The sequence below is a fragment of the Cydia strobilella genome, chromosome 10, assembly GCF_947568885.1.
Source record: "Cydia strobilella chromosome 10, ilCydStro3.1, whole genome shotgun sequence".
NCBI lineage: Eukaryota > Metazoa > Arthropoda > Insecta > Lepidoptera > Tortricidae > Cydia > Cydia strobilella.
In genome coordinates, this window is record NC_086050.1 from 4,818,656 (window position 1) to 4,932,100 (window position 113,445).

Consider the following 113,445-nt stretch of genomic DNA (forward strand, 5'->3'; position numbering starts at 1 on the left):
TAACCTTTTGTAATAAGGTCTACGAACTTTCAGTTAACAGGGTGAGCCATGGTACGTACGGAAGTTATGTATATATATGTCGCAGGAATTTTGTAAGAATCCGCCGTTTACAAACGGCGCCGTCATTTTATAAACGCGAAGCGGTTTGCAAATTGCCGAATTGCGCTTAGTAGCGTCAACGTCAAACGTGGGTTTCGTTAGGGTGACCATGGCTTTAAAAAAAAACTTCACAACTTAGACGGAGCCCCGCGAACGCGGGACTCCTATTTCTGGGCGGTTTGCCCTTCGGGCATCTGAAGCTACCTAACAAACCTAACCACCTATACCTATTGATTTAGTGTGACGTCCGTGAAAACATTACACTTTGGTGAAAAATGCGTGGTAGGTAAGTAGGTTCGATGGACCGTTGTTTTATTATTATTTTTTGCTTTATAGTAAAAAAAATATATACAGAGAACAAAACTAACAAGTAAATATAAATTCTAAATATCCCCGTGGCACATAGATATATAAATATGATCAAGTATTATTTAAGTAACAATACATTTTTGGCATTCTCTCATTACACAAACAATATTCTCTCAAACAATGTCATAGTAACGTGATACATCATCATTAAATATCCTAAATAACTTAAATATTCATTTTCTTTGTTTGTAAATGGTCTTGTGAGAATGAGAACCGGTGTGTCTTATGCGGTTTAAATCACACTGTTCAGTTTCGTGTGATTGCCCCCATACCTTTAATGGAGAATAATAGACGTCCTACAAAGATTCAAGTGTCTTAAATCATACCATGGTAGTACGTAGTACGCATCCTACGGTCGAACCACTGTGCTTCGTTTGTTTTAATGATTTATTCAGCTAACCTATGAGCAAGTTTATTGGTGAAATCTTTAACTTTTGAGCTTAATGGAACATCTGGGGGCCTAGCCAAAAACGAAAAGTAAAAATATGCTACTATTAGTCGCGTGACTATTTCCATACATTATTAAAGTTTCGATTGGCGATTTCTATAAGAATAAATAAAGAATAAGAAACCATTTATTGCCACACAAAATAAATCTGATAGTTTACAAAATTTACACTTAAAAAAAATTGCATCCGCGGCAAAAGGAATGGGCTCAGCATATGCTGCGTCAGCCATTTCATTACAAATTGACACAGCGCTGATTTTCAGTCCGCCCCCTTCACTGAACCACATTGATATGTATGCGGGTTTAAGGAATTTTTATCAATATTTTTTATCTTGTGGCCCCGGGTGTTGGTTTTAATTTAGCTTCCAAGATTTGATCCACACATTTTTACAAACCAACATAACAACGGTAAGTCAAATAAAATGTTGTAGTAACTAATGACCGAATCAGCACAAGCATTATTATAATTATTCTCAATTAAATACTTATAGGTACATCCCAGCCCAAAAGTATTGAAACAAGCTTGTATTTCAATAGAAAAGTGTGATCTTTTAAGCGATGGATTTTATACTACTCATTGACAATTTGGTAAAAATAATACTCGTAATAGAACATTTTAAAAGTAAACTACTCCGGCTGTGATAGTTGCCAATTCAACATTTTGTCATGTAATTAAACGGTAGGTATAATTATGTAACTTTTTCCTACTTTATTTTTTTAGCTTTTTGACAATATTTTAGGATCTTTTGATATTAAGCGTATATTTTTTAATCTTTTGGGTTTGCCTAATGTAAGTCTTAGTTTACAAATATATACAACAAACATGCGTTGTTTACATACTTTTGGCCTGGGCTGTAAATACTTAAAATACTAATATAATATGACTATATTTTTTAAAGCTGGCAAAACTTAGCAAAAATTTTATAAACTACAACACCAAGATGACTAGGCGTTGTAAATCTAGAACCTTGACTAAACCTTATTATAAAACAATTAATTTGTCATCATCAGACATGCATGCATCTTAAATCTACAGAACTGATTTAACTATAAATTTAAACTTTATTTCCTTGTCAGAAGGTTAATAATTGTTCAGCTACATGAGTGGAGTCGGTCTTAAAAATTACTGAGTGCTTTGGAACCTTGTCATTGTTTGAGCTGACATATTCCATCCACCCAGGTGTTTTACGCGTCACAGTGGCAAAGTACTGAAATACCCACAACCACTTTATCAGTACAAAACACAGATCACATGTACGTATAAACTAGCTACACCATCTACACAGACTCCACAGTAAAAAAAAACTGCAGCTTCACGCCGCGCACCGTCACATTTTTGAAGAAGAAAAGACTAGGTAGTGAAGGAATTTTTAAAATATTGATTAAGTAATATAAGTTAAGAGCGCAACCTACTTATGTAAATTATACGTAAGTATCTAAAAAGTTTCTTAGGGGTAACCAGGGCCTGTAAAAGTATTAAGTACGTGTAGTTTGCAATGCAACATAACACATAAAATATGTTGGTATACCCTATGTTAACCACGACTCCCGTTTATCTAATGTACAGATATAAACTTTGCCGTTTTACACCAATATTTTCATTCCTTTTCATAACAGTTGGTCGGATTGGTAATCTATGTACAAACCTACCTTTACCTTACTACCTTTTTCCACAGTCCTACACTGTCCGGATGCGACGTCCACGGTCTAAGAATCAGTGCCGGGGCCTTGCGTTGACAATTACACGTTGGCTGGCCAAGGGGGTCAACGGCCGGAGATAATGCTGAGATAATGGCTAATTAATTAATGTGAGGTTCATTTGGGATAGAGGTCAGTGTGGTGGTAAGGTCGGACTGACCAGGGGGCCTAGCCAATATGACATAGGTAGATTGACAAATCTCTGTTTTGACATTTTGCTGGGACATCAGTTGGCCGTGACCACGACCAGTGAAACCTGTGTCGAAACGTCGGTAAATAAAGGTAACAAAATAAATTCGCGATACACCCGATTGTAAATTAGATTGACAACGCCAACAGGTGCTACGAAGTCACGTGACTATTTCCACGATATTGTTAGGATCGAAACAGCTCGTGATTCTGAGTAGAAATAATATTAAAAATTCCAAATGTAAAATACAACTTTAAATAGAAATGCCCAGGATGAATTATCAGGGTGGTGAAATAGGCGCCTGGCGGCATCGCTGTCATGAACATAACCAATAAAAAGTAGTATTTTTATTACTTGAGCTAATTAGCTTAGAAGCGAGTTGATTATATTTCTACCTTATTCTGCGACCAGTAATTTAGTATTGCACTGCATAATTAGCTTACTGAGGTAAGGACAATACAAGGTAGGGTAAATGTACAATTGTGTAACCCAATGTCATCAATGAGGAGAATATAGGCATACTAGTAGAAATGTACTACGGTGTGTGTCTGTGTGTGTGACACGTCTGCGACCAAGAAAAAAGAAAGGGTTGACGGCCGAGTCAATTTTGATGAATTAAGTGTACAACATTGTTTGGTGACATAGGCTACATTTTAATATATTTCCAAAAGGCTACATGTTGAAAAAATATAGTCGACTAAATTCCTAAAAAAAATAATTGTAGGTTTGCAGCAAAAGAAGTAATAATTTAACACTATTGAACACAGTAAAGAGAAATAAAATAAAACATTAAGAATATTCAGATTTATTAATTTAAAATTTAAATAGTTTTGACGGAGATTTTACTACTGTTGATGTTGTTGAAATAAATACTCATATCTAAGCATGTGCCTTTGTTTAGCATTTCCAATCTGATTCCGGACATTTCTGAAAGAAAAAATACAGCAAATAAGGAATAGTTTTTTTACGTATGCATATTTAATTAACTTCTATTATGACATACGGGGACAGGATGATGACAATTTTTAAGTATATTAGGTATTAGGTATTAATGTGAAATTCGGATAGCAACAACTGTTGCGGCGTCACTGCTGCGTCCTTGACACGGGTCATGTGACGGTTGAACTTTCTAATCGCGGCATAATGCGTCTGTGAACGCCACTCATTTTATCAAGAAAATCGACGGAGACATTTAGCGGTGTGCGGCGTAACTAACTATCGCCGATACAGTGGCATTACTCTTGAATAGACGAGCACCATCTGTTGGCGAGGAACCATAAAACACGAATCTTTTGTGAAGTTAGTTTTTTCGCAAACATACCTTTAGCATAGCGATGCCAGTGCAAGTGAAGACATCGTACGCCTTACAGGAGTAGTCAAGATACTGTCTTAAGTCCTTGTCTACGCAGTCGGCTATAGCTCGGTCGACGGCTTGTGACCAGCCACTGTGTGCCTCTGACCATTTCTTTAGGTGAGTGCGGTAAGCCTCTTTGTTGAGAGTGTTTTTGTCGATAAGGAAGCCTGACTTTTCAAAGACGCATTGGACGTCGTTGCACTGGAAAATAACATTTCTTTCTTATGCTTGGTGTTAACATGCAGCGTCACATTATTTTATACGTTACAACTTTATCTATCTTTGGTTACAATATGACGCAATGGAAGAGCTCTTTCGACATTTTTAGCAATTAATGGAGGAATGGGAAATGGATCAACTTATCTTTCAGGACAATACAGTATTGATCTTTTAATTTAGTTATGGGCCTTGGATCGTATTAATATGATTATAGCCGTATATATTATAACAGTTTATTGCCGGAAATATGTTGTAATGCGTTTATTATTACTCATTGTCAATTGTTGACGAGCATATTGTTGAACCATGACCATGATCCTAGGTCTATTAATATACTATAAAGATGATAATTATAACTGGACAACAATTAACGATTATCAAATACCTATCGAGACGTGATTCATTGTATATTTTTAGATAAAATGAGCGCGAATTAAATGTATAATCGCTAATATAAATAAGTTATTATTTAGTATTGTCTTCGGTTACCGCGAAACCATGAAATAAAACACTGTAAACGAACGCTTTAAAGGGTTCGAAAGGTCGGGATGTATTATAAATTCAATACACGCGATAAAATCCGTTTTCATAGTTTTATTTTATAAATTATTATTTACGTTAATAATTTGTCTTTCTCCGAGACCAAGGGGACAATGCCGTCCTCACAGTGAAAATCATGAAAGTTGTCATTAGGTACTTTTTACTTACTGGTCCAGGCAGTTTAGGATTTGAGCATTCTGCTAAATGCTTAGGGTCTCCTAACTCCGGAATATCACAACAAGCTGACAAAGGTTTCTGAAAATATGAAATATGATTTTTAAAAAAACAAGGAATTAGCTACAACAACAATTCATGTGGAGGAGCTGGGGTGGTTATAGTAGGGCTACCTCGTTTCACGCAAAATAGGCACATTGGATGTCGATTTGCGAAAAATCCCAGCATAATTAACTAATTAATAACAATTTCAGTGGGTACGTTACCAATGTGGCTCCCTTCCGCCTTTGTTGTAGCAGTAGATCAGCATTTACGACCTGAAATTAAATATTTAAATGTCAATAATAATATCGCGCATGAGAGGAGGCCTGTGCCCAGCAATGGGACGTAATAGGCTGAAATATGTCTTTCCCATCACGGAACAATGGTGTTTCGGACCTTTGGGAGGCGTGCGCGGAGCCGAAGCCAACACTAGGCCCTTTTGACACTTTAATGAAATGTAAGGGGTACGCCGAGCGGATGCTGCCTTGTCCGTGTCATAGGACGCACGCAGAGGCAGCACACGCCAGGCTGTAAGGACTATTGGAGTTGATGGAATCTAAAATGAACTAGGTTATTGGGTGAATGCGATGGACTAAGTACTGAGCTATGGGATAAAAAACCAGACGCCTGTTTAATAAAACGGTATGCAATTTTATTTCCGGCGAACGGTGACTCGCCCTCACAAGATGGGCTCCCACAAAAAGCGACATCTAGGGTGGCTCAAGGGCAATACCGGTGTGAGCGGCTCAGAGGTGTCGAAAGGTGTGCGCCGCTTTCTACCCAGTGGCTGTTAACAGCCATGTGTCAACTCGCGTCTTATGCATATTTCACTTCCACCCATGGTGCCTATAGCTCTAACGACTCCACTCTGGCCGGCCGGCCAAGGCAAGCCAGAGGCAGAGAATCCCGTTACACCCACCCTCCTACAGGTGACAGAACTCCCCAGGAACACTCGGGTACGTGAGGTCGCTACTCCCCAACAGCTCGCCACAAGCTGCCCTACGTTGACTGATTGCACTGATATGGGGTCGTCACATCCCTACGCCTTGAAATATAATTATTATTTTAATAATATATAATCAATTATAAACAAATTACGCTGGTATCTAGTAGGCTAAGAACGTTTTCACATTGTCCGATCCGTTATCGGATGAAGGATTCTTCATCCGCGTAGTCACGCACACTACAACAAACATTATGCCTACACATATGCACACAAACAGATATTAACGGTCCGACAGCTGACGGGGGGCTCCGACGTGATTTTTTATTAAATGAATAAATAAATACAAAAAAACACGTATGTCTTACATCCTACTAGCTTCTGACATCCGATATCGGATCGGACAATGTGAAAACGTTCAAGGTGACGTTCAGATGGCAGCTAACGCAGTAATGCAGCTGCAGTTGCCATCCCAATTTCACATTTACAGTAATCAATTCATTTTAAGCACATGCGTTAAAATATATATTATTGGATATAAAAATGTATTTTATACATATTTATTTATTAATTTATTACTTCGAATAACAAATTGCACCTTACAGCTAATGCCAAAGCGGCACAAATTGGAACACATTAACAACATAAAGCAATAACACATAACATACAGCTAAGACACATATATTAATTATGATATGGTACTCTCAGGCATGTCTTTTTCTAATATCCTCTTGCATTCCATTATCACTCGCCCCATCGCACTCACAAACAAATCGCACTGTGGCTGTGCCTCGAGCAGGGAGTTGAGCAACGAGTATATTATAATATAAAACCCAAGTCATTCAGTAAATTCAAGTTTACAACTCCATTTCAAATGGTTCTAATAATGTTTACATTACACGGCTTCACATAAAAATAGTTATTTACGATACAAGTGCGTAAAAGAGGAAATTCGAAACGAGTGGCGATAAATTAAAACACGACCGAAGGGAGTGTTTTAAATCGACACGAGTTGCGAATTACCTATTCGCACGTGTATCGTACAACGTTTTACAGTACATATGGCAGTTTAAATTTTTGACATAGTTACGAAATGTGCTAATTTACGCACTAGTGCAGAAAAGTAGCACCATATGTACTGTAAAAATCATTTAAGCATTGTTATTTTAAAATTGTATTTTTATAATTGTTATTGTAGAACTTTCATTAACTTTTTAACAACAAATAATTTTAAGTTCAACTGTAGCACCATTTGACATTACAAATATACCAACTAAATGCGCGCGCAAACAGTGATTACAATCTATATGTAAATAACAAAAATACACAAACCGAACACATCAAAAACAACGCGAATATTTTAAACATTTTTGCACGATTTGCACAACAGTTGATGAGGAACTGAGCTGAAGAAACTTATCAAGCTATAACGACTAGTCTGATTTATAAACAAGTCTATCTGCAGTCAAAGGTGAACATTCTTGGAAAAGACTTGTTGTGACATTTTATATTAACGGGAATGTTGAACTGCGTATGTGTTAAATGTAAGGAAAATAACAATAAATAATAAATAAAACATTCAAAATATGGCACTTTCATTTACGAATTCTAATGATGCATACAATACAATACATTAAAGCTCTCCAAAGGGAATCTACGTGTTGGATCTATATCCCCACGCAAGCCTATCAAAAGACCGGTATTTATAGGCCCGTGAAATCCAAGGAGATACAAATAATAAATATTAGGGGACATCTTACACAGATCAACCTAGCCCCAAACTAAGCAAAGCTTGTACTATGGGAGCTAGGCAACAATATACATACTTGTATAGATAAACACATACATAAAAAACACCCATGACTCAGGAACAAATATTTGTGTTCATCGCACAAATAAATGCTCGGACCGAGATCCAAACCCAGGACCATCGGCTTCACAGGCAGGGTCACCACCCACTAGGCCAGACCGGTCGTCAACCTGAAGTGAGACAACTTGAAGAGAGACAACAAAAAGAATTGTGCAAGGCACGTATTTCGGAATTGAAAAGTTAGTATCACACACGGGTGCACACCAACAATCATTATTTTTGAAAGATGTATACGACACCCCATAACAGAACCAGCTCTAATTTAAATAAATGTATCCGGGCTGTACATGACGTATGTAAGACGGGAGGGATACATATTTTTGAAGATTTCATGATTTACTAATCAAAGACATACAGGCCAATTCGAACAATAAGATAAGTCATTTACTAGTAGAAACGATATGGATTAGATATTTCAGATAGACCAACAGTAGACTGACAAAAGGTCTGACTAATATATGAACATGGCGAAACCATACAAGGGTTTCCATGTTGACTACAGAACCCTAAAAAACTTTAAGACAACTAAGCTTGGCCGCAGATTTCCAATGCATTTTTCAGATTTCAACAGTTTATTTTAGAGAACATACACACAAAAAACACATCGATCTGAGGCAGAATTTGGCTTTAATGGGAGTGTTTGTAAAAGAGCGGAATTTAACCATTCCCAGTGGTACCTAAAATACAATTACTCGGTACAAAAATAATGCCTCTTCTACAAATGTAAAAGCACTTTCTAGATTTAATAAAACTAAGTTGTTTCCTTAACTTCCGTCCTTTTGTCCTTCTAAGTTAACTCTCGAGGGAGATCCGACATTTCTTCGCAAAATTCGAATAATGAGTCGTTGTTTCTTTAGGGAGAAAAAGTATAACAACACCGCAGGTGGAATTAGGGAAATCGTTATATACATATTTCTGATTGTTTTTTGGGAGATTATAGTTAAATAACTAACCTTTTTATTTAATACATAACGTTAATTTACTTAAATTATTTGTAAAATGAGACTGCTGAGTACTGGAAGGCTTTTGGGCTAAAACAACTACATTGAGTCCGATGCTGATTTTAATTTCCTGTTTAAAACTGTTAATGGATTTTATCTCACTTTTTGGATATCGTTGTTGACAGCTGACAGATCAAATCCATAACAGTTTCAGAACAAGAAATAAAATGTATTTTTGTATGTGAAACGTGAATGAAATATCCGTAGGGGTCGGATCAAAAACTAAGTAATTAAGTCCGACTCACGCTTGACTGCACATTTCTAATAGGTTTTCCGGTGATCTATTGGTAAAAAACTATTTTGTGTATTTTATCAAAATTTTAGACCCAGTAGTTTCGGAGATAAAGGGTCATTTTTTGGCTATTTTCTGAAATAACTTCCAAACTGTTTATTTTAAAATTACAAAAAAAAATTTGAGAGGTTCACAATTAGCTCTTTCATTTGATATGTAACACGACATAGTTTAAAAAACTTTATTTTTAATTTTCTCATTTAGCCCCCAAAGTGGCCCCCATTTTTAAAACTTATATTTTTTAGGTTTTATATCCTTCTTATCTTTGGGTCACAAAATTACATGTGTGTACCAAATTTCAACTTAATTGGTCCAGTAGTTTCGGAGAAAATAGGCTGTGCCAGACGGACAGACAGACAGACAGACGCACGAGTGATCTTATAAGGGTTCCGTTTTTTCCTTTTGAGGTACGGAACCCTAAAAACAGGATACCTTAAAAATTCGATCAGGATCCTTATCATACACAGACGAGAGCGTAATTCCACTTATCTTTTACCAATATAAATAAAAAAGTAAATGTTGGCTATTATAGTATTTTTCAAACTGGAAGGGTACGCTGGTGTCATCTCCATACAATTTATAACCTAATAAGTTTTTGGCAAAAATTTCATTTTTGGGTCAAGCTTTTATCGCTGACTGTACTTTTCTTTTCACAGACAACTAATACTCATCGAGACAATTCTAAAACCCCAAACACAATTAGGTTGCGTTGTTTTATCACAGAGTTCCTATGACCACCTGCTCGATAGTACCATAATATTGCATTGTCACCCGACTTACATATGTATGCAAATTTTCAGCTTCATTGGAAACCGGGAAGTGGGTCAAATTTAACTTGCAAGATTTGACCCTTACAAACATAGCTACATATTACATACATACTTACTTACATAGGTACATTGCAAGTTAATAAAAAGCTTGTAAAAATGCCAAATGTCGCAAAAATGTATTGAATTGACATCTAACAGCGTACCCTTCCAGTTTGAAAAATACTACAATGATCCTTGCATCACTTGCGTAAACAAGTGAGTCAGTGATTCAGCCAGTGAGAATAAGCAAGTAAGTAGGTATTCACATGATTTGTGCGACTCATTTGCTTCGATTTCTCTACTATCTGGTTTACGGCACATAAACTCTAATGATATGGCTTAAGTGTAGCGCGGTTCACTAGAAATATATCTGTTATTTATAATTTAAAAAAAATGTTCTAATCATTTGGTACCGGAAATCTCTCCAGGCTGGTAATTTCCATGTAAAATTTCCGCAAATATTGACCAGGTCAACGTTACAAAACGAGATGTCGACATTTTTAACAATACTATGTTTTATGTAGATTACTTCCAGAACTAAATTCCCGAATTTACCAGGAGATTTCTCAATACGTATTTATAAAGAATTTTTCGAATCCTATTGATAATGTTTGCAGGTGGTGGAGACAAAACTGCTTTTATTACTAGTTTTCCATTATCTAGTGGTCAGCTCTTTTATACCCCTTGTCACTAGCATGACGGTAAAGATTCTTGAAAACTGAAGGAACTTAAATCCTCAGTTATTAAGTTTCGTATTAAAGATGACTCGCGCTAACGGCCCGGGACCGGGTCGAGGCATTCGACACCTCGTTAACTATAAGAAAGCATCACGTGATCACCGGTCACCTGTCTTAGAAAATGAAGTGTCGGTTGCCTCGGCCCGCACGTGAGTCATCATATTTTATTTTTATTTTTTATTAGCATAGTTTGGTGTCCCACTGCTGGGCAAAGGCCTCTCCTCGTTTTTTCCATTCGACCCTGTCATCGGCATTTTCCCACCATTTGGGGTAGAATGCATCCAAGTCGTCCCGCCATCTCCTTTTCTGTCCCATCATCATCAATACGAAACTTAAAAAACTGAGGATTTGAACCGTCCAAGTTCTTAGATCTTCCTCTCGCTTGTTCGCCGTCGCTTGGACCGCTCAGTCTGCCATAAATAGCCGACACTTGTCGCCGCACGCCGACATAAACGCTGAGCAAACGCCGGCAAGCACCTTATTGACTAAGTAAATGGCTAAACTCTTAATTGGACTGTGACCTAGAACCTGACACGTCACTGAAGAGTGAAGAGAGTTAAAGAGTGTGGCCTGTAGAAATAAATCAAATTATTTGATTAAGTACAATACAAAACAATGGAAATATTTTTTCGAAAATGCCAACATAATTCTTAATGCACATTTTACCTTATTCGATTCTAAAGAAAATTGTGATTGATAAAATGTTCTGTTTTCCGAAAACGATCCCTAAGTTGTTAGAAACAAATGAATTGCAAAATACCACGGAAAAATGCGTTGCAGTTTTACCAAATACAATAAATAGAAAATGTTGCATAATTATTATTGCTTGTGAGTGAATTTATTTAAATAAACGATATTCATTTAGTCATGCTACGCGGTGGCTACTGAGCAAAAAATACATTTTGCTGGGAGATCCTCCTAGCCGCGTAGCTAACGTGACAATCGTTAACGCTCCATAGCGTATCGTAGTCTTCTCTCTCTATCACTCTTCCTTATTAGTGCCACAGTGACAGCTGCGTTTCGTTCGCTACGGAGCTTAAACGATTGCACCTTGGCTACGCATTCTGTTTAAAAGTCTGTTAACAAAAGATTTTTGATTGACACAAAATATAGGAAGGAAATGAAATAGGACACTGTGTCTGTCTGTCACCAGGCTGTATCTCATGAACCGTGATAGCTAGACAGTTGAAATTTTCACAGATGTATTTCTGTTGCCGCTATAACAGCAAATACAGGGTGGGCCAGTGATAAATGCATTTAATTTTTTTTAATAAATAATCAATTTTTATGTTTTTAAATAAAAAATATAATTAGAATTTGTGATAAAGAAATAAATTTTACGTTTTAAAAATTAAATCATCAGGATGTCGTCCGTAGCGGTTGCGGCACTCTTCCAGTCTTGCTTGTAAATTTTGAAAGACTTTCGTTAGAAGTTGCGGATATATTGATCGGATTTCTTGACGAATATTCTCCTTTAATTCTGCTGTGGTTGTCGGATTATTGGAGTACACTTTACTTTTCAAGTAACCCCACAAAAAGAAGTCTGCCGTAGTTAAGTCAGGGCTCCTGGATTCAGCTCCTCAATTTTTGAGGAAACATTTCACGCAAAACTTCCAGGGTCACGTTACTTGTATGGCAGGTGGCCCCGTCTTGCTGAAACCATGTGTTGTTGTTGTAACCATACGATTCACGAAGTTTCGGAGCCAGGAAATCTCTTAACACGAAAGTCTTGTTAAGTCTTTCAAAATTTACAAGCAAGACTGGAAGTGCCGCAACCGCTACGGACGACATCTTGATGATTTAATTTTTAAAACGTAAAATTTATTTATCCTAAATTCTAATTATAATTTTTATTTAAAAACATAAAAATTGTTTTTTTTTTTTTAATGCATTTATCACTGGCCCCCCTGGTATATTGATGCAAATTTATAGTGTAATTTTTATCCTGAAATAAATAAATCTAATCTAATCTAATACTAAAAAGTACGGAATCCTCGGTGGGCGAGTCCACTTCACACTCACACACACACACACACACTTGTCCGGTTTTTTGAATTAATAATAGCAGGTTACGTGTTGCAACCGTCAAGGGAATTTCTTGTATAAGTACCTAGTTTTCAAAGTTTTCATTGGTTAACTTTGCATAGTAACCAATATCGTGTCTGTAACTTTCCGAAATAAATCATAACAAATTAGGAAGAACGTAAGTTTATTCCCACATGTACAGGTACCGGTTTATACCTACATTTCTACACACCTACACTCATGGATTAATTTAGAGTAACATAAAAAAGGTTAATTAATAATTTTGAAATTACTTTAGGTGCAGTCCAGTAAATAAACATTTTTTTGCGTTCCTCTAAACTAAAGATAAATAAATTTAGAGGAACGCAAAAAAAGGTTTAATTATACTCATTTGTACTCATGGACATTGTTCATTAGGTAAGGTAAGGTAAGGTCTGTTTTATTATTCCGTAGACTAAAATGACGTTTCATGTGAAAGACATGACATTTCTTAGTACCACATATGAAATAAAATGTCATTTTATTCGTAGTCTAATACGGAATAAAAAAAACAGAATATAGGTAAAACGTGCATTAGGTATATCGTCTATTAGGTTATTTGAGCTTAGGTATTATAAACGTAGGTCAGTCAATGTTTAGTGATCCTATAAGGGTTACATATCAGAATACCGAAAACCAAATTACCTAATGTTGAATCAGCTATGCTTGATTAACCTATTTTTAAATTACCTAACGACCATTTTACCTAAACATTGACTGACCTAAGTTTATAACACCTACGCTCAAATAACCTAATGGACGAAACACCTAATGCACGATATACCTAATGCACATTTGACCTAAAGCCGATATACCGAATGCACGTTTCACGTAAAGTTATTATACCTAATGCACGAAGCACTTATAGCTGATATCAACGCGCGCGTGTTAACTCATCCCGTTGCAAAACCCATAGAACAAATGTGGCTTAGTCTTAACGCTAGAGGGGTACGAGGGTCGCTATTGGTACTGCCTATCGCCCGCCGTGGATGTCTGTTGACATATTTTTGGACTCATTGAGCGAATCTGTGAGCTCATTTGCAAACTATGACTTTACAATTTTACTAGGAGACTTTAATATTAACATGTTAAATGCAAATTATGGGAGCGTGCAAAAACTATCTAATTTTTTACGATGTTTTAACCTTAAACAGTATGTTGACCAGCCTACACATTTCACAGAACACAGTAGTACACTTTTAGATCTGATTTGCACCGATGCACAGGTATCTGACACTTGCGTCGACTATATACCGGACCTTAGTGCGCACGCATTTGTTACATGCAAAATCAACATTAAAATGGAAAAACCGGCTCCTAGATTTATTTCATATAGACCGCTTAAGGAAATTAATACAACTGATTTTGAGCGGGACCTGAACAATATGAAATGGGAAGATATTGCTTCTTTGCCCACTGTTGGCTCAATGGTGCAGTTGTTTAACTTTTACCTTATATCGCTATTTAACGCGCATGCTCCTCGCAAAACTACATATATTAAGCCACGGGATAGTCCTTGGATTACTCAAACAGTGAAGAAGATGATGAGTCTACGGAACGAAGCTCACAAAAAGTATAAGCGTACAGGATCGGAGGTGCATGGGCGGTATTATAAGGACCTCAAACTTCTAGTTGCAACTGCCTTATGTAATGAGAAGCGTGCGTATTTTTCTCAAAAAGTGAACTGTTATGCTAAAAATTCTAAAAAATTGTGGGAAAACCTAAAAAATTACATATTTAATGAACACGAGAAACAACTACCAAACCATTTCAATGACCCAAACATGATTAATCGACATTTTCTTAATTTACCAAATAATAACCCAGTTGAAATTAGTCACCTCACTTATTTTGAGTACAATAGGTTTAGTTCTTCACAGTTTACTTTAAAACCAGTTACTGAAAGCCAAGTCTTAAAGATAATTAGAAGCCTCAAGTCTAACGCTCAGGGAATCGACGGGATCACATTGGACATGCTAACTCTTACTTTGCCTCGTACCTTGGCAGCTATTACATTAATAATAAATACATCTATTTCTGCTCATGAGTTTCCCGATGCCTGGAAGGTTGCCGTGGTGCGTCCTATTCCGAAAATCTCTGTCCCTACTCAAATTAACCTTTTGACCGCCAAAGACGGTAAATCACGTCGTCGACATTTTGTGCCACTCACGCCGCCGACGTCATTTGCCGTCCAAACTTAATTTATCAAAGACTCTTTAATAAATAACTATATTTCTTTGTTTGTATTTGCATTATTTTATTTTACCCTTCTACTTTATTGTATAACTTTATTACAATTCAACTATAATTAGAAGGTTAAAAAAAAACAACATTATGTTATAATACGACTTACCCAGTAAATAGCATAGCTAGCCACGCCAAAAACGGCACTTGACGTCGCCTAGTGATGTGACCGAGTCATGGAGGAATAATATTATTATATGAAAGTAACAATCTCCTAATAGAAATCGTTTCGCGCAGTTCCGACAAACACGCTAGCGCCATCAATAATAGATATGGCTTAATCCCATACATTTTGTAATAGGAGTTGTTTTTGCTAAAATAACTGCTATTTGTGCTGTTACGGTACTTGTTTTCGTGCTTAATTTAAACAACTTGGTTTGAAAGACGGTACTGACCTTTTGTGATAATGTAACCCCTTATGCATTTATTTTATTGTAACGATACTGCAGTTTGCTAATTAGTAGGTAATAATAATCGACAACGGGTTTGCACATCTCTGAGTAACGCGCGCTTATCAGTGTTCCGTGCGCCCATGACGGCACTTCACGTCCGATGCCTGACGTCACCACCAAGTAGTGATGTGGCATTATTGAGAGATTTGAGTGGAAGTTACAAGTACATTTTGATATTTAAATACGTTATTTAAAGGTTTTTAGTAGAGCTAAAAGCCAGAATTATCTAATATTATATTGTAAAACACCTGTGTAGTGGTTCTTCTAATCTAAGCATGTCAAAAACGAAATCAGTGAAAATATCGATATCCTGTTTTGTAATCACTATTGTTCTCTAAGGTTTTATTTTGCTTCATTGCGGTGTCACGTCGAGTTACGTCAATGCTTGGCGTTCAAAAGGTTAAAGATCTCAGACCCATAAGTATATTACCTTGTCTCTCTAAAGTCCTGGAAAAAATTGTTTGTCAGCAATTAACTGATTATTTAGAGAAAAATAATATATTACCAGTGTATCAGTCGGGTTTTCGTAAGAACAGAGGGACGGCAACAGCTCTGCTCGACGTTACTGATAATATTTTGGCAGCTCAGGACCGGGGACAAGGTACCATACTTACATTATTGGACTTCTCCAGAGCTTTTGATACCATCGATATTTCACTCTTGTTGTCAAAGCTGTCATATTACGATTTCGAAACGGACACCTTGAAATGGTTTGCAAGTTACCTAAGCAATCGGAGCCAGCTAGTTGAACTTCAAGCCCCTAATGGTAAAGCAGTTGTGTCTGAAATACTTCCGGTATCTAGAGGTGTGCCGCAAGGCTCTATTTTAGGCCCAATATTATTTATATTATATAGCCGTGACATAACAAATACAATCAAACACTGTAACTACCATATTTACGCTGACGACTTACAGCTGTACGTTCCGTGTAGTTTGAGTAATATAGACTCAGGAATTAGCAAGTTAAACGGTGATCTCGAGCACATTGCTGGATGGTCACAAGCAAACGCACTTGCACTAAACCCTACAAAGTCTAAAGTCATGTTACTGGGTACAAAACAACAAATAGCAAAGCTTTCTGAAAGTAATTTCGAAGTGCACATAGGCGGTAATGTTCTTGAACGTGTTGAAGAGAGTAAGAACCTGGGGCTTCTTATGGACGGAGAATTAAGGTTTGAAAAACATGTGCTTAATGTGGTTCGAAATTGCTTTTATAGAGTGAAACTTCTATATAAAATAAGATCCTTCCTTAGTGTTCAGCTTAGGGTGAGGTTATGCGATGCACTTGTTCTCTCACGATTTGATTATTGTGATACAGTTTACGGGCCGCGCCTCCTATCGCGTACTTAGAGATTAATACAAAGAGTGCAAAATGCCTGTGCACGGTATTGTTTTGATATCCCTCCACGCTCGCACGTAACGCCATATATAAATAAGAACTGCATTCTGAAGATGTCCACGCGTCAAAAGGTCCATTTAGCGTCGCTTATGTTTGGCATTGTGTACCACCAGATACCCTCGTACCTTTACGATAAGCTAACCTGGGCTCATAACTCCAGATCCTCGGAGGTCAGGTCATCTAGGTACCTGCAACTTGTCTGCCCTCGTCACCACTCAGCGGCCTTTCGTGGCTGTTTCCGGCACGCCGCTACGAAGATCTGGAATGACCTGCCTCCACCAATCCGTTCGCTGAAGTCGTTAAGTGGCTTCAAATCGAAATGTCGTGCACACTTGTTACAAATTCAATTACAGACATCACAGTAACATATCAGTCACTCACTCGCACACTTATCACACATACTTTTACATTTCCGCGGCAATTTGATGATTTGTTTTAGTTTTAGTCTTTGTTTTAGTTTTAGTCTTAAGTTTAGTTCGTTCTGGTGTTGGTTTTTTCTGTAACTTTCGTTATAAATATATTTAAAAAAGGCGGTTATTAATATTTTGTTTGTCTTAATTTTCTGTTTAATAATGTTTGTATTTTTATGTCAATGTAAATTTTATTTGTGTGTCGTTGGCGTACGTGTCGCCATTATTTTTAGATTAAGCCAGGTCCCCACAGAAAACCAGCGCCACGGTTTGCCGCGGCACTATGCTGAGTGGGGATCCTTTTTGGCTTCCAAATGTTTTTTTGTCTGCATGCTTTTCTTTTTTTTATGTACTATGTTGTGGCGTCAAATAAATGTATTTTCTTTCTTTCTTTCTTTCTTTCATATACCTAATGGACGATATACCTAATGAACGATGTACCAGAAGTTGATTAACCTAATGGACGAAATACCTAAAACTGTTATACCTACCTAACGAACGATATACCTACAGTTGTTATACCTACTGAACGAATAACCTAAAGTCGATATACCTAATGCATGGAATACCTAAAGTCGATTTAACTAGCACGCGGAATACGCAGAATGCCGAATGACCAAGTGACAACTCAACCCAATAAATCGTATGATATCCCAACCTTGCAGTAGAAACTGTATGTTTGGATACAACACTTTTAGTACACACAAGTACACTTTTTAAAAAGTTTAACGTTTTAGGTAGTAGAATGATTTTGTAAGTCTAATACAATTCAATTCAATACATTTATTTCATGTAACCAAGACATATTTTATGAGTAACACTTACAAAACTAAGGGGTTAGTAGGTAGGTACAGCTAGACTTAAATTTAAAACAAAATAACACTAACGGGAGAGTGCAATCCCTCCCAGTGTGACAAGTAGGGACAGTCAACCCTGTCCGCTATCATTCGCACTATTCGCAGAATGCTGTTAGGACTGCCGCGCACCCGCCGCACCAGTAATGCCGCGCGTGCACGCATGGTAGTGTAGAAACAGTCCACGCGCGCCGCCGCGAACATCCCCGATCCCCGATGCGCTACAGAAACGAGGCAGCCCCATCAACACCCGAAACGCATTGTTGTACTGGACCCTAAGAGCCCCATATGCCCGTTGCGAATACTGCGCCCACAGATTGCAGGTGTAGAGGGAAGTGCAAAACGCCCTGTACAATGTAACTTTCACCTCTTTACAAAACAAACAGAAAAACTTTATTTTCGTAAGTTTACATCGGGACGATGAAATAAAAGTCAGTTTTGACATTGTTTGGTCGCAGTTAACCCAACACGCTCCTCCTCGCTTTGCTCGTCGTCGTACCTATCTCGACTCTGTCAAATGACTGTCCTTATACTATATTAAAAAATATTTAGCCAATTAAATGAGTTGGCTAATAAAATGTATACCAAATGTTGTATGTCGTAATAATATTCTACTAAACAATCATTCAATTTTAGATTTTAGGTATTTCGATCATTAGGTGCATCGGCTTCAGGTATTTCGTTCATTAGGTGTATCAGCTTTAGGTAATTCTAGCATTACGTATATTAACATTAGGTGTTTCGTGTATTAAGTAAATCGGATTTAGGTATTTCGAGCATTAGGCGTTTCAACTTTAGGAAAATCGACCATAGGTATTCTGAGCTTATGTAAAATAATTGTAGGTGAAACGTGCATTAGGCAGTTCATTTATTTAGTCGTATGGCATTTTACAAAATAGGCAATTACAATTTACATCGATAAAATTTTACAGTTTTATCGCGAAATTATAAAACGGGTCCAAAAGAATACAAATCTAAAAAGTTATAGGTCAACATTTAAGCAGTTGAGCCACGCTGCTGCATCGGGTGTGAGTTGTAGCAGGTCTTCTCTAGCTCCATTGTATGAGTGCAGAGGGCAGCGTTCAATTATATGTTGTATGGTTTGGATGTCCTCGCCGCATTCACACAAGGCTGAATCCTTCCACCCCCACTTGTTTAAGAAGTAATTGCAGCGACCGTGGCCAGTTCCGAGTCTGTTAAGGCGGCACCATAGTTTTAGGGGAAGATCGAACCCTGGAAACTGTCGTGTGGGGTTCACGATTCCCGAGCGAGTCTGAATTTGCAGCGGCCCATTCATCTTACAGCAGTCCATGCAGTATCTTAGGCAGTTCATTAGGTCATTAGGTAGGTGTTATGAGCTTAGGTGAATTGATCATTAGGTATTTTAACTCAGTCGTTTTATTAACCTCTTCCTACATCGTGGAGAACTAAACTTTATGGCAGAAATGTCTAAAGACGATTGCAATAATAAAAAGGAAACTAAATTTTATATGTATAAAGCGATCTCATCCTTACAACCTTTGGGCACAGGGAAAAATGTAACAATTAATTTGTTAGTTTTCCTGATTAGGTAATTTGAATCAAGTTTTCCTTTAGCCATCTATGTTTCCTAAACAATGTCTTCAATGCGATACGATTGTTATTGAATTGCTCAAGCATTGTTTCCGCGTATGGCATTTAAGTTTAGTCCTTGACGAGTACCGACAAGAAAGTAATTTTTTGATATATATTTGTTTAATCTAACCAATGGAAAGTGTGAATAGAATATTTTTGATAGTGGTTGTCACAAGAAAAGTAAGTTTTATTAAATTTGTAAGTTATGATAGATAATGTGAAAATTGTGAAATGTTCAAAAATAATTTTACACAATAAAGTCTTTCAAGTGAATTGAAATTTCAATATACTCAAAAAAAAAATTATAGACATTATATACCTAACCAAAATAAAACTATAATTAAAAACTAAACTATATTCAAAAATCTAATTTATTTCATAATAGAAGTGTGGGTAAGTTATGTCAATAAAAATCATGTTCCTTATTAAGATGCTCAAAATAATTAAGTTAGATCAAACTTGCAGGTATATGGCCAATTAGAGCCAATCGATGGCGCAGAATGGACAGAACATTGTAATATACGACCCTACATGGTAACTATACAAGGTTTTTAATATTGACACAGGTTCTAGATAATAAACTGAAATAGATATCATACGGAGATGGCGGGACGACCTAGACACCTTACTCAACAACTGGCCGGAGGAGGCACTATATCGGGAGTCGTGGAAGACAAGGGGAGAGGCCTTTGCCCAGCAGTGGGACACCATAATAGGCTAGTAAAAAAAAAAAGATATCATACCACTATCATACACTAAAGAAAAAGTGTACCATTAAGTCCACCCGCTTCTTCCGCTTACGCAGCTAACGTCCTGCTCGGCTTTTTCTTTAGTGTGATATTTATTTCAGTTTATAATTTATATATAGTAGTGTTACTACTTAAAAAAAACACAAATCAAAATATTTCATAAAGTAATTTGATTTGTTCCCTAGTTCTAGATAGTTAAATTAGTGATAGGCTACCTTTTGATGTAAGTACCTACTTTTATTTCTCTCTACTGGTGTTTCCTTCTCGTTGGGTAGTTACACAAATCTTTATACCAGAAATACCAGATTATACTTCTACTAAATACTAGTTATACCAGTAGAATTTATTATTGCAATTTACGAACTCCCAATTCCCAATCCATAAATATTTTTTGTGTTAAAACAGCTGAAATCAAAACACGATCAGAAATTTGTATCTATTTCTTTCTTTACATTTTTTATAAGTATGTTATATCACAGATCATATTTAAGTAAGTTAGTGTACTTTATTTTTGATTTTTTTTTTACTTGACAGTATCGGCAATGTTGCATATTGCCTCCATTCTTCAACCGAGATGTAGCAAAGACCTGTGGCGCCATGTTTCAAGTTAATTTTGAAAACCGTGGCAATATTACAGGTCTCCAAAGACTTTCCGCAACTGGAGTAAGTATATTTTATAAGCTAAAGTAATATGAATTACTTATCCTTAAAAATAATGCACTAGATAAAACTAACATCAAGTTACATATTTTGCATACAGCGTGTTAACAAATCGAACTTGTGAGGCACTTTATGTATTTGTGTTTTTGTGTTTATCCTTGTTTGAAAAAGCGAATATCTCCTAAATTTTTAACTTAAAATGAGGATTCAAACGCTATTAGGTACACGATAGATTAAAAATAAATAATTTTGAATTAATACTTTCCTCATTATGACTGGAATTATTACTAGCGCATGTTTTGCTTGCTTGTTCTAGTTACACTTTAAAATTATTTACCTACCTAGTAGCGCCATCTCTGTGTACTGATGGAAACCACTTTGCTTTCAACGACAGTAAACCCGGCCTTTACGAAGACTTCAGTGTTTTGGAAATGCATGTTAAAGTAAACCATAATTATTACCGTTATAATAACGATTGCAAAAGATGACTTTCTCAAAGTGCCGCATAAAATTAAGACAGATTCAATGAAAATTACAAATACTATAAAGTAGAAAGCTCAGTTCCTAATAATTGTTGTAGATGGCGTTACATTCGCCTTGTTTCAGTTTTATGGAAGGTTTTCAGGGAACACGAATTTATGTGGAAATTTGTAGTACCTGTTTAATTTACTGTTTACATGTGTTCGTATTCGTTTTACCGTTTGCCTCCTATAGCTATATCATGGAGAAACCCTACTAAAAATTCTAACGTTTCCCATTACAGTGTCGCTATTGGGACTGCATGCTAACGAAATACGATCTCAAGGCAGACGATGATAACAAAGTATTAGACATCGCAAAATACTACGAACATTTGAACAGCTGGGTTGAACTCAATCCAGATTTCACCGATGTCATGTTGAAAGCTAAGATTGAATGCAAGCAGAATTTTAGAATGAGTTTACCGATACCTGTTTGTGAGTTCAAGGATTTTAATGCTTGTCTCAGGAATTATATTAATGTGGTAAGTATATTAATCATAAAATATAGTTTCTTAGTCGGCTGACTAGAATTATCTAACCTTTCTTACCAACTATCTGTCTATCTATCTTTCTATCGTTTGGATAAATTTTGTTTTAAATGTGGGCATTTAATGGGCGTTTTGGATAGAACAATAGTGTTTCATCTTCTTTATGTCATATGATTTTGTTATTCGCAACTACTGATTAGTATTCCTTGCATTCATTTCTAGTGTTTTCCTAGTTTTATGAGAATGGAAGTAAATCAGTAATAAATACTTTCTTAATGTGACATTTAGATGACAACTGCAGCGGCATTACTGTAGCGGCATTAGCGCGATTAAGAACGTTCAATCCGTCACTTATTTTATTAAGGACCGTAAAATGGTCCTAATTTGCTCCTTGATCTGTAACTATGCTCCAATTCAAAAAAATAACGTCTATATTCAAACATATAATAATATATTTCTATATTATTATGTATATACTCAGATAAACGAAATTTTATATATATTTTGAATTGCTACATTAGTCATAAGTCTTAAAATTAATCTCTCTTTTTGGCGGGACCTATTAATTTGTCGCAAAATGGGGTAACTGCACCCCTAAGCAAAAATACCCCAAACAATGGGTATCTTGTGCTACTTATTCATAGCTTCGTTTTATATAAAACAAAATTTCATAAAGTTGATTTACCGATAAAATATGTTACATAAGATGTTCTTCTTAATATTCAATTCAAGTAGGACCATTTTACGGAATAATGACAGTGACAGCGCTCGCGTTAATACCGGAGCAGTAACGTCGCAAGTTCGCAACAGTAATGCAGGTGCAGTGCCATCCGAACGTCAACTATAGATAAACAACATTCCTTTTCAGAACTGTCCGAATATTATTCCAACTCCAGACTGCATGGAAGTAAAGAAATTCTACGAACTCTGCCACGAGTTTTATCAATAACTTCAGGCGGAAATCATTGTTAGTGGCTAGGCATTGTTACAATAAGTTACTCTCCTAATAGGTTTGTTTAATTTCATTTCTGTGTTGTGAATTGAAATAGGAAAAAAAATAAAGTCAGCTTTAATAATTAAAACATCCTTATTTATTCTAAAATCAAAAGTAAAATTTTGACGAGACGTCTCGACAAACTATTTACTAAACAATTGTAATACACTTATTCAGGCATTTAACTTGATATCAATTACCACTATTTTATACACATTTAATTACGAAATCAGGAGAAAGGTACACTGAGCCGTACAAGATGCATGTACTAATTGGCAAGCCACTTGCATACCAATGCACTTATAAGTAATACTGTCACGTAAATGCTCTTAGCTTTCATACTTCCGTATCCCCATATCACTTTCCTTGGAGGAATTAATATTTAAACTAAGCTAACAGTCTTTTTGACGACTTCAAGGCAAAAGCCGTGGATTGTACCGGCCGACGTAGAGTATCATGCCAGAGGGATTGTGTCTTACGAAGTAGAGGAACGGCCGGTCAAACTTTAATCTCGCTGGTTGGGCGTTCCTTGCTGGGAGACGAGCTTGTCTTGGGCGCAAATGTAGCGGGAGATTCATGGCATCTCCTACGTCATGGGGATCATGGAATGCTCTCTGGTAATCCCTCGGCTCATCCCATCCCGTCGCCCATCGAGATGTCCTACGCCTTCTGGCCAATTCAATGCTCTCAGGATACTCTTCTATATGATGTTGCTCACCAATAATCCCTTCGCCACAAGTTACGAACGTCGTCGCTTGCACCATGTCCGACACGTAAAGATCCTTAGACGGGCCATTCAGACCTCCTAAATCAGCGTGGTCGGCATCGAATAAGTCCTTCAAGCCCATCTTTTTAAGAGTGGAAGATACATTAAATATTGACTTGTGGGAGAATCGCGGGATCTGCAGTTCCAATCCAATTCTCGGTAATAATGTTCTGAGAAGGCGGTTCAACGCTGGTGTGCTTGGGTTGGTATCTAGCAATCGTTTTTCTAGTAGTTCTAGATCTTCGGCGTGGACAACATTGCCTTGCTGGCCTGGCATGAGGAAGAGTGTGCTGATGATTGAGTTGGTGTTGCCGGTCGCTGCAGCAGTGGCGTCGAGGACTGGATCATAGCCGGCGAGGAAACCTTTCTTGTAAAGGACGGCAGGTACTGGGACGAGGCGACGTTGACGAACGTTGGGTGAGACCACGAAGTACATTTCACCATCTCTGCCTTCTACAGATGAGCCCGTGCAGTCAGTCTGAAATTGAGAATTAATGTTTAAAGGATAGGTACTTCTTTTGTATCAAGGCGAGGTTAACCTCAGCCGATTAAACGTTATAAAATTTGATCAAAAATTATATATCACAAATTGACTTGGGACCACCTCGCTATAAACATTTTTTCAATGTAATTCAAAGTGTTTTAAAAAAGTGAACCAACAGTACCCACTTGGACCAAATCACATTTACACATAGTTGGTGTTACTGGTACCAGTTGCATCACAAATAAAGATCAACAACATGTAACTTTTTTTTAAAGTCAAGTAACATATTCAACTTACCTCGAAAATATTAGTTGAAAATGCAGCAAGTGGAGGTTGCATGGTGATTGTGTTGGCTTTCATGTACTCAATTATTTTTCCCCAAGTGTATCTCTTCACCAGCAGATTCGTCCTTCTTCTTATAATATCACTGATCAACTTAAAGTTGATTTCTTCAACGTGACCGTTGTAGAAATGCTGAGCCCTTTCCTTATAAAACGTAAGAATTTGACCTTTATTGCGGTCGCTATAAAGTTCTCGAATAAACGCGGAGTTAGCCACTCCAGACTCAGGTGTCGTTTCTATAGAATCTGAAATATTTTTTAGGGTAAAGTGGGGATTAAAAGTAACCATATCATCAAGTTTTAGTATTTCGTTCATTTCACCCGAAGTTGCGCCCCTTGCTCCCATGAACATCATAGCCAACATCGATGTGATGGAAAATGGGGACAAAACAAAACTCCTCTTATTTGGAATGGTTTCAGCGATAGCATTCCAATACCGGAAAGCAAGCTCATTGCAAAGTTCAGTAAACTGCGCGACATCTTCGCTTAAATCTTTTGTGGTCACCTCCAGCCCTTGATTTTCCTTAGATACATCCAATACGATATCTTTATCAGGGATCTCACTGCCGTCAGTTTTAAATTTATCTTTCGGTATCTCATTTGCTTTTGGCGGTGCAACAGTTGAGATAAGCTTCCAAGAGTTATTCCTTTCATTAGCTATTTCTTTGTAGTCAATATTGACTTTTTGAATCTTCTTTTTAAATTCATCTACCTTTGGGAGTGAAACCGTTTCATCTTTGTGGTCATCTTTAACATTATCATTTGCTGTATTTTGATTTTCTGAGCTAGTTTTATGTGAAACCTCTTGTTGAGACACAGTTTCAGTACTTGATGGCGTAATTTGTTCTCTTGCAGGCAATTCGGGTGCATTTATAACTGCAATTATATTATTCTGTTTGTCAGCACTAAGAGTTTGAACTCCCTGGGAATTTACAGGTTTCGATGGTTTACCATTTCTATCAGAGGAAGAGAATTTTTTTAAATCATTTCGTGTTGCAGAAACACTATTGGTATTATTGTTTTTAACTATGTGTTCTTTTTGTGTTTCAGATTCTTTTTTATCTTTTTCTTTTTCAGTGACATCGTCCTTTGCTTCATTTTTTATTAAATTTTGATTAATGGTTGTATCAACCAGCGCTGGTTCGGTTGATGGAGACATGTCGTTTTTCGTAGAATCTTGAGAAATCATCTCGGTTTTAGTAGTAATAAGAACTGTAGTTGTATCTACAGAGTTTTCTGTTGTCGAAATTCTATCGGACTCCTGAAGTTTATTTTCATTATTAACAATGGATTGAGGAGCCTGATTCACAACTTGAGATAACAAATCATCCATAGATTCTGACAGAATAGGATCCATAGGTGTTTCAGTTGAGGTTGTGGTAGTAGTTTCTGTTCCAACAGTAGTATTTGAGACTGGGTTGCTTACTTTATTTATGGATTCATTGACTGTCGGTGGCGAATTATTATTTTGTTGGTGGGGGTTAATCGTAGATATTTTGACAAAATTATCACTTTCATTTTGAACATCAGCCGTTTTATTTTGAGCCTCGTTTTTAGACTCGGATGGGATGTCCAATTCTATACTTTCTTTGCTTTCTAAATCCATATTCATAGCGTTAGTAGTATCTAATAAACCACTTGTTGTTGGGATAGGTTGGTAGTTGGCACTTCCAAGGTCTGATGCAATCTGACTGATACTTTGTGCAACATCAAACAAAGGAAGAATAGGTTCATTAACCTTAATATTATTGTCTTCTGAAACTGCAACATTATCATTGATGGTTTTCGGTGGCTGGTCGTCAACAGACATAAATTCTGTTGATGAGACGGCAGTTGAAGGTGAAACAGATTGAGTGGTTATGGTACTAGCATCATCTTTTTCAAGTTCACCGTTTTTAACAGTAGATGAAACTGGTGCTGATGTGGTTGTTGTTGGTTTGTAAGTTGTAATAGTTGGTTGCGTTTTTGCCTCTAAAGTAGTTGATTGTTGAAGCTTTGATGTTGATGATACAGGCCGTTTGGTAGTACTTTCGGATGTGCTTACGAATATTGTCGTCTGTGTAGGTTTTCGTGTTGATCTCTCAGTTACATAAGCTGCTGTAGAAACTGGAACGAACGTACTAATTTTCTCATATACAGGGCTAGTTTTTTCTGTAGTAGAGGTTACGTGTGTACTAGTTTGAATTTTCGTTGAAGGATTTTCTGTGTTTTTCAAAGTTGAAGTAGCAACCTGTCGTCGAGTGGTAGAAATAGGTTTAGCTGTGGTAGGTTTCGTAGTAATTTTAACAGTTGGTTTAGAAGTTGTAGTCAATTTTGTGGTTGAGACAGTGGTTCGTGGTTTAGGAGTGGTGGTAGTAGTAGTACGTCTAGTAGTAGGCGTCGTGCGAGGTTTCACAGTGGTAGTCGTAGTAGGTTTTCTAGTAGTAGTGGTCGTGGTTGTAGGTTTAGGAGTAGTTGTAGTTGTTGTTGTAGTAGTTGTAGTAGTGGTGGGTTTTTTAGTTGTTGTAGTTGTAGTAGTAGGTTTAGGCGTTGTAGAAGTAGTAGGTTTAGGCGTAGTAGTGGTGGTTGTTGTAGTTGTTTTAGAAGTTGTTGGAGCTTCTTTAAACAATTCAGTAGTAGACGAAACTTGTTCCATGATTGATGGCTTAGCAACATGTTGTACTGTAGTGGAACTTCCGATCGGGTTACTTCCTTCCTTGCTAAGATTGTCATCAAAGCTAACTCGGTCAAATTCAATTGTTTCTGTTTCCGGGGTAGTAAAAGATGCAGAAGTTTTATCTGGTACGATATCGACTCCAGTGTTTCCAAAGATTGATGGTAAAATTAGACTCCAAGAATCAGATACATCAGGTGTATCTAAAGTAGGATTCAATTGTGGTTTGTTCTTATGAGCTTCCATTTGGGCTTTGAGTACATTCTGCACATTAGTGACAACGCTATGAACTTTAGTGTAAGGCGGTTGACTGAAATTGAATGCAATCGTCGGTTGATTATCATTAGCAAACGTAACAAGTCCTTCCGCTTCTTCACCAGCCGCAACTATGGCTTGGATTTCTTGTAAAGTCATGAGTCGTTTAACCAGTTCTCCGGATTCGTCGAAAGTATAAAACTCATAGCGGTCTGGGGTTAGGAGGTTGATAGGGCTGCCGACGGTTGCTGGCCCATTTGAAGGCGGGGGCAAAGTATTGCCAACCGCGTCGGCGATGTACGGACGCTTGGAGCCCCTGAAATACACATACAAAAAAGTATTAATATCTACAGATAAATTACGGCAAAAGTGGTAGTCTGGACGTTTCATTTATTTTCAGCATTACTAATGGACGTCCTTTAGCCTAAATACATATATGAATTTGCTCGTATTCAGGGTTCTGCTCTCCAACGTTTTCAATTTATTTAAAGATTTATTTAAGTTTTAAGCTGTCTGTAACTAATTTCATTTAAATGTTCACAATGAAACAAAGTTATTAGACAGATACAGAATATTAGAATACATTCTAAACCGGTAAATAAGAACTAGTCAGCTCTAGAAATATAGGTCAACAAAATTAGGGGAAAGCCACCTATATAGTACCAGCGATTAAACCTAGCCACTTCTAGATTTCCCATTAAAACAACTAATTCTAAGTATTTACAACTTTGGCACCACACAGTGATATAGTGGTATCATAAAGAGAGTGAGTATCTTTTTAAATTAAAATATAGAAAAAAATAACTCACCTGCTTTCATCAGCCAATACGCAGGTGGCTGCAAGCAGCACACACAGTGTCGCACGCATCTCGTCCGCCCATACACTCGAAGACCCTGAAATTAAAAAAAATATTGTTAGATCTAAGTAGGATGTGTGCGCGGATGTTGTGAGTGTTGCGTGTCGGACTATTGACAATAATTAACATTTATGTGTAGTGGGTGGTTTGAAAATGTGATGTCTACCTCAAACTTTAAATGCACTTTTCGTGGGGTAGTCACACAAATCTCTGTTTTGACATTTTGCTGGGACGTCAGTTAGCCGCGACCACGACCAGTGAAACCTGTGTCGAAACGTCGGTAAATAAAGGTAACAAAATAAACTCGCGATAGACCCGTTTGTAAATGCGATTTAACATGTGTTCAAACCGCGAAAGTTTTAAATGTTATATATGAATTATAGTTGACAGTTTCTGAGTATACGCATAGTATTTTTTGTTTTATTTTCTACTACATGACAATGTAAATAATTTACAGGCTCACTAATTGTGCACCATGTAAATCGTACGCGTAAGTGAAACAAAATTGTCGACACCAAAAGTTTGGGTTGTGGTCTTGTGGTAAAGGGGATGGCCGCTTCTCCATACAAACGTAGTCCTCATTTTCCTCTCTGGATATTGACATAATGGTAAATATTTTTGCATAATTTGATGTATATTAACCAAAGCTATGCCCCTATGTTTGACTTTTTTCGATTATTGTAAAAACTAGGAGCGGAAAATAGATCTCATACAAATTATTAAATGCTCCTAACTTTTATAATAATCAAAAATTCGATAAAAATCAAACGATATACAACCAATTGTGTCTAAATATTTTCAATAATATTAATATCCAGAGAGGAAAATGAGGACTACGTTTGTATGAAAAGGCGATTTCGCGCGGGGCACATTCGTCTTAAATGAATTCGCGTTGTTGTTATAAAGCTGCGCGGGTGTAAAAACACTAAAACCAGTTATTATATGCATGTGTAGGTATCACTTCAGTACATAAAAGTTTTAATATTTTATTACAACAAGGAAATACTCCGGTACAGTAAATTATTAAAAAACTTTTATTTTGACGGAATGTGCTCGGAATGAAAGCAATAGACAATCGTTACATAAATAAATTTGACACTCCCGATGATTTATACGAAAACGACACCAAATATGGCCTAGGAGCTTCACTGATGTAGAAGTCAAGATAAAATTGAGAACCCCAAAAAAACTTTCAAGAGAGGATATCCCGAAAACTATTTAAGATATCGAAAAACTTGACTAAGTTAAACTTGTAGCAAATTTAATTAGCTTTCGGTTTATCTAAGTAGTCATGTCGCTAAGACGCAAAGTTTCCAAGAGATGTGAAAAACCGAAACATGGGACCTTCTTACCCCCCTCTCCCCCCGGGCTCAAAGGCTACGGCCGGGGACTTTTGACATATTCACCTCCTCTGGTCCAAACAAAGTTACGAAGTCAAAACTTGTGTTCCAAGCATTTCCCTCTATACCTTCTTATTGCTTGGACTACGAATGAAATACATTCTACGTAGAAGCTAATAAATATGAAAATTATAACATGAAGAATAAAAATTGAATTTTCCTACCTGCGGCGCAACAGTGAAGAACAAATGAACATTGCAAGTTCAGAGTGAAACCGCATATTTTTACCTTACGTGCTTTTGTTCTCCTTGCAGTATCTTTTTAAGAGATTTTAGCATACTTGTAAGATGTGGAAAAATAACTATGAATCGTGTAGTCATTTTAGCAAATTTACATAAAATATAGCTGTATCTTGTCAAACGTTACCGCTTACCAATTTCATTAGACACTGCAAATTATAGGACACAGTATAATAATCGTAATCTAGTTGAGAAATCCAAATTACTCCATCATGCATTATTCAACTGCACACGTCTGTAATTAATTTGTCTACGACACGTTCGTCGACACAAGATGCATAAATCTAAACTTTACAGCTAGTTTAAAACTCCAAGCGCATAAACGTGACCGAAATCGATCTTTAATTGGACTGAGCGTCCAGTATGGTGTCGCGTATTAAGAAAGACCTAGCTGCAAATACTTCCTTCTCAATAAAATATACATCTTTACAGGTATTCCTTATGCAATGTTTTATGTAAGATAAAATTGATATGAATCAAAATATGATAGCATACAGAAGACGCATTGTTAGATTCAATATTTGTCTCGATACAAAATCACAGTTACGAGTATAAACGCCCAAAGTGGGCTGGTTACGTAAGATAAAGACCACCAGATAACAGATCACGCAAACAAAATTGTACGTTCAGAAGTTAAAAAACGTCGAAAACTAGAAGCGCGGAGAATTTAGCTCAAGACAAAAGATAAGAAAGTTAGCTCATAAAAATGTTTTTACACTAAACATGGCAATTATTATTGCCAATCGCAAACAAAAAGTGTAAATAAACCTGTCGGACCAGTCGCGGCACGGTCATTGTCACGAGAACTAGAACTACATACTAGTTTCTTGCTGGCTGTTGACTCAACACACAATTCTTTTTGTTCATTTTCCATTGCTTCTTTTGCTTGTATCGTTACGTCTACAGGGCGCTGCGGGAGGTGATGGACTTGGTTATTTTTGTAACACACCGGTATTTGGTGTTAAGACTCATTTATTTGACCCCACGCTGTGAACCGCAAGTTCCGTTGTATTTTGACAAGTTGTTTGCCGACAAATATGTGGGACACCTGACATCCGACCAGCCGGGAATTTAGGTCAATCAACTTAGTGAGTTAAATTATGTAAGGATAATAAAACAGGTGAAAGACTTCGTGCTTTATATGGAGATTTATGCTTTTAATCCCGAAGAAGGTTATGGTATCATAAACGGGATAGCCGTTTGATAACGATCCGCAGGATTGTATAATAGTGTATTCAACTTCACAGACGGAAACATAACGAGGATTTATTTGGCCTGCAAAGCTTGCTTTCAAACGGCTTAAAACAATGCAAAATAACTTTGAAATTTTATGTTCAAGAATGTAGAAATGAGGTTGTTACAAAGTTGTATGGGATAGGTAGACAAATGGCAAACTTGACACTTGTATGCGTTGTAAGCAACCACATAGCACGGTCGGATGAGTCCCCGCAATCGCCTGACGCAAGCCGTTATGCGCAGATTTATAACTGATGCTTACCTAGTCGAAGGTTTACATGTACAGTTGTATGTGTTGTGAAAACATCCACCATCATCTATCATCTATTTTTTACCGAGTATCACGAAAACTACTGAAAAAAATACAAAGGTTTTTTTCCCATTTCTTACAGTTTTATGGCTTTTTTACTTACATAGGTACATTTCGCGTGGAGTGTGACAAAGCTACCTCATTCATTTTGTATGAAAAATTAGGGTCACCTGTTGCTTGTTTTAATCAAAATTACCGTTGATTTTGTGCAGCAATAACCCGATAAATTCACATTTTTATTTAAGTTTCTATAATCTCTCAAAAATGTGCTTTGTGATTATTATTGAGCTGTTAGTGATCTCATTAAAAATCGATTTTAAATTTTAGACTACTACCATGCAAAGCGATTCCCCTCCATCTCAAAACGCAGCTTTCCGACAAAAAAACCTCTCGAGGTCACTCTTGATTGGTTTGCGCGAGAACGACTCGCCAGCCCAAGCTCATTAAATGGAGTGCGCAGGAGTCGATGCGGTGTAATCGTGAGATAATTACGTCGGAGCCTCCGCCGGTGATTGACACTGACATTATGTGATGTAATCTAAATCTGGGTCGTAAGAAATGATGATACGAGTTTTTGACTGAGAATGCACTGACTTTATGTGACACTTAGGGTCATATTTTCGATAGTTTGACCCGCCCATTAATAACCATTTTTGAGACGTGTTGGTGACAAATTCAGGCATTGATTCTAACATTTACTAGATCAATGCAGTGAGCAGCAGTCTTGCAGCAGTAATGTTGAACAGCAATTACTGAGGACTACTATGTCACAGGAAACTTCATATGTTTATTTAGTTTATAAGTAATTTGTATGTTTCTGATGTTTTATTTACATAATGAATACAGTTAATTTAGTTACAAAGTTTTAATAACAATACAATACAGTACCTATTGTCTAGCTTAAAATATAGGTACCTACCTGGCCACAACATAGGTACTGAAATAACTATTATATACCTACTACTTATTATAGATAAGCAAGTATTACAAATAAACGTATCTACGATTCTACGCTCCAGAGTGTAACTTCCATAACTTTTCAAACAGTAAATCTTTGCCCACAACTTCGGATATTTCTGCAAAATTACAACAGAGGGAATTTCAAAGTGCTAACGATACGAAACTGCCTCATAAGCCTCGGGAGTATAAGGAATAGACTTACGAACTTTGCGGGAAACTTGCAGCCACCACATTCACAGATTACCTCGACAACAATGGAGCATTTATAGACCGCGGGCCAGAAACAGATTTCCATGACCAATCGCCTCCCGGGCGAAAACTCGTATAGCCGTTAATGATGGCTATGTATGATGAACCCTCGTGAACGTCAGCTGCCGCTCCGAAATAAATAGTCTATAAAAAAAGTTTAGTCATCGCCTCCCGCTTGGTACTTTGTCAGATGATAGTTTAGATGCTATTGTGAATAAACAAAATCGACAGCCGATTGTATCGCTGTAGAAAGACCGTGTTACGCGTTTCGGTGGCTGCCATTCCTCAACCCACCAACGGAGCGGCAGCTGACGTACACGAGGGTTCATCATACATAGCCGTTAACCGCTATACGAGTTTCGCCCGGGAGGCAATGACTGACAAAATTTGCGCCTGGCTCGCGGTCTATTATGGTGCCATGATTCCATTCGGATGCCATGATTTTCCTTGATAAAATAAGAAACGTCCGTAGCCGCATTACTGCCGCGATTAGATAATTAGAAAGTTCAATCCGTCACTCATTTTCATACATCGGGGTTTTCGGTGCGGGAATGTTTGACATTAGCCAAAGAGTAGGTACCTATTGACTTAAAAATACAGAATGTACTGTAGCAGGTTTCTACCTAATGAATAATTAATTAAACAGAAAATTAAATTAAAAATTATGATTTATATTTAAACAAACTGCTACAAAGTGACACGTTTTTTTTTCCCTCACTAGCTCGGAAAGTTGTCTTTTATCCTTCAAAACAAGCGGGGAAAAACGCGTTTTATCCACTAGTGGGGAAAGTAATTTGACCTTGGATGGATAACAAATCGTAAAACGCTCATGGTAATGGTTCGTTCGATATTAATTATCATTAAATAAATGGTTTGAGAATCTAATAAAAAATACCAAATTTAGCTTTATTTAATGCTTTTAAGTCATAAACCTTAAAATTCCATAAGAAAAGTTTGTTTTTTATAATGATGTTAAATATTATTCTGAACGCACAAGTTGAGTCGATGCAATTTCAAAACGCATCGTTGACATTTCATACGTCAGAAATGTCAACATTGTCAACAATTTTTTTACTTAAAAACTTCTCGCGTAAAAATACACAACTTCCAGAGCTTTCTGTTATAATTTCGTAAAAAAATTAGTGATTCCAGTGATGAAGATGATCTAACGCCTGTGGATGTTGCACTTTCCTCGATATATTGAGGTGAAAAGTTTTGTGTTACACACGGGTGCAAATGTATTTTACTTCTCGTGTGTTGAAACACTCGCGGGTAAAATACAACTTTGCACCCTTGTATAACAAATAACTATACTAACTATTTCACCACACCAACGCTAGTAAAATACTTACTTAGAACATTACAAATCAACCCGCCCACTCGGTCACCCGTTGACCACGAACGCTGTAAAGAGTTCGAAACGTCGGGATGTATTATAAATTCAATATACGCGATATAATCCGTTTTCATAGTTTTATTACAAATCAAATTAAATGAACGTTATTTAATACCTAACATTGAAAATCATCATTAAAGTCAATTCTACTCGCCGACATCAGAAATCAACTCAACATTTGCATGAAATTATTTCTCCCCTCTTGTGGATATCTTGTGTGGTAAAAATAAATGGTATCATAGTAAGTATAAAATTCAGAGGTCGTAATTATTATGACATAGACATATAATTATGAGGTTTTCTCAGACTAACCTATCTGTTTAACTCTACTTTTACTCAAATCATTCCCGCACCGAAAACCCCGGTGTATGCTCATTTTATTAAAGGTGACATTCGAATGGCAATGCAACTGTATTACTGTTGCGATCTGCCGATGTGATCTGTCAATTTCCTTGATAAAATGAGTGACGGAATGAACGTTATACTCTCGGCAGTAATGCGGTGACGAACGTTACTCATTTTTTAGGGTTCCATATCCAAAGGGTAAAAACGGGACCCTATTACTAACTCCACTGTCTGTCTATCCGTCTGTCTGTCACCAGGCTGTATCTCATTAACCGTGATAGCTAGACAGTTGAAATTTTCACAGATGATGTTGTCACGTGAGTTTTCCTTACCCACAGGAAAATCGCGGACAATAGGATACAAAATCTATCGCGAATTCATTGTGTTACCTTTATTTACCGACATTTCGACACAGGTTTCACTGGTCGTGGTCGCGGCTAACTGTGTCCCAGCAGAGATTTGTGTAAGGTAACAAAATAAATTAGCGATAGACCCGCTAGACAGATTAATATCATTTAATATGTGTTCAAAACGCGAAAGTTCTAAATTTTACATTTACACGGCGGGCATCTGTGTAGTCCTAATAAGGATTACATAAGATTTATCATTGTTCCGACTTTAATTTCACTCAAGTTTGACAACGAGTCTCATACTCGCTTAAAAGCAAAGTTAGGGTAATGGTGTTCATAAAATACCATATGCTTTCAAGAGTGTTTTAAAGTCTAACTTTTGCCTGAACGCCTAATATATTCGTTCTTAAATTGAGTTACAAGTTTGTAGAGTCTGTAGAGAGCGGTTTTGTTGCCAAAATTTCCTAATTCTCTGGCAAATGGAGCGTTGTCGCAGTAGGCTTCATACGTGTTCGGAATTATACAAATATCTTTGGAAGAATAAAAGTTGCTCTCCGATCCACTGACATTGGGGCTTAAAATAGGTCGATAATATACTAATACCTAATGATGTTTATAGGTATTACGGTGGTAAACAAGCGTAGGCCTAAATACACCAGATATGAGTGATATCTACCTAGTACTACGTACGGGTACATGCCAGCAGCAACTCAACTTTTATGTTAAAAGAATAAGAGCACGATTATTTTTGCTTAACCACTTGTGCTTCTAACTGTACAGAGCTAAAAATAAGGGTTATATACTTGTAATTTTGTAATGTATCAATAATAAACCAGCCAAGAGCATGTAGGGCCATGCTCAATATAGGGTTCCGTAGTTGGCCGTCCATTACAATAGACATGATAAGCACAGGAAGTATCTTCTCAGCAGTTACGTCCTTTTAAGGGATGAATTTTTGCGATTTTTTTTGTACTTAGTGTCGTAGCAATTGTTTCCAAAAGTATTACTTTTTATTTATAATGCTTTTTCAAGATATTCGTTTTGATTGATCTTTTGTTTTTTTTAACCATTAATTACAAAACTTAGGCAATTACTAGCAAAACCTTTCTTAATTTGAAACTGAAACTTCTAAGTCAATTTCTGTGGATTAAGTGGATGCTGTAGACCTGCAACAGTTTGCAAAGCGATTAGATTGGAATGAATATTAAGGGGCTACCAGAGGTTTTCATCGATTTTTGACAAGTTTTGAATCGTATCTCCTACTTTTGCACTACATATAGAATTATAAGACAAGCGGCTATCGGTTCTTCAATCTTTTATCTCCATTTTTGTCTACCGGATTGTGAAAAAAATTAATACTTATTTATTTATGATTGTTTTAAACATTGTTTAAAAAAACACTTTTTTCGTATCTCTATTGCTGTGAAAGATCTTACTTATACGAAATCTACATATTTGGGTTCGTCTTAGACGTCTCTAAAAATTTGTCTAAGGTTTTAATTTTAAACTAATTAACACAAAAGTTATGGCCAGAAAACCAGTTTTTTGGCCTAAAATTGTTCAACTTTGACGCCAAATATTTCGAATACAATGAACTTTGAAGTAAATATGGGATACTATATTGCTAAAATCCGTTGCTGTTAATATGATAAGCTACAAAAAACATTAGAAAACTAAGGGATTCAAATCGAAGGTCATTGGGGCATGGGATCCCCTTAAGTCACATTTATAATCGGGTCTATCGCGTCGCGAATCGCTGTTAGCCGCTACCACGACCAGTGAAACCTGTGTCAATATGTGTTCAAAGCGCGAAGGTTTTAAATGTTAAATTGGAATGGTTCTCTGCATTTTAATACTGTAACTAATTTAAAATTATAATTATAGATTAGAAGATATTTAAAAATAGGGATTTTACTCTGAACATAAATACGTTAACAAATTGAAATCATGATTATAGATATGGAGATCTTCACTAGGTTTTGTCGATTTTTAGGGTTTCATACCTCAAACAAAGGAACCCTTTTATGCCTAGGATTACTCAGAATATGTTTGGCCGTCCTTTTAAATGTTACAGTCAAATTTAGTACACCTATGTATGTCGTAAAACCAAATACGGACGTGTAATGTAAATAAAATAAATTTCTGGGCCTATTGTAGAAATCTCAATCATATATATTTTTGTATAATTTAAAGATACATTGTTTAGAAGCTATTTAAGAAAATAGGTGAAAGTTGACCAACTACCCAGTGAAAAAAAATGAGTGTCTTAATATAATATATTAGTCATTACATTAGTCATTAGTAACAGTTTGAACGTATAAACGAGAAAAAATATAATATTATATATTGAATACTTGGCTTATTAGATTTATTATTGTAATAAATCCTTATTACCCAACAAGCTTCTAATAAAGGTCGAGTAAGAAAGTATTATCTCAAGGAAAATTTAGTTAAGTCCAAGTTATGGGAACTTATTTAGGAAGAACTTAAACTTAATCAAGTACAACGTAGCAAGAAATATTATTATAATTCTTAGAGTCAGGAATAAAACTTGGCGTAAGTTTGTGACTTTTGAAGCGCAATACAGAATACTTAATTCTCGCTGTGTAATAAACCAATATTTGATAGCGGTAAAGGTGCATCAACACAGCAATTAACTGTTTTTTCTGTGCTAGATTTATTTTATTGCATCTGAAACACCTACTGACATGACATAAATTTATTAATTTCCGCTACCTAAAGGTTGTCTGGAAGAGATCGCTTTTTAGTGATAAGACCGCCTGTTGTTTAACCTCTTCATTTCTGCATTCTTTGTATTGTTTTCTGTAAAGAGGTGTGCAATAAAGTTTTGTAACTTTGCAGTGTAACTTTTGTGGAGCAACTGGGTAGCAACACTGTGCAACACGGCGGTACCATTAGGTAAGTTAGAGTTAGACCAAGAAAAGACGTGTTATTTTAAACATCAAACTTCTATGAAATTATGACATATAAATAACACTTGCACTGCGTGTGCTATCAAAATCGTTGCAGACTTATCTTGGTCTCACTCTATCTAATGTTACTGTTTTGCAGTATTGCTCCACAAAAGTAAACTGCGGTGTATAATATGCTCTTAAGTCGTGAATTGTATTATCTCAATTACACATTCTCTTTCTTTCTCGCTATGCTGTGCCTTAATTACTGCTCGGAGCTGTCGTGAGCCGAACGCATCCGAATATTTTTTAGTTGAGTGATGTACCACTGATATCGTGGGTAAATAGCACTCACTTGAAAAATAGCTCGCGCCAACAAGTTTCTTGGAATTTATCTTCGAAATACTATCCGATTTTCAGCCAAAGCTAATAACCTAAACTGATTTGTAAGAAATTTCACTGCACATTGTCATATGAAATCCACGCCCGCTTTTGTAAAATTGCCTGTACCTTCATACGAAATGTTCAATTTTCAAGTTTTTTTTTACATTCCGCTTTTCTTGCTCCATAATAAATTAGTGGCTCAAAATCATCTCAATCACATTGCGAACGATTTAATAACTAATTCGTTCGCGTGTTTGCAGCTAATTAGAGTGAATGACCGGCTAAACCATAATAACGCTCATTTGTAACTATTATGCTGTAATTTTAACACTGTAAGCAATTTCATCTTGATACTGCTATTTTGTCATGAAAAACGGGAAGTTATCTACATAGCGACATCGTAAAATAAGGAGAAATTAAGTATCTATGTTTTCAGATTTCTTTTAGACAAGCAAGAAATATTGAAGTTATTATATTAAGTTGAAGAAAGGCGTAAAGGAAAACTAAAATTAATGGAACAAAAAATATAATTAAGTATTCAGAAATATTTATATTTAAATGTTAAAAATGACCAATGCTACCCTTTCCACCAATGCAGAGCATTACTTGTATGAAATTATTAATATTTTATCCTAATTTTAAATTATCATATTGTTTAGGTAATCTTACGATTACTTGTATTGTAAGCGCCAATTATTTAAGATCATAAACATAGGTTTATAGCTAAGACCATAGACTTAGACATCAGGCCATAAATCCAAGTTAGCGCCATACCTAATTAGAATTCAAGCCACGCTTAATTAATCATTGTCAGGCGCAACACAATACGTCACGTGTAATCATAATCATAAACTGATGCAATTTTGTCGCTCCTAGGGTTCTGTAGCCAAAATGGCAAAAACGTCCGTCCGTGCGTCTGTCCATCCATTTGTAAGTCATAGCCATTTATCTCACAAACTGTAAGGTATCTTTGAATGAAATTTGGAATATAAGTGTATTTTGTGAGCTGCTACTGATTTTAGTAGTTAAAGTTAATCCCGTATACATATCTGACTTTCGATTAAATACCTAATGAAACATCGAATCTATTTTGAAAAAGAAACATAAAAAATCGAGGTTCAAATTATTCAAATTAGTGCTTTATCTGGGAGTTCCATTTTTTGCTTATTGTACCTACTTATCGTAATTCGTGACGTAAGGTAAACGACTCAGGTTCTGTTATGTTCACAAAAAAATAAATGGAAATTTAGTTTGTAAAATCAGACTAAAACAAACGGTTCTAATATATTTCGTATAACTTAGTAAAAAATAAGCTAATAACATTAGGTTATATAATTCCATTTAGTCCCAAAGTCCCAAATGATTTAGTTCCACTCTACGCTGCTGAGTACGGAACCCTCGGCTTGCAAGTCCCACTCGTACAAAACAACACAAATCACAAATGAGATGGTCTATCTCGATACTCGCGTGACGGCACGCACACGATCAAACACGTGGGAAGTAGAATGCTTTTTGTATCAATTTGGACTGTGATTTGGTAGGTATTACATAAAATGAAGATATATTAGTTACTTTTCATGGGCGATGAGAATGGTGAGATATTGCAATAATAATCAATTTGACATTCAACAATTTTGAAATGAAATGTACGAAATGTAAAAAGTTAAGAAAATTTTCTGTATCAAAGTATAAATTTCGTCATTTCTATTTTTATGACATCATGCTTAAAAGGCCTTTACTATGTAACTTTGTCATAAGTCATAATGCACTTCACGTCTCTAAACTATTTTGAAGAAAGCCTCAAAACCCTAGACAAACGTAACCCCGCTGAAAGAACGGTACTCACGACATATAACCGAAGAGTCGTAACTCTATACTAGTAGCTAATATCGGACACCGAGTCAATACCTCAGCCAAACCAGTGAGCAGAAGGGAATAGCAAATCCGATACTGAGGCCCTACCGTGAACCACGTTCGACGTGTTGCCTCTGTCGCAATTGTAAGTTCGTACGTAAGTGTGACAGGGAGGCAACACGTCGAACGTGGTTCGCTGTAGGCCCTCTGATCTAATTACCATCGATGACTCGTTACAGATTACAAAGTAAGATTGGTCAGTAAATTATTCTTGTTCTTCGTTCATCATGCTGGCAGAAGTTGTTAAGAGAGGCGGATAGAAAAAAACTACATTCGTGTCTTTTAGGTACATTACACTTCAAAAAGATGCCATTGGGACTTAAAACTGCTCCAGTTACGGAAGCTCGTTTCAGATCTTAAATTCACCAGTTCACTTTGAAGCGTTTAACTCGCCTATATCTACATAATATTAGAAAACACTACGTCTGAACAATAAAACGTCACGGGCGTCATTCGTCAATAGTTTTCAGTTTAACCAGGTATAATATAATTATATAGCATATCTCAAGTAAGACTGGATTTCTTGAGCGTTGGACTCTGTACACAATAGTTACATGGCTAGGTCGTCGGCCGGGCTAATAGTCTCGTTATTTGCGGGAAAAATGATAATCACTGTGTTTGCATAGACACTCATGTCAGTTCGAACAGTTAGAACTTGTCGTTCGTATTCACTTAGTGGTAGTTGAATTTTTAAACTTTTAGGCTTGTAAACTGAGTAGCTCATCGAATATGTATAACCGTTATTAGTATAACGTAATTCTTAGGAATGATAGTTTTATTTACTTATGCGATATTTGAAATGAATTAAGTTTACAGAACTTTTTACAAAATGTTATATTACCTAATGTACAAATTTAATCGGAGCCCAAGATCCACTTCGGGTCACTGAGCCATCGAAGTAAGTAAGTAATGTACAAATAAGTCAATGCTTCAGTGGTTAGGTATTTATAGACCCGAGATATTGCATGCCACTCATTCTTAAACTCAAAAGCAGACGTGATCTGCTTATAAAGAAGATTAACAAGATAAGAAGGGCCTCTTAAGCAAATCGAGAGTGGTATTTCGAAGCACGTAGTCTGTTAGCACGATTAACCGCCAAGATAGTTCTTCATGGATGAACTAACAATGAAATAGATTAGAAATGAACTATTTTGCGGATGGACGATCGCCCTTTGTCCTGTTTCGGTAATTTTCAGTCTACCTGTACTTTGTCTACGTTTTGGTTAACGATATCGTGAGTCTGTCCAGCAGTCACCATTTTATTGTCTGTCATCGAAGACAATTTCTAACAGTAGGTGTAACCAGCCTTTTCAGTGCCTTAAATATGCTACGTCTTCTCGACTGATTACAATTGAGGTCAAATCGAATTCCCGTGTTTTTCAGAGGTGTTCGAAATTTGAATATAATAATAATATCAAACAAACAAAAACCTTTTAACAACATAGTTTATCTTCATACTGGCCGTAATTTGACGTTTGTAATAGTGTTTAAGATAATGTTATGTGCGTAAGTACATAAAATAAATAAACATACTGCGCGAAATAAAGTACAAAATTCTTGATTTTCTACAAAAAATAATCGTAAGCTACAGTTTTTACCCCGTACGGGATTTACGCTATGTGAGTTGTGAATCCGGTATACTAGTTTCACGAACGATATTATACTGCGCGGTATGGCTCGATGAATAGAACAAACAAGACCCCAGACAGTTGGGTCCGAGTTACACCTAACTGAGTTAGCGGATGCTGTTGACGTGAACTACTATAATATTTATTTAATAGTTTGTAAGAGAAATGTTAGTAGAACACGACAACTTGATCAAGATACCTGTAGGTAAAATGAATCTTTAATTATAACTACATAAGGAGGGGCGAATGAAGATTTGGACTGAAACCATAACAAAATTATAAATAATTAAATATCAGAAAGTCTTGAAGCTAAAGATGAACGCTGCACGCTGAGAGTACTTCTTGAATAGACCGCCTAACACAAATCTGTCTGTATTGACTCTATTCTAACATAGAAAATGGTATAATAACTGCCCACAAAATAACGTGACATTTACAGTAGTTTACCTTACTCTAAATAAATCAGGAGCTGACTCACCGATGGAGAAAGTGTCGTACTGTATACAATATCGGTCCAAAAGTTTGCAAATTTGACCCAAAATTTATGTAAAAGTGTTTAGCTCAGTCACGAAACATATTGACTACCTACGTATTCTAACTTTCTAGCAATTTTTATATACCACGTGACATGAAGTCCATTTGAATGAGAAAAAAAAAAGTCGATTATACCGAATGTTTCTAGTTTCTAACCAAGATGCATTCTAAATAGATTTTGCACATAATATATGACACCTACTAATAAAGTATGTAAGTAGGTATGGAAAAAAATAACCGTTCATTTTGAATACAGCGCGCCGAAGATAGGACAACCAAATCAATATATTTTTTATTTCTCATGTTCTGAAAGTGGGTCATTTTTGTTCTAAAAAGTGTACAGAAAATGATACGTTTCTGCTCTAGAGCACTGTACTTTCTACGTTTTTTTGCGGTAAGCAATTAAAATTTTGGTTTAAAATGGAATTGCTGTACAATTTCAATTCAGATAATCAACTCCCATTCTATAAATAACGATATTTTTACCTAAGTTTTAAATTGAAAGTAGGCTCTTAAGAAATACTACTGAAGTTTATACTTACCCTTTTTTTAAATGCACATTTATTTTACTTTCCTCGTATTCGAATTGAAAAGTAGAGTGTATAACTAGGGTGAAAGGCACCATTTCACTCTCGGACTATTGGTGCTCTCACTGCGTTCGAGCGCCAAACTACCTCGACAGGAATCGGTGCCTTTCATCCCTTGGTTCCCTTGGTCTATAGCAGTATAGACTGAGTCCAACCTTAGATTGTTACACTACTTTAATACTGAACCGTTATTGAATCATAAACCTGTAGTTATTTTAAGCAGATATTGTAGCGAGAATAGCTTTGTGAAATTGATTGGGACAAACATGGACGTCATAAAACTACAAAAATATATATATTGCGCCTCCAATCAACGCTTTGAACCATCGTAGCGAAATATATGAATATTTACTACGTGCACTCACTACACTACAGCACTACGTCACTACACGGTAGACATATTTTCTACAGAAAGATTATTAGCGCAGTGAGCTAGCAGCAGAATCTGTGCAATTGGTCATGGTGAATCACGTGATATCTCAGATCGCGGCGCTTAATCGTCAATCCCAATTATAGGCCAATCGACAGGATCAACACAATCAATAATCTTTATGAGTTATTCTTAGTCAGTGTGGACGAACCTTTAGCGAATAACGTAGTGGGTGTTGTATACAATCCATCATTTGATTATAATGCCAAAAATGAGGGTAGTTTCTCGCCTTCTTGCCGCCGTCGTCGTCCTTAACTTATTGTTAGCTAAACTTGTGGGGTTAGAAAAAAAATCTTTAGGTACTAAAATGTAACACCTTCACAAGTCCTTCTACGTACGAAAAAATTACGCTCTGAAAATTTATTAAATCACCAGCAACCTAACCATTTTGTGTAACATTAGTAACTAAGACGAATATTATTTTCTTCTTCCTCGCGCACTGGCCAATGACGTGTTCGCGAATGTTTATTCTTACCTTACCTACTGTTCTGTATCTGAACTGTGGACTGCAGAACGCTTAGTGAGGGCATGTTTCATTCCAACGACATATTATGTCCATTCGCCGCGCCGATGAAATTCACACGTCCATGGAAAGGTTTAACGAATTTATTTTACTACATTTTGGCATATCTGAAAATAAATACGAAACACCATTTTTTATGATAGTGGCATAATTTACTTATACATCTGATGGTTAGGTCTAAGATGGTAGGTAACTTAGTGGATAGACTGTTTGCTAGAGGACCTGCCAAAGGCTACATGTAACGTTTCGGTGAGCTTACAGCAACTAATTATTTGCATGTTGGTGCCAAAAACTGATTTATAATTTAAAGTTTGAACTGCTTGGGGCTTCAAACTTATGAGTAGGCAAGCCAGAGAAATTGGCCTGCTTTATCTTCAGGAGCTATAGACAAAGGTTATCGAATGTCTGAAAACAAACTTAGTACACAGTACACAAGTAGGTAACAATAAATGGTAGATCGACGATCTGGTCAAAATCGCAAAAAGCATTAGCTTTTATAAAGTAAAGACGCTAATCACGAAGAGTATTGTACCGCCTGTTCCCATTTCTGTCGCACGCGCATTATGTAAGTATATTGTTGTTCCGCCGATAATGCTGGCGGTCAATGCCACTGTCCGAACGGTACAGCAATATACGAGTGCGATAGAAATAGGAAACGGCGGGTCAGTGTACGAAATTATTCGTGTTTAGCGTCCTTATTTTAGTGTGTCAAATAGATGCAGTGACTATAAGGTCGTTGTGGACATCTTTGGAATAGCTGACAGAGACACGAGTCTTCAGACTGATATTATCATGATTGTTTGTAAGTATGTTACGATCTTATATAGTTTTTGCGTCTTTTATCTGAAACACACTTTCAATTTTGTTTAAATTCAATTCCAATAATTATTTTCATTTCAGCATTTACCACCGCTTAAACTCAGGCACCAATATTGCTGCACTCAGCATTTTTCTCATATCTGCATTTAGAACTCACTCAATTATATACCTTATTTTAATACAATACATTACACAATCGAGCAAGCATTTAAAAGAGGTGAAGTGAACTAAAATAAGAAAACGTCAATTCACGTTTAATCGGGCCCGACCCCATCCTAACGACAATTACTAAAAACGTACGGAAAATACGGAAAAATACACTTTTAGTGCAAACCATTGGGAAACAGAAAACGAATTGGTGCCTGAAAGCGCTAAAAACAGTCTACTCTGAATAGAGTTAAAAGTGTTAAAAAAGTTCTATTAGGTAAAGCCGGAAACAATTGGCTCGTATTCACTTTGCAGACGAGTTTTGGCATCAATCCAGGAATTTCGTCACTATTAAAATATTAGGTGGAAAGAATGCTAACTAACAGAGAGAGTGTATAAGGGAGAAGTAGAAGCAGGATTTGGAAAGGGTAGACCTCGGCGGACTTTATCTGATCAGATCGGGGAAGTCTTGAAGAAAGGCCAGGTCAAGAGCACCTTAAACCGGCGAGCGGCTATGAGGAATGTTATCAAAGTGAAGGAAGCGAAAGAGGTATGTCAGGATCGTAGCAAGTGGAAATCTATGATCTCTGTCTACCCCTCCGGGAATATATATAATATTAGGTAAATGTTGGCCTCAGAAAAAAAATAGCTACTGACGTAAATTCGTGTAAATGTATGTCAACCGATGTTTACTTTGTTGAGTGGTATTTGTTTTGTCTTACTGTTTTTATTTCAATCCTTAGCCATATTCTGCTAGCTGGCCCCAAAAATGTCCCATTATTTACCGTATGTTGCAGGTCCAACAACTGATCATTGACGCTCTGGTACTGTTGTTACTTTCTTACCGAGTAATGAACAGAAAATTGTCAGTGTCAGGTGTCAATAGTTAAGTTCGTGAAATAGGCGACAAGTGATGAAGCAAAACAACATTTTTTTACTGAGAGAAAAGTTAGGCAGGAATAGGTGTACCTATACTTACGCTAAATAAAAACGAATGCTGAGAAAAAAATACGATCTTAATTTCCACTTTGAACAAATGCCTGGCAATTATCCCTGTTTACATCATTAGCGCAGTAGCTAGTGCTCATCAATATGTATGTTCTTCGTGAAGGTGGAACATTGCACGTATTTATCCAGTGGACCGACAACGATGCTTATAATGGTCACGAGACGTCGTGCTTGCAGTGCCACCAACGACTGATCAGGGTCGCGATTCGGGAGTTACACCCTAATGTTGCTCATTTGACAATTAATTAATTGTATTGAGCAATACTCACCTACAAATTTTGTTTATGGAATAATTTTACCGTTTTAAAGTGGAATAAACCGAGATACAACTTTACTGACACATGTACATATTAAAGATGACTCAGGCTAGACCTGCTCGGGCTAGGGCTCGGCCGAGGCGTCCGGCACGTCATTTTATATGACGGCTGATCGGTGATCACGTGGTGCTTTCCATAGAAAACGAAGCGCCGGAAGCTCCGGCCCGGCCCCTGTCCGGTCTAGCGTGAGTTATCCTTTAATATGTATTAAGTTTTTGAATGCTTTCTTTGTATTTGTGGGAAATTATAAGTTTATGGAGAACGTCAGTAGCCGTAACTTTAATTATGTCACATAAACTTACTATTCATTCGCCTTTCGGCTTGTTGTTGCTGTTCTGTTTTCTACATTATGAATCACTGCTTTTACAAGCCGGCCAATGTTTGGCGTTTAGGGCAAGATTGAGCAAGTTCACGATACCGAAATTTCAATTTTCCTGTATCAATTTGATAGCTTAATATTCAGTAATTTAATATTGTCGACGATAAGATGTAACAATGTGAGGCTTAAAGGGGCTTCAAGGTGATTGAATTAATATTATGGGAAACTTATATTAATTTCCTACCGGTAGTAATTTGCTACAATAACTTAATTATAGGTACTTCAAAAGTGACAGTGAAAATTATATATCTCAACCAATGACGTTCACAATGTACCTTCTAGTACTAAATTCATCTATTGAGTACTAAATTTCTATTAATTTGATAAAGTAACAAACACGTTTGATTATTAATTTCACCTACCTACTTCTTGTCTTCAATGGTTAGTAATACCGCAAATGTTTGTTTAGGCAAAATCCATATTGAATAATCTTTAAACTTAGGCCAGGATTACACTCGTAAGTTTTACTTACGTAAGTAGGGACAAATCTATTTGCTAGAATGAGATAACGATATTCATATCTCATTCTGTAGTATAGCTGTGTCCCTACTTACGTAAGTTAAACTTACGAGTGTAATCCTGGCCTTACGTTATTAGCAATAGAAGTGACCACAGAGTGTCAACAAGTGGGCATCAGCATGCTATACTTGGTTAAACCAAATTGGCAGTAAATAAGAACAAAAAAAACCGGCCAAGTGCGAGTCGGACTCGCGCACCGAGGGCTCCTTACTTTTTAGTATTTGTTGTTATAGCGGCAACAGAAATACATCATCTGTGAAAATTTCAACTGTCTAGCTATCACGGTTCATGAGATACAGCCTGGTGACAGACAGACAGACGGACAGACGGACAGTGAAGTCTTACTAATAGGGTCCCGTTTTTACCCTTTGGGTATGGAACCCTAAAAAATTACCATGACTATTTCGATAACGATTTTTTAATAGTTACGTTGAGGTGGCTGATCTCAACTCGATTGAAAGAAATACTTTTGGAATTTGCAGGAAGGGAAGGATTCTAAAATTGAAAATTGTAAAAGCAGTGATTCATACTGTAGAATCTACAGTATGAATCACTGCTTAATATAATATTAATTATGCTTAATTATAATGCAACTATGTATCTTAAATAAAAATATGGTTGTCTGTAAAGTCGGTTTACGGACGATAATTTTGCCTGATAACGTCATAAGAAAACATTGATGAAAAGACCGTAACGTTACCATGGAGATCCGTCCACAACGTTACCATGGAGATCTGTCCACGACGTGACACTTTTTCGTGCATGGTACACCGGTGTTCATCGATTTATAAGACGTTATCACGTCAAAACAACACACCTATTTTTTAGAGAATGAATTATATCACAAAACAATTTGCAATAAATAATCTAAATCTGAATCTTTGTTCTCTATAGTTATAATTATATCGGTCACAATACTGTTTTAGTCTAACACAAAAAAAGATTCCATTTTCAAAAGAATATCAGTATAGAAATGCAAGAGCCGACAATCGGGTGCCGTTGGGTTATTCGAAATGGTACCGACCGGCCAGTTCGATTTTCAATTTAATTGACAATAGCACCATTGCGCTTCGAGCTGATTGGCTCCCAGATTACGTAGCAGATATGACATTTGCGAGGGATAAGCGAGCTGAAACCGAACGAAATTTATTTCTTGCTGGTCTGTTTTTTAAGTTTGACTTGGGATTATTAGACTAGCGGATATTGAGACTGAGGACCGTGTAACTGAAAAAAAAACGCTTTCTAAAATCAGCAGGATATCGATTTATTTCATCTATAATTATTGAACACCGTGATATTAGCATATGTAACATTGTGTAAAACCAATGATATAGCAACAATAAATTTGCAGCCCTGTACCCTGGTACCTGTGTTGGTACTTCGCCTTTTTTTGAGAGTGGCGTATCTGATTATTTAGTCTGTGATTGGGCAACGTACCGTAAGCATGCGTAACGTAGCGTACAGTCAATATCAATAGTGGGGGATGAAACAACGCGCCAAAAGTATCTGCCATCCCGGATAACTTTTCCAAATAAAGATAAATCTCTACAATTCACGTCCAAAAGTATATCTCTTACAGTTTTGATTATTCTACGTATAGAACCATCACTTTTTGTTAATCTGTTACAGAACGGTATATACTTTTAACGCGTTGTTTGATTCGCTAATTTTAATGCTGACTGTACAACGGAGCGTAATATTGGCGCGATCAATACTGTATTCCCAGTTGCCTCACTTTTGTTTAAAAGTGACGTATCTGAAATTATTTGATCAGCGGTTCACCGTAGTGTAAGTTACGAGAGTAACGGCCCGGCCACGACATCGCGCGGCGGCGGCAGCGGCAAGCGGCAGCCATAGGTTGGAGCGAGACACAGCGATCGGACCTTTTGTTGCCACCTATGGCCACCGCTCGCCGCTGCCGCCGCCGCGCGATGTCGTGGCCGGGCCGTAACGTGGCGATGGCGTAAAACGGCGAGCAATATACGCGCGTATAGAACTGCATCCCATACTGCCTCACTTTTGTTTGAGGGTGGCGTATTTGACATAATACGCGATTATAAAACTAGCTTTATACTGAAGGTAGTATTCTTAACCACGTATGGGACTGCAGCCCCTGTTAACTTTCGTTTGAGAGTGACGTATCTGATATTATTTGATCTGTGATTCAACGTACCGTAAACGCGAGTAACGTGGCGTAAAACGGCCGTAGGTAATATGGGTGCGTATAAAAATGCAGTATTGGACGGCTGATAATTGAAAACATGTTGTTTTTATTCGTTTTAACAAATATTGCACAGCTTTTAGATTTTTTTGCGCAATCAACTGGAAGTTTTGGAATTCATATAAAGGATTTTATCAACGCATTTCTGAGGTCAACCTTAACGATCGCTCCAGCTGATTGGTGTATGAAAATCGTGAGAATCAAAACCGTCAAGGTCGTATCAAAACCATAACAAGTTGATAAATCTGAATCATGGCGTCCGCTCTTAATTTATTGTTACTATTACAGCCAGTAAGCTAATTATAGTTATAATAGCGATGTACTCTTAAAGGGTAAGATAATAAATAAAGTAAAAGTAGCTCGGCTCCCTCACGACGTTCCCGGCGATAGAAAGGTGAAATCGGATACCAACAGGCGCCAATCGTGTATGCCGAGTTAGTACCTAAAGGTGACGTTGAAACAAGGACTATGGCAGCATTGGATTGTTGTAATCACGGCAGAAATGCGGCAAGAAATTATTTTGAACACATCGGTAATAGAGCTACTTACTACATACGACTTTAAGGGGTCATCCATTAATTACATCACACGTTTAGAGTGAGGGAGGGATCAAGACAATTCTTTCAACTTTGGTTACGGAACCCTAAAAATTACCCCACGGTAATAGTGCCGCGAGCGACTCAACCGCGTGCATGTTGACAACGTCAAATTTGTCGCTTAACTTCAAACTCGGGTAAATCCATTCGACCCTCTTATCTACGCTATTATATACCTTATCTTAATACCAAAATCGTAAAATCTGACAGTTGGATTTACCCGAGTTTAAAGTTAAGCAACTCAAGAGCAAATTGAACTTAATGAATGACGCGGGTTCGATTCCCGCCTCGGCCACCGGTGGACTTGGTCACTTTTTCTTTAGTGTATGATATCTATTTCAGTTAATAATATGTACCATAAGAAATGCAATCCAAAAATATATCATAGAAAAATCTAATGTAGACTGTATCTTTAAGAATATAAATACTAAACTAATGTGTAGACATTAGCAGTATACATTTAAGCGTAGATCACACGGAGAGATAAACTGTTGCGGCCCGATAATGTAAACAAATATGACAGATTTCGTTAGCGTTTGACACATAACTTATCATTTTTACGAAGGCTATTTACCCAGAAATATTTGTAATTAATATTTATTTTACGAAAAAATTATATAAATAAAATATTTAAATATATAGACTGTTGAGAAGGCCATGGTTGTCCTTTTAAAGAGCGAGATTACGAAGTAATGAAGGTAATATGGTTTGTTTACATTATTTGCAAGTTCTATTGACGACGACTTTACTCTCAGGTACTCGTAATTCATAAAACGTATACGCAGACCAGAATCCGTATGTTTTCAAAGTATCCCAGACAACCATTACGGATGTTATGCACTCACAAAGCACTCTCGTAAAAGTGCAATGCAATTTTGTAATGGACATGACAACATGTCTCACGATACGGTCCGTGGCAAAAACTAGATGAAAAGCTTAAGAAGCCTGGGACGAAAATATGGTACTGGCAAAGCTAATTAAAGAATAAGAATAAGAATAAAGAATAAGAATAAAGATCATTAATTTTCAGCTAAAATAAATGATCTTTATTCTTATTCTTTATTCTTATTCTTATTCTTTTTTTGTTAACGGGAAGGAGATATTTTAAGATTTCCAGTTCAATCTAATAAAATTAGAATCATATTTTTGGCTTAAGTATCTACTGAGAAATAAAACTATGAAAACGGATTATATCGCGTATATTGATATTATACTACATCCCGACATTTCGAACCCTTTACAGCGTTCGTGGTCAACAAGAAAAGCTACAATGTGCAAAAATACCCACATACAAAATCAGTTATAATCCATTTTCAGTTTTATTTCGTGAGTACCCGCGGTAACCGAAGACAATATTATATCTACTGAGAAATTTACCTCTCAGGATCAGTAGTACTTCCTAGAATGTGTAACAATAAACTACCACAGCATATAAAAGATCTGCCATATACTTACTATTTATAAACCCTTAATAGTAGTAGCGGGGTCTTCTGCCACAAGTATTTACAATACTTACAAGGAGATTCCAAGCATAACTAAATTGTAAATTGTGAAATGTTTTAACCAAAATAAACAATTTTTCATTTTTCATACTAAATTTAAAACAGCGCTTTTAAATGGCTACTGACAAAATCATTCTACTTTATTAATGAATTTATTGCGTATAATAATGTTTAAAATTAATATTAGTCAAATTTATATTATAAATATTTATTACCATGACATTACATATGAACCTAATTATTTTATTATCACTTGCTGGGACTGTATTGTATTGTAAAGTTAACTGATTGGGCATCCTATTCTAGTTTAATTTAAGTTAATGTAGTTAGTAATTAATTAAGTTAATTTAAGGTAGTCTTATGTAATACAAATTTAATGTATTATAAGAACCCATTTGCATGCTGCCAAAAACAGCTAAAAAGGCCAGACCATGTAACTTTTATAATATCTATGTAAAACCCTTTTTATGTGCCAATAAATGATTATGATGATTATGATTATGTAAACGTTCTGCAAAATGTTATAAAATTCCACGCAATTTTCATTTTGTACAACACAGTCTCTCTTTAACTATATATTAGGTACCTATTCATTATTCTGAAAAGGATAAAATTGTTTTGTGGATATATATATAGTGTTGTATGATGAACTCAGTTGGAAATGATGCTTATGTACCTGCAATAATATGTTATACAGCGAAGGCCGCAAAAATATCTTACACGATCTTATTTGTAGAGCCATAAGAGCTTGTTACATATTTATGCGGCATTCGAAGAGTAACATATTATTGCAGGTAACTGTACCCCGTTCAAATTATACTGAAAGAGGAAAAGCTCTAGAACGTAGCAACTAACACATTACTAGTAAGCAATAACTAGAGTCATAATATTAAAGATGGTCATAAAATATGAATAAAGATAAACGGAGTTGTGGTAGCTAACATCTACATAAGCTTTGACTGTTATGTCTGTCCCGTTTAGATCCGGAAAAGTTTAGATGCGAGCCGTTACATTAATAGGGTTGTTTCATTATATCGTTGTTGTTGTGTTGTCACTTGTGAGACGCATCATGATAATGATCTAGAATCTAGATCATTATCTATATGATTATACAGTATGTGGTAAGTGTAGAGAGGGCCAATAGAGAGTACTCCCTCCAGGCGGGTGTTATGCCTGGGGACCGAAGTCCACTGAGAGTTAGTCAGAAGAAGTATATATAGTAAGTGACATTTGAAACTTCGTAACCGCGATGTAGGCTTCTAGCTAATTGCGTTCTAGCTCCCTAACGCCATCTGTTAGATGACGTCGACAGTGGCAGCTAGAGGAGACGCCACAAGTATGATTCATGAGACGTGAGCAGGGCGAACCCAGTAAATGTTAATAGATCATTCATCACAATTTTTTCCTGGTTTTTTAGTCTTGTTAAGGATATATGTAATTATCTACAATCAAGATAAAACCTGTTTAACCCCTGGAAAGCCCCAGTTTCACAGTAGTATCGAACTATACTAACTGACACACGTGTGTCAGTAGGGCGCCCCACAGGTTAAACGTTATGACAGTATTTTAATAATGAAAAAAATAAATTGCCCATTGTGACACTGCATTTTGTATAGATGTTTCAGTTTAACAGTTTTGCTTGTGTCTCGAATAGTGTGTAGTTTTTCATGTGGCAAGTAAGTCTTTAGTGTAGCCATGGAGACTATATAAAGGAGCCAAATCTCTATGTATGAAAAGTGTCCATCAAAAAACAGTAATTAGGCGGCGCCACCATACACCGAAATACTACCAAAAACAACCTACGTAATTTGATCGGGTTATTTGTTGCCTTATATGGTTCATGTTATACTCATGTCCCAGAGCCTAACTAGCGCCACCGGAGAGATTAGGAACTGTAGCGGCTTCTTATTTAAAGCTGAAAGCGGTCACTTTTGCAACAATTCTGCCATAAGAGATTGGCATCCTTTCTATACCATCCATAAGTGTAGCAGCATTCATATGACAGCCAGTTGGCCAATGAAAAACTAATGGATGTTGCCACTAAAATGTGTGTTGCCACTTCAAATCATTGTGGAACCATTTGTAGCACGACCCAGGCTCTACCGATTGGCAATTTTGTAGGATAAGGTGTGAAATGCTCGACTGAATGATTTGCTAGCAGGTTACTTTTATGTTCTTAATCAGAAATAAAATTATGTGTCACGGATACTAACTTGTTATAACTATCCCATTCTTTTGCCCTGAAATATTGATGGAAGTCAAGTTATAATACAAATTTAGTTTTATTTTGAGGTTAGTTTCGATAGAGTGAGTTAACTCTATTGTTCGGAGTTTTCCTCTGGTTAAAGCCCCAGCCGGGCTAGGAACACTCGCGTGACACCATGACACAAAAAAATAACGTTAATCTCACAAATACTGGTACGAAACAGTTGCTTATTTATAATTTACTGAACGCGCAGGGTTGATCCTCCTCACGTCTGCTGAATTACCCTGTTTAAATTAGGTATTCAAAATAACGACCTATTAGAGGGTTAGAATTGCTCAATTAGAAACCAAGTGAAAGTATTTTGTTTAATATAATATTTGTTTAATGTAATGTAAATATTTTCGGCATCGAATCGAATGTATCTACGGGGTAAATACAGCAAATATAAAAACTAAACCTACCTTATGTAGAACTCTTCATTCTATGATAATTTTATTATTATTTTATGCAATGCAACTGTACCATAACGTGTACAGTTGGACTGTATAAGGTCAGCAGAACTTTAAAGTCCTGCAGCCATTTCCGCATCTATGTACACATTACATACATCTAGATGTTATTAGATATCGATCGAGTAATCTCGAACTAATGAGGCAAACGGCGGCAAATTGCAAGCTTGTGCGCTCCAACTTAAATATATGTTCGCTGATGTGCGGAAATTGGTGGGTGGTTTTAGTGCATAATTCTATAATAGTGGTGCTGTTGAAGCGTTATCAGGGTTAAATTCCCACAGGACTTTAGCTGCTTAAGCTGGTTGCGGCATCTATAATTGGCGAGATTAAAGCCATGACAGGTGGCTCGTTCATCTGGAGAGGATGGGGGAGGACTGAGCTGTGAGAGGAGCATATAGGGCACCCGGGTGGAAAACGTCCATCAGTGCATCCCAGATACCGCTGGAGCGCCGAAGGCCTAAAAGACCTGTCCGCCCTCGGAATACCGAACTGGCATAAAGGGCAGTGGCGTTCTCTTTTGTCAGGCGCTAAGATTATTTTTTGGGTCACTGAACCAGTGAAGTACCTATAAAGTATTAAGTACTGTAAAATATATAATTTGCTCAACAGTTTTTTATATATGAAAACTATTTTTGGAGCAAAGTAGGTACATGTAACCTGAACGAGAATTGCCGCGGCAATAAATTTAAACTGGATACATTATGAATATATTATTAATACTAAATCTACTTACAAAGAAACATTGCATGTTTTGTAAACTAATGTAATATTTATTGGCATAAATGGCTCTACTACTACTACTACTAGGTACATTTTATGGTATCTACTGAATACTTGTATGCATGAGACATATAAAATTAAGCTCATTCTGCAGGTATTCTATTAAACGAAATGTAGGTACGTGACACTTTTTTATTTTAGGTTTCACCTCGGTGACTCATAAGATGCAAATAAGGAGAATATTTTAACTTTCTATGCCTTCTGATTCCAAATGTATATAGCTACCTAAATAGGCTACAATGTACTGCAGCTCTTTATGTAAGCTTACCTGCTATTTGCTTGAAACACTTAAAATCAGTTAAGACATCATGACATTATTTTATAGAAGTTTTTTAAGAGGCTAAATTTAGCAAAGGTTGATATCTTCCAAATAACTAGGAGCAAAGTTATAATAGTGAACAGATACTTTAGTCGCGTTGTCCTGTGTAATATTATTGCAGCTTACTGTAACGTCAAGGTTTGTAATGTTGAGCCTAATTGTTGAGTTTATGTTATTTCGGTTGTTCAATATTTAGGCTGCCTTTCCACTGAGGCGGAGACGAGCGGAGATGAGAGGAATCAACCAATATCATTAGTTGTAATCCACATCTCTACTCCGCTTCGCTGGATTACAATCAGTGCTATTGGTTGATTCCTCTCATCTCCGCTCGTCTCAGCGTCAGTGGAAATGCCGCCTAACGCTACGAAATGTCCGGTGTAAAGAAAACCCTAAATGGCTTAATAATTAAGTTCCGTGACTATACGATGTATGATTTACTTTCAAAGTTCCTTAAGCACGAGATTGTGTGAGCTCGCGGTCAAAAGTTTGGACTCTAAATTGAGCTAAACTGAGTTCATGTTTATTTTAGAGTAAACAGCAACAAAGTTACTTTAGATAAGGACACAATATCTACATTATTATGTTTCTCCTTAATTCGAAAATTGTCTTAATAAAATTCGAATGAAGCACATTTTAGACGAATATTCTAAACATAATATTCCCCACGATAGGTAAATAGGTATGTTGTACGTTCCTATGTGTCTACAAATTGAATTTTGTGGCGAGGTACATATTAACTAAAATATATATTATCCTTGCAGCGGCTTTTACCCAAGGCTGGAGTGATTGAAAAAACCGTAATGGAAAATACTTATACGTAAGTAATCTAAAGATGAAGATAACAGCGTGCAGCGACCGCACAAGGCATCATTAATTTTGTTACAGGTGTTATTTGTCACCGTTTCACTTTTTTCTTTATTAAATCCTGTATGAGGCTTTTGCCGAGCTTACGCCGAGGTAGATGTCGGATTATCGGATGTTTAAAAACAGGCTGATTTTCGTCTCTGAAAGTAACTAAACGTCTCAAAGTCTGCAAAAAGTAGCATTTCTTTTACACGTGACAAAAATTTTGAATGTATGTCGTTATAATATTTTGTACAGCGGAACCTCGATAAAGCGAAATCCTTGTTAAGCGAAATAGAGTGCCATTCCTTTATCGAAATATTTGACATCATTAAGACGAAGTAATTAACGATTCCCTTCAGGGCTATCCAGTACAATTATTACCTCTATAGGTATAACTCTAAAACTTAAATTTCACCTCTACAACTCGAAGAAATTGATGTATTATTTACCACCTCTAGGTATATACCTATATATCTCGGAGTTATTTATTAACAAACCTCTGTAACTCGAATAATACAACAAGACTGTACTTTACGCGTTTGTAGAATTACCTCTCTAAATTCTTGATGCGTCTTACCTTTGTAACTCGAAACCTCTTTAAGACGAACAAAAACCTACAAGAATCTCCCTAAGTCGATGCCCCCTATAAGACGAGGTTCTTAGCGAGCGGTCAAGGTGCTCACAAATGAACACTTCTCTGTTGTCAAGGAGATATAGTGTGTGTTCACATATTTTTGAGCACCTCGGCTGCTTCGATATATCTGATGGCGATTGTACATATACAAAAACAAGGAAAAAATATACTGCACTGTTCAGTTATGCTCTGCTATTATAAATATGTAATACAAGTCCCCACGCTAAATATCCTAAATAAAATTTCTAGACATTTAAATCTACCGAATATTTCACAGCTACTAACAAGAACTGTAAAAAATGACACAATGTTCATCAATCACAATAAAAAAAATGGAACTGCATAGAATTTTGAGCGTGCTTCATATTCGCCAGCAAAGCCGGTGGCGCCATCAATGTTCATTAGAACTAAAAAGTTTTCCGTGTAACAGAGCGGTATACTTGATATTTTATGTAAAATTATATATGGAAGGTTTGAATGTGGAAATATTAAAAGCGTCTTAAGATGATATTCGGATGATGACTGTAGCAGCATTACTCCTGCGACATTGCTGCTGCGGCCTTGATGCGGGCGCTGAAATTATACATTTCCTTCATAAAACGCCACATTGCTGTCACGATTCGAACGTTTATTAGTTTGAATTATCTCATATGATTTTATCGGGTCCGGTCGGGTCTGGGGTTTGTTAAGCGGTTAAAAGATACTGTTTCCTTGCAGTGTTTACACTGTTTATTGCTAATAGCCCCGACATCAGTGCCCCGACATAAGTAACGGGAACAAGCCCGTTTAAAAAACAAATTTACCATTCTATTCATATGGTTCAAATTCAAAAAACAACCCATTCGGAGATAACACGTTTTGTTATCTCCAAAGAATATGCCACCCTGATTGTTCTCTGAATGAGCTGTCACATAAATTTGAACCCTAATACTATCACGATAGTTGCTTTTTAAACGTCATGGCTGCTTTGGCACGTGCTGAAGACCGCTCTTAAAAGAAACAAAGGCTTTTGTTTAACAGATTGGGGATCGAGCCCGAAAAAATCATCTGAGATAATTCATACTTATCCGTCACTCATTTTATCTAGGCATGAGTGACAGCGCTCGCATCAATGCCGCAACAGTAATGCAGCGAACGTCACCTTTACACTAAATGACTATAATTTATATAATGTCACAGCTACAGACGATATATATCTTTAAATCGCTATCAAATTCGTGTTAAGCAAATTAATTTAGTTTAATAAATTTAATTTTCAGGAAAGCAAATCGTTTAAAACGAGCACAGTTTTTGCAAATAACAAAACAGTTTACAAACAAGTGGGAAAAACAAACACGAAACATTGTTTCCACTGTTTTGTTTTTCAATTAAAATGAAACCTCATTCCCTGTAAGGTGCCAGTTTGACACCGCATTAGATTGTTGTTAGTATTTCCAGTAGGGCTAAGACGGTCGGATCTTTATCATTTGTCACCATGCCTGTCACGTTCTAACAAATATGTAAGTGCGAAAGTGACGCATAGCATGACAGGTGATAAAAATGCGACCATGATACTCCTGCTGGACAAAAATAGCTACACTATGCGCTTCGTTAGCTGGTAAAAAAAGAAACAAGTGTCACAAACCAACGACACTTCGCAGAGTAAGTTTTCATAATGGATTTCTTTCTTGGAACAATCTATCTTTTATCAAAGTTATAATATGTTTGTTGTGTTAAGAATGACTCACGGTAGAACAGTCCGGGTCCGGGCCAAGACATTCGACAGTTCGTTTTCTTCGATTCGGTGATCACGTGATGATTTTTATGAAAAGCAAAGTGTCGGACGCCTCATCTCGGACCCGGACCGGTCTTGCGCGAGTCATCCTTTATGGTAAGTACCTATATTTTTTTTATGGTTAGCCAAAAAGCATACGTTTTATAAAGTATTATTTGCATTATGGATGTTTACGCATATTATCCAAATTATGTGTAATATATGCTTATTAGCATGCAATAATCTGACATAATATTGTTTGTATCGTTATAAGATAAAAGATATCGCTTTATCAGACATCTATCGCATTAGACTTATATTGACCGGGATATAGACCGTGATTACCTTTTGTATTATTTTGACACCCACCCGCTATCTTCAGTTTACCCGTGAACAAGATATAGTTAACGCTATCTCTACTGAGCTCGTTCACTTACCTGTACTAACAATGGCATTCTGTTAAACAAAAGCCATTATTACTTTTGTATGAGCGCGTGGCCTTTGTGCCTGAGGCTCACACACAATGGCCACGCGCTCAGCTTCTGTCAGTAAAAAAGCGGCAAATTTAAAAAACGTAGGCGCGAAGTGTTATCGTCCCATAGAAAATTTAAATTTCGCGCCTTTTTCTACAAACAAAGTTGTTACCGGCTATAATTTTACAACCTCTTTTTATATTTTTAAAAGCATTGTGTTTCTCTATCAGGTGCAAGCGAGGTTTGACCCGCCGGTTTTTTTAATTTGTTAACTCCCTTCGTTAACCTCCGTTAACTTAAAACAATCTATGGTTTTCGTGTAAAAAATACCCAGTTAAAGTAAAAGAGTAAACTAACCGGCCAATTTCCAGCATGCAACGAAGTGTACTCGGTGTCTGCTCTGATTTGTTGATCTGCGCCGAGTGCCCTACATTCTAGACAAAAGCCCGGCTTTCATGAGCCAGCGACCAATTTACTTCTCACACCATTTTTCCTCGTACTTTGTGGGTTTTACGAGATTTGGTAAAATGAGGTTGGTGTTTGATGAAGATTATTTATGAAAATGATAGAAACATTATTAGATAAGTTTGATATCAGTTTAATAAATATATTTGATAGAATTTTCACACAATATCTCATTGTAACTTGTCATCAACATGACAATGGATTCATTTGAAAAAAGGCTATTAGGATTTTATCAAAAACAGAATAGTTTTCATGTACGTAGTTAATTTGTAAGTGCGTAACTAACAGGTCAATTCGAGATTTAGTTTTTGGATCTCATTCCGATCCGATGTGATATTGGAGTTATTGGTAACTAAAATTCGAATTGCTCGACTCTGGTAATCATGTCGCCGAATGTAGCCCAATAAATTGAATTTAATGATAAATTTATGATTAAAAATACCTATATGCAAATACGAGCTTCAACATAATGTTAATGAGGTTAACCACAGCTCGAAACCGATAATTTAGATTTGGTTTTAAATTCTGAGTGAAGCCAGTTCTCGACCAATTAACATGTAGTAATGCAAATTTGCAGCCACATATGTTTTGCGAAAATATTCGTTTGCCATTTGACGATGACTGCATAAACCGTGCTTTCGTATTGGGAGCGAAATTAATAATTAAGCTCGCTCATATGAGCAGCCAAGCGTTAAGCAACGAAACTGTACTAGGGTAAAGTTTCAAATAAGTTAAACATTGAAAAGTATTAAAGTACCATGGCATTGCCATTTATTGTTGTAGGCAAGTCACAACTGATTCCTTGGAAAAGGTTGATGGTGCCCACAATTGATAGACCGATAACTGGGTAGTTTTCCTACGCGCTAACGAGATTGCTGTCGCGACAACAAGGACCATATAAAACGACAGTTGTCAACTTGTCAAGTACATGTCGGGTATTTTCTGTCAACAACAGCCTTCCGTGTTGGATGGTCTGCCACATTGTGTTCAAAACTTGACATTGATTCTTTTCCCTAATAAAGATATGCTGCCGCCCAAAGTTCACCCACGCCAGGCGTGACTCACTCCGCGATTTCATCGCACCGCTACAAGTACATGCGGCCGCCCCCTTTTCTGAGGTCTAGCCATAGTAATTGCCGCGCACCGCTACGTACGGCTGTTCGCGCATGCGCCATCTAGCTGTCATATCTGTCGTAATCGACGCGTTTTGTTAGAGAGTGAATCTTCTGTAAGTACCTAGTACTATTATTTATTCTGTGCCCACGCTCTCTTTCCCTATAAAGACTTTCGTTTTATCTAAACTGAATTATGATTAGATACTAAACAAAAACAAAGTTCTTGACAAAAACTTACTTGACAACGTGATAATCGTATCATAACACGACTTTTACAACCATCTCGTAAATCACCGTGTAAATTGTGAATGATTCTAAAGGGGTAAGCACGTCGATGCAATCAATAATGATTAATAACCAACCTCGCGCGTCGCCCGATTGAGAGAAACGCATTTTACAATGGCTTTGGTCATTTTGGTGTAAAATCTCTGCTAATTTTCCCTTCAGAAACCACAAGTAATATAGTTTAACCTAGGGTCAAAGTAAATAATTGATTCTGCAGTCAGTGTCAAAGAGAATAAAGCTCTTAATCTTCTTTTCTGTCTTTGTTCTTTGCCAGTTTCTCATTAATGAGAATCGTGACCACTTAGTTTTGCACCTCTAGTGAATTTTCTCCATCAGCTTCGACCTATTCTTTCCCCTTACCGCTCAACAGAATTTCCATGAGGTGGCTTTTTTATTTAATTGTCACATGATAAACACGATCATAATACAACGTGTACGAGTTTCATAAACACTTCGTCGTGCAAACTGAATGGTTGTAAAGGGGTAAGCACGTCGGTGCAATCAATAATGGTTATTAACCAGCCTCGCGCGTCGCCCGATTGAGATAAACGCGTTTTCCAATCGCCTTGGTCATATTGGTGTAAAATTGCTTCAAAACTAAACTATACAGTTTAGCCTATGGTTAAATTCTATAATAAATGCAGAGTCAGAGTCGACTATAATATCTTAATCTTCTTTTCTCTCTCTTGTTTGCCCTCCTCCTGTGAAGGACATGGAGACCGAAATGAGTTAAAACAGAGTTAAATAGAAACAACGTCAATTTTGCGGTATCCATAATCGTCTTGATGCCAGGACGCATATTGAAGGAACCGAGCACGGTGAGGCGCGCCTAGTCATAGTTTTTCCTAGCTTAATAACAATTATGTCTCAAAATAGACGGTGTGTCAACTTACCTCGGTTTCCCCTACTGCGAATCATGAACACTTAGTTTTGCAGCTCTAATGATTTGTTTCCATCGACTTCGATCTGTTTTTGCCCCTTACCGCGCAATGGAATTTTCCTAAGGTGGCTTTTTTTACTTGGTCAGTCTTGGACATCATGGGCAAAATAGGAATCTTTATCTCGCTAAAATATTTATCCCCAATAAAAAATTGGCTCCCTTTGATATTCTCTCACGTAAAGTCTTTGTTTTCTTTTATTTAACGAATGAAAGAAACCAAAGTTAAAACAAAGAATATAACGACGTCTAGACGTGACGTGTCACGTGTCCCTCTGTCAGACACTCACTTTGTCATCAGCGATTGACGAAACGCCCATGACGTTTTACTACAAAAATGCACTTTCTGACGCTATTTGACATAAAACGATGATTTATCACACGATAAATGCCATCATAATACGACTTTTATTAGGTACCGCCGCTGCAGCGTCGATGTAAATCAATAATGGTTGTAAAGTCGGTTACACACTTGCAGCTGAATTGAAATATTGTAGTACCTAAAAAGGAGTAGGGGTACGGGTAGAGAAACTGAATTTTTTTTACCTATAAAGCCGTAGGGATAGGGGTAGGGGAACTGAGAAATTCCTCATGAAAGTTTTCAAAAGTTCAGCAAATTGCACATTTCTAGGTCTCAATGAAATGTTATTGCCATTGTAGTCATTTATGTTTAGTGGGCTCTTACACTGTAGGTCAGCAATGTGTATGTGTGACTAGAACAATCCAGATTTCCGATATCGGATCTGCGGTAGGTGTGTGAGTAGTCGGCTTAAAGCGAGAACGTCGATGCAATCAATAACGGTTATTAAGTCTCGCGTCGATTGAGATAAACGTGTTTTACAGATTGAGATAAACGCGTTTTACAGTCGTCCACCTTTACCGCTAACACATAGGTATCTCCCTAGAAACCTAGGGTTTCAAGTGGAAAAACTAGACATCGGAATTTATATTATAAATGGAGCATGTCGCGGACGCGCTATTGTTTGTACTAAACTAGTGTAATGTTGGGGCCACACTAACGGGAAACGCCGGGAAACCCTATTACTAAGATTCCGCTCTCCGTCTGTCCGTCTGTCTGTCACCAGGCCATGAACCGTGATAGCTATAGACGGTTGAAATTTTCACAGATGATGTATTTCTGTTGCCGCTATAACAACAAATACTAAAAAAGTACGGAACCCTCGGTGCGCGAGTCCGACTCGCACTTGGTCGGTTTTTTAATTCACGTACTAAATTCAAATATATTTGCTTGCATAACGACAGCCCGCCCATTCCTTAGAAGTCATGGCTTATCCAGATATGCAATCACTTGTTTTTGCCCGCGGATCGTTCATTTGTTTTTGTGTTTAAAGAGTTAAAGTCCGTCTAAGCTAACTCTGCGCCAACTTTGGCAATACAAATTGTGGAACTGTTGGCCGTTTATGTCCGCCCACGTTTTGTTACTGCACTCTGTGCAGTTCTAGCTTGGTCCGACTTTTTTCTGGCTGTGCTGGGTGCTTTGTGTTGTGTCACTTCTGTAAGAGCGTAATACCAAGCAACATGCTAAGCTTAATATCAAAATGGCATAGTCTCAAACCAAGTGCATATCTTTAAAAGTCTGGATAGATTATCTAGACGTTAATAACGCACTTACGTCGACATCAAACGTCAGTTACGCTGTCACTTTCGCCGTTAAAATTATTTCAATGTTCGAACGGCTTCATTCACGTGAGAATTTACTATTTACCTACGGCTGACTCAATTTCAACCTGGTAAAAAGTTTTTGCGTCTTGGGTTATCAATTAAATCCCTTTGGGTTCCTTCCAGCACTCCTGAAGGTACCATATTAAACTTAAATATAAATAATAACTTTTTTGTCTCATTGAGTACATTTTTACAGAGGACAGTTCTGTTACTTAACTTAAGTTTTTAAGAGATATTTTTGTCAAGCTCGAGTTCTGATGATGAGACCCACGAGGAACCGAGGGAACTCCTCAAATGTGAAAGGCATACATAGAGTGTTTGTTGTATTTTCATCAACAAATACATCATCATCATCATTAACTTAAGAGTTATTCTCTTGTCGGTGGAGTATCTTCCAGCTTTCCCTATCTCGCGCCAGCTCTTTGACTTTTTGATACGACACGACCCCTACTTTTTCTTTCACTTGATCTAAAAAGCTGCGTCTGGGTTTTCCTCTACCCCGCTTCCTTCCTATCCGCCCCTCCAGGATCAGACAGATCGGACAGTTCTGTTATAGGCATAGTTTACCAGAAAACAAAAGAAAGATGTACGAAACGGGCACTTAATAATGTCGTTACTAAGTAGGTATAGTTATTGTAAATTACACGCATATTGGACACGCAATCATAGACAAAAAACATTTCGGTCAAGTATGAGTTGGGCTTGAGCGTTAAGGATTGATTTTACCATAAACATGATTTCGATGATGAAGAAGAAAGCCCAATGGAGGAATTACAAAATCGACAAATTTAATTCAACCGTAATTGGAATGTATCCTTAATTATGTATGTTTGTTACAATCTACATATCATGCGAATATAAGGTATAGACGGTGACTATTTTAAGATCCGATAAATGTCATACATCTCACGGAACCCTAAGAAATAATGTGCCACGATCACGGCACTACATTCGTCACCAGTGTTTTTAAATGCCACGCTTCGCGCTTTCTTTGCGGAAAACTGAATCAATTCTAAAACAGACGACCCCTTTTCCGTTAAAATAACTTAGCGAGGGGCTTAAGTTGAATTATTTAATTAAGTTAATCTTGATATTGCTGCGCGAAAGTTAGGGAACTTCATATTTTATGAATGCAGATTTCTGAGAAATATCTTTGAAATTATTTGTAGAAAACACTGGAACAGAGCACTATTTTTTCTGCTTTTAATTTTGTAGCTGTTTAGAATTGAGCAAGATTGTAAGGTAGGTTTATAGGTTCTTTAACGGGCCAATTCATATACATACTTACTAACGTAACTTATTTATTTTTATAGATAAGGTTAATTGGGTTTATTTCGAATTCGGAGTATGTACTAATTTTGTATTTTTACTGCAACAAAAGGAAGCATACCTGCATCGCAGTGACGTAAGTTTTGCAAAATTTATGAAATGCTTCTGGTTTAATAGATATTAATCGATTTTCAAAATTATGAAATAAAACTATGAAAACGGATTATATCGCGTATATTGAATTTATAATACATCCCGACGTTTCGAACTCTTTACAGCGTTCGTGACTGAGGAAAAATTACAAAGTGCAAAAATACCCACATACTAAAATAATGAACAATCATAGACTACAAATTTTAAGGCTGGTTGTACATGCAAACTCGGTTCATAAGGCTAATTATACACTACAATTATTTTCAAGTAAAGATATATATATATATATACGCGATAAAAACTACGCCGGCTCCAACCCTACACCACGGACCCGAGAAGGTTTAATTCCCTCCTAAATTGTAGGAGGGTATCCCAATATGGGACCGGCAACAAACTCGGCGGGACACATCTTTTCAAAACATCAGAATGTCCAGCATCATCCAACACTAAGGTCTCACAGTCTATGTCTCGCTTGCTCCTTTATCAGATGGACTACAGGATCCCAAGCTGGTGGTAGAGAAAAGCCATCTTCCCTATTAAAGTTTGGATATTTCTTAATCTCAATGGCCTCGCGCAGCATTCTGGGTATGTAACGCTTCTCCTTGGCAAGAACCAGAGGCTTATCAAACTTGACTGAGTGATTGGCTTTATCCATGACATGCTCACAGACAGCAGACCTAGGTCGACGGTGCTTGACATCACCTATGTGTTCCTTCACCCGAGTGGAAATGCTCCGTTTCGTCTGCCCGACATAAAAATTAAATTAATTAATTAAATTAGTTTTACATTAGCTTATTGAATATATAATATTGTCTTCGGTTACCACGATATGATGTGTGTGTGTGATACGATATGGTGTGTGTGTGTGTGTCTGAATTAGATATGTTAACCGTCCACATCATCAGTGTAATTTTAATTAACTACAAAATAATAATGTTTATATTAACTTCTAGATATAAGTTTTATGAGTATTATAGCAATAAAATATCATGTAAAATGTAAATGAACCTGTTTTTATTTATTATAATTATTTAATATAAGAAATTACTTCCTGATTTCTAGATAGACCAGTCTCTCATTTTATCCTGAAGCTGGTCAGAATGTTAATGATGTAAGAAATAGGAAAATAATCTCAGCATCGGCAAAAATATTCAATAACAAGTATAAACAGTATCCCGGCTTATGTACATAGAGTCAGGGTTACCACACGTATGGAATTTTTATTTTATATCAAGCTGTCTGGAATATCGAAATATCCCTGAGAACACTTTAACAACTAGAAATAAAACACATAATCACACTGATTTTGTAGGTAAATTATTTTTTGTTGCTTCAAAAAAATAAAAATAATAACTGCTATAAATGGTCATGGTCAATATGGAGATCGTATTCATATCTTAGTATTAATAACTGCTATAATGATAACATGGATGAAACGTGCAGTCAATGTCCGAGCAGGTATCTCAAAATCGTTAAAGGGCGAATTATTTTTTATCGAACTTACTTTTTGTAACAGTGGAATTAATGATATTATAAAGTCCGACTACACATTAGCAAACCTCCCACCACACCAACGGACACGATCGGCAGCAATTTGGAATAACACCATTCAAAACCACTTACTTACTGACAACAAATGAAGTACATGTAGGATGTGCCTGTATGAAACAATATGAAGTACATGTATGAAGTACATGTAGGATGTGCCTGTATGAAACAATATGAAGTACATGTATGAAGTACATGTAGGATGTATGATGTGCCTCGTCACATGAGGCCCCGTTAAAACACGATAGGTAGGTATTGTTTTTATGAGGGAAAACGTATCACTATTTACCAGAGAATGTATAGCGATCGACTCACGCACATAAAAGTAAACAAACAACTTATATATGGTATCGCTACAGAAATATAAATGTGACAGTGTTCCATCTACTGCCAGTACTATGGTCCATCAAAATAGGAGCAACCAGATTCGACAAATATCACATTAACATAATACAAGTAAGTATTTCAACAGTTTTTGAATATCACACGATACGATACGTATACGACGCATTATTTTAGATTTTATTGACGCCAGCTTCACTTATATCTATTATCAGGGATTTCCTTAAAAGTTTAGGAAGGGTATCTAGCAACCCTACATAAAACCCTTATAAGATATTCTTATCGGTCTCCGGCTTCTATGAATTCCGCGATAGGCATACAAATCCGGGTCTTACGTGTCTTGTGATTGTTTTGTTATTTATTACGTTTACTTTTTGCCTTATGAAATTTGTGGGGGTTGTAAAGAAAAGATAAGATTTACTTATAGCGTCTGAGGAAAAAGTGATATAATATATTTATATACCTATACAATTTGAAATCTTTGTGATTATAGATAATTTATTAAGTGTAATCAAGACAATAAAGGTACCTAAATTTAAAATCTATCACATAAAATCCATACAACATCATAACTTCAAATATAATGTAATTTGAAGTACAAGTCTTCATATACACCAAAAATCCTTCGTTTTTTATCGTGGGATAAGTAAGAGCCGTCAGGGGTCCACTGACTATCAGTCCGCCGGACGATATCGGCCTGTCAGTTAGAACAAAAATTTGACAGTTCCGAACAACTGACAGGCCGATATCGTCCGGTGGACTGATAGTCAGTGGACCCCTTAGCTCCGCATCACGCCTTGGTTGGCGACTGGCTGGCATGCGACCTTTTTGTAAGATCTTTATACTTTTCTTGTTCTATGTCAAGTATTAATTGTCAGTCTACCTTTGACACTTAAAATGTTGTGCTGTATTTTCTTCGAAGTAATTAAGTAAAGTTAACTTATAACACGTGTTTCCATCATCTCAGCTCATTACACAAATATACAGTCCACCCGTTAGCTATCACGCCTCGTAGAATGTAACAGTCATTGGAAAACTCATCAAATTATTCCCGTATTCTTGTGGAAAAAATTCCAAATTCAAAGTAGTTGTCCATTTTCTGTTACGCTGCTATACTATGGGGTAGGACAGAACTCTCGACATATATCCCGCACATCCTTCCTACCAAACAGCGAGACGTAACGAGCATTATTTCATTACCGCGCGGTTGGCACGGCATAAGTAAATTGGACCGAGACCGCAAACCATTTTGGTCAATCGAGTCACGTAAGCCACATAACCTGGCGTAACACCTGTATCGGAACTACGGTTATTAAATTGATATCTATATTTTGGCTTTTACATGTTTATTTCTTTCTTCATTGCCTCATCTACAGTAAAGCGATGGCGATGTCTTAAAGAGACCCAGAGATTGAACTGAAAATCTCTGGCGACTTTTATCTTCTTTATTATCTTCATTGGTTTAGTTTTCTGAACCACTATGAAGAATAGGATCATATATGAGTACTATTGCCTATCTACAGTTCTATTCCGCTAATAAAGTAGCAATCGTGGCCTTTTATTTAGATTTAAAAAGATAAATAAAGTGAAAATAATAAAAATAAATCGGGTCGTGTATTTGATAAACTGATATTAATATTAATACTTTCTAGAACTTACTTTTTATGAATGCTCTCCAAGGACAATTTTGCAGCAGAATCTGATGAAATTAGACCTGTTAACAAATAAATTGTAATTAATATATGTCAATGTTTTCTATGGAACAGCAGATTTTTTTTCTCCATTAGGGGTTGAATCCATAGTAAAAGTTGTTCAATATGACCTACATAATATTCACCTTCCAGAGTATGGTCAGATATAACAAAATCAACCTGTACTTGTGACATTGCTGTACGAAAATGTCATTTATGTGAAATACTGATTCAATTTTTTGTCACAAATATTCTTTATTGAAGATACAAGTTACAAATATTAAAGTAGAGGTAAATCAATGGGCGTTCTTATTCTAATACAAGTTATACAGGGTTTTCCAAAAGCCTTTTAATTTATTTATCAGGAACCTACGTAGTCAGCTCTCATTATTTATTAGGACCATAACAAGATTATTTAAGCCAGTAAAACGTTAACTGTTAAATTATCTTTGAAACTGCTGTAAAATTTAATTCAAAAACCAAACGCTTCTATAAAAAGCGTTAAAAAATTAAGTCTCTCCTTTTAATAGCTTCAGCCTTTGCCCAATTAGGAGCTTTTCCAGTACTCCATCCTATAACTTTTATTTAGACAGTAAAGCGCTGTTTTTTATTTCACTTTAAAATATACAGTCTTTCTTCTTCTTGTTGTGCTATATCCTCAGCGGATGTCGGCGACCATCTCACGGAACTTGGTACAGTCTTTAATAGACTAAAATATTTGTGCTGCAATAAAGTTAAACTCCGATTGCCGCTCCATTGCCGCGCCGAATTGCTGCCGGATTCATTGTCACGGGAAAAATCGTTGTCCACGTCAAGATCCTTAATAAGTTAGTTAGAAACACTGTCGCACCGCATTCTGCCAGATGCATTGACACGAGAAATATTAAAATGTCCGTGATAAACGACATTATACTCAAAAAAAGAGTCGGCAGCAATACAGCGCGGCAGAACAGAGCAACTGAATTTAATCCTCTACCGAACTAGAGCGACGGGGGTATTTGATTGCATGCATATTTTAAAAGTATAACCATTCGAATTTTAAATTCGAAGTCTACGCTCCAGTCGCTCCACATAATAAAGACCGTTTTATTTTTGCAAAATGAAGAATCGTGGGAACATTCGTATTTATTCAACGTAGATTGATATTGAGATAGAATATTTTATTTTTTAGTTTTATTTGAGCTGTTCTTTAACAGTCCAATCTTGCAACAAAAGGTCTACTTTTATATCGGTTAAATAAACTTATATAATAGCAAAAGATACCTATATTTATACAAAAGCTCATATGTAGAGATTTCAGAATGTAATAGCAGAAATCGTTCTAAGTTGAAACATCGAAATTTCGTTACTGTCGATAGAGAGCTAGGGCCCGTTTCTCAAAAGCTTGTAACTTGTAATACAAGTGGAAGTCTCTTTCTAACTAAAGCTGTCAAAAAGTGACATCTCCTTGTATTTTACAAGTTACAAGCTTTTGAGAAACGGGCCCCTAGAGAGGCAGATAACAATATTATTCGATTTTTGATGTTCACGGAAGGCTTAGGTAGCTATCGTAATCGAGAGATACGACGAATACACTAAGCTATAAAATTGCATGGACACTTTTATAAATGCATTCAATTAAGCTGCTCGCAGTACATTTAGGTGTAGGATAATAAGTAACATAAGTTTTCCTAGCAAGCGTTGAGTACTAATATATTTGGCAAAATCGATAGCACACCGGCCGAGCTATTTAAAAAGCGCTGCGTTAGATTAGAATTATTAAATTTATGGTCGGTTCTACCCACGCAATATATTAAGAACGTACATATTATATTAAATATGCTATAACAAGTCACTCACGTTTTTAAAGTTTAAATTGCTCAGCACGTTTCCCCTCAAAGCGAGGAGTTTAACTGGAGCGTGCGTTGGCTGACCCTGGTTAGTTAGTTAATTAATTACCCATTTTAATATAACTATGTATTTAATAGGTATTCCTAAGTCTCTCGGAAGTTTTGGTATTTTTACTTAGCGTCTGTCAGGCGAGAGGTTTAGTTATTGTATAAGTGGTCTAGACATAGTAATCAAAATTATATCAAAATTGAGAACCATATTAGGCAAATCGTACCCATTCAAACGAACAAATTCCATAAAATAAATTTGCTTTGTAAAGACGATAAAATTCTCAAATTAATGTAAGGCAAATAATTCAGCAGTATCATAACAGAACAATCAGTCTGATTGCCTTTACATAACATGTTCCACAAACCTGACCCCAAGCATTGTTATATTATCAATCTATTCAAACCACACCCATTGTGCACGCGATGCAACAATGAAAGTATTTGATAGAGAAATGTCAGCCATGCAATTTGACTTATGGCTCTTGCAAATCGTGAAGCAACTACATATGATAGCTAAGGTTACATTGCACAAATCTGTAATTACCCGTCATCTTTAAATAGACCCTTATCGTAATTGACGCCATCTTTTATAAACACAATGAAGAAATTGTTGCTAACATTTCTGTTACAAAAGGACCTTGGTATAGCCTTGGGGTAACAAATGAATGGGTAGAAAAAACAATTATTGCGTAAATAATGGATGGATGAAATTTGAATGGCGTTGATGAAAACCGTGATTAATTATCATGTATCATCACATAATTGCCTCTTAAGTGGCAGCAATAATGCCAAAGAAATATGGATAGTTTATTTTTCAATTAGGCATAGTATAATGCGCTTATGGATGTCAAATAAAGCTTACTCTTACAATAAGCAAAAAAAGTGTGTAAAGTGTGTGCGTGTAATCTTTACGCGCGATTGAAGTATTTGAAGTAAAACTTCTTTGACGATGACATTTATCGCTATGTTGGCACTTTGACGTGTGTCCTATTGTGCGTTACTTCCGTCAGAAAAAATCTGAGTTACCCTCAAGTCGCGTCTAAAGAAGTTTTACTTCAAAATAAACGTTTGCAAAAATTTTAAAAAGTCAAACAAAGGAGCATAGTTATGGTTGATAATTATAGGTACATCAAACATTTTTCATTATGTCAATAGACAGAAACGAAAATGGGGTCTAAGATTGTATGGAGAAACGGTCGTTCACCACCCTCATAACGTAAAGAAGATTGAAAATAATGCTGTTAAAGTTTAAAAATATGAAACTTGTTGATGCAGAGCTGGCTAGGGACGATTGCACGAGATACAAAGTTCACTCATTCGGTTGAGTGCTTCAGAAAATATTATATTACTGGGAAAATGCTCCTTCTGAAGTCTACACCAGATTATCCATCTAATTTAATATGTAATAGGTGTAGGTAAGGACTAGTGGTTAGGTTAGTTTATGAGGTAAATATAATTATAAAACTTTCTCTGGGTCAACACCGATTTGACCTACACAATCTATTTTAGCTGAATCGTTGCTTCAACGTGCAGTCAAGCTGCATTATTCATATTAAAATGAAATGGTATTGGTTGTTCTTACGCCACTTACACTAAATAACATTTAGATTTAAAGATAGGTTTAAGAAGCGAAAGCAAAAACATCCTGTCATACAGAGATGGGCAAAATGTAATCGACTAACGATTAACGATTAAGATTACAAGAATTAATTGCGACTGACGATTGAAAACGACGATTGATCAATCTTAGTTGTATAGAGTGCAACTAATTTAGTTGCAACTAAATTAGTTGCCGATTGATTTCGGACAACTAAATTTTGTAATCGACTAATTAGTTAGACTATTTTCTCGCGACTAATGTTAGAAGCAAATTGAATAGAATACCTCGGTATGACTATGTTGACAGACTGATTAGGACATCTTAACGGATGTTTAAAAATAAAATAGTCATGTATTTTTTACGATATTTTGACCGTTTCTAAGGAGTGAGATCTGTTCTCACTATTATTTTGCTACTAAAGTAGTGCATCTCTCTGGAATTGGATTAAATTTCTCTTATCTAAGGGTAAATAAGAACTGGGGAACCCAAACTAACATAGTTACAACATACGAGTACCTCCGTATGTTACATACATACGTACTTGTAGTTACATATTGCAAGATAAAAAATGCAAAAACAGGCGACTACGTAGTTTTAATATAGATTTAATCGTGAATTTTAGTCGATTGAAACTAAAACTAATTTAGTTGTTAGTCGAACATTCTCACAACTAATTTAATCGCAACTAAATTAATCGCGATTAAAAAATGACGATTGATATTTTTAATCGATTGATTAGTTAACTAAAAGATTAATCGATTAATGCCCATCTCTGCTGTCATATTAAACCTCGAAAATATATAAATAAATTAGAATTTCACTTTCCAAACACATTTATGTGGATTATATTGGAATGTAACGGAAAGCCCGAAGCGGTAATAAAAGCGGTTAGGCGTGACCTTCACCTATAAATTATTACGTTAAATAGGAAATATCGTAATACTTATAGGTAGCGGCATTTTATTTTAAGTTAAAGGAGAAGCAGAAATGAAGACCGTTTATAATGCAGAGAACACAAACACTGTTTTTTTTTTCTATTTATATGACAAAAAACTTATTAGAGGTAATTTGATCACACTGATGCAATTTAGCTACGTTTGGTATCAAAGCCGCTGTAGAATTTTAATTTTCTGTTTTATGAAACAAATTAATGAATCAAAATATGAGTTTAACCCGCAAACACCCAGTCCCGAGTCCTTGATCAGGGTAGAGCGAAATGGGGTTTTGGCGCCCTTCGTTAAAGCTTTTTACCCTTTTATTCTCATTTGCCATTTTGGCGCCCCCCTTGCCATCCGGCGCCTAGAGCGGCCGCTCCACTCGCTCTACCCTAGATCCGGCCCTGCAAACACCAATTTATGAGTATTTTTTGAAAAACTATTTACAACCTGTACTTTTTTTTTTTAATACCACGTCGGTGGTAATCAAGCATACGGCCGCCTGATGGTAAGCAGTTACCGTAGCCTATGGACGCCTGTAACACTAGAGAAAGAGATATTACACGCGCGTTGCCGACCCTTTAAAAACCTGTACACTCCTTTTTTGAAGAACCCCATACTGTAGCCCCTCGGGAAAACCTTATTAATGAAATATAAGGAAAACAGCATTTTCAAATTAAAAAGCACATTCAATATTCGATTTTGTGGTACACGGAAGCTTGTTTCACCAACTGGAGCATACCTACATTTCCCGTATTGCTTTTCGGTGTTCCGATGGAAGTAATTTCATATGTCGGAAATAGAAAAGTCGAGTGCCATTATTTGAAATTTCTGACGAATTGTACACAATATTGCGCTAGAATTATTACTCGAATGATTGCTTTCGAAAGTTTATTTGCGTACCAGGAATATGATTATAAATATTGAGTCAGCAAAGAAAGTCAAAAATCGATAATAAATTTAAGGCCTCAAGATTGTTCTTTGGCTGAAAAATGTAGACCCCTAGGAGTTAAGAGATTAAGTTAGTATGTAAGATTATACTCTTGTATTATAAAGAACATACAAGACTTCAATTGAGACTGCCAGACACTAAAATTCAGGTACAGTAATATAAAATTACGTCTACGTAATGCTTTCAAGCTTCCACAATCCTTTTTATCTGCCAAGAACACGGCTCGTTTGCACTCCACTATTCTTTGACTACGTAGCCAGAAAATGCAGATCCTTTGTCGAAGTATCAAACAATTTTATGGCAAGTTAACTTCGCCGGCTGTCCTCCAACTTGGTCGACTGGGAGTTCTCTGCCTGAATATTCCCATTAAATAGTTGCGTTGCGCGTAAACTAGCGAGTCGAGTAACCAATAACCAGTGTTCAATTTTTCAAGTCATGTATTCGCCTATACTGACTTATAACTTAATGGAGACTGACTAATAAAATTTAACACAAGTAATACAACTCACGCTCTCGGCGATCGCTGCGGTCCACTCGGTAGTTAATTATTACCCGAATCTATGAATGATTAAAAGTCAGTGAAAGCGAATGCTTGACTTGGAAAATGGAGCATCTACTTACTTAAGCAGGACCGACACACAATCTTGTACAGTGAGCTGCGAAATTGCATGGAGAAATTACGAATGAATTCATTGATAAAGTCGCCATGCACTTTTACGGCCGATTGATGGTACATTCTGAGGCGTCGACTCGCCCGAGCTTGGTAGGCAATTAGAATGTATCCCCTCTTAGTTGCGCCAAATTGCTTACATCTAACTTTGGTATTACTTAAGGCGTCATACCTAGTGTGTGGTTGTAAGCTATAGTTTTAGTGCATATTAATAGCCTATTTATATGACATTATACAGTTTCGGTCTAACTTTAATTGTACAGGAAGGTATTTAAAAACAGTACCTACCAGGAAAATCCCACCGACAATGTGTTTGATTTTGAAATTTTATTTGCCAATATTTTACTATGTAGATTATAGAGCTGTTTCCTTTAAATGGTGGCATTATGTTTACCGAAAAATTGACCGATTTAAGTAAAATTAAAACTATCATACTATAGTATAGTAATAAATGGTTTTACACCATGTTACCCGAGATTAATTATGTAACATTTTGTAAACAATAAACACGTACAGGTTTTTACACTTTTTACCTAACTACAAAGATAAATGTAGTCTCAAACTGAGCAAAATACTAAATTTTAATATTCCTTGGAGTGGAGTGATAGGCCGTCGGCTCCCGACAGATTACGTCATTTAAATATGAAATTTGATTAATGGAGTAATAATGATCTATTTGTAATACAAGAAATACGAAAAAAATAATAATAATTAGAAACCAAAATCCGTTCTGAGCCATACCGGGTCCAAAGGTCCCCATAACACTAGCAGCGTTACCCCGCTGTATGGCGATGGAGACCTGTTGGACGAGCCATGACTCAGAACGGGGGTCACTCCCTTTCTCTCTGAGGCGCTTGCCAAGCTCTCGGAAGAGCTCACGCGCCTCCCGCCCCCAGGGCCCGGCTGTCTCGACGGCGACGGGCACGAAGTCATAGGTGGCTTCCAAAGCAGAGTATTTGAGGCGCTTGCTTTTGGCGGCAGTCTCTGCCGCTGAGCCTGCCGACTTAGCAGTGTGTCCTACATGGGATGCAGCAAATGTACTCACACAGGTTGCATCCCATATAAGACACCGCCCTCTCTGCCAGGGAACCAGCGTCAGCCCGTCGGGACGTTTGCCGTCTGTTCGAGACAGCCCTGGTGGTTCCAGAAGGCACGGAACACCTACCGAGATCATCGCTCGGCGAACGATTTCATTTAGAGCATGGTGCCTGGGGAAACGACCGGCGCATCTTTGGCAGCTTAGCCCATGGTGGCCGTTCTCCTCCACCATTACTCAGCAAATGCAGCGGTGCGCGTTGCACACCTTGCACCCCAATCTTAAGGCCACTGCGATCCTTAGGGAATCGTTGTCCAGCAGTGTGCCTAGATGAGGGGATGGCAAGGCGTGCAGCCACGCACCCGACTCAGGCTTGGAGTAATTGAAATATTTGATTAATTGAAATATAATCAAAATTCCAACAACTCAAAAACGACGTATGCCACTTAAAGAGATGGGTAGCCACTAATTAAAGCTATAAATTAATAAAATTTATATGTCTATACACACATAAAATATTAATTTAAGAGCTTTACGCACGCAATTCCTTAACCGGCAGTCAACCTCAGGTCTCGAAAAGGTTGAACGTCACTAACGACTAGGCTAAAGTAGCTTAAAACAAATTACTTAAAGATAAATTGCGACTCTCTTACGCACATTGTATAATCTTTCTGTATGCTCACTCGGCTCAAATTCAGAGCATTTCAAGCGTCATAACTTTACTTCGTTCTTAATTACACCTAACACGTACAATTTATTCCCTCTTAAGTTGTTTAACTCATTGCCAAAGTTCTTAAGAGTATGCTATAAATTTTAACTAAGCATTTTTTTGTGTTTGTTTAGTGCATTTATAAAACTCGATGGGCACTGGAAAAACCGGCCTCAGACCATATAGATATGCAACCATAGTTAATGGATTATGGAGTAGCATCACATATATAAACGTCCTAAAAAAACTGGTTGCCAAGAGTGCACATGTTAGCTTTACATTTCTCTACCAAGATCATCTGATATCGGTAAGGTACCCCAAAATAGGTATTATTAACTGAATAGCCTATATAATTATACCAAATTACCCTTAACTGCCTTCGCGAAACAATGCTACTTTGTTTAGTTACGTAGGTATACGTTGTATAACCTATTATAAAATAAGTTTAAAAAAAAAACCGGACAAGTGCGAGTCCGACTCGCCCACCGAGGATTCCGTACTTTTTAGTATTTGTTGTTATAGCGGCAACAGAAATACATCATCTGTGAAAATTTCAACTGTCTAGCTATCACGGTTTATGACATACAGCCTGGTGACAGATAGACGGACAGACAGACAGACAGACAGACGGACAGAGGAGTCGTAGTAATTGGGTCCCGTTTCAACCCTTTGGGTACGGAACCCTAAAAACTTAAGTACTAATTCCCCTAAAGCATAAACGTTTCTTGGAATCGCGGTCTTAAGCTGTCTTCATTATCAAAGTATCACCCGAGGCCAAGTTTAAGTCATTTATAAGTCACAACTTTGATAAACTCGTGACATCTGAGCAATAGCTCCAACTCTCTTAGAAATTAGTTTGTTTACGGAAAGTTTATTTCATTTTTCTGAGACGTTTAAATGAGTCGAGTTTATGTAAATGAAGCGAGTCATTTTGTTTTTGAGTGGATTCGGCTGTAAAGTGAAAAGAACAAAGTTTTGCTTTACCTCAACGAATTTTCTAGGAACTTGGCCCGGGATTATGTTAAGTTGTTAGATATAGAATAGAATAGAATAGAATAGAACACAACAGAACAGAACAGAACAGAACAGAACAGAACAGAACAGAACAGAACAGAACAGAACAGAACAGAACAGAACAGAACAGAACAGAACAGAATAGAATAGAATAATTTTATTGACAATAGAAAACAATATTACAGACACATGGATACAGTGGATCCCAAACTAGGCTATGCCTGTGACTTGGGCTCCAAGAATGCAGTTGACATTGTAGAATATTACACCTATTTTATTTAATACTGAATAATTAAGACTTCAGAACTACTACTACTATAAAAGGAAAAGTTAATTTAACAAGAGATTAATTAAAATAAGAGGTAGCTTACAGCTAATAACTAACTAATAAATTTACAAATTAAAGTCGGTGAGTGAGTATGTGTGAGAGAGCGTGTGTGTGGGTGTGTTTGTATATGAGGGTGTGAAAGAGAGAGGGAGGATGGAAGGAGAAGAAGGAGAGGATGGAAGTCTCAAATATATATGTTTCTTAAGAAACGTTCAGTCTCGTGATAGTTCCAGTCCAAGCATGCTCTAGTCACGACAATTTTTACTTCCCTTACAGTCATTTTTTGGAGGTCAACTATCTTGCAGAACTTGTTGTAAAGGAACGGTTTTAGGTAGGAACTGAAACGTCTACAGAAACTAGTCTTAGTGGGCATTAATGGCATCCTAAAACAACGATTTCTGAGCGTGTTGGATTCCACCGGTCCAACCGCGAGCGAGGCCTTTCGGTGGGCCCTGGCGACATTTTTTACGATAAAGAGTTTTCTAACACTAAGTACGCAGGCAGGCCTCCCTGAAAAGACTGTCCGTTGAAAAAAGTGGTGACTTTTTGAGCATAGCCTTAAGTACTGAGCGCTGCGCGCGCTCTAAATTTATCAATGATGAGGATGCTGAGCCCCCCCACGCCAAGATACAATATGTTAGAACCGACTGACAAAGGGCAAAGTACTAGTTTTAAGGTTTCACTATCTGCTACATCTCTCAGCAGTTTCATCGTGTATATGAGCTTCCGAACTCTTTTTGACGTATCGACAATATGTTGTTTGAAACATAGCTTTTCGTCAATTACTACGCCTAAGTATTTTAAGGCTTCTACACGTGAAATAGAGTGGCAGTTGGTACAATCGGGGCGAAGGGCAGTGGCTGTTAAGATATTGGTTACCTGCTAAAGTGGAAAAGAATGCATCGTATAAGGAAATCAAAAGACTGGCTGGTTATGATGATGATGACGATGAACAAAGAAAAATCAGCTCGCGGCGCTTTTGTTTTCTGTGTATAAATTGAAATTACATGTAAATATCTTATCACAAGTAATATTTTCTCCAAAAATATTTCATACAACACCTGAATTCTTACAACGCCATAGCCCGGGACGGGAAATTGGACATAAAAAGGGAAACACAGCAAAGAAGCAGCGCAAGTATAAAGCTAACAGCGGGAGCAAGGCGATACACTGGAATTAAAAGAAATTGCATGATTAATCTACTTACAGCTGGTGTTTAATATTGTTGTTGTGTACCTGATGGTAAGCGATTACCGCCGCCCATGGACACCCGCAACACCAGAGGGGTTGTAAGTGCGTTGCCGGCTCGACACGACACGACACGACAAACTAACTTTTTTGCGGTAAACGCGCAAACCTGTGTCTTGGCAGGGTTACAACGGACTAAGTTTAGTCGACCCCATTCAGAGATTTTTTGTCTTCGGTTACCGCGATAGTTACTCATGAAATAAAACTATGAAAATAGATTACCTATATATCGCGTATATTGAATTGATAATACATCCCGACATTTCGAACCCTTTACAGCGTTCGTGGTCAACGGGTGACGGGTGACGGGGGGTGGACGGGTGGTGACGGGTTCGAAACGTCGGGATGTATTACAAATTTAATATACTATACAATATAGTTTTATTTTACAGCTGGTGTTGTTAATTTCCCTATTTGAATTTTTCTCGTGTGCTCGTTAATGCTTGCCCCATTTTTTGCACAAATTGCAAGACTTATAGACTCATAATATTTTTAGAAAGTCGAAGTGTCGCTTCGCTTAAGCCTTGTCCCAACATTGTAAAAACAGTCGCGAAGGCGCTGAAACGCCTCGCCAATAACTGAATCACTGCTAACTACCTGCTGCCGTTTTACTGCGACAAAGGAATTAGTGCGACAAACGCCTTCAAGACAAACGAAAGACAAGAAATGAATGACTGAAAAAACTGCTCCTTGTACTAAACTTATGCAATAGTGTCATCATCATAACTTAGATGTAAATAGTTGTAAATATGAAATACTGTATTTGACATGTAAAACTATGTTTTATAAAGGAATAAATGAAATGAAATGAAATGAAATCATATATTTAAGTTAGACTTGTCGGTGGAGCGATTTCCATGTATGTCGGCCCTCTGCCTTCTCCTTGACAGCTTGATACGAAACGACGTTGAGTTTTTCCTTTCCTTAATCTATGTATGTTCTCCTTGGTCTCCCCCTCCGTCTCCTTGCCTCAACTCTCCCTTCAATTATGTTTTTGATAAATTCGTCGTATCGTAGCAGGTGTCCAAGTATCTTTCCTCTTCTATTTTCTATGGTTCTCAACAAACTCCTCTTCTCTCCTACCATGCGTTAAAATCTCTTCATTTGTTTTCTTGTCCGTCCAATTGGCCTTTGCAATAGCAGGTACCTAATACTAAGTAAAGCAAGAATTGGAAGATTTTAGTTCTTGTCTTTATAGGTACTTAAAACCTGTGGCATCTCTAACGTCTTTCATTTTATCAAGGAAATTTAGAGATACAACGGAGGCAACAACGACAAAGCAACAACGACGCCGCAACAGCATTAATGTAGCTGCAGTTGACATTCGAACGTAACCTCTATGTTTAAATAAGTCAGCATCAAAAAGATAGCGCCGGCCAAAGTGACCAAATGTCATCCTAATTTGTATGGTAACAAAGGTATTACGATATATTTGGCCACTTTGGCCGTCACTATCTATTTGATGCTGACTGTACGTCAGGGCTTTAAGTAGTATTGAGTTAGTAACCCTGTAGTCCTGTAGCTTCATTTAGCATTTAATGCGATTACCGCTTGGCTTTAAATCGATTACCCCTACCGATAGCAGCGATGCTATTATCGTCCACCAGTAACATCATCTATAACCTCAGGTGACCTGGCGACTAGCTTTAGTTAATATTTATTAGGTACCGTCTACTCAATAATTTGTACCTGAAAATACAGTGTTGACTTATTATTTACTGGCAGATAGATATAGATTTCAGGTAGTAAGTATTTACTTATTGTGCCAGCAATGTACGGCAATTTGTTACTGTCAGGAGTGTCAGGCGACTCAGGCGACAACTGTCAGCGTGGTTAAACAGGGGCCAGCAGCCGTAGCACGGTCGCATTTTTATCACCTGTCACCATGTCTGTCACTTTCTAACAAGTATGTAAGTGCGAAAGTAATAGGCGATAAAAATGGAACCATGCTGCCACCGCAGTATGGATATATGATGGTCGTTCTTGTCTACGTGCAGCGTGATAAAACGGTGTCCGTCACTTTCTATCATGCGGTATTAAAAAGTGACAGTTATTTTATCACGCGGATAAAATCATCCATAATACGCCGGCTGGTGTCATAATTTATAGTGCAAAAATTTCGAATGTTATTTCGACACCATGACGTCCATGACTACTTACGAGTATCATGAGATGAGGGATATATCACTGTGGACTTTTTATCATTTTGGACATGGTGAAACCTGGACATTCTGACATTAGGGCATCATAACATCCGGTCTTGTTACCAATGGGTATGTCTGACATCAGTGTCAACATTCGGACTAATGACCATGATCATAATGACACTTAGCCTTCCTGAGACTTGGACTAAAGGGTAAGTTCCTTAGGGCAATCAGTTAAAAATATTTTGGCGTAATCGATGCAACGTTGTAAGTACAAGTTTTTTTTTGAATAGACAAGGATCATTTTGAACTTTAGAACATCGCGTTGCTAATCGGACTGAAATTCTGTCAATCGGTAAACATTCGTGGCGCCGCGGGGTGAGGCAATTCCTTTAAAAGCGGGGTAGAGCGTGTCCATTCTGTATATGTATTTTGCGCTTATACTTAGCTTCGTGAAACAAACCACCAAACAAAACATAGGCGGAAGTCTAGCCTGTATTTAGCAATAACAAACTCGTCAATCTGAAACTTTGTTGGGTTAGCAATTCAGACCTAACTCTAGGTGAGATACACATTTAGAACGAATTTTTGTGTCTGTGTCAAAGTAGCACCGTGCATCGCAAAAGTGGTGTCTATTTTAATGACAGCGTATTATTTGTAAATTTTGTTTATCTTGATTACATCCTCACCTTAAACTACCTATTCTAAGCTAAAGCAAATCGCCTAAAGTAACCTATAATCGTATGAGTTAATGTTATTGTTCATTAGAGAGAGTTTTCTATTAATTTATTAGACGAATCATGCAAGTAACTTTTTAATCAATTATTTAGTGGATATATTTTGATCGATTTTGAGGATCGTGAACTGAGTCAACACCTGCAGTCAGCGCATTGCGAGTATTACCCAACTCAGTAAATAATATTGTGTGAGGGATCAAATTGTTTCAGTGATAAATTGGAGTAAAACGCGCGGTTGTTATATGCGATCGACGCAGCATTGTACGCATGCGATCACGGAATGTAAGGAAAATGACAATGCGCTTACCTGCTGTATTCACCGCGTAAAACAATATACGGTTATTGGATTATCTGATTTAAAATGTAATTTTTCCTATATTCCGTTGATCGCATGCGTTGACCGCATAGAACAACCGCGCGATTATTCTGTCAAAAATCTTAACCGTTATTTTAATTCATATTTCCGTTAGATACTTACGGCCCATTTATTCATCAAATCACCATGCAGTGTTAATTGCCCTAGTGCTGCAGTAACTGTTTCCCAGCGTTTAACTGTGCGGTTCCCACGGCAACGCTATACTGCCATCCGAAAAGGAATTACGGCCCAATTCGAAAAATGCTTATAAGATGTCACAACGATACAATACCCATCTGTCAGTTTCAAATGTGAAGTTTTTGATTGAATAAATGTTACTCTTGCTTGACACTGACAGATCGGTATCGTATCGCTGTGACAACTTATAACTAATACCCTCGCAATGCTCCCTACCCTGAAAATGCTTCTCGTTATGGAGCGAAACATGTCGAGCATACATCGACTTTATAAACGTGAGTATAAACGTTTAATATGTTAGTTCTGTCGGAAGTTTTGTCATTAAAATCTATATGATCTTAAAATAATAACAATTTTTAAAATACAGTAAGACAATTTAACTGATATATTATGTAAGTATACACAAAGTAAACTCCTAAAGACTTAGGTCCTTTTGGGTATAAAGTGCACAACAACAGAAAGGTATTATTTTCAGGTAGTTAAGTAGCATTTTGGTACGGCATTTTGTAAGTAAACAGAGACCCAACAATATGCGTATTAAAATGCTACTAGGAATATTGTACATATTATATTTCATACATTCATACATCCCGCTTAACGAGAAACCCCAGCCTTACTTGCTCTAGTCGACATTCACACTCAACTGATATACATTGAATGGGACAAGTTCAATTGCCACCGTAATTAACAAGGCTGTTCTTCGCTTTTTACTTTAATTCCTACATGACATAAAAACTTGTTATTGTACATGTGTACAGTTACTGTACTGGGAATAATTATAAAGTCAGATTTTAGCGCCGCCCTGTTGCGACTTTACTGTGATACTTACTTCCGCATGAAATTATACATTAACATAACTTATTTCTATATTAGCAAAAATATATTCATAACTACATATTTTATTAATAAAAAAGTTACAATCTCCTTATTTATTTTGTGTAAATGAATATCGTTGAGAAAAAAGTGGAAGAAGACATTATGATAACTAGATTTTTTGGCATTACGACAATAATACATTTGGATTTATTGGCAGTTGGTTATTGTGACTGGACGTTCTGACACTTGGACCATAGAGTAACTGATACTAGAGCGTTACTGTCATAGTAAATTTTGTAACCCCAGTAAATTCACTGCCATCTGTCGACACACTTTAAAACTAAAAATGAAGATTTATAAAACTACGATAGAATGTATTTAAATATAGATAAATGATTTTTTTTATTTGCATTAATTATTTTTATGATTTTGATCCATGTTCTTTCACTGATATGCGTTAAAATTGTTAAATAACAAACGAAACCGTCAACGCCATCTATACGACTGTAGGCCAAAACTAGTAGCGCCCTCTGAACGATCAATTCATCAATCAAATCAAATTTTCTTGATTTTCGAGGCACGTTTTTTCCTTAGACTGTATCCATCTATTACGGAGTTATATCTATCTTTGCTTGGACATATATGCCATATGCCCCTAAAAGTAGAGAAACAAAATCTATTAAACTTCATCAACTCGTGCCATGGAGATACTATAAAATGGTTTTAATACTTGTAAATATGATTAAGTATTACGTAAAGTAACAGTCAATACAATTTACAGCCAGTCATATATCGTAGCTTAAATATTAAATCACTAACCACTACATAGATCTACAAAAGCCTTAATTTTCAAAGCAGTCAGATAATCCTGAGGCCACGGTTGATTCTATCCATTATACTTAATACTAGTATACGTATATATTGTATACTTAAGCTCTGTTAACGATTTAAACAAACGGCCTAAGGCTGAGATTTCAAGTTTATGGATGTTTATATTGGCTCTGAGAAAGGGCTTCGATTTTGGCAAGATTAATGTTCCTGGTATTTTCTTTATAATTACGAGTATTTGATGTTAAATGTGACGTTTTTTATGACACTCCCTCGCTTTGCTCTGTCGTGTCGGTGCAAAATTAGCTTAGACTGACTCTAAGTACTTATAATGTTTCCCTACATATTTTACCTCCATAGAAATAAGTGTTTAGAGCCCTGTGGCAACCGTCAACGGCTTATCTTCTCTACCATTTCTACTCGTATTCCGATATAACGAACCAACGTAGTGCGTAATGATGCGAGTAGTAAACACTGGCAAAACATGCCAGGAAGGTAATTGCTTAAAGGGTCCGTAGTAAATAACTAATATTTTTGTGTAAATATGCAGGCCTCAATAATTCTAGATGTTGGGATGTTACGCAAGGAGCGACTAATGTTGAAAGGGCTAAAACATATATTACCTACAGCCGAGGTCTAATTAACGACAAAAAGTGTTTACGGCCAAGTCATGAGGAAATGATGAAGAAGATGCCTAATTCTATTCAGGTGAGAAATATATAAGTGTGTTTATACAATAAGTGTAAAGTACATAAGGTCTAAATTTGTATTAGTTAGTAAATAACATTATTTTTTGTGTTATTTAGTAGTAGTTACTAATAAGAATAATTATTTAAATGCTGCCAGCCTTCTGGGCACGCTGCCAATAGAAGACGGCGATTTGGGGCAGATTTTTTATGTAAAGTTAATTTTTTAAGTTTAGTTTTTAATATTGTCTTCGGTTACCGCGATAGTTACTCATGAAATAAAACTATGAGTGAGTATGAGTTTGTAGTCTATGATTGTTCATTATTTTAGTATGTGGGTATTTTTGCACAGTAATTTTTCCTCAGTCACCCGTTGACCACGGACGCTGTAAAGGGTTCGAAACGTCGGGATGTATTATAAATTCAATATACGCGATATAATCCGTTTTCACAGTTTTATTTTTAGTTTTTAATTTAAATTTTAGTTTGTAGTTTTTACTTTAAGGCCCTTTATTGTTTATTGTTATAATACTTGTTTTTAGTAATAAAATAACCGATTTAAATAATATACCTACTAAAAGCATATTGGATACAGGTAACTAATACAGCTAGATATATGAGTAATAAAGGTTTTAGGTATAATCTTCCTAATGTTATCATTCGTTCGGTACATCATTGTAAGAAACTGAATGTTAAGTAAGTATTTTGAGAGTCTGCTGCAACTAAACAAAATAGTGTTTCAGTTATTAGATAATTAAATAATAAAAATGTACACAAAGCCGAATAAAATAAACGGGTTTGAGAAAAAAAATTCGATCTGCCCATGGAACCTTACCCATATTTACGAGCGGCCCGGAGCATTGCAAACATCCCGATATTACTGCCGCAGTCATGTCATTAATATTAGATATTTCTCGAAACGCTGTTCTACCTTTATTCACAAAATCTTACTGCCTTCGTCTGACCAGTATAAATTTCACTTGAGAATACCAACAGTTATTACCGAGTAAGAGTTCAAATTATAATAGTTATTAGGAAAGGTGCAGACAATGCTTTGTGATTTGCCTGCTCTATAAACATCTGGAGGGTTCTGTTTATACGTCTCGTGCTCTCGTAACACTCAAATAAATGAATTTAATGATGCTTAATAATGAAGGAGGGGTAATTTCATGTATTATTTATCTAGCTTTATTTGAAAGGTAAAAACAAATGCTGGACTTCATACTTGAATATTTAAGTAAACAAGGGTAGCTTACTTAACTCAACTGAGTAACGGAACTTGACTTGGCTATCGACTATCGTATGTCCACTGTTCTCAAAATGTTGGTGTTCTGCCTAGGCCCCGTATAGTAAATAATTTTGCTTTCAACCCAGCAATGCAGTTCGTATAAGGTTTCGCCTAGGGAGGACTCATGATTCGCTGTTATATTAACGTTATTTATCAAAGTCACACTACTCCAGCAAAGTAACTAGAAAAAGGATGTCTGATAGACATTGAGGTTACTTACAATGTCACAGCGTTTTTCTTGCCTAGAGTCTATACATAATAAACTCTATATTAATATACCTAAATGATAAGCGATAACTAACAAAATGGACCACATGTTGTCTTTAATAAAGAAATTTCAATTTAATTTTACACAGAATCTTAAAGAATAATACAAAACATCCTCCTAGCTTAGGCGGTAGTGACAGTGACGCTACGGAGCAGGAGGTTCTGGGTTCCAATCCTGGTAAGGGCATTTATTTGTGTTTATCTAAAATATTTCCAAACTCTCCCGAGTTATGGACGTTTTCTATATATAGTAAGTATTTATATATAACTATATATTATATAGTCGTCGTCCAGGGGCCCATTTCTCGAACGGTATTAGACTAATAATATTAGTCCACGAACTGCCAAATCGTATGGGTCACTATGACAACACACCAATAATATTAGACTAATACCATTCGAGAAATGGGCCCCTGTACTTACAACACAAGCCTTGTGGAGCTTACTGTGGGACTAGGTCGATAGGTATGTGTAAAATTGGCAAAAAAACTTAGTATTAGTGTAAAGTAGTAGATTAAAAAGTAAATTGAAATACTAGAGAAAAGTATAATTAATAAAAAAATAGCCTTCATTCAATACCACGTGCCTCATGATTGTGGTAGATGGTGCTATTTATTAGGTAGGCGTTTTAGGTTCGTGCGTATGAGAACTGCTGTCTAGTAATATTCATAGTCTAAACGCGAAATTTGACTTTCCTGGCCACTATTACTTACCTATACAAAATTACTATGGTACCATAAAACTCATTTAAAAGCATAATAAAGTATAGTGCCATCTAGAGCCTTTGAGATATGAGGTCAAAGTAAGATTGGGGTTTTTACCCCACTGACACGGTTGCCGGGTTTACCGTGGTAAACTCGTGCCGTAAGAGCGTGTTCACATTGTCGGATATCGTATGTCGGATGACCCGTGGACAAAATAGCCGCTAGAGAGTATAATATGTAAAGTCCTTTTATTTTTGTATTGACGCTTTATGTTGAACAATAATTATTTTGATTTAAAACTACGTAAACGGTAGTAGTACATATATCGCGTATTATTAGTTTACAATACATTCCGACGTTCGACTTCGGGATGTATCACAAATTCATTATACGCGATATAATCCGTTTACATAGTTTAATTTCAGTATTAACTATCGTGGTAACCGGAGGCAATTATTAAATAATGTTTAAATGTTAAATAACTATAAATAAGCGTCTTATAAATTTTACTTCTTTTTGGTCCTATCCGTCATCTGATATCGGATGTGAAAACGCACTTACATGAATCTCTCGTAAAACACACTACAGTGTTAACTAGATGGCAGTAATAGTAGTATATATTACGGACTCCAGAATATTCAATTTAATATACATCCGGTAACCGAAATCTCACTACACCGTGAGATTACTTTATCCTAAGTATCATATTATATCATTCTGATACAGTATATCAATTTTCACCCAACATTTTTTTGTTCATATATAATTCACATGAACTAAAGTAGTTTTCTGTACCGGATTTACAATAATCAAAAAAGGCATATCGGTTTCTTGTGGTCTTGAAAGTATTAAGAAGTATTTAAAGTTAGTATACATACTATGGATTTTATAATATTTATGTAGTTACTTTAAACTTATGTTTTAAAGCGCTAACCCTGATTCTATTACTCGGATCCCACCTACTACCCTGTCTAAGAAGGAATCACAGCTGGCTGCTACAAAATACTTGATTGAATCAAGTTGATTCTAAGTTCATGTTGATTCAGTGAAGCTTATAATTAACTTTCAGATTGTTTTATTGTAACGATGTTGATTTATCGTTTAACATTAAATATGTTTTTTATAATTTAATTTATTCTTACATACAAATAGGTCAATAGGTTCCATCCAGCCATTTAGAAAATAACATAGTTATCATTATTATTTTACGTAAACGAACACACACAACATATTGTTGATGATTGATGTTGATGTATGAGTCTAAGTAATACTATTCCTATTGTAAACTAATACGTATTGATGTGTCACTGAATTTATACCTATTCATTCCGTATAGTAATAAACCTCTAGTGACATGCTTACTTATTAAATCATCTCTTTTTTTTTCGTAAACCGCAACCAAATTATTCCGATAAACTATTAACACTCCGTTTTTTTAAAAAAAGAAAAAGGGGTAAAAATCTTGACGTGTATTTCTATTGAAAAACGCTTGAAAAGTAATATCTATTACTAATTGGGCGTTTAAAAACTGATTCTTTCAAATCTGGACATTCTTGGGTTCATTCTACTCAGAAATGACAGCATTCTCCATCCTGTCATTAAAAAAGATGTCCCAAAATGTCCATTCCATTACGTCACGTTGTAGTGTAAAAAAAAATACTTGTATGTGCGTGACGTTGTGTAACGTGATTTTTTTTATCATCAGTGCTATTATCATTTATGCTAGTGATTCTGAGTTGAAAGCACCCAAAAATATCAGGATGTGTGAGAATCCGCTTAAATACTTATGAAACCAAAATAATGTAAATTTTCATATAGGTATACTATATAATTGTTACATATTTGCTGTGATTTATTTTTAAAAAGACACGTCAAGATAGTTTAAGTACCCTGTTTCTAATGCTAAAAAAATTATAGATTATTTAGCGTTGGTCGGTTCGCACCTGATTCTTATCGGAGGCAATTTTTCAATCAATCCGTCGATGTCCTCAGCCCGATTGCCTCGTCTAGTGATAAAGTGATGTATGGGAAATCTGTTTTATTTCTTGTGAGAATCCAATTTGTCAAGTAAATTGCTATTGACGAGTTTCTGCTTGAGTTTGCGATGAATGCAGGTTTAAGTTTTATCATTTTTTATTTTACTCGTGGAGCTATTTCTAACGATGGACATGTATTGGATGAATGTGGAGTGAAGTTAGAGGAAAGGAAAACCGAGGAAAAGGTGGATGAACTGTGTGAGAGATGATGAAATGACGGGCGACAGAGAAGTTTGAAGAAAAAGACATGTTGCGCCAATTCCAAGTGAATGGGATAGAGGCAAGCGAATGATGATTATAACTATGGACAGGTAGTTATTTAAACACAAATGTGTGGTGGGTGGTACAATAAAATAATTATGTCAAACAAAGGGACCGCCTTTAAGACTCCAGCCATCACAATGGAAGGGGTTCGTTCTCGTTTTAAATACTTCCTCTTGCCTCGCTTGGAAACAGTTGTGTCTCTATAAAATATCTGCTTTTTTCTGTTTTTTTCAAGCCAAGCTTTGGTATGGTAATCAATCTTGAGGAAGTTTACGGTATACGTCTTTTAGCCGGAAAACGGCAAGTTAGGTACTAATAACTAGCATAAACAACTCATCAAACCTTTAAGTCAGCTTGGAATGTCACGGTAAACGCACAAGGACGTTGTTGTAATTTATTCACAACCCCGAAATTGGGATGCGAATCCGACTCATAAATTGTTCACTATCCTGCAGCCATAGACCTATAGTTAGGTATAGCAGGGTGTAGTATTTTGGATTTTCCGTGGGAATCTGCCAAATCCTACACCGGTACAGTTAATGAGATTACAATTATTGTATGTATGTTAGTCTGCAAGTGCACAGAATAGAGAAGAATATAATAAATACGCAAAACAAATGAGGAAATGAACAAAAATGACGCATCCATTGATGTAAAACTACATTGACATGCGGTCTTAACGCTTAAATACCTTAATAGCCAATAAGTTCAAAATCCATCATTAAATTAATTTATTATACCTAGAAAAACCGTTTCATTACTCGACTATCTCATTTATAATACCCGTGCCCCCAAGGGAGCGATGGCAAACTCGCACAAGTTACTGCCCCGAGTTACTGTCCTACTTACCATAGTAATAATGAACTTGCCCCGTTTTGCGCGTCTCCTCTACGTGAGGGAAAGTCAGTTCCGCTTTTTTAGCATTTAAATGTGGGTAAATCTGTGAGACTTTGTCGTTGGACATAAAATTTGCCTACAAAATGTACAGTCCACGGCAAAGATATGATTATGTTTTTGCATCTTATCCCTTGGTAATAAGGCGAATTACGTTTACATATTTTTAAGGCTCTACCTACAATGGAGTAGGAAATTTGAATGCTGCACTCTGTTTGTTTAAAGGAAAGCGGTAGGAATAAATATAAGTTTCTAAGTTTTTAATATATTTTGGATAGTGTTGGTTAAGACTTGAGTCCTTTGAATCCTCTGCTTTACGTAAGACTTGACTCGGTTTTTCGAACTCTTGAAATTAAGTCGGAACTTGAGTTATTTTCAACTTGTTAAAGACCCGCGTTTTTTGTAGACTTGAGTCCTCTTTAGAAAACTATAGTAATTTCCTAAACAAGTGGGGATGGAAAGATTCAGCCTTATGTGAATGCGGCGAGGACATCCAAACCATAGAGCACATCATCGAACGCTGTTCTGTGCACTCATACACTGAAGCAAGAGAATACCTGCCGCAACTCATGCCCTATGCAGCAGCGTGAGATAACTTTTTTTAGAATTGTATTCCTTTGGACCCGTTTTTTAGCGATAAAACAGTAAAATTGTATCTGCTGCCTATATTGTAAAAAACTGGCCAAGTACGAGTCGGACTCGCGCACCGAGGGTTCCGTACTTTTTAGTATTTGTTGTTATAGCGGCAACAGAAATACATCATCTGAAAATGTCAACTGTATAGCTATCACGGTTCATGAGATACAACCTGTAGGCCGAGCACATGATTGACGCGACAGTATCTCGCCGCGAGATAGACTACCCGTCTTTTACTAACTGTATGAATTAAAGGGGGACGGGTAGCCTATGTCGCGGCGAGACACTCTCGCGCCAATCATGTGCTAGCCCGGCTGGTGACAGACTCCGCTGTCCGTCTGTCGGACTGCGGAGTCTTAGTGATAGGGTCCCATTTTTACCCTTTGGGTACGGAACCCTAAAAACATGCCATACGATAAATAAGTTTCAGAAAACAGAATTATTACCAAAAAATTTCAAGACGCATTATTTCACAAAAAATTCGTGGATTGGGGTACACAAATCATACAACAATGTTTGTTTTCTTTACTGTTTTTTTAGATAAAATCTACAAAATTGTTGACGAAGTGTATTCGGAGGCTAAAGTCCTTTTGATTAGCGCTTAAAGAGGCCTGATAAAGGACTCGACTCTGTACTTAAAATAAAGAAGTTTATTAAGCGCTGAATCTCGTAAAAACTAATAGTTCTTTAAATTTAGAAAATACTATTTCCTACCAACCAACACTAATTTTAGAAAAACTGAACGGAAGACTTGATAAATATTGTAATAGTCTAAGTAGATACCCGTGGGATGAATACATTTCAACGCGGGCTTCAGCTTGCGTACCTACTTTGTATTATTCATTAAATTTACTTATGCAAATTTTATTATGATCTCTTGAGTAGGAAGTTGATTAAACAGACTAGCGAATTTAATCTTCTATAGATTCAATTAAAAAGAGTGAAGATAATCTTTAGCTAAGTGTTTTATTTTTATTCTCCACGATGGGAAGAAAATATATACGAGTTGTGCTGTTTTTAGATTTATTTCAATTTATAAGATATTTATAATAAAAAGGGTAACTTGTGCGGATATTTCATTGCGTATTAGAACATTCGCTAAATACAATACATGTAGGTACTTACGTATAAATTTGTTTGCAGGGGTGTCACTTAACTCTGCAGCTTACTCTACATAAGTAACTAAAGATAAAATATCTCGAAAAGACGGGTTTTACATTAAGTGCAGACCCTTATCTACTTTTTTTTTAGTATTAAATTATTGGGTTATTGTAGAGACAGATTTAGTTTCCGTAGTGCTAATCCGATGATAAAAAAATAAAAATAAAATATCTTTTCTAGCTATGTGTTAGTAAATACATTAAAAATAAAAACAAAACTTTCAACAATGAAATCACAATCCAATAAATTTAAATATTGAATATAATAATGAAACACTATCTTACATTATAACTATGGTAACTTCATCAATTCAAAACTTACAGTTATTGTTTTATTCATAGAAAATGGCCAAGATAAATTTGTATTTCAACTCACGGTAATAAAACTTTTATAGAAGTAAGTAATGGCGTGTTTTTACGTTTGTTTGTGGACTGAGATAGTTTAATGCTGTAAGTTAAATTGCGAACGAGTCATAAAAGTGGTTCGGAATGTGCATTTATGTTTGAAATACGTGAACTTATATCTAGAAAATACGGTTGTGTTATGGTCTTTTATGGTGTACTAGTTAAGTGTTTTTATTTTATACTACTTCGGCTGTAATGTAAAAAATGTACTGTTGTACTGTAGCTGTTATTAGGGTTGTTGACACATATTGGATTTTATAACTAAATCTTGTTAAATAGATGAGCAATTTATCACAATAAATTGTAAACTTAAAAAATATATGGGAATAATAAAAAAATACAAGACCGAACCCGACAAATGAACCGAACCGAACGAAGACGAGGCGGTAACCGAAGACAATATTAAATACAAAACCTCAATTTCATTTCTTTTAACTTCCAAATAGGAAAAAATAATGGTACCATTCGATTGCTTACATATTATTTAAAAAAATATTGTACAGCAACAACATACAACATAAACGCAATATTTCACCGACAAAATCGCAATTTCCTTGTTTTCCTTCTAAGCAATAGCGACGTTACATTGTGACGTAACGATGTATTGCCATTTCGTTAAAGGTGTTCCTCAGTAAAGTGCGGGTGCCAGACTTTGAGCATCATTTGTGACTTTTGTATTGCTTTAAGACAATGGGTCCCATACAGACATTTGATCCTCAAAACAAACCCGATCTACTGATACCATTCATAAAAAATGTCAAATACCCTGTTATAAAAGCTCTGACGTATAATTACGGTGACATTTGGGTGTCAACTGCAGCTGCATTACTGTTGCGATATTACTGCAGTGGCATTGGTATCGCCGCTGTAGCTATATCTGTCAATTTCCGTAATAGTTAATATTGGTGACGTTTGCCGCGGATTTCTGCCGCGATTATGACGTTCAATCCGCCACTCATTTTAACAAGGAACTTGACAGTAATGCAGCTGTTTTAAAAGTAAAGTAATTAAAGTTTTTACAAAATAGCCCACTTAGCTCTTAAAAATTAAGCGCAAAAAAAACATTTTAAGCCAAGCGGAATTTTTAACGCTCCATTTTTCCTTTTCTAATTCAACGAATTAAGTAAACCCAAAAAATTAGGCCAGCCCTAGCCACAAAAAAACTCTTTAGCCTAATAAAAAAATAAAAAATCGAGTCTAAGAGCCGGCGCCGCTCGTAATCGAGGTAATCGAATCTCGAATTCGCTTTTTTCCTCTCTCACTTATCATGAGATAAAAATAGTCTGAGGTCATTCACCGCGGCAGAGGCTTTTTGCTCTGCATTTGTTCAAATAAGTATGGGAAATGGAATCGGCTTTTTGTAAGTCCCGTTGACTTTACTCGCCTTGAAAGTTTGTGATGACTCGACTTTTGTTGAACTTGTTTGAGGTTTCGGTTTTTTTTTTTTTTTTTACTTTGGGTTAGTGGAGTCTGTACAATACTGTGTTTTTTGGATTTTTCGTGGCAATTAAAGTTGTAAAACGAAACTTGGTAAGAATAAAATGAAGCGGAGTTTAAAATAAAAATCAGTTTCAGTTTACAACTCCGTGTTATATACTCGTACGGCAAACTTTTATTACTTTTGTTTGAAGCAGACACAATCTATTTTGACTTTCTTTCAATTTGCAACTACTGCATTAGCATTATGCTGCGTGTTGTGGCGCGATATTACTGTCGACTACATTGCTGCTGTAAATGTCAAAATTCTGAGCAGCGTGGCAGCATTGCAGTCGGCAGTAATGTTGTTCTGCAATTGCATAGCAATACAGCTGACTGCGTTACTGTTGTAAATGTCAAACTTAATATAAATTTCCCGATGAAATTGCTTTTTTGACGTTTCTTCACGCAGGCAAAGAACGAATGCATTATTGCAATCGATGTTGCTGCTTTATAACCTTTGCGGCAGCAAAGCAGTCGGCAGTAATCTCGCACTGCAATAATTCAGCATTAATGCTGGCGCAGTCTAAATCCAAACAGTACCTTTAAAATGGTTTGTTGCTATGAGATCGATATCAATTGGGATAGATCAGTAGAGTATCCAAGCACGTGTTGCGGCGACTCTGCTAAATAATCATCTCGTTTGTATACCTACTGCCGACCTAATATTTAAGCTTAGAATAATTTAAAAAGTGGAAAAATTACCGCCTTGGGTGAGACTTGAACTCACGGCCTCTCGATCGATACTCCAGCGCTCTGCCAACTGAGCCACCAAGACCTCATCCATAGTCAGCAAATTTTTCCACTATATGGGTCTAAGGGACCCTAGCGACATCTACCGTTAGAGCGTTACACTTCTTAAACGGCCACCGATTATTTACCAAACTAAAAAGGAGTTCGGCAAGATATGTTGCCAGGCAGTGTGATGGCAGGTGGACTAAAATGTTACTGGAATGGTGGCAGCTATCGGACGAAAAGAGCGCCTGGCGTCCGTTGGCCCGTTGGGTGGACGACTTTAGGAAGATTACGGGTCAATTCTTGATGAGATTAGCTCAGGACCGGGACAAAGGGCGTACTAGAAGAGAAGACTATGCTCAGCAGTAGACGATAAAAGGCGGATATGATTACCGGACTACCTATTAATAAAAGTAGCAGAAACCTTCGTATCAAAATTTTACGCTATGAAAATTTTATACTAGTAATCCTGCAGTGCTATCGGCATAGCTATGGTAATACCTACACAAGCAGCCAGAGAAACAAGGCATGTGTTGCGACGGCTCTGGTAATTACTCATCGTTTGCATACTGCCGAAGGAATAAGGTCGTATGTGCCTAAGGCTGCCTTTCGGCTGAGGCGGAGATGAGCGGAGATGAGACGAGACGTGCGGGAATCAAAAACGTGCATTGGTTTGGTTGTAATCCATATCTTATTCTCCGCTCCGCTGGATTACAAGTATTACAAGTATAAGTCATCGTTACATCAACTCTATGCCATCATAACATTGCATTGTCATCCGATTTAAATATGTATGCAAAACTTCAGCTTAATCGGAATTCGGGAAGTGGGTCAAATTTTGCTTCCAAGATTTGACCCAAGCAAACATAGGTACTAACAGGGCAAGCTTGTAAAAAAACTCCTATTACTCAAGAAAATGTATGGTCACTTATTTTCAACGACATACTAGCACGGAAAGTAGGTTGTCGTTGAAAAGGCGCCATTTAAACGCATGTGAAAGGACTGGCAACCCCGTCGGAAATAGTTCACGCCATGTTGCCAGCTAAAGCCATATTCGCGTAGATTAAAAGGAAATTGAAGACTCGGTTAAGGGATATTGGGGTTATTTCGTAAATGGAGTAAGTAGTGTTTGGGTGTGGGGAAAACTACCGAATGATTCAAAGGGCATTCAATGGAATCACGGCGCTTTATGACCTACATCAAATAGTGTTTACTATAAATTTATATTAATTCCGTCATTTCAAAAAATCTCCTAAACTACTTATGCGATTCTGATAGGTAAGGTGAATGTGGGGAACCGTCTATCAGAAAAAAATGTCTACAAGCTCTTTCATCGCTTCTATCTCTTGCGTTTTGTACAGACGGTGGGTAGAAGGGTTATTATGCCATTGCCTCAAATTCATAATAACATATAAACAATTTTTACTGTTTTCGAATTTAAACTATAGTAAGTAAGACTTAGCCAACTAAAAAAACGTGAAAAATACGTGAGTGAAACCGCTAAGTTAGCAAAATTTTTACTGTTTTCCAGAAACCCCGTTTATAGAAGAAATGCAATTTTTAACCACATTTTTTTATGTAGCTTTATGAAACGTTGATCAATATATTTTTAGGGAGTCAATATATCTTCGAGTATATAATGACGAACATTAGTTAATATCAACCCACCGACAAAAAAAATCTAAATAACCTCACTGCACCATATATACGGCAACATATAAGCTGCTGGTAATGAAAGAATTATGGTATGTGTTGATGAAAGGAAAGCTCGATGGAACTTTCTTTGGGTAGTTTCTTAAGAGGTCAATCAAAGGCGAAATAAGTTTACATGATTAAAGGTTTTTTTTTTAAAGTGAGATTAATGATGAAGCCAGCTCATAACACGAGTTTTTGCTAAATTAAAAGAAAAACGCCAGGTTTGTCAAAACCTTTTAATCGTAACTTTATGACTGCCAAAGTACTTAGGTACTTTTTATTTAGGTAATTAATTTATTTTTCTGTAGTTGGGTGAAGGTTGGGTGCGAAAAGCGAAGATCACACTTGACGTAAGAAAAATGAGAATTTTTGTGGAGCCAAATTTAAATACTTTTTATTTAAATAAAACTATGGAAACGGATTATATCGCGTATATTGAATTTATAACAAATCCCGACGTTTCGAACCGTAATAGTTTTATTTCATGAGTAACTATCGCGGTAACCGAAGACACTTTTTATTGACCGAGCACCTCCTTTTCAGTTTGGGTAGAAATGCTTTTGTATAGAATATACAGCTCACAGAGCACAGAGCCATCTGTTTAACTGTTCCATCAACTATTATAACTCGGGCAATGTATAATGGCCGTCATACTGGCCCAATAGGATGGGCCAGCGTGAAGTGAAGATGACTTATGGCGCGGCGGGATGGCGATGGGATGGCCACGGTGTCGGTTTTTCGTCCGCACATCGAAGGAAGTGGGCCAGCGATGGTTCGTACGCAGACCCATCTACACGTGGCCCATTCCATAGTGCGTGCTCTCAACCATCGTATGGCCATCTCGCTGGTCCAGCGCTGGGCCATCGTGTAGAGGAAACATAACCATATTCGCATGGTCTTCTCGCTGGTCCAGCGCTGGGCCATCGTGTAGAGAAGCCATGAACTCTCGTGGAATTCAGCTGGTGCGCTCCGTTGGTTGGTTGAAGAACAGCAACCACCAATTACTTAAAAAAAATTGTCATCGCGTCCTGATAGAAACTTTGTCAGATAATAGACTTATATTGACCGGGATATGGACCGTGATCATCTTTTATAAACGAGCGTGAACGCGACCAGACCAACGAGTGTGAATCTAGTGAGTATTATATTCTTTGGTGTGAATGCGACCGGTGGTAACGTTGAAAGCGAACGCAGCCAACGCGCACGAATGAGGGTAGACCGAGCGCGGTCGACACAACTTTGACACCCACCCGCTATCTTCAGTTATCCGTGAACAAGATGCATGTAACTGCGTCGAAATATGTGACGTTTTCAACCAAAAGGTACCACATTGTCGCTTGTCGATAAGGTTGATTTCAAATTAATGCTATATGGAAATAGCGCCTTATTGACAACCGACAATAAGTACCCTTTTGATTGAGAATGGCACATATGTTTGTCAGATAATAGTTTAGTTGCCAGTGTGATTTAAAAAAAATGACAGCGGATGGCATTGCGGTGGGGCGTGGAACCATTCTCCTCTAACTTAAGGCATAACTATCAGAAAAACGGAAAAGCCTATTAGCGGAGCTTATGATATCGGCAACCCGTCAAAACAGAGCTGACCTAATTCATCGGCCTGCAATGCGCACTGCAACTGAACTAGATTATTAAGGACACGCTTTGAGGTTAGCGGTTAGGTGATTAGAGGGGCAAATTACAGAAATTATTAAAAAGTTAGGAAAATTCTGGGAAGCTTAGACATACCGGGGGGACAACTGACCGACATTTGTTTAGCAACTTTTTAAAATTATGAAATTTTTAGATTATGTCTTTTTCATACTAATTAAATATTATGCCATCTGTGTGTTTGACGTTGCTTGTCACCCTTTAAACATAACAAATTGTGCAATACATTGCGTCTTAGAATAAACTTTAAAGTGTAATGAAAATCAAAACACAAGTTATTTTTAGAAGTTGCTGAACAAATGTTGGTCAGTTTGAGGAGTACAACCGACAGTTTAATTTAATGCTCCTGTTACAGAAAACACCCGGTACATAATTTTTATTCAACATCACATGAAATGGCATAGTTAACAGATATTTAATGTAACACATTTTATACAGATAAACCTTAAATTTAGCTTCTACAAATAAAGGAATAATTAGCTTTTTTTTGGAACGAGGTTCTTTAGCGCACGGTATGGACTGGCGGATGGCGTACTAGGCGAAAAATAGTGTGAGAGTTTTCCGTCACGAGTTTCCTTTTCTTAACTTCGTTCCAACCGAGTGTTACACGACACATTTTTTTTTTTCAAATAACTTCGAGATATTTCCATTTTCTGATTTCGTCCAATTAATTATGTAGTTTTAGCATTTAGGCACAAAACAGATTTATTCAATTTGAGCAACCTAAGACCACAGTACACACAAGTGTTCTCTTAGTCAATAAAATTGTTTAACAATTGTTAAATAATTTAGGTTTTGGTGGTTGGTTGTTATTAATTAATAACATACTGTATAACAAATACCTTTAACGAAAATCATTCCAGTTCACGCTTGTTTATTGTTTCCAAGAGATGTGTACATTATTTATTGCCATTTGGTTATGTAATTAGTAATCATCATATTAACATATAACATACTTACTGTTGTTTAGACACCACTCTATGTGAAGCAACGTTATGTTTCTCAATAGTCTTTACTAAAAACATTTATTTCCTGTAATGCTTCACGTCTTTTCTTTTTTTTATTTTAAACCGCTCCGCTTTTCAACGGCGTGGCCTTATAATTTTAATGTGGGAAAGAAAATTGTTCAACAAAACAGTGTGATGAGGCAAACGCCCTCATCGGGTTGAGATTCGTGACTCGAGAGAATACGTCTTAGCTACTAACTGTAACATAGAGCGACTTTGAGGTTACATGTATATAAATACAGTAGAACATTATTACGATAAAATTTAATACGATTTCCCGCGTAATACACCATTTTACACTGTAGGCCGAGCACATGATTGGCGCGACAGTATCTCGCCGCGAGATAGACTACCCGTCTTCTACTAACTGTATGAATTAAAGAGGGACGGGTAGTCTATGTCGCGGCGAGATACTCTCGCGCCAATCATGTACTAGCCCGGCTGATCCTGCCGTTTTTTTTTTATTCTATTTAATTTTGTAAAAGTTTTGTATTATTAGTTTTACTTTCTTTTTGTGATATCGAAACAAATTATTTTCACTTCTGCTGTTACGGATTCTGCATTGAAAAACATTGACTTCTTTAAATCGGCTGTATTAAATTTCGAATTTTGGAGCCAATTAGGCACATTTTAATACATTACTAAGTATACAGACCTACTTAAAAAAGTGAGAGCTTGCTTTTTTTAAGATACCTTATAATGTACTTTGCGTTTTTTTATGAATGTTAAATGTTTTTATGCATTAAATACCTAGCTAGCAAAACTCCATTTCCTTTGAAAGCGAAACATTAAGCTGTAAGGGGTTGTTCTACCCCTTTAACAGCAAGCTCTTTATTTGACTGCTACCTTAGCCAGCTTCCCGGAAAATTAAGATTAGGTTTTAAAATATATTCTTGTTTAATGCAAATGCAAAAACGTAGTGTAATATTTGGATTTTGAACGACAAACGCGGCAAAACGAATAAGTGAAAATAGTTTATTTGTTATTCAAGGGAGCAAAGTTGTTTTTTACATTGTTTGCCTCTCGTATTTATGTAGAGAGTCGAGCAAGCGAAACATTTCAAGATTTAGGGGTCTTGAATGGAAAAGACAAACAAATCAGGCTACCGAGTGTAACAAAAAATGGTAAACTTACTAATCGTGAGTAAAATACAAGATGAAAACATCACAAATCTTATCCTATAATGATTATGCAATCATCGCTAACCCTTATTGGTACAAGGGGATATTATTTCCCACTTGCTCTATTCATATAAAATCGATGTAATTTTTTAAATGGCAACACTCAACAATGCTGAATGCCAAATAGACCCCAGTTTCTTATTTGCAGAAAATTTATGCTCTGTCCTATTAAGGGTAAATAGTTAATTGGTTTACAAGGGGGCAAAGTTGCTGTTTAACCGCTCGTGTTAATATTGATACCCGAGCAAGCGAAAGATTCCAAAATTGAGCCACGAGCGTAGCGGGTGGTTCGAAAGGTGGAATTTTAAGCGTTGCGAGGGTTTTAAGGCACGAAAATTATACAAATTTTGCCACCGAGTGAAACACAAAATTCATCACCATGCCAACGCGACGAAATTACTGACTATAAAATATCAAACTAAATCAAACCAAATGAAAACTAAATGAACGTTATTAAATATTTATCATTCAAATTAATCATTTAAAAGTCAATTCTACCAGCCAACATAAGGAAACAACTCAAAATTTGCATTCGATTATTTTTCCACCACATGTGGATAAAACGCAACTTTCTTTGAACTGTTTTTGAACAGTCCAGAGAGCCTTTATCAGCTGGTGTGGTGAAAAATTAATGTCTACTAGATAGCGTGAAGAAGCAACTCATTCAACAATTTACTTTTCCCCGCACCCGCTAGGATAGGTTCTCAAATCAGTGAGAAAAGTTGCATTTTATCCTCTTGAGTGCAAAGTAATTGGTGGCGAAAATCCAATTTTACACACACATTGGGAAAAGCCTTTACGAGCTAAAATGGAGAATGTTCTGTGTGGTTCCTGGCTATGATAAGTGTTCAAAGAATCTTATGGACGCTCACATTCTCCATTGCTCTAGTTATTTCACCTGCGCTTTATCGGCTCTTTAAAAACTTGTTCATTTCTTGCTAAAGCCTCAGAGAAAACCTCGAAAAGGAGCTCTTTCTACGGCCAGAGGAAATTGCTCTGAAACTCTTCTATACCTACGTAATAATACTCCTAGGTAGGTGCCTAAAAGAAAGCAAAGAGGATAAAGTCGGAAAAGAGTAGAGTATTTTTAAATTTAACCAAACAAATAATTTACTGAAAATAGATATTATAAACTACTTTAAAACCACAAATTTAAAAGAATTAATGGGAATAATTTGGTTTATTTTGTTTCCTGAACACTTAAAATTTTTGGAGACCGCAAATTTTTTTAGATGTAAAAAAGTTACACCTTTTTTTGCCCAAGCTATATATTGCATCGCGTTAATCGCGTAGCTTTTTCGCTAGCCTTACGCGTAAGTGTATTAGTTCATATTCATGTTTTCATTCATAAGCGGGGTGGTTGAACTTGGAACCGGTCGCGAATCCGCAAGATGATTGAATTAATCTGCTATATTTTCAATAGATTATTACGATGAGATCACGTTTTATTTGTAAAAAATAACATTATTACGGAACTAATATGCTATTTTAAAATAAAACTCGGAATATTATAAAATATTAGGTATTTATAGATTGCCAAACAATTTATTTAAATTAAAATAAAGAATATCGCAAATAATAGATTGAAACTTTAGAATTAATTTTCAGGGGTCACTTGCACAAACTAAAGTTATTTGTGCCTAAAATACCTACCTACTTATCTAGGATAAAGATTCTGCAAAAAAGTTTTTTTTTAATAACAACACCGTAATCTAGATAAGTTCACGTTTGCTGATTTCGTATTAATTTATACGGTCTCCAAAGCGATCCGTATAAAATGAAGATATGAAAATCAATGAAAATATTGTAACAATTAGTGTAAACAATCAACATCCATCAAAGGAATCTTCGCTTAAAGTATTCGTACTTATTCGTTCAACCAAAGAGCAAATGATTTACCTTAACGATATTTGCACTACATCAATATGAAAACACAGCGAAGCTCTTTAACTGTTGTGTTCTTTTTTCCCCGCAGTCAATGCTCGAATCCCAGGACAACCGGTAAAAAGAGCTTTGCCAACGAGTGCTTAAATTGCGACATTGCTGGCTTGCTTACTTGGAGCTCAGGAAATTGACTTTTATGTTAGAAAACAGACAAAACGCTTGGAAATATAAAATAAAGGAAAGCAGAAAGATATTTTACATTATATTTAAAATATATGCAAAATATAATGTTCGTTATCTAAAGAAAACTTAAACTAAAACGATCAATGATTATCTATTTAAAAATATTTATTTTTAGGTATTTAAAAATATAATAATAACATTTAAAAAAAATTACAATCATTGTAAAGTTTTTATGAGTCGTTTTTTTTTTCAACCCCTGGAATTAGCAAAATAAAAATAACCAATATTAAAAAACTTACCAAAAACAATCAAACTGCCAGCAAAACTATAACAGCAACATCAAAAAAACATCTCAAGTTCCAAATTTAAATACACGCAACCGAAATTTCGAAAATGGAATCGTAACTTTTTAAAATCGCATAACGCGGGTACGGCGCGCACGGGCTCCGACGGGTAAAGGTAGCAACACACTGCGAGAGTCTCGGTGCCCCCGCCGACTATCACTCCACTTTCGTCCCCCGAGTGCAAGACCGATTTATCACCGTATCTGTGTTGACTTAGTTCCCTAGTCCCGGAAAGGTTTGACACTTTGTTTTTAATCCATCAAGGTTTTGCATAAATAGTAGTTTGCGCGGAGGCTCGGAATTCGGAATAGATTTAATGTTAATATTTTCGTGTTTTGTGGCCAAATGTCTCACAATGCTAGCAATGTTGATACATGTATTGTATCTACATACGTGTATGTTTGCAGATATTTAAAGTAATGTACTTTGCCGATCTCATATTTACTTTATATCAGTGTCGGGCGAGCGCCAATAAATTATTATAATGCAGTTTAAAATATTGACTTTGCGGTTTGGTTGTTTTTGTGTTATAATATTCCACAATATTTACAATAAAAGCCAGTTTGGGGCTATACTTAAATAGGTAAATAGTAAAGCAAAATGAAAAGGCAGCGTCGACCCAAATGTAAATAAGTTCGGTGATGCAGAAACACCAGTTTTCGTAATTACTTTTATTCATTAAAATAAATGTTGTCGTTACTTTAAATAAATACTGTACTTAGTATCCATTTGTGCTTATAAATATTTTCTATTATATTAAACTATAAGCATATTTTCATGTTATGTTATAATATTATGGGTTTTTTTGCGTTGTTTTGCGTACTGAATGCCGATAGTAATGCAAAATGCAACCCATACATTCTTGCAGATTACTTTACCCGAGCAGTCCAATGACTGCTAACATAATGACCAATAAATATAATTGGACTGCGTTAATAACGAACTAAGCGACAAAATAGAAAAAAAAAAGTTATGAATGCAGGTCGAATCTGGGTATGAAAATCTATGTACTCGACTATTTCTGTGTTTAAAAATCATATCTACAGCTTTATTATAAGGGGTAGAATCAACTACACATCAAAATATGTCGGGGCCTATGCACTAAAAACTTCATTACGTAAAAAATAATTGAGCGCCAAAGTTACTTTTACAAATTATAATAAACACACATTATAAATACGCCTAAAATCTGTCGTTAATTATTTTAGTTTAAAAGTATGATTTATTAAACCCAATATCGAATTAATCTCCACATGTGTCGTTTAATTCGTTATAAGTAAGTATATACAATTATTAAACACTTTTACTGATTCACAGTAAAAATTGAACTTTCAACCTACCAACAGTTAACAACCAACCAACCAAGTCGAACCAACCAATCAACCAAACAACCAACCAATTCAAATTACAAATATTTCGAGCTCATTTTCTCGATTTCAACTGACTGTCGCTTGATCGCTTATTCCATAACGCAGCCCAACTGTCTTTATATCTCAGTCACTGTGTCGCGTAGCATTATGACGTTTATCGCGTCAGGTAGGACAAGATTTTCCAATTTGTCAATTAGTGTTCAAAAGTGACATCATTCACAAATTAAGTTAAAAAGGGTTCAGTATATCTCTGTATACACGGTGTTTCCTGTAACAGGAGCAATAAATTAAATTGAAGACTATACGCCTCAAACTGACCAACATTTGTTCAGCAACTTTTTAAAACTGAAATTTTTAGATTATACATTTTTTATATTAATTAAATATTATTTTCAATGTACGCTGCCATCTGTGTGTTTGACGTTGCTTGTCATCCTTTAATTTAAACATAACAAATTTTGCAATACATTGCGTCTTAGAATAAACATTAAAGTGTAATGAAAATCAAAACACAAGTTATTTTTAAAAGTTGCTGACCAAATGCTGGTCAGTTTGAGGAGTACAGCCTCCAGTTTAATTTAATGCTCCTGTTACAGGAAACACCCGGTATATTTTAAGTCATTTAGTTATCCATTCATTTTTCTTGCAATTAAAGAGAAACAGACACATTTTAATCACACAGTTAGACACGGTACATCTCAATAATTCTCACAGAAATTGGACACAAGCATACCTATGCACGCAAACGTCCAAACGCAACCATTGAAATCAGTCAAGCGTCGTTACATCAAAGAACTATTAACAAACCTATGAATAACTATTTTTAGCATAATTTGAGCCTTTAGTTCGTAACAACTATGCGTAAACATAGGTCAGACTTATACGAAGTGGTAGTTGTGATTAACAAGCAGACACGCTTGTCGAACAATTAACAAGAATATAATCGTCCGGTCGAGTACGTAGGTCAAGTGCGCGGTCGAGTGAATTATAAACTAGTCAGCGAGCGCACTCGACTATTATAAACGCTTCTTTATTTTTGCACGTTTTAAAGTTAAAAAACCGGCCAAGTGCGAGTCGGACTCGCGCACCGAGGGTTCCGTACTTTGTAGTATTTGTTGTTATAGCGGCAACAGAAATACATCATCTGTGAAAATTTCAACTGTCTAGCTATCACGGTTCATGAGATACAGCCTGTGACAGACAGACGGACAGACGGACAGACGGTCAGACGGACAGCGGAGTCTTAGTAATAGGGTCCCGTTTTTACCTTTGGGTACGGAACCCTAAAAAAGACATATCTTAGTAAGCGCCACTTGCACCATTCAACAAACTCGGGGTTAGCCGGTTAAACCTGTAGTTACCATGGTTACCAGTACAATTTAACACTCTGGGTTACCGGTTTAATCGCTTAACCCCGGGTTAGTGGGATGGTGAGTGGCCCTAAACCGCCTTTTACTGTCGAATATGTAGATACGATTCATCTTGTATAATCACGTAATGCAACACAAATAAACTCGATTCTACATACTCGTATATTAATTTCTCGTTTCATATGTAGGATAATTTCATATCACGCATAACTATTATCTACTATTTTGATAGTAATTAGGAATTTTAATAACAAAACTTCCGTGAGACGGTGTGACACAGACACATTAAATATATTAATAACGAGTCACTCACGTATTTTAAGTCGAAAAACGCTCGACATGTTTTACTCCGTATCGAGCTCCTGACGGCTCAACGCAAGCTCCTGATGACACTCCTCGGTACGGAGTGAAACACGTCGATCGTTTTTCGACTTAAAATACGTGAGTGACCCGTTATTAATATATTAGTAATTAGGAAAGTAGAAATAAACGGCGGGTCCCTCGATCTCCATGGTTTTTGATGAAATTATTTTTTTAGGGTTCCGTACCCAAAGAGTAAAAACGAAACCCTATTATACTAAGAATCCACTATCCGTCTGTATGTCTGTCATCAGGCTGTATCTCATGAACCGTGACAGCAAGACAGTTGACATTTTCACAGATAATGTATTTCTGTTGCTACTATAACTACAAATACTAAAAACAGAATAAAATAAATATTTAAGTAGGGCTCCCATACAACAAACTTGTTAATAGCCCGTTAGACATACGTTTAGATGTGCCCTGTGAAAAATATTGTCTGGCAGCACACTCTTCAATTTTATACTGTGCCAATAATATTACGTATGAAAATACCTATCTATCGTCTGGTTAAGGTTATGCGTTTTTATTGTGGTCATCATATCAGAATCAGAATTTTCTTACTTTATCCTCATAGGCATGTTAAATTAAAACCTTTCTTAAAAGTTGTATAAGAAAAATGTATCCAAATGATGTCCATAGAAAAGACGCCGGTTCTCCGACAGACGTTTTTGACCCGTGAGCGTTTATTGCCACAGTGCTTTTTCTATTCTACGCTTCGTCGACCGACTCCTCTCCATACAAAGTGAGTTCACTCGCTCATGTATTCAGGCTGCCGCATTAGGAGAAATTTACTTTCGACTCCTTTGAGACGCACAATAGCCAGAAAGTTATTCATAAGTCGATATGGACGCGTCGATTTGTTCTTCGGGCTCCGATTTGTCACGCACTCAAAACGTATAGTTTTTGAATGATTTGAAACTATTTACTCTCATTACGAGTTGAAGGGGTTACCCTCATCTGGCATAATATTATTTGCCAGAAATACACTTCGCATAATAGTAGGTTAGGTTAAGTTAGAACTGCGACCTCCTACAAAAACGAACGGCTGTCAGAAAAGTAGGTAAGGTTAGAATTTAGATCTCCCACAAATAAAACCGCTGCCAGTAAAGTAGGTTAGGTTAGGTTAGAACTGCGATCTCCTACAAAAACAAACTACTGCCAGTAAAGTAGGTTGTGTTAGGTTAGAACTGCTACGACCTCCTACAAAAGCAAACGGCTGTTAAAAAAGAAGGTCAAGACAATACTAAAGCCTGGCCAGGAATATATAATCACGCGCCATGTTGCGGAATTTCACTGGAACTATTTTTTTCATACTATACTGAACTGTCACCCTATACATGAGAATGAACAGCGCCCTCTTGACAATGATCATATATTACTGGTCAGGCTCTACCTCTGTTTTAGTTTTTTTTCTGTTAGTTTCTTTGCTCTAAATAAACTTTGTTACATCGGTACAAACTAAACGGTCCAACAATAATTTGCCTAAGTCCTCTGTAATATATAGCAAAATTAAATATATTCGGTCCGCGGGAAAGTTAATGTCTCAAGTGCATCATAAAGGCCTCGACCGTGCTACACCTGGCCTGGTTCTTTCCATCACTAAAACCGATATAAATTGACCTAAAAGTCCACTATATTTATAAGTAGTCTGACGTTCACGATTATACTTGTCAGCTTGGGTGAAATGTTATCCTGCAACAGGCAATACGAATACAACTTGAAGTCTTAGGGCCACCCCACACTATAGATGTCTGAACATCTATACAGGGACTCCTTGTTAAATAATAAAATACGTATTTCCGGATTTTTAGTAATTCACCCTCACCCCCCACCCTTAAATTAGGGGATGGAAAATTGTCATAAGCAACCAAAAACCTTTTCATATAAAATGTTGCCAAGGCGAAACCATAAGGCTCGCACTGTCAAAAAGTTATCAAATCTCATGTAGAGCCAAGCTTCTAACTCTACAAGCCCTAACTTCACAAACTCTACAGGTTAGTCAAAATATGTGGCTTGGCTGTTTCGCTACCGTCCCATGGGCGTAAGGAGAAAAATGTATTAACTATTCATTACTTTTTTATTATAGGTTCCTACAATAATAGTTCACGTGTAACGAAACGGCCAAGCCACATATTTTGACTAAACACTAATCAATGTAGACTTACCCATATGCCACACTTAACCGTATTTTCCTTGCTCCAAACGATGTTAAGTAAACTGTGCAATATTTATGAGACTTAGCGGTTTTAGTTTCAGTTAAAATATTCATCCCACCGTCACTCAGTAACAGATGTGGCTAGCTGGCTAGCACCACCTCCGTCTAAAGGGAATTGAACCTCTGAGAAGCACATGAAATATTAATTTTAATACCCGGAATGGCGTCTCTGTGATGCTGCATTCTGGTTATTAGAAGTGCAGTTGTCCGAAAAGCCCCTGGACATTTGGGCAAGTTATTTATTTTCGGTTTGACATAATAATTCAGCGAAATGCCGCCTACAGTCGAATATCATAAATGAGACAGCGAGCAATACAAATTCATCCGTGTAACACACGCAAACACACATTTGCACTCGCTGTTATGTACATTGGCACATAGAAACCAAAGATTAACTCTAAAATTGGTACTATATACTTAGTATTTCAACATAGGGAGCAGGATAGTGAATTTTATAAGATGTCCGGATTTAATGAAAAGCTCTGAAGAAACAATTAGACACCTCAAAATGATTTTGGGCCGTACACATTTTATTGTATCGCAAACTTACGCTGCACCCTGACAGACGTGATACACTTTTCAGTGCCCACTTTAGACTAAAATAAAATAAATAAAAACGGAATATAGATCGTTAACGTTTATTATATTGTATTTTTCTGCAATGTGTTTGACCATTTTACTATATATATCTACGCACACGTTTTTTACTACCACGATATCCAATTGCTCTTTAATGTACAGTCAGCTGCAGAGAAAAGGCACCCCCCCTGCATACAAAGTTCTGTAAATTGAACGTGGGATACCTTTTCTCTGCAGCTGACTGTATTTTATTTGTTTACCTAGTTTACATTTGTATTATTATCTAGGTAGGTAATATATTGCCACGTTTCCATGTAGCGTAACATTAAAAGCTTCAACCCACTAAAAGCAGGAACGTTTTGCAGATAAATTCCACAGCTTTGTGATTTTTTCCCATCCGCAAATTAATCAAGAGGTTATTTGGAAAGGAGGCGATAAATCAACGAATTACAGCGCTGTGATTCCACTTGACGCAGGCGAGTTAAGGACTCAGATAAACCAAAATGTAAAAGCTTTCCGATTAAGGTGAAGCATTTAAGTCAAACAATCGATCAAATATATGTATCGCAACTTGCATGCGAGTTCTCGTACAGTCTCAATAAGCCTTTACCAATCCGGACGAGATAAGCCTCATTGAGCTTAATATGGAACTAGGTCGATTTATGCAAGATTATTTAATTTTATTTATCTTAAGGTCACGTCACGGGAAAGATCATGTGCGCCAAGTGTCAATTTTGATCGAATTTTGTCGATTTTTATTTATTTTAAAAACGTTACCTTACAATATCGAAATTCGAAAGCTATGAAATTACTATTTAAGTTAAGATTGTTTTTTTCTTCTTTTTTTGTTTATAGTATCATATAGTAAATAACCGAGTAAAGTTTGATTAAAAGTCCGAGTTAGAGGTTACTTTGGGAATTAGTTGACTTGTATCGAGCGAAGTGTCATAATTCGTGATATATATTTATTCCACGTCTACGAATATCAATGCCTCTTAGAAAAACATGATCATATAAGGAGATTTTTCGCCTTCTGGCTCAGGGAACCGCCTTAAAATACGTTATACGTTATATTAATAGCGGGTCACTCACGTATTTTAAGTCGAAAAACGCTCACTTCGTTGAGCGTTATTATTATAATAACCGTTATTAGTGTCTTCTTCTTCTTCCTAGCCTTATCCCTTCATTTGGGGTCGGCTCTCCTCGTCCTTAGGTGCCAGGATCGCCTGTCCTGGGTTGTTTGCGTTTCAAGCTGAGCCCGTTCCAGGTCTTTGGATACGGTTGTCCACCACGTAGCTAGGGGGCGCCCTCCGCGTTTTCTCTTTTCCGGGATTGCTAAAGCCTTTTTAACTGGGTACTCTTTATCCCTTCTCATCACGTGCCCGAACCAGCGCATTCGCCTCTCTACCATCTTATCACCTATGGGTGCGACTTTGAAGGAGCCCCTGATGTATTCGTTGCGAATCCGATCCAGCCTAGTTACACCCGCCGACCATCGCAGCATCTTCATTTCGTTCACATGCAGTTTGTTCTCGTGGGTCTTCTTTGCCGCCCAACACTCAGTGCCGTACAGCATAGCGGGTCTGATTGCCGTTTTGTAGACTTTACCCTTAAGTTTTATTGGCATACTGTTGTCGCAGAGCACTCCTGAAAGGGTTCTCCATCTTAACCATGCTGCGTTTACTCTGTGAGCTACATCTAAGTCAATGTTGCCGTTATCGGACAGTATAGATCCTAGATACTTGAACTGTTTCACTTTGGGCAAGGGCTGACCATCAATGGAGATATTATTGGTGTCGGGTGTGATCTGATTACTGAAGCTGCACCTCATGTATTCGGTTTTGCTGCGACTAATACGGAGACCGTGGTTTTCGAGCGCGTCTTTCCATTGTTGTAGAGTAGTCTGTAGCTGGTTTGCACACTTATCCACCAGAACAACATCATCTGCGTACAGCAAGCACCAAGGTAATGGGGATTGGATGTCCCTTGTTAGATATTCCATTGTCAGGTTGAACAAGAACGGGCTAAGTGCCGATCCCTGGTGCACACCAACTCTAACCTCAAATGGTTTGCTTAGTCCCGCTGGTCCTCTCACCTGTGTGCTAATATCTCTGTACATAACCGTTATTAATGTATTTATACTAATTGTCCTAGTCCCACAGTAAGCTCAATAAGGCTTGTGTTGTTGTGGGTAGGTACTAGAAGACGAAATATATAATAAATAGTTATATATAAATACTGTACATTAAATTTATATATAGGAAACATCCATAACACAGGAACAAATATTTGGACCTCCTGCTTCCTAAGCAGGGTCACTACCGACTACTGTCCGCGCGCGAATTCCGTGCACGGCTGAGGAATGTTAGGAATGTTGGGCGTTATGACAGAGTAGTGTCATTTTGTACGTACGGCGCGGCGCACCCCCCCCCCCCCACTCCTCGACCTCCGAATGCGCGGAATTGGCGCGCGGACAGTAGGTTAGGAGGCCGTCAAATGCCAAATAGGCGTTTTCTAAAATAAATATTGGAAACCTCTCATAGATCCTGGTGTTTTTGGGTTCTTTCAACTCAGAATCACTAGAAGCATATTCAATCTTGATGATTAAATAAATGTCACAAAAATTTGTATGAAAATTGTAGATTTCACTACGTCACGCACATACAAATAAAAAAAAATCACACTAAAACGTATGGAATGGACATTTTGGGAGATTTTTTTAAATGGTTGGAGAATGGATGGAGAATGGATGGAGAATAGAATGCTATCGATTCTGAGTAGAATGAGCCCAAGAATGTCCAGATTTGAAAGAATCGGGTTTTCAATATTTATTTTAGATAACGCCCAAATAACTCATCTCACTTACGCTCGCGCATACATCAGAACACGACCAGCGCTCGCCGTCGGGGCAAATTTACATGGAACGTGCTTAGCGTTCCGATGCTACTTAGTTCCGTTCCGGTCAAAGTAGCTACAGAATTGCTTCTGAATAATAGGACTTATTGAAGTTAATTTTGAACTAAAACTAGGTTATACAATACAACAATTTTCAAGTAAAGATATACGCGATAAAGCTATGTACTATAAATTCAATATACGCGATATAATCCGTTTTCATAGTTTTATTTCATTAGTCATTGCCTTCAGGATGCTGATGGGACTACCCTCGTTTTTGTAGTGCGTCGGGGATGTTCGCGGAGGCCTGGGTAGACTGTTTTTACGCTACAATGAGGAAACGCTGCACATCCCTGGTGCGCAGAGTGCGGGCTAGTTCCAGCGGCATCTTGAGGGCGTTTGCGGAGAGGTTTGATTGCCAGTACTTGAATCACTGTCAGATGATTCACGTGCTGGTGTCCAAGCCTTCCTAAGGCTCGACCGGGCGTTATTGTTTAGGTTAGATTTTAAGTAATATTTATGATTTTATTAATTAATTTAATTTTAATGTTAATTTTAACTTTGCTATAATTTTATAATTTTATTATTTAATGTAATGTCCCAATGTAATGTGATATGATCCTAAGTTGGTCGAAATAAATGATTTTATTTATTTATTTATTTATTGTTGTCAAATAATCATTTTAACATATTGTGACGTTAACTTCCATGTTAACCAGTAAGCACACGGCTAGGTGTGATTAAGATTTAAGTACGTGCACTTACGTCCATCTTAATCTGTGACACATTCTCCTTTCACGTAAACGACCGTCATTAAACCTAGGTTGTTATTCGCATCGCCTCATCCCGACCATTATAACAATTTTATTCGATGCTCATAGATTTTATTTATAGTGTGGAGACCACACTTATATCGGTTGATCTGGAGCTAAAAACTTTCTAGGCGATAGGAATTACAAACGTAGTAAAATTCATGCACATGTTACAATGTGATCGCGCTTGACAATAAAATTTAGTACTTACTTATTATAGGGGAGCGTAAAAATGGTACTAAAAGTTTAGCAAGGTGACAAATACTTTATAACGTTTGCATCTCCGGTTTTTATTTTATATCCAGTGATGCAAAACGGTGGTGTTGGTGCTTTGATTGAAGCACAGATTTAGTTTTACGTGTTTTCTTGGATTTTATCGAGGGCGGTCAGGTATAAAATTTTATGGAAAGAAAAATAATAACAAAAGTACCGGAGTTTTCTTGGGTTAAAACTGTAAAGCTTATGAAAGCCTATAGTTAGCATAGTTAATAGTATATGGTATAGTATGTGTTTGATATAGTAGTTAATCCTTTTAAAAGTTGTCCCTTTTCACAAATTCCGGATACCTATAGGTATGTCAATATTATCCGAAATAAGATAATTTCCTGCTAAATTTATGTTTTTTAAAGCCTACCAAAATTGTTATTTGAGTGTAGAATAATTTTGAAAAGGCCAATAAAAAATGATATGGTGCTACTTTAACGCTTAGTGCGATAATTGGCACATTACGTGACTATATGTCGAAGATTTAAAGGGCCACGAATTACCTATTTTACAGTACATTAATACCACTATAGCTAATAGCCACTCGTTGCGAATTTCCTATTTTTCGCACTTGTGTACTAATGTTGTACCTACTATTAAATACAATATACAACAAACAAAACAGACATTACTTAATGGAACCTTGATATTCTAATGTCTAATAATTTCATTCTGTAAACAATATTGGGTGTTTCATCCGACACTATCAGAATACCACGGAAACACATCGGTATTTGTTTATCAGTCTGATGTCTTTCAATCTTTCTTTCTTTTTCTTGATTGGAACAGACTAATTCGAGCTAGATTCGAATACCGGAGTGCGTTTACGGGACTTGTTACGTTATTTTGGTCGTCGTTTTTTGCTACGGTACCGGCATTACGGCGTTGCGGTCTGTGACGCTGTGCCATTAACGGAGGTTGTCGTACACTTTAATATTGAACTACAGTAAACAATCGTTTCGTTTTAAATAAATCCGAAATGTACCCGTTCCCAAATCGCCAATAGTTGCAATGACTTTCCTCGTGGATTGACGATTGAACGATCGCTTTCGATCACGTACGGTTTACTATGTGGGTTTTTGCAGTATTTACGAAGAAAAATAAATAC

The 113,445-nt window shown here is 36.7% G+C and overlaps 3 protein-coding genes across 3 annotated transcripts; 1 reads left to right on the top strand and 2 right to left on the bottom strand.

Moving 5' to 3' along the window:
- Positions 1 to 3,593: 3,593 nt before the first annotated feature.
- On the bottom strand, positions 3,594 to 7,516 carry LOC134744703 (uncharacterized). Its single transcript, XM_063678618.1, has 5 exons — positions 7,409 to 7,516; positions 5,358 to 5,408; positions 5,086 to 5,172; positions 4,126 to 4,359; positions 3,594 to 3,731 (listed from the first exon to the last, which is right to left on the bottom strand). The coding sequence occupies exons 1-5, from the start codon at positions 7,442 to 7,444 to the stop codon at positions 3,702 to 3,704; spliced, it is 438 nt and encodes a 145-aa protein (XP_063534688.1). The 5' UTR covers positions 7,445 to 7,516; the 3' UTR covers positions 3,594 to 3,701.
- A 12,348-nt stretch (positions 7,517 to 19,864) lies between these two features.
- Positions 19,865 to 23,189, top strand: LOC134744752 (uncharacterized). Its single transcript, XM_063678667.1, has 5 exons — positions 19,865 to 20,002; positions 20,288 to 20,356; positions 21,106 to 21,234; positions 21,995 to 22,234; positions 23,109 to 23,189. Exons 1-5 carry the CDS (start codon positions 19,955 to 19,957, stop codon positions 23,187 to 23,189), a joined length of 567 nt encoding a protein of 188 aa, XP_063534737.1. The 5' UTR covers positions 19,865 to 19,954.
- Positions 23,190 to 23,314: 125 nt separating this feature from the next.
- Positions 23,315 to 102,663, bottom strand: LOC134744529 (uncharacterized). The gene is made up of 5 exons (XM_063678336.1): positions 102,425 to 102,663; positions 68,475 to 68,529; positions 28,543 to 28,627; positions 24,782 to 28,049; positions 23,315 to 24,478 (listed from the first exon to the last, which is right to left on the bottom strand). Exons 3-5 carry the CDS (start codon positions 28,599 to 28,601, stop codon positions 23,648 to 23,650), a joined length of 4,158 nt encoding a protein of 1,385 aa, XP_063534406.1. The 5' UTR covers positions 28,602 to 28,627; positions 68,475 to 68,529; positions 102,425 to 102,663; the 3' UTR covers positions 23,315 to 23,647.
- Positions 102,664 to 113,445: the final 10,782 nt, after the last annotated feature.

What these genes read in the sequence shown, in the direction of transcription:
- LOC134744703 (XM_063678618.1), bottom strand. Translation starts at nt 7,444, where the DNA reads ATGTTTAAAATATTCGCGTTGTTTTTGATGTGTTCG. An exon ending in GGCGGAAGGGAGCCACATTG is followed by an intron (nt 5,173 to 5,357) that starts GTAACGTACCCA and finishes TCATATTTTCAG; the next exon opens with AAACCTTTGTCAGCTTGTTG. An exon ending in ATCCTAAACTGCCTGGACCA is followed by an intron (nt 4,360 to 5,085) that starts GTAAGTAAAAAG and finishes GTTATTTTCCAG; the next exon opens with TGCAACGACGTCCAATGCGT.
- LOC134744752 (XM_063678667.1), top strand. Translation starts at nt 19,955, where the DNA reads ATGGAAAGTGTGAATAGAATATTTTTGATAGTGGTTGTCACAAGAAAA. An exon ending in GTAATATACGACCCTACATG is followed by an intron (nt 20,357 to 21,105) that starts GTAACTATACAA and finishes TTTACTTGACAG; the next exon opens with TATCGGCAATGTTGCATATT. An exon ending in AAAGACTTTCCGCAACTGGA is followed by an intron (nt 21,235 to 21,994) that starts GTAAGTATATTT and finishes TTCCCATTACAG; the next exon opens with TGTCGCTATTGGGACTGCAT.
- LOC134744529 (XM_063678336.1), bottom strand. Translation starts at nt 28,601, where the DNA reads ATGCGTGCGACACTGTGTGTGCTGCTTGCAGCCACCTGCGTATTGGCT. An exon ending in GTATTGGCTGATGAAAGCAG is followed by an intron (nt 28,050 to 28,542) that starts GTGAGTTATTTT and finishes TGTGTATTTCAG; the next exon opens with GGGCTCCAAGCGTCCGTACA. An exon ending in TTTCAACTAATATTTTCGAG is followed by an intron (nt 24,479 to 24,781) that starts GTAAGTTGAATA and finishes TCTCAATTTCAG; the next exon opens with ACTGACTGCACGGGCTCATC.